The sequence below is a fragment of the Symphodus melops genome (genome assembly GCF_947650265.1).
Source record: "Symphodus melops genome assembly, chromosome: 2".
In the NCBI taxonomy this organism is placed as follows: domain Eukaryota; kingdom Metazoa; phylum Chordata; class Actinopteri; order Labriformes; family Labridae; genus Symphodus; species Symphodus melops.
Window position 1 is genome coordinate 25,548,827 of NC_136692.1, and position 142,579 is coordinate 25,691,405.

At 42.2% G+C, this 142,579-nt stretch overlaps 9 protein-coding genes and 2 long non-coding RNA genes across 13 annotated transcripts in view; 4 read left to right on the top strand and 7 right to left on the bottom strand.

Moving 5' to 3' along the window:
• Positions 1-4,644: 4,644 nt before the first annotated feature.
• Positions 4,645-7,956, top strand: LOC306820685 (keratin, type I cytoskeletal 50 kDa-like). The gene is made up of 8 exons (XM_079338608.1): positions 4,645-5,112; positions 5,740-5,822; positions 5,962-6,118; positions 6,726-6,887; positions 7,017-7,142; positions 7,359-7,579; positions 7,683-7,693; positions 7,808-7,956. Exons 1-8 carry the CDS (start codon positions 4,780-4,782, stop codon positions 7,906-7,908), a joined length of 1,194 nt encoding a protein of 397 aa, XP_079194734.1. The 5' UTR covers positions 4,645-4,779; the 3' UTR covers positions 7,909-7,956.
• A 1,480-nt stretch (positions 7,957-9,436) lies between these two features.
• On the bottom strand, positions 9,437-48,484 carry LOC306820687. The gene is made up of 3 exons (XR_013778692.1): positions 48,380-48,484; positions 48,167-48,284; positions 9,437-9,494 (listed from the first exon to the last, which is right to left on the bottom strand). It is a non-coding gene; the product is annotated as an uncharacterized lncRNA (long non-coding RNA).
• Positions 28,235-30,518, bottom strand: LOC306820683 (keratin, type I cytoskeletal 50 kDa-like). The gene is made up of 8 exons (XM_079338606.1): positions 30,335-30,518; positions 29,913-30,256; positions 29,675-29,757; positions 29,403-29,559; positions 29,154-29,315; positions 28,924-29,049; positions 28,539-28,756; positions 28,235-28,420 (listed from the first exon to the last, which is right to left on the bottom strand). The coding sequence occupies exons 1-8, from the start codon at positions 30,471-30,473 to the stop codon at positions 28,309-28,311; spliced, it is 1,341 nt and encodes a 446-aa protein (XP_079194732.1). The 5' UTR covers positions 30,474-30,518; the 3' UTR covers positions 28,235-28,308.
• LOC306819950 (keratin, type I cytoskeletal 13-like) lies at positions 33,239-46,511 on the top strand (the record flags this gene model as incomplete). The annotated part of the gene is made up of 9 exons (XM_079337576.1): positions 33,239-33,250; positions 33,644-33,805; positions 35,591-35,673; positions 43,370-43,526; positions 45,329-45,508; positions 45,638-45,745; positions 45,962-46,182; positions 46,286-46,296; positions 46,411-46,511. 9 exons carry the CDS (start codon positions 33,239-33,241, stop codon positions 46,509-46,511), a joined length of 1,035 nt encoding a protein of 344 aa, XP_079193702.1.
• Positions 48,485-64,201: 15,717 nt separating the features above from the next.
• LOC306820681 (keratin, type I cytoskeletal 13-like) lies at positions 64,202-66,475 on the bottom strand. The gene is made up of 7 exons (XM_079338604.1): positions 65,888-66,475; positions 65,652-65,734; positions 65,380-65,536; positions 65,131-65,292; positions 64,901-65,026; positions 64,516-64,733; positions 64,202-64,398 (listed from the first exon to the last, which is right to left on the bottom strand). The coding sequence occupies exons 1-7, from the start codon at positions 66,404-66,406 to the stop codon at positions 64,287-64,289; spliced, it is 1,377 nt and encodes a 458-aa protein (XP_079194730.1). The 5' UTR covers positions 66,407-66,475; the 3' UTR covers positions 64,202-64,286.
• A 2,777-nt stretch (positions 66,476-69,252) lies between these two features.
• Positions 69,253-74,022, top strand: LOC306820339 (keratin, type I cytoskeletal 17-like; the record flags this gene model as incomplete). The annotated part of the gene is given in 9 exon segments (XM_079338158.1): positions 69,253-69,264; positions 71,477-71,638; positions 72,395-72,477; positions 72,833-72,836; positions 72,839-72,994; positions 73,124-73,249; positions 73,552-73,703; positions 73,797-73,807; positions 73,922-74,022. Coding segments are annotated over 9 exon segments (807 nt in total).
• A 1,264-nt stretch (positions 74,023-75,286) lies between these two features.
• On the bottom strand, positions 75,287-77,547 carry LOC306820682 (keratin, type I cytoskeletal 13-like). Its single transcript, XM_079338605.1, has 7 exons — positions 76,988-77,547; positions 76,748-76,830; positions 76,476-76,632; positions 76,227-76,388; positions 75,997-76,122; positions 75,612-75,829; positions 75,287-75,494 (listed from the first exon to the last, which is right to left on the bottom strand). Exons 1-7 carry the CDS (start codon positions 77,477-77,479, stop codon positions 75,386-75,388), a joined length of 1,347 nt encoding a protein of 448 aa, XP_079194731.1. The 5' UTR covers positions 77,480-77,547; the 3' UTR covers positions 75,287-75,385.
• A 7,036-nt stretch (positions 77,548-84,583) lies between these two features.
• LOC306820684 (keratin, type I cytoskeletal 19-like) lies at positions 84,584-89,567 on the bottom strand. Its single transcript, XM_079338607.1, has 9 exons — positions 88,920-89,567; positions 88,353-88,481; positions 87,929-88,011; positions 87,270-87,426; positions 86,935-87,096; positions 86,705-86,830; positions 85,788-86,017; positions 85,658-85,695; positions 84,584-85,255 (listed from the first exon to the last, which is right to left on the bottom strand). Exons 1-9 carry the CDS (start codon positions 89,217-89,219, stop codon positions 85,149-85,151), a joined length of 1,332 nt encoding a protein of 443 aa, XP_079194733.1. The 5' UTR covers positions 89,220-89,567; the 3' UTR covers positions 84,584-85,148.
• Positions 89,568-93,828: 4,261 nt separating this feature from the next.
• On the bottom strand, positions 93,829-107,624 carry hap1 (huntingtin associated protein 1). Of its 3 annotated transcripts, none has more exons than XM_079337379.1 (14): positions 107,169-107,622; positions 102,244-102,320; positions 101,857-101,973; positions 101,636-101,730; positions 100,557-100,665; positions 100,322-100,400; positions 100,104-100,234; positions 99,502-99,576; positions 98,876-99,087; positions 97,678-97,896; positions 97,201-97,538; positions 96,556-96,744; positions 96,288-96,390; positions 93,829-95,492 (listed from the first exon to the last, which is right to left on the bottom strand). In XM_079337379.1, exons 1-14 carry the CDS (start codon positions 107,329-107,331, stop codon positions 95,090-95,092), a joined length of 2,310 nt encoding a protein of 769 aa, XP_079193505.1. In that variant the 5' UTR covers positions 107,332-107,622; the 3' UTR covers positions 93,829-95,089. The 3 variants fall into 3 exon arrangements, with proteins under 3 accessions (XP_079193505.1, XP_079193506.1, XP_079193507.1); XM_079337380.1 differs by lacking the exon at positions 96,288-96,390 and adding an exon at positions 95,938-95,996 and having other exon boundaries at positions 95,307-95,492; positions 107,169-107,624; XM_079337381.1 differs by lacking the exon at positions 96,288-96,390 and having other exon boundaries at positions 95,307-95,492; positions 107,169-107,623.
• A 6,831-nt stretch (positions 107,625-114,455) lies between these two features.
• On the bottom strand, positions 114,456-125,772 carry LOC306819813. Its single transcript, XR_013778612.1, has 3 exons — positions 125,668-125,772; positions 123,432-123,566; positions 114,456-114,595 (listed from the first exon to the last, which is right to left on the bottom strand). It is a non-coding gene; the product is annotated as an uncharacterized lncRNA (long non-coding RNA).
• Positions 125,773-129,934: 4,162 nt separating this feature from the next.
• Positions 129,935-142,579, top strand: part of LOC306819624 (junction plakoglobin-like) — a 22,073-nt gene continuing 9,428 nt past the window's right edge. The window contains exons 1-5 of the mRNA XM_079337029.1: positions 129,935-130,140; positions 140,662-140,708; positions 141,483-141,644; positions 141,800-142,050; positions 142,194-142,432. Of these exons, the coding sequence (XP_079193155.1) occupies positions 140,699-140,708; positions 141,483-141,644; positions 141,800-142,050; positions 142,194-142,432 (662 nt within the window). The 5' untranslated portion in view covers positions 129,935-130,140; positions 140,662-140,698. The remainder of the gene's footprint in view (positions 130,141-140,661; positions 140,709-141,482; positions 141,645-141,799; positions 142,051-142,193; positions 142,433-142,579) is intronic.

Below are 142,579 nucleotides of genomic sequence, written 5' to 3' on the forward strand. Positions count from 1 at the left end.
TTTACTTTTAGGTGTGCAGAAGACATTTGTGTGTTGTGGTTTTGGTGTATGGTTCTGCAATCTTTTTTAGTGTACTGTCCTTGCCACTTGCGTTAAATTATGATCAGACAAACCAGTGATCAAGTTGTAGCTTTTTGTGATTGTGGTTGGGCCTTCCATCAGCTGTAAAAGATGGTATTTTATAGTTTTGAAGTTTCTCCTCTTTGACTGATCTACCCACTTAAGATTGAAATCCCCCATGAGCATAATTTCTTTGTTTCAGTACATTCTTTCAGGATATCAATAAATTGTTTATAAAATGTGTCATTGGCAGTCTGGGGTCTGTGAACTCTTTTCATCACTCAACCTGCACCAAACAGAAACACAGTACTGAGTGCTAAGTTCAAAACAAGTCTCTGGTTGGTAAAGAACATGTTATATCAAAGACCAAACTTTTATTACTTTGGATCTTGACTGAACAATCAGTCAACTAATTGAAGTGTTCCTCTGCCCCGGGGGAAAACGGCACGAACCGAGTTTCATGAAGTGTGCCATGAAAGGCTCCCTGCCAATTTTTCTCACTGGCAAACTCTCAACTTCTAAATATAGTTTCTAGGAATTGAGGTAGACATGTTTTACACACATCATATGCCCCCTAGTGGCTAAACTGTTTTAATTCAACTTTATCTGACCTGTTCCAGCATGTATTCAGTAGACATGAAGTGCTTGAAGTATAAGCTTGACCTGTTGTCCATCCAGTGAAACCCCAGAGAAAAATTAATTTTCATGTTTAAAGTGCTATTGGAACATTGTTAGTGTAGCTGCTAGCTGTAAAACAAAACCTATATATACTCTTGAGTGTTCAGTGCTGACTCATTATCTCACCTTCAGAGGTAGTGAGAGGTTCTCCCTGTCGAAGGTGCAATATGGGAAAAATATTAAATCACAATTTTTTTCATCGTGATCTTAAAGAAATGTTTTGCAAGTTACTGACCTGGGGCCGGTCCTACGAAGCAGGATTTGAGATTAGCGAGGTAACTTCCTGGTTAACTCTGGGTTTTCAGTCCTACATGGCTCGTTCACTTCTTACCTTTGTATATCGCCACGGCAACTTGCTGCACACCTAACCTGCTCCAGAGCAGGTTATGTTGAAGATAAGACATCAACCTTTAAAAATTTCTGCCCAGTGAACAATCAGATCTTTTGATCGTGGAGCTCCTGGAGCTGATGTGTACTTAAGCTAACTGATTGTTTCAAACAACCAAGTACTCATTATCATCACAACCACTGCCCGGCTCATTGTTCAGAGGCTACCTGAGACACAGAAATACACCCCCCAAACTTTGTTGTGCTGTTTTTGCCAGTTTTCAGAACTAGAACTGGTCTTGGCTGTAATTGAAGCCCACAATGTTCAAACATCCTTTAACTCAACAGCCATGACTGCTGCTGTAGCGAGATATACATTGTTCAAATTTCGGTGGCAAACATAGCTGTGCAGTTAGCCTTCAGTAATCAACAAAAACAAACTGACCGGCGAGCTGAATGAGAAAACAAGAGTCGAGTTTCATTCACTTAATGTGTCCTGCATGATTTTACATTATAGTCTGTTTAGTTCGTGATTGTTTTTTACCAATATCCTTCAACAGCAACTGAAAAGGCGCCAGAGCAATTACTTGCATATTTCGGATTTACAATTACGAATAGCTTCTCTTGGCTTTGAATTATATTTTAACATTAATGTGTAGTGTCTCCATGCTGCTCTGTTTGTGATGGTCAGAGCTGCAGCTGAAATAGATTTTCTCAAACTGTTCTACTCGCCACATGAAAGAGTCAGAGCAACACATTCAGTTCAGAGAAGAAACAGCAAAACCTCAAAAGCATAGTCTCCCTTGGTCTTCAGTCAGGTTTGCAGGACTACCAGTAATCCCTGATCAGAAGACCTAAGAGAGATCGGCTGGGAGTGTCAGGCCCAAAAAGTTCAGTTATGTACAGGTGCCTGTCCATGCAGGGCTTTAAAAGTAAGAACACAAATCTTCAATGTAATTCTAAAATTCATGGGAAGCCAGTGTAAAGAAGACAGAATTGGTGTGATATGTGAACTTTTGGAGGACCTGGTTAATAGTCTGGCTGGTAAAAAGGGAGTTACAGAAATCTAGTTGTTAAGAAATAAAAGCATCATCTCCAGCTGAACAGTGGCAAGAATGGACTTAAGTTTAGCAAAAATTCTATACTAGTTAAAACAAGAGCGAACAAGACAATTAATATTCTGGTCAAGGCACAGTGACTGGCCAAAAGAAATGCCTAGATTTCGCAGAACAGGTTCAACAAACATAGCTAGTGAACCAAGTTTTTCCGTAATGCTGCGGGAACAATGGCTACAGCAGCGCATAGAAGGACTTCTGTTTGATCAGAGTATAGCTGTTGTCTGCCATCTGTTGTCTGCCATCTAACCTGAATTTCCCTCGGGATCAATAAAGTATCTATCTATCTATCTATCTATCTATCTATCTATCTATCTATCTATCTATCTATCTATCTATCTATCTATCTATCTATCTATCTATCTATCTATCTATCTATCTATCTATCTATCTATCTATCTATCTATCTATCTATCTATCTATCTAATCTTTTCTGCACAAGGGTGGTATGAAATCTATTTAAAGCTGTTAATTTGAGACCAAGTGGAAAGAATTGGGCCTAGGACAGAACCTTGGGGAACTTCACTAGTCATGGATGAATTTGAGAAAGTGTTTTTGTTAACTGTAACAGAGAAAATCCTGTAAAGGAGGAGAAGCAGTCTAGAGCTGAGCCAGAAATAGTCACCACTGCCTGAGCCTTTCAACCAATATACTGTGGACCACAGTATCGGAAAAACTGCGCTGAGATCTAGATAAACCAATACTGAAGATTTTCCAGCATCATACTGCATTTAAAGCTCATAAACAACTCTTAGAAGAGCTGTTTCTGTAGAATGTGACCAACAAAAATCAGACTGAAACTTATCAAGGACATTGTGTGAATCTAAGGCCGCCTTTTGGCAACCTCTGTTTCTAAAATGTCGGCAATGAAGGTTAACTTGGAAACAGGCCTGTAGTTATGGGGCAGGGACGGGTCAAGATTAGTTTTTTTGAGAGGTAGTTTAATAGCTGCATGTTTGAAATAAGATGGGACATGACCAGATGGTAACGGGTTATTGATTATGGACTGAATACATGGCCCGAAGGAATAAATAATATGCTAACCAGATGTGTGAGTTCTTGTATGGAGATCAAAGAAAACCTTTCCAGAATTGTTGGCTGGTTTGGGCAGGGTGCAAGGGAAGAAAAAGGATGGAGTCATTTTTGCTCGAATATGGTTAACTTTGTTAACAAAGAAGGAAAGAAACGCTTCAACAGAAGAAATTGTGACAGCAGGTGACACAGTGAAATGCGTATAGAGGCTTAGAGGCCTCTCTCACAAGAGAGAGCAGAGAACACCGACAGCAACATTTGACTGTCACTGACTGTCTGGCTTGTTTAAAGTTTGTTGTGTCGCTACCTGAAGTAGGCTACAAACCAGCAATTTGCAATCTGTTTCTTGTCCCTTTTCGGTTTGGAAATATCTCTAACCATTGTAGCCTATATAACCAAGATGCAGTTGTTTTTATGGACTAACTCTTCAGTTTCTTTTATTCAGCAGCGATCCATCTCCGCTTCAGATGTTTTTTTTCGAAGACTTCCTTACTTGTTCGTCCATATCAGTTTCCTTACTCAAGTCTCTGTGTTTTCTTTCTCGTCCTGCCCTCAGAGGAAACACATTTCTTCCTCCTTTAACTTGGCTGTAGAACTTTAATTGTCATATCCAGGCATCAGTATTTGATGGGCACTTTAAAGTTAAACTACTGTTATTAAGCACATTTACCATCTGGAACATTAAAATATAATAAATATCAGGTCTGATGAAAGTTATTAGTCTCTGAGGACAAAGAGCTGATCCACATAATGTTGAGAAATAAATATTAAGCTGTTCCTTCAGACACTAATCCCTTTATACGTGGCTGTCTGTGAAATGTAATTCTTTATCTGATATTTCTGATTCAAATTAGACACTGAACCATGTGCTCTGCTGACCTTTTTTTTTACTTGCATCTCTTTGACAGTCACTAATTACAAGTCTGTGTATAGACTGAATACAAACACCTGACCTTGATGCAATTGTTCTTTATACATTTTAATTAACACAATATTAAAGATGTTGCCTAAAACCCTGTGTAACAGAAATAACCTAAGCTATTTGAGAAATGCTTTGTGTTACACCTTTGAGCCAAAGTTTCACTGAGGTGAAATTGTCACTGGTATGTGCCATTTCTGTCACCGCTGTGAGTGAACATTTTACTAGATAAGTGCACACAAAACTTCCTTCTACATGAATGCAATATTTGAAGCTATACATTTCTTCTTGTCTTTACAGCTGCTTTCTGGCAATCAGATTAGAAAAGCTACAGATTTAGACTGCTTAAAGTTAAATGCTCTTGAGAAATGGAACTGAAAACTATTCAATAAATGTGGAATCACAAGTTCTACCTGAAAAGGTGGGTGAACCCCTATCCCCTCCCTTCACCACACCCGTGCTGATTGAGAGATTGTATGGAGGAGTAGGGGGGAAACCTGCTGGCCGCATTCTTTTCTTTCAACTGCTCCTCCTGGCCCGTCCCACTCTGCTGCGTGTGGTGGCTATATAACCATGGAGGCCAAAGCAACAACTCCAACTGCAGATCAGCTCCAGTGATCCTACCTGGTCAACCTCCAAACCTCCAGCATGTCTTTCAGATCCTACGGTCAGAAGACCACCAGTGTCTACGGTGGAGCAGGCGGCCATGGCACCCGCATCTCCTCCTCCCAGATGAACTTTGCACCCTCCGCAAGAGGCTTCAACCTGTCTGATGGCCTGGACCTCCACGTTGGGGCCAACGAGAAGGCCACCATGCAGAACCTGAACGACCGTCTTAGCTCCTACCTGGAGAAGGTGCGCACGCTGGAGAAGGAGAATGACCGGCTGGACAAGCAGATCAGAGACTGGTACCAGTCCAGAACTGTCATCTGCCACGACTACAGCCGCTACTTTGTCATCATCGAAGACCTGAAGGACAAGGTAAGAGAAAACAGACACATAGCTTGATTTCTCAGTAAAATCATGCACATTGATGTTTTTTCACATTGTTTGTATCAAACTTGGAGCTTTGACAGTTAAACTATTAGCTAGAGAGCCAGGACATCAGTGACATGTGACGCCACCTTATCAGGAAGCTCATAACACAAAAACAAAGCTGAACATGCTGATTGTCATAGCTGTCATCCATTCCTGTGCATCACAACCTGCTCTCAGTGTTCAGTGATGTAGAGATAATTAGACATAGAAACAACGTTGGTCTCCAATAAATCAAAAACAGTGTAATCAACTGAAGTAAAACATTTTCAGAGTAGTTCATCTTTTCTACTAAAAAAGTTTGTTGGATGCCAAATAAAATCATGTTAGTTTGAAATAATTATTTTGTAATCAAGCACAATTACTTACATGAGATTGTTTGAGTGGTGTATTTATGTTTAATTTAAAATGAAAGTCAGAATATGACATTTGTATATCACTAATCTAAATCCCTGTCTGCTTTTTTAAAATGTGTCACATCTAAGATGTTGCTTTTGTGATTAAACTGTTTAAAAACAGGCAGACCTTTTTTTCTAACTTGTATCTTTATGTCTGTGTTTTTGTCCTCATCAGATCCGGATTGCCTCCAGACTCAACGCCAAGACAATCCTGGACATTGACAACGCAAAACTGGCTGCTGATGACTTCAAAATGAAGTAAGTGTATTCTCATGTGTCCTCATGCTTTGGCCCTTATTTGCTCTGAAACATTAGCAACATCTCATGTTGTTCTGATCACTTCTATTCCTTCTACACACTAATCAAAAACACTCTGACCTGTGTGCCCTGTCTTCAGGTATGAGAACGAGCTGGCCATGAGGATGGCTGTGGAAGCGGACATTGCTGGACTGAAGAGGGTGCTGGATGAGCTGACCATGGCCAGGATGGACCTGGAGAGTCAGTATGAGGCCCTGAAGGAAGAGCTCATCATGCTGAAGAGGAACCATGAAGAGGTGAGGAGTGTAGAAAACAGGCAGGAGAGCTGCACTAATTTAACCAACACAAGGTTTGTTGATGGGAGTTTGAGCGGAGTCAAGCCTCAGACTTATCATCTGTCAACGCCCCTGAAACAGATCCTACACTCGGGCCAACACCCACTTTGTGTATATACTTAACCTGAAAGTATGGTAATACGCCAGTGATTAATCAAACTCATCGTCTTTCATCTTTTCAGCAGCACTCACCTAAACACAGCAGCTATTCACTGTGAGACAGACTTGTCACCATCCATTACAGCCATCTATTGTGGCCTAACCTGGTTATTATTTGCTCACAAAAATGCCCTCTGCCTTTTCCCAGACCTGGCCCTCTCCACTCTGCACACTTCCTTCAATTCTCCTTTTTCCATTCTTCCTCCATTAGCTCATTGCTTCTGTTTGTCTGACACAGGCACACTCACACTGACACCACACACAAACACACAAAGAACGATTACAAAACCCAAAACTGTTCATGCAACACACTAAAACAGAGAAGCCATTGAAAAGTAATAAATAATGACAAGATCATTTTAAGTTAATGCACTTACTGACTGAATGGATTGTTGTTTATCACCTGCAGGAGATGGTTCTGCTGAGGAGTCAGATGGGAGGACAGGTCAATGTGTCCGTGGATGCCTCTCCCTCTGTAGACCTGAACAAGACCATGTCAGAGATCAGGGATCACTATGAGGCTGTCATCGGCAAGAACCGCAAGGAACTCGAGTCATGGTACCAGACCAAGGTGAGATTATATGACTGTGTAGAATACTGGCTACTTTTGAAGAGTATTGATCTACTTTATTTATGGTGAGATGTCAGTACATGTAACTGTTGGGTAACCCATGACATGCTATTTCTCTGCTCTGCCCAGGTTGCTGGTATTGAACAGGAAGTAAAGACACACACAGAGACCCTGACAACATCCCGCACAGAGATTAAGGACCTGAAGAGTACCCTCCAGAGGCTTCAGATTGAACTGCAATCCCATCTGAGCATGGTATGTCAAAATAGAATTTATTATAAAATACTTAAATTGATGATCCAGATTGCAGGAGTCTAAAAGTAACCCAGAGAATGCAACACCACATGCTAGCTTCATGCTCACGTCAACATGTTTTCCAACAGATTTGACTTGGACAAGCCGATTACAAGCGTCAAGTAACATCTTTTGATTTCTATTCATCCTAACAACCTTATCCTCCAACCACAATAGAAAGCGTCGCTGGAGGGCACCCTTGCAGAGACTCAGGCCCGCTACGCTGCACAGCTCGGAAGTCTTCAGAACATGGTCACAAACCTGGAGGCTCAGCTATCCCAGCTTCACGCCAACATCACCAGTAACAAGCAGGAGTACGACATGCTGCTGGACCTCAAGACCCGTCTGGAGATGGAGATCGCAGAGTACAGGAGGTTGCTGGATGGGGAGGATGAGAGGTGAGACCTGTCGGCATCACACTGAGGACACTAAATGAAACATGTAAAAATGCCTGAGACTAACGTGTTCCCTTTTCTTATTTTTCTTTTTTGTTTTAATCAGCACAAAGCAAGGTAAGACATTTCTCTCAAACATGCTTTGATCATTAAAATTGAAACCTAAGTTTTGAAGTGCTTTATGAAACATGATGAAATTTGCTGATCACTGTTGTTTCTTTCATTTTTCAGTGGTCACAAAAGTCATCACAGTGGTGGAGACAGTTGTGGATGGAAAGGTGGTCACCAGCAGCAAGACCGTTGATGTGGACGTTGATGAGATTGAGGGATAAACTTCAAGTACCAGCAAAAATCAATAAAGACCATGCAGTTGAACTAAACTTTCCTGTCTTGTACTTTTCCATTTGTGTGTTTTTTAATCAACATGACTTGAGTTTTAACAGTTTAAAGATACTGTGAGACAATTATCAGAAAATTCTATATAGAGTGCTCTTCATGTTTCCCCTTTTAGTGGCTAGTTTTTGCATAATAGCTTCAATACTTCATTGTCCTGTCTTACAACTTATTTCTAAGAATCCAAAAAAACAAATGAATTCTTTTCACCACTAAACCATCACCATACAACAATAATACATTTCATTTCACAGCGCCTTTCCAGGCACTCAAGGACGCTTTACATTCGATTAAAAACACAATACCAATAAATACAAATAATAAAAACAACAGACAGAAACACAGTACTGAGTGCTAAGTTTAAAACAAGCCTCTGGTTGGTAAAGAACATGTTATATCTAGAGACAAAATTATTAAGAACTTGTATTACTGTCGTTCTTTTTCTAACTTCGTTAGGTGATTCACTTTGGGGAGTCGCCTTGGCGTGACCAATCTGGAAGCTCCAATGACACAACGTCTGTCAGAGACAGACAGGTCGAACGGTATTCGGGGCACGCCCCCCTCATATACACAGTCGACCCACCCACCTCAAATCATTCTCGCTTTCTTCCCGTGAAGAATTTACAGGAGCTTCCTCAGCTTAACTAAACAAAGCTAGTCAGGCACTGCTAAAATGTTCACGGACGTCCCGTTCAGGTCTACGTCGCCGAACGCGGTTCCCGGCTTCAGCTCGGATTTGCTGAGTAAGTCTGTTATAGACGTTTTAGGACCTTGCTTGCTCGGAACAGTCTCCGCGTCAAGGCGAGCTGTTCTTAGTGTGGCAAGGCGAGCATAGGATAAAGTGTATAAGAACCAAAACCAAGTTTAATTGGGCTGACAATGCCACCTGGGGAGTTTTACCTCAGGAAATATAAGGACACTGCAACTTAAATAACTGCAGCACAGGTTCCACAACCGGAATAAGACAGAGACATGGTTCAAAAGAAAATGAAAATGTATTGAAAACTTAGACTGATATCGGCGAGGAGAGGGATTGAGATTATTGAGTTAGTGACGAAAATGAATCAAGTTAGGAACATGTATAAGGGTTTCATTACAATTAAATGTATTCTTTATTCTAAAAACATGTTCAAAAAAATGTAATTAAACATAGCAAAGAAAAAGGTGAGTGGTGCTAGCAGAGGGGAGGCAGCCTAATATCTGAGGATGTGTTTCCCAGGAGTGCACTTTAACCACCACTCGTGAACTCACGGCAAACAACAACCACAGCAAACGGATGCAAACTACTGTGTCCCAGTGTGCGTACCACTACAAACAGTGAAGGGAACCACCTCGAGTGCCTAGCCTCCACCAGCAGCCGACAACCACTTCACTAATGGGGAAAAACAACAAAAGAATAAACACCAGTTGGTTCGCTCTGAAAGTACATGACAATCAAACACAGCCACACTAGGCCAATTGATAAAAAGGCACATTGATAAGGAGGCAAATTGATAAGGAGGCAAAACAGCAGCCGATAAAAGGCCTGCAATACAAAAGAAATGTGTAACATTTAATAACTATTACATAGTCATAAATATGTAAAAAACATTTGGTAAGATGTGCCTAACCCGACTTGTAATTCAGTTCCCCCTTTCTGGTCACTATGTCCGCGACTCCAGTCCCCACCAAAGGGTCGGAACCGAACTCCAAGGAGGTTGCATCCCGCCTGTGCCCTGCATTGTGCGGGGCATCTGTCTCAGGCAGGGACCCTCACCCGATGTGCATAGCCTGCATGGGCACTAAACATGCCCAAGCATCCCTGGCTGACTCCCAGTCATGCCCCCACTGCACATCGATGCCAGAAAAGATCTTGGAACGAAGACTGAGAGTGGCAGTGGGCAACAGTCATGACCCATGCCTGACAACAGCCATGCCACTACTAGCACCCATTAGCCGCGAGCTGTACCTTTTCATATGCATATTCTACTTATGCTCATTTTCAAGACCTTTACCGTAAGGAATGTTTGATAGCATTGTAAAGGTTAGTTCCATAGCTTTAATTCAAACCCAGTTTTGAAACTTCCTAATATAGAAAGGTTACAGGAACTGCTCAAACTGCCAACAATTATTTTTCCACTATTTCCGCCTAAACTGTAGTCTTTATTTGAGCATTGTGGTGTATAGAAGCAACAATGACACTAATAACAAATACAGAAATACTCACAGGACCATGACAATTCAGGAAATGTATACTGTTCCTATATTATTCCACTATTATGGGTGATTGTGGGGCCCAAAGTAGAACATGGGCCAAGGCGAGAATTGTCACTTTGCTATCACCCAATTTGACAAATTCTTGTTTGACATTTTTGAAAGCCTTTATTTTTCAGATACTTCAACTTGATCACCCTTCCCAAGTGTTATTGTAGTACAAGCTTACTTTCTAAAACTTTGATATGGTTTAAAATTTGTCTTTATCAATATTTAAACCTCTAATAATCATCATCATCGTCATCCATGGTCACAACAACTTCTATGTCCTTCTCCTCTTCCCACTGATTGCTGCAGGTTTGTAGTTTGCACATTTCTGTGCACTTCAGGTTGTTGGCAAGGCAGGAGCAGGCTGGTAGTTTACAGGTCCGTGCACACTTGCAGGCCATAAGTTAGAGGACAGCCATCGGTGTTGGAGGTGAGGAGAGAAGTGCGTGCGAGCCAGTAGGTGGAGCTCTAGCGCAACTTGTGGAGTGAAAACTCTGTATAATGTGTTGGCCTGTTGCTGTCTGTGTTAAAATAAAGACGGGGCGAACGCACTGTTTTCTACCGTCATGTTAAATAATACACCCTCGTAGGGACTCGTTCTTCCCGTCTGGAGTGGTTGATTTTATTAACATGTAGAGAAAATTCAACTGATTCTTCAAGGAATATTTAGCCACTACATTAAGTAGAAAACAGTTCGCCGAGGGCGAGAGAAGAGCTTCGGGAGCCGATTGTGATGCATTCAAGGAAGCTAGTGAGCTGAAGAAATATAATCGAATGCTGTGCGCCCCACCGGATTTCCAGAAGACTTCTATGATGACGGATGAGTACACAAAAAATAACATTGAATGAATGAACGAAAATAATAACGGAATCTCATCATTGTATTGAACATAACCCGCAAGCTAGACGCTATCAAGTGTTGCTAGGATACCACTCAGTAGCCATACAGGACATTTTCAGGCAGCTGTCGTTTCACAGTCATAACAACACAGAAGACGCTCGAGTTTGACTCTCAAAATAAAAAATAGCCCTACAGTCTTGTTTGGAAGCATTCACATGTTTAAGACCCTAACCCTTAAATTGGAGGACTGTTTATTTGGATTTCAGAAGTTTGCAAAAAGCTATTCTATTTAAGAAGACTAAATTAACATCAGTAGCCAATCAAAATTTCAGAAAAAGAAACCGAGATGGATGGCAATGTCGAGCTAAGCACTAAAAGACAGATCAAGTTGACTGCAAAGGCTCTACAAGACAAACTTGAAAAACAAATCAATCTCAGAAAACGTGTATTAGCCCATCTTGTCTCCAAAGCACAGCAAATACAAAACTTAATGTTAAATGATTCCAATGCACTTCTAGTCAAAAGGGATCACCTCAGTGATTATTCAAAATTCCTGAACGAGTTTATTGAGACAAATAATGCAGTTAGTGAACTGTTATCAGATGACGAAAGGCAAGCTGATCAGCAGGATCCATTTGGAGTGAGCCAAACCTCATAAAGTATGAGGACCTTTTGGCCAGAACGGAGCAGTGGATAATTGAAGCAAGATGGCACAACGAGGCTGCTGACAATCAGGCTGCTACTGAACAGGCTGCTCCTGGGGAAGCTGCTCCTGAACCTGTGACTCTTTGGGATGACACAACAACCCAGCACGGTAAACCTGCTGTTGAAGATATAAATCCAGATGACAGTGCATCTAATATACCTGAAAGACATGTCCCAACTCAAAGTGTTTACAGCAGACATTCAAGGTCATCTCATGCTTCATCTATGCGTAGAGCAGAGGAAGCAAACCGTGCAGCCCTACTCGCACGTGCAGCCACACTCAAGAAAAAGCAGGCTCTACAAATGGAAGAAGTTCAAACGGAAGCACAGCTAAAGGCGAAGCGGATTCAGTTGAAGGCTCAAATGGATGAGCTAGATGTTGAAACAGCCATAGCAGAGGCCACAGCAAAAATCCATGTGCTGGAAGAATGTGATGGCACCGAGAACATAGGCGATGATGGTATGAATTCATACCTCAAAATGAACATGCAACCCAGTACAGCAGCAACAACCGAACGCCAGGCTCAAGATGCCAGGCCAAAATTGACCAGCTGTCTTTGAGTTGCCCAAGACAACAGTGCTGCTTACAGCACAACTAGATCCATGCTTCATGTGCAAATAAAGAATGAAGCCAATGACACAAATACAAGTCCCAATGGAAGGCAAATTGAACTTGGCAATCTGATATTGAAACGAAAGGACATTACAGAGATGTTAGTCACCCAACAGAGACTATCCAATCTACCTCAACGAAAGGTCCCTGGATTCAGCGGTGATCCTTTGGAGTTCTTGCCATTTATGAGGGCCTTTGAACACATCATTCACAGTCGCACAGACAACGATGAAGATAGATTGTATTATTTAGTTCAATTCACCAGTGGTGAACCAAGAGAACTAGTTAGGAGCTGCCAACACATGAGCGCACAAATGGGCTACAAAGAAGCAAGAAGGCTCTTGACTTATCACTATGGCAATGAGTGAGCTTATAGCTTTCGACATTCAAGAAAAGTTAGGAAGAAGAGCAAAGTTCTCAGATCTCGTGACGTACGTCAACCGACAAGCTAAGATTGCGTCAGACCCACTGTTCGGAGATGTCAAAGAGTCCTCTGAAGTGAAAGAGAGAAGTAAGTCCATTAATAGGTCTACAACAGGAAGTGGACTGAAAAGAACTACTGGCTTTGCTACAAGTGTTAAGCCAGAGGAGGATGCTTCAGAAGCAAGAAAGAACAAGCAGACAAGTAACGTGTTTCAAGAACCTTGCCTGTATTGCAACGAAGGACACACCCTGAGTATGTGTAACCAAGTAAGAAGTCTCCCAAATAAAGAGCGAATTGAATTCCTTAAAGGAAAAGGACTATGTTTCGGGTGTCTGACTCAAGGCCACATGGGAAAAGACTGCAAAAAAAGAGCCACATGTGAAATTTGCAGCAAGACACATCCAAGTGTGCTTCACAGCAAATGGTATGAGACTGCTGATCAAGCCAAGCCTGAGAAAATTGGACAGTCAACTCCACAGGAAGATGTCCCAGCCAAGAGTAAAGGCACAGCTGTTACTGGGGCCAGAGGCAACGACTGTATCCTTTCTATTGTGCCTGTGCGCATCAAATCTAAGAGAAGCAACACGGCAATAGGGACGTATGCATTCCTGGACTCAGGTAGTTCAGCTACGTTTTGATGAGATGGCTTATGATAGAATAATAGGCCTCTTTCTGCTTATATTCAATGTGTTCACTGCAATAAAGTGTTGCTGAATAAATCTAATAAGGTTTCATCACCCGGTCCAAAGGAATGGCTTGATATCCACAGTATGAATGATTTTTGCTTACATTTACATCATACCAGTTATTTTATCATGTTTTATTCTAGGTTTGTGTGTGTTAATAAAATTGTCTGACTTTTCAGCATATAAAGGTGTTTTGTGTGAAGAGGGCTTGCAAGAGTGAGTACACATTCCAGCATGTGTTTGGTGTGGCCTTTCATAATGAATCACTCACCAACTCAAACATAGGTTTAGTTTAAAACCCTGAAGAGTTAATCACTTTTGTAATTCAGTTCCCCCTTTCTGGTCACTATGTCCGCGACTCCAGTCCCCACCAAAGGGTCGGAACCGAACTCCAAGGAGGTTGCATCCCGCCTGTGCCCTGCATTGTGCGGGGCATCTGTCTCAGGCAGGGACCCTCACCCGATGTGCATAGCCTGCATGGGCACTAAACATGCCCAAGCATCCCTGGCTGACTCCCAGTCATGCCCCCACTGCACATCGATGCCAGAAAAGATCTTGGAACGAAGACTGAGAGTGGCAGTGGGCAACAGTCATGACCCATGCCTGACAACAGCCATGCCACTACTAGCACCCATTAGCCGCGAGCTGTACCTTTTCATATGCATATTCTACTTATGCTCATTTTCAAGACCTTTACCGTAAGGAATGTTTGATAGCATTGTAAAGGTTAGTTCCATAGCTTTAATTCAAACCCAGTTTTGAAACTTCCTAATATAGAAAGGTTACAGGAACTGCTCAAACTGCCAACAATTATTTTTCCACTATTTCCGCCTAAACTGTAGTCTTTATTTGAGCATTGTGGTGTATAGAAGCAACAATGACACTAATAACAAATACAGAAATACTCACAGGACCATGACAATTCAGGAAATGTATACTGTTCCTATATTATTCCACTATTATGGGTGATTGTGGGGCCCAAAGTAGAACATGGGCCAAGGCGAGAATTGTCACTTTGCTATCACCCAATTTGACAAATTCTTGTTTGACATTTTTGAAAGCCTTTATTTTTCAGATACTTCAACTTGATCACCCTTCCCAAGTGTTATTGTAGTACAAGCTTACTTTCTAAAACTTTGATATGGTTTAAAATTTGTCTTTATCAATATTTAAACCTCTAATAATCATCATCATCGTCATCCATGGTCACAACAACTTCTATGTCCTTCTCCTCTTCCCACTGATTGCTGCAGGTTTGTAGTTTGCACATTTCTGTGCACTTCAGGTTGTTGGCAAGGCAGGAGCAGGCTGGTAGTTTACAGGTCCGTGCACACTTGCAGGCCATAAGTTAGAGGACAGCCATCGGTGTTGGAGGTGAGGAGAGAAGTGCGTGCGAGCCAGTAGGTGGAGCTCTAGCGCAACTTGTGGAGTGAAAACTCTGTATAATGTGTTGGCCTGTTGCTGTCTGTGTTAAAATAAAGACGGGGCGAACGCACTGTTTTCTACCGTCATGTTAAATAATACACCCTCGTAGGGACTCGTTCTTCCCGTCTGGAGTGGTTGATTTTATTAACATGTAGAGAAAATTCAACTGATTCTTCAAGGAATATTTAGCCACTACATTAAGTAGAAAACAGTTCGCCGAGGGCGAGAGAAGAGCTTCGGGAGCCGATTGTGATGCATTCAAGGAAGCTAGTGAGCTGAAGAAATATAATCGAATGCTGTGCGCCCCACCGGATTTCCAGAAGACTTCTATGATGACGGATGAGTACACAAAAAATAACATTGAATGAATGAACGAAAATAATAACGGAATCTCATCATTGTATTGAACATAACCCGCAAGCTAGACGCTATCAAGTGTTGCTAGGATACCACTCAGTAGCCATACAGGACATTTTCAGGCAGCTGTCGTTTCACAGTCATAACAACACAGAAGACGCTCGAGTTTGACTCTCAAAATAAAAAATAGCCCTACAGTCTTGTTTGGAAGCATTCACATGTTTAAGACCCTAACCCTTAAATTGGAGGACTGTTTATTTGGATTTCAGAAGTTTGCAAAAAGCTATTCTATTTAAGAAGACTAAATTAACATCAGTAGCCAATCAAAATTTCAGAAAAAGAAACCGAGATGGATGGCAATGTCGAGCTAAGCACTAAAAGACAGATCAAGTTGACTGCAAAGGCTCTACAAGACAAACTTGAAAAACAAATCAATCTCAGAAAACGTGTATTAGCCCATCTTGTCTCCAAAGCACAGCAAATACAAAACTTAATGTTAAATGATTCCAATGCACTTCTAGTCAAAAGGGATCACCTCAGTGATTATTCAAAATTCCTGAACGAGTTTATTGAGACAAATAATGCAGTTAGTGAACTGTTATCAGATGACGAAAGGCAAGCTGATCAGCAGGATCCATTTGGAGTGAGCCAAACCTCATAAAGTATGAGGACCTTTTGGCCAGAACGGAGCAGTGGATAATTGAAGCAAGATGGCACAACGAGGCTGCTGACAATCAGGCTGCTACTGAACAGGCTGCTCCTGGGGAAGCTGCTCCTGAACCTGTGACTCTTTGGGATGACACAACAACCCAGCACGGTAAACCTGCTGTTGAAGATATAAATCCAGATGACAGTGCATCTAATATACCTGAAAGACATGTCCCAACTCAAAGTGTTTACAGCAGACATTCAAGGTCATCTCATGCTTCATCTATGCGTAGAGCAGAGGAAGCAAACCGTGCAGCCCTACTCGCACGTGCAGCCACACTCAAGAAAAAGCAGGCTCTACAAATGGAAGAAGTTCAAACGGAAGCACAGCTAAAGGCGAAGCGGATTCAGTTGAAGGCTCAAATGGATGAGCTAGATGTTGAAACAGCCATAGCAGAGGCCACAGCAAAAATCCATGTGCTGGAAGAATGTGATGGCACCGAGAACATAGGCGATGATGGTATGAATTCATACCTCAAAATGAACATGCAACCCAGTACAGCAGCAACAACCGAACGCCAGGCTCAAGATGCCAGGCCAAAATTGACCAGCTGTCTTTGAGTTGCCCAAGACAACAGTGCTGCTTACAGCACAACTAGATCCATGCTTCATGTGCAAATAAAGAATGAAGCCAATGACACAAATACAAGTCCCAATGGAAGGCAAATTGAACTTGGCAATCTGATATTGAAACGAAAGGACATTACAGAGATGTTAGTCACCCAACAGAGACTATCCAATCTACCTCAACGAAAGGTCCCTGGATTCAGCGGTGATCCTTTGGAGTTCTTGCCATTTATGAGGGCCTTTGAACACATCATTCACAGTCGCACAGACAACGATGAAGATAGATTGTATTATTTAGTTCAATTCACCAGTGGTGAACCAAGAGAACTAGTTAGGAGCTGCCAACACATGAGCGCACAAATGGGCTACAAAGAAGCAAGAAGGCTCTTGACTTATCACTATGGCAATGAGTGAGCTTATAGCTTTCGACATTCAAGAAAAGTTAGGAAGAAGAGCAAAGTTCTCAGATCTCGTGACGTACGTCAACCGACAAGCTAAGATTGCGTCAGACCCACTGTTCGGAGATGTCAAAGAGTCCTCTGAAGTGAAAGAGAGAAGTAAGTCCATTAATAGGTCTACAACAGGAAGTGGACTGAAAAGAACTACTGGCTTTGCTACAAGTGTTAAGCCAGAGGAGGATGCTTCAGAAGCAAGAAAGAACAAGCAGACAAGTAACGTGTTTCAAGAACCTTGCCTGTATTGCAACGAAGGACACACCCTGAGTATGTGTAACCAAGTAAGAAGTCTCCCAAATAAAGAGCGAATTGAATTCCTTAAAGGAAAAGGACTATGTTTCGGGTGTCTGACTCAAGGCCACATGGGAAAAGACTGCAAAAAAAGAGCCACATGTGAAATTTGCAGCAAGACACATCCAAGTGTGCTTCACAGCAAATGGTATGAGACTGCTGATCAAGCCAAGCCTGAGAAAATTGGACAGTCAACTCCACAGGAAGATGTCCCAGCCAAGAGTAAAGGCACAGCTGTTACTGGGGCCAGAGGCAACGACTGTATCCTTTCTATTGTGCCTGTGCGCATCAAATCTAAGAGAAGCAACACGGCAATAGGGACGTATGCATTCCTGGACTCAGGTAGTTCAGCTACGTTTTGATGAGATGGCTTATGATAGAATAATAGGCCTCTTTCTGCTTATATTCAATGTGTTCACTGCAATAAAGTGTTGCTGAATAAATCTAATAAGGTTTCATCACCCGGTCCAAAGGAATGGCTTGATATCCACAGTATGAATGATTTTTGCTTACATTTACATCATACCAGTTATTTTATCATGTTTTATTCTAGGTTTGTGTGTGTTAATAAAATTGTCTGACTTTTCAGCATATAAAGGTGTTTTGTGTGAAGAGGGCTTGCAAGAGTGAGTACACATTCCAGCATGTGTTTGGTGTGGCCTTTCATAATGAATCACTCACCAACTCAAACATAGGTTTAGTTTAAAACCCTGAAGAGTTAATCACTTACCCACTTTTATATTGGTGGAGTGAGCCTTGAATCTTAATCACCAAAATCATCACAATTGTCTTCTCCTTAAAAATAATTGGTTACTAGACTAGATGTCAGGTAGTGATAAGAAACAGGCCAGGTAGGAAGTGTCTTCCCCTACAGATTGGACAAAGGATTCGGGAGTATGATGCACCAATGAGAGAACCACACATCAAGAGACGCATTTGGAAAGATGTCCCAATTGGAGGAAGGAAACCGCACATTCTCGAATGCATTATTTGGTTAGATATTCTCTGTCTAGTGTATAAAAGGGTTCAGGGAAAGATAGTTGGGGCTCAGACTTCGCAAACTGACCAGGTATTTGTCTGTCATCAGGGACACATAGTGTTGAACCCAGAGACTCTGTAACTTGTATTCTTGATTCATTGGGTTAATAAACTCTGTTAACCTGAAAGAGACGTCTTCAGTCATTCCTCTCATCCCATCAAAAGAATGCGCAGAGAGATTTGAGGTAATTATTTAGGGGAGTCAGATTTCTATTAACAACATTTAGGAAAAGGATTAAATAGCAACTTTTATCCTTCACTAGGCGTTCATGGCAAGAAGGCTCAAGTGATGCTTCGTACTATGGGCCAGGAGAAGCCTGTGTCCTGCTTTGTGCTCTCTGATTTGGAAATTTGCGGTTTCACAGAGAACAAGTATGTAAGCCTGCCAGACGTCTACACCCACACAGACATGCCTGTGACGAAGGACAATGTTCCTGCTGAAAAAGACCTGGAAAGATGGCCTTATCTGCGGAAGGAAGTACGGCTACCACAGATTGACGCAGATGTTGAGGTTCTTATTGGAATGATCGCTCACTCGGCGATGGAGCCGTAGAAGATAATCCACAGCCAAGGTGACGAGCCTTACGCAGAAAAGACAACCCTTGGTTGGGTAGTCAATGGCCCTCTAAAGAAAGGTGAAGATTACCATGAGTCAAGGCCAGCTAAGTCACGTGAAGTATGTGAAAGGTCGAGGGTCAACAGAATCTCTGTCCGCGGCATAGACACCATGCTGTTGCAGCAGTACAATCATGACTTCCCGGAGCAAGCCTGCGAAGAGAAGTCAGAAATGTCGTGCGAAGATGTTCAGTTCATGAAGTCTGAGACTGAGACAATCAAGAAGGTTGACGGTCATTCCCCATCATGGCGTGACCCATCCACAGAATAAAAAACTGCGGGTTGTCTTTGATTGTGCCGCTTCGTTTCAAGGGAAGTCACTGAATGAGGAACTGTTACAGGGGCCGGAACTCACAGTCTGGTTGGAGTTCTGACAAGATTTCGCCATGAGTACATCACAAAATTTCTGACATAGAGGCGATGTATCATCAGGGAAGAGTCCCTGACAAGGACTCTGACCTTATAAGATTCCTCTGATGGCCACATGGAGATCTGAGCCAGTCTCTGCATGAGTACAAGATGGTAGTTCACTTGTTCGGGGCCAAGTCAAGTCCGAGCTGTGCTAACTATGCTTTAAGACGGACTGCAGAGGATGGGAAAGACTGGGCGTCTCCTGAAGCAGTGACTACAGTACTAGGGCACTTTTATGTAGATGACTGCCTGGTCTCCACGTCCGACGAGAAGATGGCTACCACCTTGACCACAGACCTCGTAGTCCTCTGTGGGAGTGGAGGATTCCACCTGACCAAGTGGTCAAGCAACGGTCGTGAAGTGCTGTCATCACTTCCCGAACAAGAAAGAGCGAAGGACATCAAGAATCTAGATCTAGACAGAGATGCACTACCTATGGAAAGGGCCCTTGGAGTGGACTGGTGCATAGAAATCAGATTCCTTCAAGTTCAGGATCCAAGTAAAGAGCAAGCCCATCATCAGGCGAGGTATACTCTCAGTCGTGAGCTCGATACGACCCCCTTGGATTCCTGTCACCGTTCATTCTTCTTGCAAAGACCATCGTCCAGAATCTCTGTCGAATGAGACTTACCTGGGATGAGAAGATTCCAGAAGATGTGGCAAACAGGTGGTTCGCCTGGCTGTTTGACCTGAGCCTGTTCGTCAGCTTTTCCGTGAGGAGGTGCATAAAGCCTGAGGGATTTGGTCCAGTGATGTCAGCACAACTGCACCATTTCTCAGATGCTAGTTAGAAGGGCTATGGCGTCGCCACTTACCTCCGCATTGAGAACAGCCACGGCCAAGTTCATTGCTCACTACTTCTTGGGAAGTCCAGAGTGACGCCGCTCAAACCAGTCACTGTCCCACGTCTTGAGCTCACCGCAGCTGCCGTTGCGGTGAAAATGGACAAGTTCATGAAGCGTGAGCTTCAAATGGATCTGAAAGAGTCCATCCTGTGGACCAATAGCACCACTGTCCTCCGATACATCGACAACGACAGCGCTCACTTCAAAACATTTGTCGCTAACAGAGTGTCGATGATCAGTGTTGGGTCAAGCCAGGATGACAAAGTTCAGGCTGTGTACGTTTGGAGAACCAGGACAAAAGACTCTTTATCCCAGCATGCCTTGCAGGTACTCCCAGAATGCTTTGCCACACCTAACACATAGGTGTGAAGTATGGGAGGGATAAAACCGATTGCCCCCATTGTCTCTTTCAAACGTCGTCTGGCGACGTCCGAGGATACAACTCTGCTTCCTGTTTCACAACTCGCTTCTCTTTGTTCAAAAGTTTTGGCGCGCAGCTAATCCAAGGCCTTGAAGCATACCGACATCCTGAATTCCAAGCTTAGATCATCCATTTGAACGCATCTCTAAGAAGAGCGTTTTATTTCTCCTGTATTAAAACGGTATTGAGAGAGATCGTAAGGATTACGTCTCGTTCCGTCCTGTAAAGACAGGACATCCACGGAGATCACATCACTCGACGGAGGACACTACGGCCCCTGCTCAACCCCTTGGACGCGCCGCCATCACCATACAACTGCAGGGAGACGGCGAAAGACCGTTCCAGGACCCCTTTTCTTCCTTCATCAACCGCGGGCAAACGGATACAAGTGAGGCTTTGCTAAGTCTGGGCAGTTAGATATAGAGAGTGTGTCTAATAACTGAGTTATTATTGTGAAACTGTGATCATATTTGCTTGCTGTTTGACCACTGCGTTTTAGTTTTTATGAGAGTAAAACCTCTTTTGTTTTCTTTATTTGGGCCGCTGTGTCCCATGTGTTTCTCTGTGAACTCTCGCGTCATAACCGGGTAATAGACTCATTATCAGAAAGACTAGTGTGAACGCCGTCTGATACAAATCCGGCCACTGGCTTCTGGTAGGGAAGTTAACTATGCTCTGAGTTGTGCATGACTTCCAGGCTGAGATTGAGCTTTCGAGGTGCGCTCGTTTCTCTCTCGCTCTCTCCCTTTACGCACACCTTTCAGCAGACGCACACACATAGAGATCTGTGGCTTTCCAGACGCTGCAGAAACATAGATCAGGTAGAGGTTTGACTCCGTCTCTAGACAATAGACCAGGTTAGGAGACCTGTGTTCTGTGTCCGCCATCACGTGACCACGCGTTGTCGCCCTGCCATTTTGATCGATCGATCTCTCTCTCTCTCTCTCTCTCTCTCTCTCTCTCTCTCTCTCTCTTTCACTCACTCACTCTCACAGAAACATGCACACACACACACAAATGTGCCACGCTCGTTTGTTTATGTTTTTTACCTGTAGTTTGGTTTATAATAGTTGTTTGTTTGATTGAGTTTCATTGATTAACTTGATGTTGCTTTGTTAAATAAATTCTGTTATAATTTTAGGAGCAGTTGTTTGTAATTACTGCGTATTTGCATTGTGACTTAGGCTGGGTGAAAGGGCTTTGTGTTCGGATTTCACACCTTCAATTAAATACAGATTATTAATTATTAATGATATTGGTATTTAATTAAGTAATTTGAGACTGATCTTTGTAATATTTTGGTTGTTCCCTGTTTACAGGGTGGTGCCCCAAGGTTTATTAAACTCAGTTTAATAATAATTATTGATTTATATTAACAATTAAGTAAACTTAATTATTAAATTTAATTCGACAACTAAATTTTACATCATAAACCCCAACATAATGTTGCCGCCGTGGGAGGTCCCTACATCAGAGAGAACACAAGACCAGCCCAGTGGAGATACGTCAACACGGCCTACAACCCAGCTGATCACGCCTCAAGGGGACTGAAGGCAGAACAGTTCATGAAGTGCCAGAGCTGGATTGAGGGTCCTGACTTCCTAGCCAAGAATGAGTCTCACTGGCCAGTCCTCTCAGAATTCTCAAGAGAGATAAGTGAAGACGATGCTGAGGTGAAGCGTACGATCACCATGAATGTAATCAAGACTGATGACTCAAGTACAGACCCTCTCTTCAAGCTGATTCATCACTACTCCTACTGGCACAACCTGAAGAAGGCTGTCGCCTGGATGTTGAGGCTGAAGGAGCTGCTTAGAAGTCTGTCTACGGCAAGGAAGAAATTCATGTCTCAAGTCCAGTCTTCAGAAAGTCTAAGTATGAGATGTAAGACAGTCAAAAACCACGTGAAAATGGAGATCCACTGTCAAAGGGAACCATTTGACTGTCAAAGACATCAGCCAAGCAGTAGCGTTGATCATCCAGTTCAGTCAAAGTCAAGCCTTCCATGAGGAGCTTTGTGCACTGCAGAAGGGTGAAAGGATCAAGAGAAGCAGTTCTCTCATAAAGCTAGATCCCTTTCTTCAAGATGGGGTTCTCCGTGTTGGAGATTCCTGGCTGCACCAGCCAGCCTTGCCAGAAGACACGAAGCATCCAGCTATGCTGGCAAAAGACCACAATATCACCACCCTGATAATCCGGAGTGCACATGAGGAAACAGGACATGGAGGGAGAAACCATACACTTGCTCGGCTGAGACAAAGGGTCTGGCTATGCAAAGGAAATGCGGCAGTTAGGAAGATGCTTTCAAGGTGTGTGAAGTGCTGCTGTGAGTGAACAGAAGATGGCGAATCTACCATCTGATCGTCTACTGCCTGACCATCCACCGTTCACTAACATAGGCGTTGACTACTTCGGTCCCTTTGAAGCAAAGCGTGGACGCGCACTAGTCAAGCGTTATGTAGTCTTGTTTACGTGTCTCACGGTCAGAGCAGTCCATATCGAGATCGCACACTCACTTGACACCGACTCATGGATAAATGCAGTGGGACGGTTTATAGCCAGGAGAGGACAAGTGGAAGTCATGAGATCTGATAACAGAACAAACCTGGTTGCTGCAGAGCACGAGATTCACCAAGCGATGAAAGACAGTCTCAGATATCTGAGGCTCTACTGCAAAGAGGCGTTACTTGGATCTTCAACCCGCCGGCCGGTTCGCACCACGGTGGGATCTGGGAGTGCCAGATAAGAATGGTGCGAAAGATACTTACCAACCTTCTGAAGCTCCAGTCACTCGACGACGAATGTCTGCATACTGTGATGTGTGAGGTAGAAGCTGTAGTCAACAGCAGACCGCTCACCAAGTCGCCCGACAATGTGGATGACCTGGAACCATTGACGACAAACCATCTTCTCCTCAAGGGGAAGCCAGCGCTACCTCCAGGCATCTTTCAGAAGGAGGATCTGTACGCCAAACGAAGATGGAGGTAAGAGCAGTACATTTCTGACATCTTCTGGAAGCGCTGTTCCAGGGAATACTTCCCCCTCCTACAGGAAAGGCAGAAGTGGTCGGAGAAGAAGAGAAATGTGGAGGAAGGTGATGTTGTGCTCATTGTGGATGAGAGGGCTCCAAGAGGATCCTGGTTGATGGGAAGAGTGGAGAAGACCATTCCTGATGCCCAGGGGTTCGTCCGTCGAGTCCGGGTCAAAACTAAGACCAACACTCTGGAGCGACCCATAGACAAGCTGGGTCTTCTACTAGAGATGGAAGAACCTCATGGACAATGAAGGACATTATTAGTTAGACTATCACTTAGCATAGGTTAATTTAGGCTGTTTATGTTATGTATACGATTATGATATAGAAAATGACTCTTGTTTATTTAGTTATGTAATTGTCATCCCCATGATGAGCAAATAGGGGCCGGAAATGTTAGTGCTATTTTCAATTTTTTGCTAGTTAAATTGAGATTTAGATTATTATTGTTTTAATTTACATTTAGTGATGTGTCTGGGAGAGGAGTGTGTGCGAGCCAGTAGGTGGAGCTCTAGCGCAACTTGTGGAGTGAAAACTCTGTATAATGTGTTGGCCTGTTGCTGTCTGTGTTAAAATAAAGACGGGGCGAACGCACTGTTTTCTACCATCATGTTAAATAATACACATGCGTAGGGACTCGTTCTTCCCGTCTGGAGTGGTTGATTGTATTAACATGTAAAGAAGATTCGACTGATTCTTCAAGGAATATTTAGCCACTACACATTGGCTCTTAATTCTGTACATTTTGTCAGGCTTTTAGTTCTTTGACTTTTGAAATATTTTCTGACTTCGTCACAAAATATACATTTTGCTTCATACACCCTTGATGTTTGTGGTTCTTGTCTGGTAGATATTCTTAATTCTTCAGTGAGAGTACTTTCTGTAGAGCTTTCTTTTGCAACAACGCAGTCAAGGTCTTTCTTCATAGTAAAGATGATGCGACATTTCCGGCCTTGTATTTTAGGTGCTCTCAGTAATGTGTTCCAAGACTCTATATTTTTATATCATCTCAGTCGGTCATGGGACACTTTCGCCGCGTGTCACTTGTACTTTGTTCTGCTATACATTTCTATTGTGTGATATAGATATAGTTGCTTCTTTACACCACAATGCTCAAATAAAGGCTAGTGCCAGTTCAGGCGGAAATAGTGGAAAAAATAATTGTTGTTGGCAGTTTGAGGAGTTCCTGTAACCTCTCTCTATATTAGAAAGTCAAAACTGGGTTTGAATTAAAGCTATGGAACTAACCTTTACAATGCTATCAAACATTCCTTGCTTAAGGATGAGTAAAGGTCTGGAAAATGAGCATAAGTAGAATATGCACCAGCACCAAAAATCCAATTTCTTGTACGGGGGTGATTAACTTCATGTGCTGACAACTGTGACAAAGCTACCACTTCGGACGGGCTATCATACCAAAAAATCCTCTATGGACATGTACCTTTTCAAAAATAGTCACTAGATTTGGCCACCTTGAGTGGTACCGAAATCTGGTCTGGCCCATGGACTAATAAACTGGGCGAAGAGCCAAGTGGAACCCATGCAATGTACAGAATATCTGGGTCTCAACCTGAATTCCCTCTCCTATCGTGTCACTCTGTCGGAGGGGAGGCTAACGTCTCTCACACTGTGCCTCTCCCTTTTCCAGCTGGGGAAAATGGTGACGTTCAGACTCTGCCTGCGTCTGCTCGGTATAATGGCCTCTATGATCAAGGTTCAAGGTTCTTTATTTGTCAAATATGCTCCATGTTAAACATACAGCACAGATGAAATTGCAATCCCCCCCAACCCCCAGTGCAAACCTGCAGTGCATAAAAAGAGCACTAAGAAAACTAGCAATACTATAAAACAAATAACTTAACTAAAGACATTTGGACAACAAATAACGAACGACAGCCAATCAACAGACAAGGGCACTTGAAAGTATTTCACCATGAGGTAGTATGTGGATAAAGTCTTAACAATATAAACAGAGTGCAGATTAAGTTAAAAAAGTGAGGTAGTGCGTTGTAAAGTAGCAAATAGTGCAAATAGCATAAACAATAAACGGCTGTGCAGAGTTTTTAGAGTGCGTGAATTAGTGGAGCACGCGGGGGGTGGAGGTGGAGGGGGGTGATGCCAGATCCTGTAGGGGCAGACTGTGGCAGGATGCACAGGGGGGAAGGAGGGCAGAGGGGGGAAGGAGGCGGAGGGGGGAAGGAGGCAGAGGGGGGAAAGGGGACAAGTGGACCAGTGAGGAGGAGAGCAGGGAGGGAGTTGAGTCTCCTGACTGCCTGGTGGAATAAATTGTTCTTGAGCCTGCTCGTTCGAGCACGGAAACTCTGCAGTCTCCTCCCAGATGGCAGGTGGGTGGGGTCACCTGCAATCCTGGTGGCTTTGCGGGTGAGACGTGTGTTGTAGATGTCCAGAAGGGGGGGAAGAGAGACACCGACGATCTTCTCAGCTGCTCTCACGATACGCTGCAGAGACTTCCGGCAGGACACGGTGCAGGCGCCGTACCACACGGTGATGCAGCTGGACAGGATGGTCTCAATGGTGCCTCTGTGGAACGTGTGCATGATGCATGACTGTGCTTAAGCCACTTCGTTAAGAGGCAGACTATGCTGAGGAAGGTGAGGGGGTGCTACCACATACTCACCGTTGTGCAGCACAGCAAACCTCACAACAAACCAAAAACGTCAGTGCCTTGTAATAGTGACCCAGTGCTCTTAACTCTCATGCGAAGTGGAGGAACCTCACCCTGGGTGACTAGCCTCTAAACATAGTGGCTCAGTGGCTGAAAGAAAAGCAGAACAAATCAAACCAAACAGAGTAGGAAAAGAAAAACTTCAGGTGGTGGCAAAACTAAAGCAAACTAATAACAAAACTGAGGCAAAATTAGGCAAAACAACAGCAGTTAAAGCACCTAAAAAAAAAGAAGAAACCATTAAAAAAAACACTGGTAAAGTGTAAAGTAAAACCAAGCCACCCTACTCACCAGGAACCCTTCCAAACAAATGCCAGGCCATCTCAGGCACTCAGGTGCATTAAATATGCTGACCTGATAAATGAGCAAAGGGGGGAGGGGCGGGTGAGAGGCTGCGTTTCAGAGCAGCATGGTTGGACTCTACGACAATCGCATCACTGCATCTGTGCTCACAAGGTCACCTCAATTGCAGAGAGGAGGTATCGCCGGCATGTATTGCGGCTCTCCGCCACTGGAGGGAAAGAGCGACTATTACGGCAGGTGTTCCGCTTGGGGCGGTGTCATCCAGGGTTACCATGACGACGGATGCGTCTTTGACAGGTTGGGGAGCAACCTTAATGGGCAGAGCCGTAAACGGCGTTTGGAGCCTGGATTTAGCCCAGGCTCATAGACACGTTTTGGAGCTTTGGGTTGTGTTTATAACACTAAAACATTTTCTGATGTTTCTTCAGGGACAACATGTCTGTCTTCATTAAAACAACACCACGGTGGTGGCTTACATCAACCGGTAGGGTCAACACTCTCGCTCACTTCAGCTGCACAAATTGGCTCGGGAGATAATTATGTGGAGCAGCACCAGGCTCTTGTCTCTCTGAACGACACATGTGCCAGTCATTTTGAACAGGGGTGCAGACCTTCTGTCAAGGGGGAACCCTCTTTACCTTTCACCTTCACATCACTCCTTCCATAGGCACAGTAAGAAACCTGTCGTAAATGATTTGAAGTAGGTGGGTCGACTGTGTATATGAGGGGGGCGTGCCCCGAATAAAGTTCAACCTGTTGTGTCATTGGAGCTTCCAGGTTGGTCACGCTAAGGCGATTCCCCATAGTGAAACACCTCACTCTGTAATCAAAGAACCGAGGTTACATTAAGTAACCCAAAGATTTGGTTCCAACAGAAATTCACCGTGTTGCTGTATCTGCTAGCTGCACAATTGTTGGATGACATGTCTGCAAAAAGACAGCTCTAACAGAGTTTCATGAGGTGCACCATGAAAGGCTCCCTGCCAATTTTTCTCACTGGCAAACTCTCAACTTCTAAACATTGTTTCTGTACAGAAAAGGAAATCAGGTAGAAATGTCTGACACACATCATATGCTCCCGAGTGGCTAAACTGTGTTTTATTCACCTTTATGAGACCTGTTCCAGCATGTATTCAGTTGAAGTAAGGCGCTTAAAGTAAGCTTGACCTGTTGCCAATCCAGTGAAATGCCCAGAGTAAAATTCATGCTCATGTTAAAAAGTGCTATTGGTACTGTAAATTGTTAGTGTAGCTACGAGTAATACTCCAGAATATTTTTTTCTGAATGGCACCCTCACTCTATTTATTGGGGATAAATTCTGCGACGGAAAAGAAGCTTGTAAAACAGAATAATATCTGAAGCTTACTGATGTCTCAGAGGAAACTGATGAGAGGAGAGTGTGTTTTTAAACCTGGATTTTCCCCCCTTGTATCTAAAATATTTTTGAAATTTGATATCAACACTCTTGTTAGTCACAGATATATTATTTCTCAGACCTGCCAGATACATAAAGGGTAACTTTCTTGAGATGATAATACATTATTACCTTTCATAAATGAACAGGACAAAACAAATTATAAGGGAGCAAACTTTCATGTTTTTATTGTGTTCACATACATGATGGAAACTTTGTTTCAGTTGTTGGTGCTCCATGTTTTCCTGTGTGAGGAAAATTAAGTGCGTCTGGTAATGGAGGAGGAGGACACCACCCTGCCATTCCTCGTCTCCTCTGTAATCACTACCACGTTTCCGGTGGAGCCGGATGAACCGCCGCCAGCAGCCATACTGCAGAAGAAGAGAATTACAGAATATTGCATTCAAATCAGTATAGTGCTTCAGTTAAAAGAGCTAGTGATAGGTTTAGGATGATAGAGTTGAAAGTTGTTCCTTTAAGGTAGATTACCTGCCCTCTCCGTCCAAAAGCCTCCTGTACTCTGCGATTTCCATCTCCAACCGAGTCTTGATGTCGAGCAGCATTTTGTATTCTTGGCTCTGGGTTTCGATGTCACAACGAAGCTGTTGCAGCTGTGCTTCCAGGTTGGTCACCTGCATCTGGAGGCCTTGGAGCTGCATGGAGTATCGTCCCTCTGTGTCAGCCAATGTGCATTCCAGAGACGCTTTCTGGAATGAGCAGGGCAAAAAGAAGAGCGGAGGAGAGAAGAAAAAGAAAGAATCAACTTAACAAATCTGTGCATGGGCATTGAGAGTGCACCCTCAAAATATGTTTTGCTGAGGATGTAACAGGTCGTGCAAGTAAAGGTGAAGAACAAGAAGAAGAATTAAGCTACCATGCTTAGTTGTGATTGTAGCTCGATCTCCAGGCCCTGCAGTGTACGACGGAGGTCAGTGATTTCCGTCTTAGATGTATTGAGAACTTCTGTGCTGGATACCACCTCCTTATTAAGCTCCTCTGTCTGCAGGGGACCAAAGATATAAACAGTGTCAAATGAAACTATTATTTTACAGACACAGTCAGGGTAGGCTATGTGAAGTGACCAGTGTGTTGGTGTTCTCTTACCTTTGTTTTGAACCAGGCTTCTAGTTCTTTCTGGCTCTTGAGAGCTGCGTTCTCGTACTGCTCACGGATCTCAGCCATAACAGCGGACAGGTCTTGCTGTGGAGTTGAATCCACCTCAACGTTGATCTGTCCACTCATCTGGTTCCTCATGGCGGCCAGTTCCTGTGAAATCATTATAGTTTATTTTCGGGGTAGATGTTTGAGGATTTCTTTTTTGCAAATCCATTCATATCACTGTTTGCTCCCTACCTCCTCGTGGTTCTTTCTGAGGAAGATCAGCTCCTCCTTCAGGCCCTCAATCTGCATCTCCAGGTCTGATCTGGCGAGTGTTAGCTCATCCAACAGTCTCTTGAGACCGGCGATGTCTGCTTCCACTGACTGGCGCATGGCAAGCTCGTTCTCGTACCTTTAAGGAAGAAGGGAGCAGATATTGTGATTTTAACATTAATGTTTTGCCTCAGAAGGATTTCACGGTTTACATTCTTTTATTTCAGACTTTTATGTCCCATGTTGACACTCACTTGGTTCGGAAGTCGTCTGCTGCCAGTTTTGCGTTGTCAATTGACAGATAGATGCCAGCATTGACTCTGGTGGCATCCTGGATCTGTGTGATGAAAAAAGGTTTAAACAACAAATTTTAAAAAAGGGATACATGCAGAACAATACAATTACAGTTTCTATGCATCATTTTGGGGATATTTGAAATCACTTTGATAAATTTTGTTTTCTCATTCGAGTATCATAGCTCATGTTAAATACCTTTCCCTGCAGGTCTGCAATGGTGGCCTCATAAGCAGAGTAGTCACGGGCAACAGGGGAGGTCTTGCTCTCCAAGAACTGGCGGATCCTGAGCTCCAGCTCTGCATTGGCCTTCTCAAGGCTGCGCACCTTATCCAGGTACGATCCCAGGCGGTCGTTGAGGTTCTGCATGGTGGCCTTCTCATTGGCCGAGATATCCATGCTGTCACCACCTCCGCCACCTCCTCCAAAAGAGAAGTTGTAACTGCCGCCGCCTGCACCTCCACCTCCACCTCCACCTCCACCTCCACATCCAAATCCACCTCCAAATCCGCCAAAACCACTAGACGACTGGGAGATTCTTACTCCACCACCACCTCCACATCCATATCCACCTCCATATCCGCCAAAACCACTAGACGACTGGGAGATTCTTACTGAACCACCACCACCCGCACCACCAAAGACACTATTGGCATATGCCTTCCGCACCATGCCTCCACTGGGAATGCATCCACCTGCGACCAGGCCTCCACTAGATCGAATGCTCGAAGAGCGGACGGAATAAGCAGATGATGTCATTCTGGATATCGTGAAGATTGCTCAGGACGTCCGCCTGCCTTGGAGAGAACGAGATGAACTGAGATGCAGAGCTCTACCTCTTTCCCCTTTTTATGCTGCTCAAGGCTACAGCTGCTGTGACTGCTGTGGGAGGTGGCATCTAGGGCTGGAGGGAGGAGCATTACCTAAATGATTGATCTACCCCACCCATCGCACACACAAACACATAAGGTACACTTTATAACAGTGTGAGGAATAAACAGGGCTAAACTCAAAACTTTTCTCTAAAGCGATTTAAGTCATTCATTCCAGCCTCACAGCTACCTGCAGACCTCAGAGAAAACATGCTGTTATTATTCTATTCATCCTTCTTATTCTATTGCTCTATAATAAGATCCCTGATGACAGGGCATACACTTGAAGTCTTATCTTTTGTTACAGTAAACTATACTGGAAAATGCAAAAAGCAGCACCCATTACTGTAAGCCTTATAGGTTAGTTATTCTGTCAAATCTGGTATCTCCAAGTGTTCTGACATGTGATGTGTTTTTATTGAAATTGTGCCATTAATCTTGTGCAATAACTGCCAAGCTGTGCTGGCCAAACGTGTTACATCCCCATGGCAACAAGCATTGTAAACACTGTAAATACTATCCCCTATTTTCACTTGACTCTCAGCCAGCACATCTCTAATCCCATACCTCTTTTAGGTAATTTTCAAATTTTAACTTCAGATTCGATTCATTCGTTTCCACCTTGCTCCACAATGCACTGCAGATGTGCCAGTAAGAACCAATTTTAGTGGACTTTGGTGGAGTCAGTAGATACTTGGCCTCATTCAATAGTGGGCACAGCTCTGCTGGTATGCTCACCTCAGATGTAGCTGCATGCTCTTTATTTTTCTTGGCAGTGTGATTTGGCGTGTGCATCATGCCCAAACAAGAACAAGCTCCTGCTTGTTTGCTTCTTTGTATTTCACCACAGTATTTGATTCAAGTCTTCATGATATAACATGTATTTTTTAAATGTCTAACATGAAGTGTGAAAAAAGGTTTTATTGAATTTAAACAAAAAGAAAGGCATTCATACTTTTCTTTGCATATTTGGTTTTATTTTCAGAATCTGAAAAGTAATGAAAGTATTTTTCTTAACAGTTTATTTGTGTTTAAGCCAAACAAAGAAATACTTTACCGTTACAATCAAAAGCACAGCACAGAAACATGCATGTGAAGCCTGAAGTAAAACAAACCAGATGTTTTTTTTAGCTGCTGTTTTTCATTTTGAGGTCGCACACTCATCTCATGTATGTGCTAATCGGCTATAAATTATTGTCAAGTTGCTAAATAGTCTGAAACTGCAGTAAGCCATACGGGTGAAGGTATTTTTGTCACACTGGAGAAAGCATTGTAGCGCCAATACACTAACTTCTTGTACGTCACAGTTATGTACAGCTATATATGGTTTAGGTTTGACGTAATAATAGCTTTTAATACTCCATACCAAAATGCTAGTGTGTGTCCTCAGTCAGACTGGTAGCATTGTAAAGCAATACGAGGTTGCAAAAAAAAAGAAACACATTAACCCAATAATAATTTTTTCCAACTGTGTGATATCTGTAGAAATACAAAGGCGTGATACACATTGTATTTTCAAAACCTGCAGAAAAAAGTGATGCTGTAAATGTGAAAAAGGAGAGTTTGCACTTTCTGTAAGGGTGTGGCCCTTGTGTGGAGACTTTCAACAGATCACATATTTAAAAATATTGGAGGTGTTGGTCTGTGTACAGTTCAATGTAGGGTCAAATTTAAAGAACATTTTTATAGACCGGCCATGTCCGAAAGATTTTAAACGGTACAGTAAAAAAAAAAGTTTCACAGAGCTAATGAGCACGAGGCTCAATACAGCTCATCTGTATTTTTAAGGCTGACAAGAGTGCCAATTGTGAACTTTTGTGAAATATAGTGCAAATTACCAATAACTGCATATGTTTTATAATAACAAAATGAAAGCTAACCACATATTTAAAAAGACAAATTAATTGGCAGTTTTTAAAAATGATGGAAAGGCTGACTGAGGCATTTTTCCTGAGGCAGTGATCAAGAATCACACAATCAAACTTCTCCAAGAACAAGCAGCAGGGGAGTGTCACCTCAGGTCAAGATAAGGTTAGAATATGTTTTCCAAAAATCTCAAACACTTGTTTTAATAGATCATAGATGTGGATATTTAATGCTTTGGACTGAAACCTTTTTCCTTGAAACATATGCTTGGCAATTTGTCATAATAGGTCCTGAAATACAGAAATGTTGACACTCTTGAGGGGACATGTTATGAAAACTAAACTCTTACAGTTTTGTTCAACATATATTTGGGTAACCTGAGTGAACCCACACATTTTAAAATGAACCCAAATCCAGTATGTGCTCTGAGAAAACAGAGAAAATTGCTTTGTTTCAAACGTTCTCAACTTGTGACGTTACAAGTTTGATCCTGGTTAATTCTCCATCCACCGACTCCACCCCAGCCAAGAGCATTTTTATTGTTGCTGCAGAGGAGTGTCTCAGGGGTGCTCATTACATTGAAAGAGACACACACAAAAATGCAGCGTTCTGAGAGAGCTGATTCATACGTGGTCACAGATGAATCATTTAAACCACAGGGTTTGAAAAGGTGGAAAAGGGCGATAATATGTCCTCTTTAAAACAAAAATGCAACGGTTGAAAATATGGACTGCTCTAGCATGTACTGTATGTTCATATGTTAATCATGTATACTAACTGATCTAAATGGCCAACATGGTACACCGTTCACAGTCTGAACATGTTTGCAGGTGTGCACGGTTGCAAGGAACATACCACAAAAAAAAATCTAAACTCTGTGGCACAATGAAAACAATTTTGCTATATTTGATTGTAAGCGAACTACACATTTTGCCTGCAGCTTCTTCAGGTTCCTCATCTCCTTCAGACCCATGTTATTTTCAAAAAACCATAAGTCTGCTGCTACCCTCCAATCCATTTGCATTAAAAGTGTGAAGCCTAAACGTAGAGGGGGCAATTTCATAAACCAACTTTTAAGAAGGGAGGCATTTTGGATTTATGAACTCAACCCAATTGACGAAGCACAGGATTTGAGCTGCTTTTTGTGTGACTAAATATTATATCTTGTTTCTTTCTACGGGTGATGTGCAGAACCTGAACGACCGTCTTAGCTCCTACCTGGAGAAGGTGCGCACACTGGAGAAGGAGAACGACCGGCTGGACAAGCAGATCAGAGACTGGTACCAGTCCAGAACTTTCATCTGCCACGACTACAGCCGCTACTTTGTCATAATCGAAGACCTGAAGGACAAGGTAAGAGAAAACAGACACATAGCTTGATTTCTGAGTTAAATCATGCACATTGATGTTTTCACATGTTTATATCAAACTTGGAGCTTTGACAGTTAAACTATTAGCTAGAGAGCCAGGACATCAGTGACATGTGACGCCACCACCTGCGTGAAGTTGGCCCCCCACCCCACGCAAAACTTCGGGATCATAGTCGCATTTGTTTGTGCTTCGTTTGTGCTGGTTTGTGCTGTAAAAAGTTTCGTTTGTGCTGTTTCTGTTTTTGAGTTATTAACGATTATTATATAGGTCATCCTGAGGTCACCTAGCCCCCCATCTTCTCCAAATTGACCCGGAATTGTCGCGTTTGTTTGTGCTTCGTTTGTGCTGGTTTGTGCTGTAAAAAGTTTCGTTTGTGCTATTATGAATTTATAGAAATAGCGCATTTTAATTTCACGCGATGACGTCACTCAGCCCCCCCATCTGCTCCGAATCGACCCAGAATGGTCGCGTTTGTTTGTGCTTCGTTTGTGCTGGATTGTGCTGTAAATATTTTCCTTTGTGCTGTTTTGGTTTTATAGATATTTGAAGTCTTATTGTCGGGCGATGACGTCACCCCTCCCTCCGGGGATTCCCCGGAAATGGTCCCGTATATTTTCAATTGGTTTAAGTGCCGTAAACATATTCGTTCAAAAGTGCTTTTATTGATATTCAGAGTTTTATTATCAAGCGACGCTGGTAACTCACTGTCATGCTTCATTTTTGTTTTCTTTTTTGAATCCATTCAGGACTGGATCGTACATTGTTTTTTTACTACATTAATCGAATCGCTTTACTAATATACGGGACCATTTCCGGGGAATCCCCGGAGGGAGGGGTGACGTCATCGCCCGACAATAAGACTTCAAATATCTATAAAACCAAAACAGCACAAACGAAACTTTTTACAGCACAAACCAGCACAGACGAAGCACAAACAAACGCGACAATTCCGGGTCAATTTGGAGAAGATGGGGGGCTAGGTGACCTCAGGATGACCTATATAATAATCGTTAATAACTCAAAAACAGAAACAGCACAAACGAAACTTTTTACAGCACAAACCAGCACAAACGAAGCACAAACAAATGCGACTATGATCCCGAAGTTTTGCGTGGGGTGGGGGGCCAACTTCACGCAGGTGACGCCACCTTATCAGGAAGCACATAACACAAAAACAAAGCTGAACATGTTGATTGTCATAGCTGTCATCCATTCCTGTGCATCACAACCTGCTCTCAGTGTTCAGTGATGTAGAGATAATTAGACATAGAAACAACGTTGGTCTCCAATAAATCAAAAACTGTGTAAACAACTGAAGTAAAACATTTTCACAGTAGTTCATCTTTTCTACTAAAAAAGTTTGTTGGATGCCAAATAAAATCATGTTTGTTTGAAATAATTATTTTGTAATCAAGCACAATTACTTACATGAGATTGTTTGAGTGGTGTATTTATGTTTAATTTAAAATGAAAGTATTATTCATAGTGTTTTTTGTCACTTTCGGAACTTAATTATCTGACTGATAAACATTCTCCCTGAGTTAATTTTTTTAAACAAATTAAAAACCTAAACTCCAAGAAATCACAACAGGTCAAACACTGTGAAAGTCAGAATATGACATTTGTATATCACAAATCTAAATCCCTGTCTGCTTTTTTAAAATGTGTCACATCTAAGATGTTGCTTTGGTAATTAAATTGTTTAAAAACAGGCAGACCTTTTTTTTCTAACTTGTATCTTTATGTCTGTGTTTTTGTCCTCGTCAGATCCGTATTGCCTCCAGACTCAACGCCAAGACAATCCTGGACATTGACAACGCAAAACTGGCTGCTGATGACTTCAAAATGAAGTAATTGTATTCTCTGTGTCGTATAGTTCTACCTCTACTGCATGACATTACTGTGGAAGTGATGTATCCTATCAGAGCGCTGGCTAGTTTTACAGCTACTAGCTGAGCTCATGTTGCATGAGTGTAAAAACAGCGTCATCTGCGTATAGTTCTACCTCTACTGCATGACATTACTGTGGAAGGTCATTGATGTAGAGTTTAAAAAGTAGTGGGCCTCACACAGATCCTTGTGGTACACCCATTATGGTTTTTACACACTACATTCTATTGGATAAGTATGATGGTATCCTTGCAAGTGTATTATACAAAAAGTTGACGGTGGAGAGTTTAGACATGGGAACATATTGAAAGAACTGTATCAAAGGCTTTCCGCAAGCTTAAGAAAACAGCTCCGACAACTCCACCTTTGTCAAGACCTGATCTAATTTGCTCTGTCAGGTGTAAGACGGCTGTTTCTGTAGAGTAATTCTGTCTAAAGCCAAACTGGACAGGATTCAGACCTGGGTTGCAGCTGTTAATGTGGTCTGTTATTTGTTTTATGACTACTGAACCGTACTGGCGCCTGTGACTGGCAGTGCCACGGCTCGCTCTCTATTTTATTGATTATTGATGATTATTGTTTCACTATATGTGATCTTAGCAGCCCAGATGACAAATGGAAGTGTCCTGGCTTTACTAACCTATGATCGGGACTCTTTATTTCGTATCAAAGTGTCATTGGAGGACATGTTTCATACCTGGGACCGTTACAAACAGGCATTTCCGCCTCCGTTTGAAATCCATCCAGACTCACAGGACTACTTGATGCTGTATCGGGTGCCGGGAAAGACCCGCAGGAGATCCAGAAAAAGAGGCTCTCGGTCCGGTATCCAAGTAAAGCGAAGACGTGCTGCGGCGCACGGGGGCTCCGTCGTCTTCGGCTGCCGGGACCACGCTCGGTTCCTGCGCCAGATCCCTCTCCTCGATGTGTGCGTCAGCGTGTCCTCGCTGCCGCCTGCCCGCACTTCAACAACTGTCCTGGACCCTTCGCAGTGCTGGAGCCATGGTCAGGGGTTTTCATCGCCATCGCCTACTTCCGTGTTTATGCCGGCTTTTCCAGCATGGACCGGCTGGAGCTCACGTGACCGCTGGATGTGCCTTCGTCCAATCCCGCTCCTCAACACGGACACTACCTCCGAGACGTCAATCCATGTCGGCCTATTGAATGCTCGTTCAATTGCGAACAAGTCTCATTCACTAAACGATTTTTTTACAAGAGAAAACCTGGATATTATGTGTCTTTCAGAGACATGGCAGAGAGATGAAGAGTTCATTCATTTAAATGATCTCTGTCCACCTGGCTGCTCTGCTGTCGGGAAGCCCCGCCCCTGTCGCCGTGGTGGTGGCCTGGCCATTGTTCACAGGGAGGTCCAAAAATGCAAACTGATCCAGTCCCAAGATTTCTCTTCGTTTGAATCACAGATGGTTAAGATGGGTTCCTCATCCCCTTTTTACTGTGTGTTGATCTACCGTCCTCCTGGCCCTGCCGCTGTCTTCTTAAAGGATTTTAGTGACTTCTTGTCCTCTATTATAAAGCTGGACTCTGTTTTAATCCTTGGGGATTTTAACCTTCATGTTGATGACAGCTCATCTTCCCCTGCAATGGAACTTCTAACATTGACTGAAACTTTTAATTTTGAGCAGCATGTTTCTGAGCCCACTCACCAAAAAGGCCATATTTTAGACTTAGTTTTTACGCTTGGCCTAGACATTTTAAACCTGTCTGTAAATGATGTTCATTTGAGTGATCATAGTCTTGTTCTGTTTGATCTGCACTTTTGTCCTGAGCCCAAGCCTTCAGCAGTCAGGTCTCAGAGGCGTGTTATCACTGCTAATACTGCAGATAGTTTCTCTCATTTATTTGATCCTGTCTTGGTCATGAACTGTCTCGATGTGGATGATCTCACTCACTGTTTTAACAATCACTGTGTAGAAATTCTGAACCAGGTGGCTCCTGTTAAAACAAACTCCTCTACCAGGGAAAAAGCTCGCCCGTGGACTAATGAAGACATCCTAAATCTAAAGAGACTATGTCGAAAGACTGAACGCCTGTGGAAATCCACTAACCTTGAGGTGCACAGGCTCTACCTCAAGGACCTTGTGTCTTCATACAATGTGATGGTCGAAAATGCCAGATCCGAGTATATCCACCAACTGGTAGCACTAAATAAGAAAAACCCCAAAGTGTTATTTGAAACGATAAACTCACTTGTATGTCCTGCTGCCCCAGTTACCCCCGTGTTTTGTGAAGCTGACAGCAATGCCTTTTTGAGATTCTTCACAAACAAGATAAAGATAATCAAGGACAACATCCCGCCCCCTCTTCGTGTTACCCCTGCTGTTTCTGAGCCTGTCTCCAGCTTGTGGTCCTTGTTTAGGACTGTGACGGTTGCTGATATTTCAGCAGTGGTGTCTAAGATGAAGCCCTCCTCTTGCTCATCTGACGTCCTTCCCTGTAGGCTTTTTAAAAAAGTGTTTGGGGAAATCGGCCCGTGTGTGACCAAAATGGTTAACCTGTCTTTGTCCACTGGTGTGTTTCCTACTGCATTCAAACATGCCATAGTGGAGCCATTACTAAAAAAAGCAGGCCTAGACCAAACAGATCTTAATAGCTTTAGGCCTATTTCTAAGCTCCCTTTCATGTCAAAGATCCTTGAGAAGGTGGTCTGTAATCAGTTGACCCTTTTCCTGGATCAAAGCAGCATCCATGAACCGCTTCAGTCCGGTTTCCGTAAGCAACACTCCACGGAAACGGCCTTACTGAAAGTGTCCAGCGACATTATGATGGCTGCTGACTCTGGAAAGTTCACGGTCCTGGTTCTCTTGGACCTGTCCGCAGCTTTCGACACTGTAGACCATCAGATTCTGCTGAGAAGACTGAGGGATCAAGTTGGACTGTCGGGTTCAGTTCTAAAATGGTTCTCTTCTTATCTAACTGGACGAAGCTTCAATGTAACAGCCAACCAAATAAGGTCGGAGTCTGCGGACCTGCTGTGTGGAGTGCCTCAAGGTTCCGTCTTGGGTCCTGTCTTGTTTTTGCTGTATTTGATCCCTCTAGGAGAGATCATACGAAGGTTCGATGATGTTTCTTTCCACCTATTTGCTGACGATATCCAGCTGTACTGCTCTTTTAAGCCGTCCGAGATCCAGAAGCTGAGCTCCCTACGTCTTTGTCTGATGGAAATCAAACAATGGCTCAGCGAAAATTCTCTGCAGCTCAATGCTGAGAAAACAGAAACATTGATTCTCGCCCCTGATGACTCAATTCCAGGGATTAAGCAGTTCTTGGGGGACCTAGGCCAGTCCGTGAAGCCTAGTCTTAGAAACCTGGGAGTTATTTTCGACAAAGACATGTCTTTAGTCCAGCACTGTAAACAGCTATCAAGGAACTGCTTCTTTCAACTGAGGAAGATCTCCAAACTTAGAAACATGGTTTCGCAGAATGATTTGGAGCTCATTATCCATGCCTTTGTGTCTTCACGTTTAGACTATTGCAATAGTTTGTTTTCTTGTCTTAACAAGAAAGAGCTCTCTAGACTGCAATTAATTCAAAATTCTGCAGCAAGAATTCTGACCCGCACAAATAGGAGGTCCCACATATCCCCTGTTCTGAAAGACCTTCACTGGTTGCCAATGTCTTTTAGGTTCAGGTTTAAAATCCTGGTTCTGGCCTTCAGAGCCCTACATGGTCAGGCTCCCTCTTACCTTAGTGAGCTGATCCAGCTTTACGCTCCTGTGCGAGCGCTGAGGTCTATGGATCAGAACCTGATGAAGGTCCCTCGAGCTCATTATCACACTAGAGGTGACCGGTCTTTCCAGGTCGTTGCTCCGAGCCTCTGGAATGAACTTCCATCATCCTTGCGCTCAAATGATTCAGTTGTCACTTTCAAGAGTCAACTGAAAACGTTTTTATTTGTCCAGGCTTTTAATTAGTCTCTTTTAGGGCTGCTATGATTTTTGTACTGTCTGTGTATTGCTTGTGATGTTTTTCAACCCTGTTTGTGAAGCACTTTGTGGCCCCTGCCTGCGAAAAGTGCTATATAAATAAATTTTACTTTACTTACTTACTTTACTTTCGCTGCAACCTTAGAGATAACTGGCAGTATTATGGGTCAATAATTACTGACTTCATGGTGGTCTCCAGATTTAAAGACCAGAGTCACAATTGCCTGTTTCCAATCGTTAGGAAAGAGGCCATGTCCAACAGAAAGATTTACTAAATGAGCAATAGTGGGAGTCAGTGTAGCCATGACGGGAAGCATCTTGGTTTTCTTAGGGAGCAAATTACTTCCCTAACTTCTTCTTCTGTGACTTTGAAACCCTGTTCCACAGCATACAACTTGCTACTTTGATCCGTAGATTTGAAATTGGTTCCTTGCTCCTCAAATAGATTCAATAAATAAAAGAATTAAGAGTAGTGGCCATCATAGCACGATCATCTATTGTCTATTCCTGAATTGTGAGCTGAATACCCACTGAGTGGTGTTAAGCTAGTATGTTGATACTTTTCCAAATTGTCTTTGCTATTGCCTTTGGTCTCATTCATAAATCGATGACCAAACGTGATTTAGCAAATCTCAGTTCCTTAATCACTTGTTCCTTTAGCCTTTGTAAGCAAAGACATCTGTGTCTCCTTTGGTCTTAATAGCCCATTTTAAAGCAGCATCTCCAAGTTTTTATCAGTTGCAGTTTAGTATTTCACTAAACCAAGGCAGGCAAACTTTATTTCTATTTTTTATCTGGATTTTCACCGTTTTATCTCTGACAGCATTGATCATTGAAGTGAATAACTGACAATTATGGTCCAGATTTCAGAGGATAGTATTTCGCCCCAGTCCACATTATTTACTTCATAGTCAAATATGTCTTGTTTACTTTTAGGTGTGCAGAAGACATTTGTGTGTTGTGGTTTTGGTGTATGGTTCTGCAATCTTTTTTAGTGTACTGTCCTTGCCACTTGCGTTAAATTATGATCAGACAAACCAGTGATCAAGTTGTAGCTTTTTGTGATTGTGGTTGGGCCTTCCATCAGCTGTAAAAGATGGTATTTAATAGTTTTGAAGTTTCTCCTCTTTGACTGATCTACCCACTTAAGATTGAAATCCCCCATGAGAAAATTTTCTTTGTTTCAGTACATTCTTTCAGGATATCAATAAATTGTTAATAAAATGTGTCATTGGCAGTCTGGACCAAACTTTTATTACTTTGGATCTTGACTGAACAATCAGTCAACTAATTGAAGCGTTCCTGGGGAAAACAGCACGAACAGAGTTTCATGAAGTGCGCCATGAAAGGCTCCCTGCCAATTTTTCTCACTGGCAAACTCTCAACTTCTAAATATAGTTTCTAGGAATTGAGGTAGACATGTTTTACACACATCATATGCCCCCTAGTGGCTAAACTGTATTTGATTCAACTTTATGAGACCTGTTCCAGCATGTATTCAGTAGACGTGAAGTGCTTGAAGTATAAGTTTGACCTGTTGTCCATCCAGTGAAACCCCAGAGAAAAATTCATGCTCATGTTTAAAGTGCTATTGGAACATTGTTAGTGTAGCTGCTAGCTGTAAAACAGAACCTATATATACTCTTGAGTGTTCAGTGCTGACTCATTATCTCACCTTCAGAGGTAGTGAGAGGTTCTCCCTGTCGAAGGTGCAATATGGAAAAAATATTAAATCACAATTTTTTTCATCGTGATCTTAAAGAAATGTTTTGCAAGTTACTGACCTGGGGACTGTCCTACGAAGCAGGATTTGAGATTAGCGAGGTAACTTCAGGGTTAACTCTGGGTTTTCAGTCCTACAAGGCTCGTTCACTTCTTACCTTTGTATATCGCCACGGTAACTTGCTGCACACCCAACCTGCTCCAGAGCAGGTTATGTTGAAGACAAGAGATCAACTTTTAAAAATTTCTGTCCAGTGAACAATCAGATCTTTTGATCGTGGAGCTCCTAGAGCTGATGTGTACTTAAGCTAACTGATTGTTTCAAACAACCGAGTACTCATTATCATCACAACCACTGCCCGGCTCATTGTCTCAGGTAGGCTCATTGTTCAGAGCCTACCTGAGACACAGAAATGCGCCCCCCAAACTTTGTTGTGCTGTTTTTGCCAGTTTTCAGAACTAGAACTGGTCTTGGCTGGAATTGAAGCCCACAATGTTCAAACATCCTTTAACTCAGCAGCCATGACTGCTGCTGTAGCGAGATATACAGTACATCGTTCAAATTTCGGTGGCAAACATAGCTGTGCAGTTAGCCTTCACTAATCAACAAAAACAAACTGACCGGCGAGCTGAATGAGAAAACAAGAGTCGAGTTTCATTCACTTAATGTGTCCTGCATGATTTTACATTATAGTCTGTTTAGTTCGTGATTATTTTTTACCAATATCCTTCAACAGCAACTGAAAAGGCGTCAGAGTGTTTTAGTTGCGTATTTCGGATTTACAATTACGAATAGCTTCTCATGGCTTTGAATTATATTTTAACATTAATGTGTAGTGTCTCCATGCTGCTCTGTTTGTGATGGTCAGAGCTGCAGCTGAAATAGATCTTCTCAAACTGTTCTACTCGCCACATGAAAGAGTCAGAGCAACACATTCAGTTCAGAGAAGAAACAGCAAAACCTCAAAAGCATAGTCTCCCTTGGTCTTCAGTCAGGTTTGCAGGACTACCAGTAATCCCCGATCAGACGACCTAAGAGAGATCTGCAGGGAGTGTCAGGCCCAAAGAGTTCAGTTATGTACAGGTGCCTGTCCATGCAGGGCTTTAAAAGTAAGAACACAAATCTTCAATGTAATTCTAAAATTCATGGGAAGCCAGTGTAAAGAAGACAGAATTGGTGTGATATGTGAACTTTTGGAGGACCTGGTTAATAGTCTGGCTGGTAAAAAGGGAGTTACAGAAATCTAATTGTGAAGAAATCAAAGCATAATCTCCAGCTGAGCAGTGGGAAGAATGGACTTAAGTTTAGCAAAAATTCTATACTAGTGAAAACAAGAGCGAACAAGACAATTAATATTCTGGTCAAGGCACAGTGACTGACCAAAAGAAACGCCTAGATTTTGCAGAACAGGTTCAACAAACATAGCTAGTGAACCAAGTTTTTCCGTAATGCTGCGGGAACAATGGCTACAGCAGCGCATAGAAGGACTTCTGTTTTATCAGAGTATAGCTGTTGTCTGCCATCTAATCCTTAATGGCACTGATAGAGTTGAGCAATATCTTGAGGAGAAAATGAAATATGAAATGTTATGTTTTCTGCATAAGGGTGGTATGAAATCTATTTAAAGCTGTTAATTTGAGACCAAGTGGAAAGAATTGGGCCTAGGACAGAACCTTGGGGAACTTCACTAGTCATGGATGAATTTGATTAAGTGTTTTTGTTAACTGTAACAGAGAAAATCCTGTAAAGGAAGAGAAGCAGTCTAGAGCTGAGCCAGAAATAGTCACCACTGCCTGAGCATTTCAACCAATATACTGTGGACCACAGTATCGAAAAACTGCGCTGAGATCCAGAAAAACCAATGCTGAATACTCAAGCTTTGGCCCTTATTTGCTCTGAAACATTAGCACCATCTCATGTTGTTCTGATCACTTCTATTCCTTCCACACACTAATCAAAAACACTCTGACCTGTGTGCCCTGTCTTCAGGTATGAGAACGAGCTGGCCATGAGGATGGCTGTGGAGGCGGACATTGCTGGACTGAAGAGGGTGCTGGATGAGCTGAACATGGCCAGGATGGACCTGGAGAGTCAGTATGAGGCCCTGAAGGAAGAGCTCATCATGCTGAAGAGGAACCATGAAGAGGTGTGGAGTGTAGAAAACAGGCAGGAGAGCTGCACTAATTTAACCAACACAAGGTTTGTTGATGGGAGTTTGAGCGGAGTCAAGCCTCAGACTTATCATCTGTCAACGCCCCTGAAACAGATCCTACACTGGGGCCAACACCCACTTTGTGTATATACTTAACCTGAACTACTCCAGTGATTAATCAAACTCATCGTCTTTCATCTTTTCAGCAGCACTCACCTAAACACAGCAGCTATTCACTGTGAGACAGACATGTCACCATCCATTACAGCTATCTATTGTGGCCTAACCTGGTTATTATTTGCTCACAAAAATGCCCTCTGCCTTTTCCCAGACCTGGCCCTCTCCACTCTGCACACTTCCTTTAATTCTCCTTTTTCCATTCTTCCTCCAATAGCTCATTGCTTCTGTTTGTCTGACACAGGCACACTCACACTGACACCACACACAAACACACAAAGAACGATTACAAAACCCAAAACTGTTCATGCAACACACTAAAACAGAGAAGCCATTGAAAAGTTGGGATGCTCGATATTGGCTTTTCTACCGATATCCGATATTCCGATATTGTCCAACTCTTAATTTCCGATACCGATATCACCGATACCGATATCACCGATACCGATATATGCAGGCTTTTTACATCAAAACTGTTAGGTAACAACAACATAAAATATCTCCTGTGGAATTAACACATAATGCCTAATTTTATTGTGATGCCCCACTGGATGCATATGTGAATGAAACATGGCTTTCCAAATGTACACACTGAGAAAAATAAGAGAACAACTTAAATTACGGAAAAATGTGCCATATTTATTTAGTGTTAGAGAGAAACCTCAACAACAAACAGCCTCAAACAACACCACAGACAATATAAAAAAAAAGGAAGAGGCATATCTTCAGTCCATTAGTTGTAAACAAACATAGTCAATGAATGACTGGCCATAACTTGTCAAATAATATACTCAAACTGGGCTCAATCTCTTTTGAGAGTAACAAAATCCTCTCTCCTGATGCCTCCAGTACTTCAAAGGGCATCCTTTCGAGGGGATGGCTTCTCCTAGGTATGCATGCACCTAAAGAAAGAATAAAAAAGACAGGGAATAAATGTATAATAGAATTCCTCCATTTCTTTAATAGAATTTCTATTATTTATTTTTCTTTGAAGCACTGATTGCCAAATGGTTGTTATATTCATTGCATGTAATGTATATTTTTAATGTGACGCACTCAGCACAGCAGATTATATTTAGTTTGATGATTAGAGTTAATCAATTACTCACCTGCGCTGTCTCGCTTGTAGGTGCTTGAGCTGCAACTTCATTCTCTGCAAGGATTTCTTGGTACAAGGATTTCAGTTGACTCTTTAAGCGACAACTGTGTGGTTTTCTTCGGTTTCAGCGGTTGCTTGTTTTCATCACTTTGCTGCGAAAATGTAGCAACTCCGCGTGATTCTTCTTGACATGGGTTATTAAAATTGATGTATTAAAGGAAGACACCTTGTTTCCTCCTCGCATAACCGACGCTGTTGTATTTGTTGTTGTTTAACGTCATCAAGCGCGCGCCCATAAACGTCTCGTGCTGCGCTCATGCAGACTCGGAAATTCCAATATCGGTTCCAATATCGGTTGTAAAAATCCGATACCGATATTTCCAAATATTACATTTTTAAGTCAATATCGGCCCTCCGATATTATCGGACATCCCTATTGAAAAGTAATAAATAATGACAAGATCATTTTAAGTTAATGCACTTGCTGACTGAATGGATTGTTGTTGTTTATCACCTGCAGGAGATGGTTCTGCTGAGGAGTCAGATGGGAGGACAGGTCAATGTGTCCGTGGATGCCTCTCCCTCTGTAGACCTAAACAAGACCATGTCAGAGATCAGGGATCACTATGAGGCTGTCATCGGCAAGAACCGCAAGGAACTCGAGTCATGGTACCAGACCAAGGTGAGATTATATGACTGTGTAGAATACTGGCTACTTTTGAAGAGTATTGATCTACTTTATTTATGGTGAGATGTCAGTACATGTAACTGTTGGGTAACCCATGACAGGCTATTTCTCTGCTCTGCCCAGGTTGCTGGTATTGAATAGGAAGTAAAGACACACACAGAGACCCTGACAACATCCCGCACAGAGATTAAGGACCTGAAGAGTACCCTCCAGAGGCTTCAGATTGAACTGCAATCCCATCTGAGCATGGTATGTCAAAATAGAATTTATTATAAAATACTTAAATTGATGATCCAGATTGCAAGAGTCTAAAAGTAACCCAGAGAATGCAGCACCACATGCTAGCTTCATGCTCACGTCAACATGTTTTGCAGCAGATTTGACTTGGACAAGCCGATTACAAGCATCAAGTAACATCTTTTGATTTCTATTCATCCTAACAACCTTATCCTCCAACCACAATAGAAAGCGTCGCTGGAGGGCACCCTTGCAGAGACTCAGGCCCGCTACGCTGCACAGCTCGGAAATCTCCAGAACATGGTCACAAACCTGGAGGCTCAGCTATCCCAGCTTCACGCCAACATCGCCAGTAACAAGCAGGAGTACGACATGCTGCTGGACCTCAAGACCCGTCTGGAGATGGAGATCGCAGAGTACAGGAGGTTGCTGGATGGGGAGGATGAGAGGTGAGACCTGTCAGCATCACACTGAGGACACTAAATGAAAAATGTAAAAATGCCTGAGACTAACGTGTTCCCTTTTCTTATTTTTCTTTTTTGTTTTAATCAGCACAAAGCAAGGTAAGACATTTCTCTCAAACATGCTTTGATCATTAAAATTGAAACCTAAGTTTTGAAGTGCTTTAAGAAACATGATGAAATTTGCTGATCACTGTTGTTTCTTTCATTTTTCAGTGGTCACAAAAGTCATCACAGTGGTGGAGACAGTTGTGGATGGAAAGGTGGTCACCAGCAGCAAGACCGTTGATGTGGACGTTGATGAGATTGAGGGATAAACTTCAAGTACCAGCAAAAATCAATAAAGACCATGCAGTTGAACTAAACTTTCCTGTCTTGTACTTTTCCATTTGTGTGTTTTTTTAATCAACATGACTTGAGTTTTAACAGTTTAAAGATACTGTGAGACAATTATCAGAAAATTCTATATAAAGTGCTCTTCATGTTTCCCCCTTTAGTGGCTAGTTTTTGCATAATAGCTTCAATACTTCATTGTCCTGTCTTACAACTTATTTGTAAGAATCCAAAAAAACAAATGAAATCTTTTCACCACTTAACCATCACCACACAATAATAATTAATAATACATTTTATTTCACAGCGCCTTTCCAAGCACTCAAGGACGCTTTACATTGGATTAAAAACACAATACAAATAAACACGAATAATAAAAACAACAGACAGAAACACAGTACTGAGTGCTAAGTTTAAAACAAGCCTCTGGTTGGTAAAGAACATGTTATATCTAAAGACAAAATTATTAAGAACTTGTATTACTGTGGTTCTTTTTCTAACTTTGTTAGGTGTTTCACTATGGGGAGTCGCCTTGGCGTGACCAATCTGGAAGCTGTCAGAGACAGACATGTCGAACGGTATTCGGGGCACGCCCCCCTCATATACACAGTCGACCCACCAACCTCAAATCATTCTCGCTTTCTTCCCGTGAAGAATTTACAGGAGCTCCCTCAGCTTATCTAAGCTAAGCTAGTCAGGCACTGCTAAACCGTTCACGGACGTCCCGTTAAGGTCTACGTCGCCGAACGCGGTTCCCGGCTTCAGCTCGGATTTGCTGAGTAAGTCTGTTATAGACGTTTTAGGACCTTGCTTACTCAGAACAGTCTCCGCGTCAAGGCGAGCTGTTCTTAGTGTGGCAAGGCGAGCATAGGATAAAGTGTATAAGAACCAAAAACAAGTTTAATTGGGCTGAGTTTCACCCCAGGAAATATAAGGACACTGCAATTTAAATAACTGCAGCACAGGTTCCGCAACCGGAATAAGACAGAGACATGGTTCAAAAGAAAATGAAAATTTATTGAAAACTTGACGTCTGATATCGGCGAGGAGAGGGGTTGAGATTATTGAGTTAGTGAAGAAAATGAATCAAGTTAGGAACATGTATAAGGGTTTCATTACAACCAAATTTATTCTTTATTCTAAAAACATGTTCACAAAACTGTAATTAAACATAGCAAAGAAAAGGGGTCAGGGTGAGTGGTGCCAGCAGAGGGGAGGCAACCTAATATCTGAGGATGTGTTTCCCAGGAGTGCACTTTAACCACCACTCGTGAACTCATGGCAAACAACAACCACAGCAAACGGATGCAAACTACTGTGTCCCAGTGTGCGTACCACTACAAACAGTGAAGGGAACCATCTCGAGTGCCTAGCCTCCACCAGCAGCCGGCAACCACTTCACTAATGGGGAAAAACAACAAAAGAATAAACACCAGTTGGTTCGCTCTAAAAGTACATGACAATCAAACACAGCCACACTAGGCCAATTGATAAAAAGGCACATTGATAAGGAGGCAAATTGATAAGGAGGCAAAACAGCAGCCGATAAAAGTCCTGCAATACAAAAGAAATGTGTTACATTTAATAACTATTACATAGTCATAAGTATGTAATAAACATTTGGTATGAACCCACTTACCACCCAACCGGCTTCACTACAATGTATACAAAGAGTAGCAGCTACCAGGCAGTCACAAAAGAGGGACCAGACCCCGTCAGCCAATCAGCCACCAGCACCCACAAGGCGGACATGCAGGCTGCCCAAAACACATCAAACTTAACACTTGAAGCATATGAACGAATTACTCCAGGGAATACTTAAACCAAAAAAATTAACCAACACCTGAACTACCTCAGAGAGAGGAACATGTGGCACAACCAGGCAGACAGACAAAAGGACAGCCATGTTGCCACAGGTGTCCTATATATGGCTCAGCTAATTGAGGGGGAAGGACTAAGGGAGGAGTTGACCCACATTCTGGAGGGTGCATTCAAGGCCAACTATGAAAAACAGACAAGACACTGCTCCTACCACAATCGGCTACATAGTATTCGTTTACTGTGCAGTTTAACAAGCTTGAGGCTAATGTGTCACAGCGAGCCTACACCTAGCCTAGCCTCGGGTTGTTTGGCTAACTGGGGTTCCGAGTCTGCTAACGTGTTACGACGAGCATACTCCCCCCCACTTCTCGTCTGGCTCGGGCTAAACTCCAGTCGCTAGCATTACTAGCCGGTAGGCTAACACATTACGGTGCGCCTAACCCGACTTGTTATTCAGTTCCCCCTTTCTGGTCACTATGTCCGCGACTCCAGCCCCCGCCAAAGGGCCGGAACCGAACTCCAAGGAGGTTGCATCCAGCCTGTGCCCTGCATCGTGCGGGGCATCTATCTCAGGCAGGGACCCTCACCCGATGTGCATAGGCTGCATGGGCACTAAACATGCCCAAGCATCCCTGGCTGACTCCCAGTCATGCCCCCACTGCACATCGATGAGCTACGTTTTGCTCTGAAAGGTTGATGAGACGGCTAGTGATAGAATAATAGGCCTCTTTCTGCTTATATTCAATGTGTTCACTGCAATAAAGTGTTGCTGAATAAATCTGATAAGGTTTCATCACCCGGTCCAAAGGAATGCCTTGATATCCACAGTATGAATCATTTTTGCTTACATTTACATCATACCAGTTATTTTATCATGTTTTATTCTAGGTTTGTGTGTGTTAATAAAATTGTCTGACTTTTCAGCATATAAAGGTGTTTTGTGTGAAGAGGGCTTGCAAGAGTGAGTACACATTCCAGCATGTGTTTGGTGTGGCCTTTCAAAATGAATCACTCACCAACTCAAACATAGGTTTAGTTTAAAGCCCTGAAGAGTTAATCACTTACCCACTTTTATATTGGTGGAGTGAGCCTTGAATCTTAATCACCAAAATCATCACAATTGTCTTCTCCTTAAAAATAATTGGTTACTAGACTAGATGTCAGGTAGTGATAAGAAACAGGCCAGGTAGGAAGTGTCTTCCCCTACAGATTGGACAAAGGATTCGGGAGTATGATGCACCAATGAGAGAACCACACATCAAGAGACGCATTTGGAAAGATGTCCCAATTGGAGGAAGGAAACCGCACATTCTCGAATGCATTATTTGGTTAGATATTCTCTGTCTAGTGTATAAAAGGGTTCAGGGAAAGATAGTTGGGGCTCAGACTTCGCAAACTGACCAGGTATTTGTCTGTCATCAGGGACACATAGTGTTGAACCCAGAGACTCTGTAACTTGTATTCTTGATTCATTGGGTTAATAAACTCTGTTAACCTGAAAGAGACGTCTTCAGTCATTCCTCTCATCCCATCAAAAGAATGCGCAGAGAGATTTGAGGTAATTATTTAGGGGAGTCAGATTTCTATTAACAACATTTAGGAAAAGGATTAAATAGCAACTTTTATCCTTCACTAGGCGTTCATGGCAAGAAGGCTCAAGTGATGCTTCGTACTATGGGCCAGGAGAAGCCTGTGTCCTGCTTTGTGCTCTCTGATTTGGAAGTTTGCGGTCTCACAGAGAACAAGTATGTAAGCCTGCCAGACGTCTACACCCACACAGACATGCCTGTGACGAAGGACAATGTTCCTGCTGAAAAAGACCTGGAAAGATGGCCTTATCTGCGGAAGGAAGTATGGCTACCACAGATTGACGCAGATGTTGAGGTTCTTATTGGAACGATCGCTCACTCTGCGATGGAGCCGTAGAAGATAATCCACAGCCAAGGTGACGGGCCTTACGCGGTAAAGACAACCCTTGGTTGGGTAGTCAATGACCCTCTAAAGAAAGGTGAAGATTACCATGAGTCAAGGCCAGCTAAGTCACACGAAGGCTGTGAAAGGGCTTCGGTCAACAGAATCTCTGTCCGCGGCATAGACACCATGCTGTTGCAGCAGTACAATCATGACTTCCCGGAGCAAGCCTGCAAAGAGAAGTCAGAAATGTTGTGCAAAGATGTTCAGTTCATGAAGTCTGAGACTGAGACAATCAAGAAGGTTGACGGTCACTACAGCATCGAAACGAGAACGTGGTGATGCCAAACAACAAATGTGTTGCAGAACAATGGGCACTAGGTTTAAAAAGGAAACTGACAAAGAACACCAGCTTTTATGATGACTACAAAGCCTTTGTCAGACTTGCTGAACAAAGGCTACGCAGTGAAAGTTCCCGAAGACGAGCTCAAGCGCAATGACGGCCGAGTATGGTACATTCCCCATCATGGCGTGACCCATCCACAGAAGAAAAAATTGCAGGTTGTCTTTGATTGTGCTGCTTCGTTTCAAGGGAAGTCACTGAATGAGGAACAGTTACAGTGGCCGGACCTCACAGTCTGGTTGGAGTTCTGACAAGATTTCGCCATGAGCACATCGCACTCATTTCTGACATAGAGGCGATGTATCATCAGGTAAGAGTCCCTGACAAGGACTCTAACCTTCTAAGATTCCTCTGGTGGCCACATGGAGATCTGAGCCAGTCTCTGCATGAGTACAAGATGGTAGTTCACTTGTTCGGGGCCAAGTCAAGTCCGAGCTGTGCTAACTATGCTTTAAGACGGACTGCAGAGGATGGGAAAGACTGGGCGTCTCCTGAAGCAGTGACTACAGTAATAGGGCACTTTCATGTAGATGACTGCCTGGTCTCAACGTCCGACAAGAAGATGGCTACCACCTTGACCAAAGACCTCGTAGTCCTCTGTGGGAGTGGAGGATTCCACCTGACCAAGTGGTCAAGCAACGGTCGTGAAGTGCTGTCATCACTTCCCGAACAAGAAAGAGCGAAGGACATCAAGAATCTAGATCTAGACAGAGATGCACTACCTATGGAAAGGGCCCTTGGAGTGGACTGGTGCATAGAAATCAGATTCCTTCAAGTTCAGGATCCAAGTAAAGAGCAAGCCCATCATCAGGCGAGGTATACTCTCAGTCGTGAGCTCGATATACGACCCCCTTGGATTCCTGTCGCCGTTCATTCTTCTTGCAAAGACCATCGTCCAGAATCTCTGTCGAATGAGACTTACCCGGGATGAGAAGATTCCAGAAGATGTGGCAAACAGGTGGTTCGCCTGGCTGTTTGACCTGAGCCTGTTCGCCAGCTTTTCTGTGAGGAGGTGCATAAAGCCTGAGGGATTTGGTCCAGTGATGTCAGCACAACTGCACCATTTCTCAGATGCTAGTGAGAAGGGCTATGGCGTCGCCACTTACCTCCGCATTGAGAACAGCCACGGCCAAGTTCATTGCTCACTACTTCTTGGAAAGTCCAGAGTGACGCCGCTCAAACCAGTCACTGTCCCACGTCTTGAGCTCACCGCAGCTGCCGTTGCGGTGAAAATGGACAAGCTCATGAAGCGTGAGCTTCAAATGGATCTGAAAGAGTCCATCCTGTGGACCGATAGCACCACTGTCCTCCGATACATCGACAGCGACAGCGCTCGCTTCAAAACATTTGTCGCTAACAGAGTGTCGATGATCAGTGTTGGGTCCAGCCAGGATGACAAAGTTCAGGCTGTGTATGTTTGGAGAACCAGGACAAAAGAGTCTTTATCCCAGCATGCCTTGCAGGTACTCCCAGAATGCTTTGCCACACCTAACACATAGGTGTGAAGTATGGGAGGGATAAAACCGATTGCCCCCATTGTTCCGTCTCTTTCAAACGTCGTCTGGCGACATCCGAGGATACAACTCTGCTTCCTGTTTCACAACTCGCTTCTCTTTGTTCAAAAGTTTTGGCGCGCAGCTAATCCAAGGCCTTGAAGCATACCGACATCCTGAATTCCGAGCTTAGATCATCCATCCATTTGAATGCATCTCTAAGAAGAGCGTTTTATTTCTCTTGTATTAAAACGGTATTGAGAGAGATCGTAAGGATTACGTCTCGTTCCGTCCTGTAAAGACAGGACATCCATGGAGATCACATCACTCGACGGAGGACACTACGGCCCCTGCTCAACCCCTTGGACGCGCCGCCATCACCATACAACTGCAGGGAGACGGCGAAAGACCGTTCCAGGACCCCTTTTCTTCCTTCATCAACCTCGGACAAACGGTTACAAGTGAGGTTAGCTAAGTCTGGGCAGTTAGATATAGAGAGTGTGTTTAATGAGATGAGATGAGATTCAACTTTATTGTCATTACACATATACAAGTATAGTGCAACGAAATGAGGTTTGGCATCTCACCAGAAGTGCAAATAAGCAGAAAGTGCAAGAGTTCGTGCTAAATATGTACAGTGATTATAACATTTACAGATGTGGTTAAAGAAAGTGAATTATTAGGTATATATGGCTGGATGGATTATTGGGATGCTATAAATATAAATAAATGCTATAAATATAAGTGTATACAGAGGATTAAATATACAGATTAAGGTGCAGAGAAAATGAATATACTAATGTACAGATAATATACAGAATATGTACATATTATACAGATCAATAACTTACAGTGGTGATATGGACATACTATAATACAATAATGTGTGTGTGACCAGGAGGAGTGGTGGGGGATGATGGATGTGAGGTGATATGCAGGGGAGGGGGAGGGGGGGGGTCAGGAGGGGGCAGAGTTCGAGAGAGGGGCGGAGTTTGAGAGAGAGACAGAGTTCAGAGTTCGGGGGGTAGAGTTCAGTAGGGAGACAGCTCTGGGGAAAAAGCTGTTCCTCAGTCTGCTGGTTCTGGTCCGGAGGCTTCTGAAGCGCCTACCGGAGGGCAGGAGGGTAAACAGTCTGTGGGCAGGGTGGGAGGAGTCTTTAAGGATGCCGTGAGCTCGCCGCAGACAGCATTTCCTCTGGACATCCTCAATGGCAGGAAGTGGACACCTTGTGATGCGCTGGGCTGTTTTAACCACCCGCTGTAGCGCCTTACGGTCCGTGACAGAGCAGTTTCCGTACCAGAGCAGTTTCCGTACCAGACTGTGACACTGCTGGTTAGGATGCTCTCAATCACACAGCGGTAGAAGTTCCTCAGTACAGCTGAAGACAGGTGGTGTCTCTTCAGTGTCCTCAGGAAAAAGAGGCGTTGATGAGCCTTCTTCACCAGACTGGAGGTGTTAGTGGACCAGGATAGGTCCTCTGTGATGTGGGTCCCCAGGAACTTGAAGCTGGAGACATGTTCAACTGCCATCCCGTTGATGTGAATGGGGTTGTGCGTGCTTCCCTTTTCTCTCCTGAAGTCCACGATGAGCTCCTTCGTCTTGCTGGTGTTGAGAAGCAGGTTGTTGTCAGCGCACCAGGTGGCCAGATGCTGTACCTCCTCCCTGTAGGCTGTGTCATCGTTGTTGCTGATGAGGCCAATCACCGCTGTATCGTCCGCAAACTTGATGATGGTGTTGGATCCATGTACAGGTCTGCAGTCGTGGGTGAAGAGGGAGTAGAGGAATGGGCTCAGCACACAGCCCTGTGGTACGCCTGTGTTGAGTGTGATGGTGGAGGAGCAGGTGTGTCCTGACCTAACATACTGGGGTCTGTTGGTCAGAAAGTCCATTATCCAGTGACGGAGGGAGGTGTTGAAGCCCAGGTCTCCAAGTTTAGTGTTCAACTTGGAGGGGATGACAGTGTTGAATGCTGAGCTGAAATCAACAAACAGCATTCGTGCGTATGTGTCGTTATTGTCCAGATGTGTGAGCACAGAGTGCAGCGCAGTGGAGACTGCATCCTCTGTACTCCTATTGCTGCGGTAGGCAAACTGGTATGGGTCCAGTGTGGGTGGGAGGCAGATTTTAAGGTGTGCTAGGACCAGTCGCTCAAAGCACTTCATAATGATGGGTGTGAATGCTACAGGGCGGTAGTCATTCAGGCCTGTCGGGCTGGAGTGTTTCGGCACAGGGACAATGGAGGTGGCTTTGAAGCATGCTGGCACAGCTGCTTGGGCGAGGGACAGGTTGAAGATGTCCGTAAAAACCCCAGTGAGCTGCTCCGCACATGCTCTAAGCACGCGCCCAGGGGTGCCGTCTGGACCAGCAGCCTTTCGGACGTTGATCCGGCTCAGTGCAGCATGGACGTCTGTGGTGGTGAATGAGAGGGGCTGATTGTCTGCAGGAGGTCTGGTCGTGGTCTGCGTCTCCTTGTTGTCTCTATCGAAACGAGCATAAAAGTGATTTAGCTCGTTCAGGAAGGAGACATCTGTGGTCATCGGGGTGGAGTTGCTGGGTTTATAGGCACTGATGGCCTGGATGCCCTGCCACATGCGTCTGGGGTCGGAGTTGGAGAAGTGTTCCTCTACCTTCAGCTTGTAGCAGTGCTTGGCCTTGATGATGCCCCTCCTCAGGTTTGCCCTGGACACGCTGTAGGCCATTGCATCACCTGATCTAAAGGCGGTGTTGCGGGCCTTCAGCAGGAGACGCACCTCCTTGTTCATCCAAGGCTTCTGGTTTGGGTACGTGGTGATCTGCTTCCATGTTGTCACACTGTCGATGGTGGTGTTGATATAATCCAGCACAGAAGAAGTGTAGGTGTCAATGTCTGTGTGAGAGCCCAAGGTAGCCTGAGAGGCAAACATACTCCAGTCTGTGTGATGGAACTTGTCCTGAAGTATAGAGTCTGTCCCCGCTGGCCACACTTTAATCGTTGTCACTGATGGCTTCACACGTTGGATGAGTGGGGAGTACTTGGGGATGAGGAACAAAGAAAGGTGGTCTGACTGTCCCAGGTGGGGGAGGGGGGTCGTGGTGTAGGCTCCTGCAATGTTAGTGCAAACATGGTCCAGAGTTTTGTTTCCTCTTGTATTGCAGGAAACATGCTGGTGAAATTTAGGGAGCACTGTCTTTAAGTTTGAGTGATTAAAATCACCAGCAACTATAAATGCAGCCTCCGGGTGAGCAGTCTGTTGTATACTAATGGCTGTGCAAAGTTCCTTCATAGCAGCTTTTGCATCTGCATCGGGGGGGATGTAAGCTGCAGTTACAATAGTGGAGCTGAGCTCCCTTGGCTGATAGAAGGGTCTACATTTAATCATGAGAAACTCAATGTTAACTGAGCAGTGTCTCCCAATAATGACAGAGTCTGTACACCAAGTTTTGTTGATATAAATGCACAGTCCTCCTCCTCTGGTCTTACCGGAGTCCTCTGCTGTTCTGTCTGCCCGGAGTGTGTGGCGACCGGCTAGCTTGATAGCATCGTCCGGTACTCCATTGTTTAGCCATGTTTCTGTGAAGATCATGACATTACAGTCCATAAGTCTCTTGCTGTGCATGATGCGAAGTCGTAACTCGTCCATCTTGTTCATCAAAGACCGCACATTAGCGAGGAAAATGCTGGGTAACGGGAGACGGTGCGGTGTTAGCTATAGCTTAGCCCTTATACATCCGCGCTTCCCCCGCCTTTGTTTACGGTCTCGACGCCGCCTGCGAGCACTTCCGCCCGGCCGGGTGGAGTGCGTAGCCTCGGGTGTTTTGGCGATCTCGGGGATGAGTCGAAGATTGTTGATTGGATCGTCAGGGAGATGTATTCCAATATCCAAAAGTTCCTGTCTGGTGTAGAATGTTAAGGCGAGGCTGTTCCGTACGAACAAGCCCGAAATTAACAGGATAATTACTGCAAAATTGCAAATCTGAGAGAGACGCTGGGCCTCGCGATGCGCTCACGCCGCCATCATAACTGAGTTATTATTGTGAAACTGTGATAATATTTGCTTGGTGTTTGACCACTGTGTTTTAGGTTTTATGAGAGTAAAACCTCTTTTGTTTTCTTTATTTGGGCCGCTGCGTCCCGTGTGTTTCTCTGTGAACTCTCGCGTCATAACTGGGTAATAGACTCATTATCAGAAAGACTAGTGTGAACGCCGTCTGATACAAATCCGGCCACTGGCTTCTGGTAGGGAAGTTAACTATGCTCTGAGTTGTTCATGAGTTCCAGGCTGAGATTGAGCTTTTGAGGTGCGCTCTTTTCTCTCTCGCTCTCTCCCTTTACGCACACCTTTCGGCAGACGCACACACATAGAGATCTGTGGCTTTCCAGACGCTGCAGAAACGTAGATCAGGTAGAGGTTTGACTCCGTCTCTAGACAATAGACCAGGTTAGGAGACCTGTGTTCTGTGTCCGCCATCACGTGACCACGCGTTGTCGCCCTGCCATTTTGATCGATCGATCTCTCTCTCTCTCTCACAGAAACATGCACACACACACACACGTGCCACGCTTGTTTGTTTATGTTTTTTACCTGTAGTTTGGTTTATAATAGTTGTTTGTTTGATTGAGTTTCATTGATTAACTTGATGTTGCTTTGTTAAATAAATTCTGTTATAATTTAAGGAGCAGTTGTTTGTAATTACTGCGTATTTGCATTGTGACTTAGGCTGGGTGAAAGGGCTTTGTGTTCGGATTTCACACCTTCAATTAAATACAGATTATTAATTATTAATGATATTGGTATTTAATTAAGTAATTTGAGACTGATCTTTGTAATATTTTGGTTGTTCCCTGTTTACAGGGTGGTGCCCCTGTAAACAGGGATAATAATTATAATATAATTATTGATTTATATTAATCATTAAGTAAACTTAATTTAATTCGACAACTAAATTTTACATCATAAAACGCAACATAATGTTGCCGCCGTGGGAGGTCCCTACATCAGAGAGAACACAAGACCAGCCCAGTGGAGATACGTCAACACGGCCTACAACCCAGCTGATCACGCCTCAAGGGGACTGAAGGCAGAACAGTTCATAAAGTGCCAGAGCTGGATTGAGGGTCCTGACTTCCTAGCCAAGAATGAGTCTCACTGGCCAGTCCTCTCAGAATTCTCAAGAGAGATAAGTGAAGACGATGCTGAGGTGAAGCGTACGATCACCATGAATGTAATCAAGACTGATGACTCAAGTACAGACCCTCTCTTCAAGCTGATTCATCACTACTCCTACTGGCACAACCTGAAGAAGGCTGTCGCCTGGATGTTGAGGCTGAAGGAGCTGCTTAGAAGTCTGTCTACGGCAAGGAAGAAATTCATGTCTCAAGTCCAGTCTTCAGAAAGTCTAAGTATGAGATGTAAGACAGTCAAGAACCACATGCGAAAATGGAGATCCACTGTCAAAGGGAACCATTTGACTGTCAAAGACATCAGCCAAGCAGTAGCGTTGATCATCCAGTTCAGTCAAAGTCAAGCCTTCCATGAGGAGCTTTGTGCACTGCAGAAGGGTGAAAGGATCAAGAGAAGCAGTTCTCTCATAAAGCTAGATCCCTTTCTTCAAGATGGGGTTCTCCGTGTTGGTGGAAGATTGCACCAGCCAGCCTTGCCAGAAGACACGAAGCATTCAGCTATACTGGCAAAAGACCACCATATCACCACCCTGATAATCCGGAGTGCACATGAGGAAACAGGACATGGAGGGAGAAACCATACACTTGCTCGGCTGAGACAAAGGGTCTGGCTATGCAAAGGAAATGCGGCAGTTAGGAAGATGCTTTCAAGGTTTGTGAAGTGCTGCTGTGAGTGAACAGAAGATGGCGAATCTACCATCTGATCGTCTACTGCCTGACCATCCACCGTTCACTAACATAGGCGTTGACTACTTCGGTCCCTTTGAAGCAAGGCGTGGACGCGCACTAGTCAAGCATTATGGAGTCTTGTTTACGTGTCTCACGGTCAGAGCAGTCCATATCGAGATCGCACACTCACTTGACACCGACTCATGCATAAATGCAGTGGGACGGTTTATAGCCAGGAGAGGACAAGTGGAAGTCGTGAGATCTGATAACAGAACAAACCTGGTTGCTGCAGAGCACGAGATTCGCCAAGCGATGAAAGACAGTCTCAGATATCTGAGGCTCTACTGCAAAGAGGCGTTACTTGGATCTTCAACCCGCCGGCCGGTTCGCACCACGGTGGGATCTGGGAGTGCCAGATAAGAATGGTGCGAAAGATACTTACCAACCTTCTGAAGCTCCAGTCACTCGACAACGAATGTCTGCATACTGTGATGTGTGAGGTAGAAGCTGTAGTCAACAGCAGACCGCTCACCAAGTCGCCCGACGATGTGGATGACCTGGAACCATTGACGACAAACCATCTTCTCCTCAAGGGGAAGCCAGCGCTACCTCCAGGCATCTTTCAGAAGGAGGATCTGTACGCCAAACGAAGATGGAGGTAAGTGCAGTACATTTCTGACATCTTCTGGAAGTGCTGGTCCAGGGAATACTTCCCCCTCCTACAGGAAAGGCAGAAGTGGTTGGAGAAGAAGAGAAATGTGGAGGAAGGTGACGTTGTGCTCATTGTGGATGAGAGGGCTCCAAGAGGATCCTGGTTGATGGGAAGAGTGGAGAAGACCATTCCTGACGCCCAGGGGTTCGTCCGTCGAGTCCGGGTCAAAACTAAGACCAACACTCTGGAGCGACCCATAGACAAGCTGGGTCTTCTACTAGAGATGGAAGAACCTCATGGACAATGAAGGACATTATTAGTTAGACTATCACTTAGCCTAGGTTAATTTAGGCTGTTTATGTTATGTATACGATTATGGTATAGAAAATGACTCTTGTTTATTTAGTTATGTTATTGTCATCCCCATGATGAGCAAATAGGGGCCGGAAATGTTAGTGCCATTTTCTATTTTTTGCTAGTTAAACTGAGATTTAGATTATTATTGTTTTAATTTACATTTAGTGATGTGTCTGGGAGAGGAGTGCGTGCGAGCCAGTAGGTGGAGCTCTAGCGCAACTTGTGGAGTGAAAACTCTGTATAATGTGTTGGCCTGTTGCTGTCTGTGTTAAAATAAAGACGGGGCGAACGCACTGTTTTCTACCATCATGTTAAATAATACACATGCGTAGGGACTCGTTCTTCCCGTCTGGAGTGGTTGATTGTATTAACATGTAAAGAAAATTCGACTGATTCTTCAAGGAATATTTAGCCACTACACATTGGCTCTTAATTCTGTACATTTTGTCAGGCTTTTAGTTCTTTGACTTTTGAAATATTTTCTGACTTCGTCACAAAATATACATTTTGCTTCATACACCCTTGATGTTTGTGGTTCTTGTCTGGTAGATATTCTTAATTCTTCAGTGAGAGTACTTTCTGTAGAGCTTTCTTTTGCAACAACGCGGTCAAGATCTTTCTTCATAGTAAAGATGATGCGACATTTCCGGCCTTGTATTTTAGGTGCTCTCAGTAATGTGTTCCAAGACTCTATATTTTTATATCATCTCAGTCGGTCATGGGACACTTTTGCCACGTGTCACTTGTACTTTGTTCTGCCATACTTTTCTATTGTGTGATATAGATATAGTTGCTTCTTTACACCACAATGCTCAAATAAAGGCTAGTGCCAGTTCAGGCGGAAATAGTGGAAAAATAATTGTTGTTGGCAGTTTGAGGAGTTCCTGTAACCTCTCTCTATATTAGAAAGTTTCAAAACTGGGTTTGAATTAAAGCTATGGAACTAACCTTTACAATGCTATCAAACATTCCTTACTTAAGGATGAGTAAAGGTCTGGAAAATGAGCATAAGTAGAATATGCACCAGCACCAAAAATCCAATTTCTTGTACGGGGGTGATTAACTTCATGTGCTGACAACTGTGACAAAGCTACCACTTCGGACGGGCTATCATACCAAAAAATCCTCTATGGACATGTACCTTTTCAAAAATAGTCACTAGATTTGGCCACCTTGAGTGGTACCGAAATCTGGTCTGGCCCATGGACTAATAAACTGGGCGAAGAGCCAAGTGGAACCCATGCAATGTACAGAATATCTGGGTCTCAACCTGAATTCCCTCTCCTACCGTGTCACTCTGTCGGAGGGGAGGCTAACGTCTCTCACACTGTGCCTCTCCCTTTTCCGGCTGGGGAAAATGGTGACGTTCAGACTCTGCCTGCGTCTGCTCGGTATAATGGCCTCTATGATCAAGGTTCAAGGTTCTTTATTTGTCAAATATGCTCCATGTTAAACATACAGCACAGATGAAATTGCAATCCCCCCCAACCCCCAGTGCAAACCTGCAGTGCATAAAAAGAGCACTAAGAAAACTAGCAATACTATAAAACAAATAACTTAACTAAAGACATTTGGACAACAAATAACAAACGACAGACAATAAACAGACAAGGGCATTTGTGAGTATTTCACCATGAGGTAGTATGTGGATAAATTGAAGTCTTAACAATATAAACAGAGTGCAGATTAAGTTAAAAAGTGAGGTAGTGCGTTGTAAAGTAGCAAATAGTGCAAATAGCATAAACAATAAACGGCTGTGCAGAGTTTTTTCGAGTGCGTGAATTAGTGGAGCACGCGGGGGGTGGAGGTGGAGGGGGGTGATGCCAGATCCTGTAGGGGCAGACTGTGGCAGGATGCAGAGGGGGGAAGGAGGGCAGAGGGGGGAAGGAGGGCAGAGGGGGGAAGGAGGCAGAGGGGGGAAAGGGGACGCGTGGGGAGGAGAGCAGGGAGGGAGTTGAGTCTCCTGACTGCCTTGTGGAATAAATTGTTCTTGAGCCTGCTCGTTCGAGCACGGAGACTCTGCAGTCTCCTCCCAGATGGCAGCAGGCTGAAGAGACTGTAAGACGGGTGTGTGGGGTCACCTGCAATCCTGGTGGCTTTGCGGGTGAGACGTGTGTTGTAGATGTCCAGAAGGGGGGGAAGAGAGACACCGACGATCTTCTCAGCTGCTCTCACGATACGCTGCAGAGACTTCCGGCAGGACACGGTGCAGGCGCCGTACCACACGGTGATGCAGCTGGACAGGATGCTCTCAATGGTGCCCCTGTAGAACGTGTGCATGATGGAGGATGGGGCTCTTGCTCTCCTCAGTTTGTGGAGGAAGTAAAGGCGCTGGTGAGCTTTTTTGGCCAGTGAAGCCACAGGTCTTCAGAGATGTGCACACCCAGGAACTTGGTGCTGCTCACCCTCTCCACTGCAGCACTGTCGATGGTCAGAGGAGCATGCTGGGTGTGCGTTCTCCTGAAGTCCACAACAATCTCCTTCGTCTTCTCCACGTTCAGATGGAGATTATTGTCCTTGAACCACAAGGCCAGCCTGCTCACCTCACTCCTGTAGATTGACTCATCGTTGTTGTTGATGAGACCCACCACAGTCGTGTCGTCTGCAAACTTAACGAAGAGGTTGGAGCTGGAAGATGGGGCGCAGTCATGGGTCAGCAGAGTGAAGAGGAGGGGGCTCAGCACACATCCTTGGGGGGCCCCCATGTTCATCATGATGGTGCTGGAGGTGTTGCTGCCGACCCAAACTGCCTGTGGTCTCCCTGTCAGGAAGTCCAGCAGCCAGTTGCACATGGAGGTGCTTAGGCCCAGGTTGTCCAGTTTGTGGATGATCTGTGGTTCACTTGGGTCTTTTAATGATGAGGGATTTTCAACACTGGGTAGTGTGGCAGGGCGGGCGGGGGATTTTTGGATTTTCTGAAAAAAAAAAATAAGCTACCGACAACGCCACCTGGGGACTTGCACCCCAGGAGATACACAAATATTGGAACCAAAACAAGAAAATTAAAGACACATAAGTTTGAAAAAACTGAAGAGGCAGAGTCGTTTTACCAAAATACAAAAAAGGTATTTATTATAGTAAATCAAAAGGAAACAAAATGTAATGTAGGTTGAACCGAAGCTGGAGGGAGGGAAAACTAAACAAGGACCAAATACTAAGTGAATTAAAATTGTTTATTTTAATACAAACTAAAATAGTCCAAATCAAATTTACTAGATATATTAAAACACTAATCAAAAAAAAGGAATAAACCAAAACTGAGCTTAAGCCACTTCGTTAAGAGGCAGACTATGCTGAGGAAGGTGAGGGGGTGCTACCACATACTCACCGTTGTGCAGCACAGCAAACCTCACAACAAACCAAAACGTCAGTGCCTTGTAATAGTGACCCAGTGCTCTTAACTCTCATGCGAAGTGGAGGAACCTCACCCTGGGTGACTAGCCTCTAAACATAGTGGCTCAGTGGCTGAAAGAAAAGCACAACAAATTAAACCAAACAGAGTAGGAAAAGAACAACTTCAGGTGGTGGCAAAACTAAAGCAAACTAATAACAAAACTGAGGCAAAATTAGGCAAAACAACAGCAGTTAAAGCACCTAAAAAAAAAGAAGAAACCATTAAAAAAAACACTGGTAAAGTGTAAAGTAAAACCAAGCCACCCTACTCACCAGGAACCCTTCCAAACAAATGCCAGGCCATCTCAGGCACTCAGGTGCATTAAATATGCTGACCTGATTAATGAGCAAAGGGGGGAGGGGCGGGTGAGAGGCTGCGTTTCAGAGCAGCATGGTTGGACTCTACCACAATCGCATCACTGCATCTGTGCTCACGAAGTCACCTCAATTGCAGAGAGGAGGTATCGCCGGCATGTATCGCGGCTGTGTCATCCAGGGTTACCATGACGACGGATGCGTCTTTGACAGGTTGGGGAGCAACCTTAATGGGCAGAGCCGTGAACGGTGTTTCGGATTTAGCCCAGGCTCATAGACACGTTTTGGAGCTTTGGGTTGTGTTTATAACACTAAAACATTTTCTGATGTTTCTTCAGGGACAACATGTCTGTCTTCATTAAAACAACACCACGGTGGTGGCTTACATCAACCGGTAGGGTCAACACTCTCGCTCACTTCAGCTGCACAAATTGGCTCGGGAGATAATTGTGTGGAGCAGCACCAGGCTCTTGTCTCTCCGAGCGACACATGTGCCAGTCATTTTGAACAGGGGTGCAGACCTTCTGTCAAGGGGGAACCCTCTTTACCTTTCACCTTCACATCACTCCTTCCATAGGCACGGTAAGAAACCTGTCGTAAATGATTTGAAGTGGGTGGGTCGACTGTGTATATGAGGGGGGCGTGCCCCGAATAAAGTTCAACCTGTTGTGTCATTGGAGCTTCCAGATTGGTCACGCTAAGGCGATTCCCCATAGTGAAACACCTCACTCTGTATTCAAAGAACCGAGGTTACATTAAGTAACCCAAAGATTTGGTTCCAACAGAAATTCACCGTGTTGCTGTATCTGCTAGCTGCACAATTGTTGGCTGACATGTCTGCAAAAAAAACAGCTCTAACAGAGTTTCATGAGGTGCGCCATGAAAGGCTCCCTGCCAATTTTTCTCACTGGCAAACTCTCAACTTCTAAACATTGTTTCTGTACAGAAAAGGAAATCAGGTAGAAATGTCTGACACACATCATATGCTCCCGAGTGGCTAAACTGTGTTTTATTCACCTTTATGAGACCTGTTCCAGCATGTATTCAGTAGAAGTAAGGCGCTTAAAGTAAGCTTGACCTGTTGCCAATCCAGTGAAATGCCCAGAGTAAAATTCATGCTCATGTTAAAAAGTGCTATTGGTACTGTAAATTGTTAGTGTAGCTACGAGTAATACTCCAGAATATTTTTTTCTGAATGGCACCCTCACTCTATTTATTGGGGATAAATTCTGCGACGGAAAAGAAGCTTGTAAAACAGAATAATATCTGAAGCTTACTGATGTCTCAGAGGAAACTGATGAGAGGAGAGTGTGTTTTTAAACCTGGATTTTCCCCCCTTGTATCTAAAATATTTCAGAAATTTGATATCAACACTCTTGTTAGTCACAGATATATTATTTCTCAGACCTGCCAGATACATAAAGGGTAACTTTCTTGAGATGATAATACATTATTACCTTTCATAAATGAACAGGACAAAACAAATTATAAGGGAGCAAACTTTGATCTTTTTATTGTGTTCACATACATGATGGAAAGTTTGTTTCAGTTGTTGGTGCTCCATGTTTTCCTGTGTGAGGAAAATTAAGTGCGTCTGGTCATGGTGGAGGAGGACACCACCCTGCCATTCTTCATCTCCTCTGTAATCACTACCACGTTTCCGGTGGAGCCGGATGAACCGCCGCCAGCAGCCATACTGCAGAAGAAGAGAATTACAGTGTTTGCATTCAAATCAGTATAGTGCTTCAGTTAAAAGAGCTAGTGATAGGTTTAGGATGATAGAGTTGAAAGTTGTTCCTTTAAGGTAGATTACCTGCCCTCTCCGTCCAAAAGCCTCCTGTACTCTGCGATTTCCATCTCCAACCGAGTCTTGATGTCGAGCAGCATTTTGTATTCTTGGCTCTGGGTTTCAATGTCACAACGAAGCTGTTGCAGCTGTGCTTCCAGGTTGGTCACCTGCATCTGGAGGCCTTGGAGTTGCATGGAGTATCGTCCCTCTGTGTCAGCCAATGTGCATTCCAGAGACGCTTTCTGGAATGAGCAGGGCAAAAAGAAGAGCGGAGGAGAGAAGAAAAAGAAAGAATCAACTTAACAAATCTATGCATGGGCATTGAGCGTGCACCCTCAAAATGTATTTTGCTGAGGATGTAATAGGTCGTGCAAGTAAAGGTGAAGAACAAGAAGAAGAATTAAGCTACCATGCTTAGTTGTGATTGTAGCTCGATCTCCAGGCCCTGCAGTGTACGACGGAGGTCAGTGATTTCCGTCTTAGATGTATTGAGAACTTCTGTGCTGGATGCCACCTCCTTATTCAGCTCCTCTGTCTGCAGGGGACCAAAGATATAAACAGTGTCAAATGAAACTATTATTTTACAGACACAGTCAGGGTAGGCTATGTGAAGTGACCAGTGTGTTGGTGTTCTCTTACCTTTGTTTTGAACCAGACTTCTAGTTCTCTCTGGCTCTTGAGAGCTGCGTTCTCGTACTGCTCACGGATCTCAGCCATAACAGCGGACAGGTCTTCCTGTGGAGTTGAATCCACTTCAACGTTGATCTGTCCACTCATCTGGTTCCTCATGGCGGCCAGTTCCTGTGAAATCATTATAGTTTATTTTCAGGTATGATGTTTGAGGATTTCTTTTTTGCAAATCCATTCACATCACTGTTTGCTCCCTACCTCCTCATGGTTCTTTCTGAGGAAGATCAGCTCCTCCTTCAGGCCCTCAATCTGCATCTCCAGGTCTGATCTGGCGAGTGTTAGCTCATCCAACAGTCTCTTGAGACCGGCGATGTCTGCTTCCACTGACTGGCGCATGGCAAGCTCGTTCTCGTATCTTTAAGGAAGAAGGGAGCAGATGTTGTCATTTTAACATTAATGTTTTGCCTCAGAAGGATTTCACAGTTTACATTCTTCTATTTCAGACTTTTATGTCCCATGTTGACACTCACTTGGTTCGGAAGTCGTCTGCTGCCAGTTTTGCGTTGTCAATTGACAGATAGATGCCTGCATTGACTCTGGTGGCATCCTGGATCTGTGTGATGAAAAAAGGTGCAGAACAATACAATTACAGTTTCTATCATCATTTTGGTGATATTTGAAATCACCAAAATATCTTTGGTGATTTCAAATATCTTTGCGATATATTTTGTTTTGTCATTCGAGTATCAAAGCTCATGTTAAATACCTTTCCCTGCAGGTCTGCGATGGTGGCCTCATAAGCAGAGTAGTCACGGGCAACAGGGGAGGTCTTGCTCTCCAAGAACTGGCGGATCTTGAGCTCCAGCTCTGCATTGGCCTTCTCAAGGCTGCGCACCTTATCCAGGTACGAGGCCAGGCGGTCGTTGAGGTTCTGCATGGTGGCCTTCTCATTGGCCGAGATATCCATGCTGTCACCACCTCCGCCACCGCCACCTCCTCCAAAAGAGAAGTTGTAACTGCCGCCGCCTGCACCTCCACCTCCACCTCCACCTCCACCTCCACATCCAAATCCACCTCCAAATCCGCCTCCACCTCCATATCCGCCATAACCAATAGACGACTGGGAGATTCTTACTCCACCACCTGCACCACCTGCACCACCAAAGACACTATTGGCGTATGCTCTCTGCACCATGCCTCCACCTCTGGGAATGCATCCACCTCCGGCCAGGCCTCCACTAGATCGAATGCTCGAAGTGCGGACGGAATAACCAGATGATGTCATTCTGGATATCGTGAAGATTGCTCAGGAGGTTCGCCTGCCTTGGAGAGAACGAGATGAACTGAGATGCAGAACTCTACCGCTTTCCCCTTTTTATACTGCTCAAGGCTACAGCTGCTGTGACTGCTGTGGGAGGTGGCATCTAGGGCTGGAGGGAGGAGCATTACCTAAATGGTTGATCTACCCCACCCATCGCACACACAAACGCATAAGGTACACTTTATAACAGTGTGAGGAATAAACAGGGCTAAACTCAAAACTTTTCTCTAAAGCGATTTAAGTCATTCATTCCAGCCTCACAGCTACCTGCAGACCTCAGAGAAAACATGCTGTTATTATTCTATTCATCCTTCTTATTCTATTGCTCTATAATAAGATCCCTGATGACAGGGCATACACTTGAAGTCTTATCTTTTGTTACTGTAAACTATACTGGAAAATGCAAAAAAGCCGCACCCATTACTGTAAGCCTTATAGGTTAGTTATTCTGTCAAATCTGGTATTTACAACTCCAAGTGTTCTGACATGTGATGTGTTTTTATTGAAATTGTGCCATAAATCTTGTGCAATAACTGCCAAGCTGTGCTGGCCAAACCTGTTACATCCCCATGGCAACAAGCATTGTAAACACTGTAAATACTATCCGCTATTTTCACTTGACTCTCAGCCAGCACATCTCTAATCCCATACCTCTTTGACTTTTCTCTTCTGTTGTCTTGCATGAACAAAACATCAATTTTAAAGAGCCGAATCTTTTGCTTTTTTTTGCTGCAGTTACTTTTTAAATTTTAAATTCAGATTCGATTCATTCGTTTCTACCTTGCTCCACAATGCACTGCAGATGTGCCAGAAAGAACCAATTTTAATGGACTTTCGTGGAGTCAGTAGATACTTGGCCTCATTCAATAGTGGGCACAGCTCTGCTGGTATGCTCACCTCAGATGTAGCTGCATGCTCTTTATTTTTCTTGGCAGTGTGATTTGGCGTGTGCATCATGCTCAAACAAGAACAAGCTCCTGCTTGTTTGCTTCTTTGTATTTCACCACAGTATTTGATTCAAGTCTTCATGATGTCACATGTATTTTTTAAATGTCTAACATGAAGTGTGAAAAAAGCTTTTATTGAATTTAAACAAAAAGGAAGGCATTCATACTTTTCCTTGCATATTTGGTTTTATTTTCAGAATCTGAAAAGTAATGAAAGTATTTTTCTTAACAGTTTGTCTGTGCTTAAGCCAAACAAAGAAATACTTTACCGTTACAATCAAAAGCACAGCACAGAAACATGCATGTGAAGCCTGAAGTAAAACAAACCAGATGCTTTTTTTAGCTGCTGTTTTTCATTTTGAGGTCGCACACTCATCTCATGTATGTGCTAAACGGCTATAAATTATTGTCAAGTTTCTGATTAGTCTGAAAGTGCAGTAGGACATACGGGTGAAGGTATTTTTGTCACACTGGAGAAAGCATTGTAGCGCCAATACACTAACTTCTTGTACGTCACAGTTATGTACAGCTATATATGGTGTATGTTTGTATGTTTAATACTCCCTACCAAAATGCTAGTGTGTCCTCAGTCAGACTGGTAGCATTGTAAAGCAATACGAGGTTGCAACAAAAAAGAAACACATTAACCCAATCATAATTTTTTCCAACTATGTGATATCTGTAGAAATACAAAGGCGTGATACACATTGTCTTTTCAAAACAAAAAAAGTGATGCTGTAAATGTGAAAAAGGAGAGTTTGCACTTTCTGTAAGGGTGTGGCCCTTGTGTGGAGACTTGCAACAGATCACATAATTAAAAACATTGGAAGTGTTGGTCTGTGTACAGTTCAATGTAGTGTCAAATTTAAAGAACATTTTTATAGGCCATGTCTGAAAGATTTTAAATGATACAGTAAAAAAAAGGTTTCACAGAGCTAATGAGCACGAGGCTCAATACATCTCATCTGTATTTTGAAGGCTGACAAAAGTGCCAATTGTGAACTTTTGTGAAAGATAGTGCAGATTACCAATAACTGGATATGTTTTATAATAACAAAATGAAAGCTAACCACATATTTAAAAAGACAAATTAATTGGCAGTTTTTAAAAATGATGGAAAGGCTGACTGAGGCATTTTTCCTGAGGTAGTGATGGCATCATCTCAAGAATCACACAATCAAACCTCTCCAAGAACAAGCAGCAGGGGAGTGTCACCTCAGGTCAAAATAAGGTTAGAATATGTTTTCCAAAAATCTCAAACACTTGTTTTAATAGATCATAGATGGGGATATTTAATGCTTTGGACTGAAACCTTTTTCCTAGAAACATATGCTTGGCAATTTGTCATAATAGGTCCTGAAATACACAAATGTTGACCCTCTTGAGGGGACATGTTATGAAAACTCAACTCTTACAGTTTTGTTCAACATATATTTGGGTAACCTGAGTGTATATGAACCCACACATTTTAAAATGAACCCAAATCCAGTATGTGCTCTGAGAAAATTGCTTTGTTTCAAACGTTCTCACCTTGTGACAAGTTTGATCCTGGTTAATTCTCTATCCACCGACTCCACCCCAGCCAAGAGCATTTTTATTGTTGCTGCAGAGGAGTGACTCAGGGGTGCTCATTACATTTAAAGAGACACACACAAAAATGCAGCGTTCTGAGAGAATAGAGCTGATATAAAAGAGCTTATTCATACGTGGTCACAGATTAATCATTTAAACCACAGGGTTTGAAAAGGTGGAAAAGGGCGATAATATGTCATCTTTAAAACAAAAATGCAACGGTTGGAAATATGGACTGCTCAAACATGTACTGTATGTTCATATGTTAATCATGTAAACTAACTGATCTAAATGGCCAACATGGTACACAGTTTACAGTCTAAACATGTTTGCAGGTGAGCACGGTTGCAAGGAACATACCACAAAAAAAATCTAAACTCTGTGGCACAATGAAAACAATTTTGCTATATTTTCTACACAGGGCTTACTCTCATCTGGACAAAGGGAGCAGCGTGATGAGAATCATGTTCTTTGATTTCTCAAGCGCTTTCGACACCATCCATCCCCTCCTACTGAGAGACAAGCTGACTGAGATGAGGGTGGATTCACACCTGGTGAGGTGGATCACGGACTACCTCACAGAGAGACCACAGTACGTCAGACTGAAGGACTGCACATCTGACACTGTGGTCAGCAGCACCGGAGCACCACAGGGGACTGTGCTCTCCCCTGTCCTGTTCACCCTGTACACCTCTGACTTCCAGTATAACTCTGAGCTCTGCCACATGCAGAAATACTCGGACAACACTGCGATAATTGCTTGTGTCAGGGATGGACAGGAGGAGGAGTACAGGAGCCTGATCGAGGACTTTGTGACGTGGTGCAGTGACAACCATCTGCAGCTAAACACCTCCAAGACCAAGGAGATGGTGGTGGACTTCCGAAGGAACAAACCACATCTAGAACCTGTTTCCATCGGGGGGGTCGACGTGGAGGTGGTCAGGACCTACGGGTACCTGGGGCTGCAGCTGGATGACAAGCTGGACTGGTCGCCTAACATGGACACTACTTGCAGGAAGGGACAGAGTCGTCTGTACTTCCTGAGAAGGCTGGGGTCCTTCAACATCTGCAAAAAGCTGCTGCAGATGTTCTACCAGTCTGTGGTGTCCAGCGTCCTCTTCTACGCTGTGGTGTGCTGGGGAGGAAGCTGCAAGAAGAGGGACGTAGCACGCACCACCCTCTGCACAGCACCTTCACCGGGCAGAGGAGCATGTTCAGTGACAGACTGCAGTCACAGTCGTGCTCCACGGACAGACTCAAGAACTCTTTTGTCCCCCTGGCCATAAGACTGTACAACACTTCACTGTCACGGCAGGGAAGAAGCACACGGTGAACCCTGGACTCATTTTTCACTTTTTTTTCTCACTCCTCATCTGCACTGCTGACCTCAGAGTCAGCCCCCAGTTGGACACTTTAATGCATATTGATAGTCACCTTACTGAGCACAGGTCACTTAATGATAATCACCCTAATCATGTCTGGTTTCATCCTACTGTTGTGTTATGCTACATCTGTAATGGTTGACATGATCACCCTAACTCGGTCAAGTTTCACCCTATTGTCTTCAACACTTAATGCTAATCTGCTCCTCAATAGTTTGGTACTTTAATGGCAATCACCCTAATCACTCCTGGTTTCACCTTATTGTTATGGACACTTAATGCTAATCACTGCTCCTTTATGTTGCTGAGCCCAATTTGCATTCCTGCATTGACTATTTAACGACTGTACTCACACCTCTGGCACTACCTCAAAGACCTCTGTACATGCACATGTAACTAGTTTCTAGAAGGTCAGCACTTTGTTTCTAAGGCTCTTTAACTGTTTACAGGTCTCTTTTAATCAGCACATGTTTTTCTCTCCTCACAGGTTATGTACATACTATATAAGTTTTAAGTCTAATGCTAATGCTAACTGCACAGGTTTAACCTTTACTCTTAGTCACATAGGGGCTGCTAAATCTTGTTTGGGGGATTATTGTATTGTATACAGAGGGGAGGGGGGACAGCGGGTGTGTATTGTAGCCAATGTCTTGTGTCCTGCCTGTCTGTATACTGCTACTGGATGCCTTGAATTTCCCTCAGGATCAATAAAGTATCTATCTATCTATCTATCTATCTATCTATCTATCTATCTATCTATCTATCTATCTATCTATCTATCTATCTATCTATCTATCTATCTATCTATCTATCTATCTATCTATCTATCTATCTATCTATCTATCATATTTTATTGTAAGCGAACTACCCATTTCGCCTGCAGCTTCTTCAGGTTCCTCATCTCCTTCAGACCCATGTTATTTTCAAAAAAACATAAGTCTGCTGCTACCCTCCAATTCATTTGCATTAAAAGTGTGAAGCCTAAACCAAGAGGGGGCAATTTCATAAACCAACTTTTAAGAAGGGAGGCATTTTGGATTTATGAACTCAACCCAATTGACAAAGCACAGGATTTGAGCTGCTTTTGTGTGACTAAATATTATATCTTGTTTCTTTCTACGGGTGATGTGCAGAACCTGAACGACCGTCTTAGCTCCTACCTGGAGAAGGTGCGTACGCTGGAGAAGGAGAACGACCGGCTGGACAAGCAGATCAGAGACTGGTACCAGTCCAGAACTGTCATCTGCCACGACTACAGCCGCTACTTTGTCATCATCGAAGACCTGAAGGACAAGGTAAGAGAGAACAGACACATAGCTTGATTTCTCAGTTAAATCATGCACATTGATGTTTTCACATGTTTATTTCAAACTTGGAGCTTTGACAGTTAAACTATTAGCTAGAGAGCCAGGACGTCAGTGACATGTGACGCCACCTTATCAGGAAGCACATAACACAAAAACAAAGCTGAACATGTTGATTGTCATAGCTGTCATCCATTCCTGTGCATCACAACCTGCTCTCAGTGTTCAGTGATGTAGAGATAATTAGACAGAAACAACGTTGGTCTCCAATAAATCAAAAACTGTGTAAACAACTGAAGTAAAACATTTTCACAGTAGTTCATCTTTTCTACTAAAAAAGTTTGTTGGATGCCAATTAAAATCATGTTTGTTTGAAATAATTATTTTGTAATCAAGCACAATTACTTACATGAGATTGTTTGAGTGGTGTATTTATGTTTAATTTAAAATGAAAGTATTATTCATAGTGTTTTTTGTCACTTTAGGAACTTAATTATCTGACTGATAAACATTCTCCGTGAGTTAATTTTTTTAAACAAATTAAAAACCTAAACTCCAAGAAATCACAACAGGTCAAACACTGTGAAAGTCAGAATATGACATTTGTATATCACAAATCTAAATCCCTGTCTGCTTTTTAAAAATGTGTTACATCTAAGATGTTGCTTTGGTAATTAAACTGTTTAAAAACAGGCAGACCTTTTTTTCTAACTTGTATCTTTATGTCTGTGTTTTTGTCCTCATCAGATCCGTATTGCCTCCAGACTCAACGCCAAGACAATCCTGGACATTGACAACGCAAAACTGGCTGCTGATGACTTCAAAATGAAGTAAGTGTATTCTCTGTGTCCATTACAGCCATCTATTGTGGCCTAACCTGGTTATTATTTGCTCACAAAAATGCCCTCTGCCTTTTCCCAGACCTGGCCCTCTCCCCTCTGCACACTTCCTTTAATTCTCCTTTTTCCATTCTTCCTCCAATAGCTCATTGCTTCTGTTTGTCTGACACAGGCACACTCACACTGACACCACACACAAACACACAAAGAACGATTACAAAACCCAAAACTGTTCATGCAACACACTAAAACAGAGAAGCCATTGAAAAGTAATAAATAATGACAAGATCCTTTTAAGTTAATGCACTTGCTGACTGAATGGATTGTTGTTGTTTATCACCTGCAGGAGATGGTTCTGCTGAGGAGTCAGATGGGAGGACAGGTCAATGTGTCCGTGGATGCCTCTCCCTCTGTAGACCTGAACAAGACCATGTCAGAGATCAGGGATCACTATGAGGCTGTCATCGGCAAGAACCGCAAGGAACTCGAGTCATGGTACCAGACCAAGGTGAGATTATATGACTGTGTAGAATACTGGCTACTTTTAAAGAGTATTGATCTACTTTATTTATGGTGAGATGTCAGTACATGTAACTGTTAGGTAACCCATGACAGGCTACTTCTCTGCTCTGCCCAGGTTGCTGGTATTGAAAAGGAATTAAAGACACACACAGAGACCCTGACAACATCCTGCTCAGAGATTAAGGACCTGAAGAGTACCCTCCAGAGGCTTCAGATTGAACTGCAATCCCATCTGAGCATGGTATGTCAAAATAACATGTATTTATTTATCACAATAAACAATTAGTATCCATTTATTTTAAACAGGCTGGAGCCTACAAAACATGGACATGGTGTTAGTGACAAGTAACTTTTTGCTAGTTTAGAAAATCAAAAATAGGTGGAGCTGAATTAACCTTGTTAGTTGCACCAACTGTCAGCCACACCCCTAATTCAGCATAAATATGCATTACTCCAAGCCTTGTTTTTTTTGCTGTAAAAATTGGCTTGTGGGCATAGACAGTATAAAGCATCTAAATAAAAAAATAAAGCATCATTCTCCAGAACATGGTCACAAATCTGGAGGCTCAGCTGTCCCAGCTTCACGCCAACATCACCAGCAACAAGCAGGAGTACGACATGCTGCTAGACCTCAAGACCCGTCTGGAGATGGAGATCGCAGAGTACAGGAGGTTGCTGGATGGGGAGGATGAGAGGTGAGACCTGTCAGCATCACACTGAGGACACTAAATGAAATGCCTGAGACTAATGTGTTCCCTTTTCTTATTTTTCTTTTTTGTTTTAATCAGCACAAAGCAAGGTAAGACATTTCTCTCAAACATGCTTTGATCATTAAAATTGAAACCTAAGTTTTGAAGTGCTTTAAGAAACATGATGAAATTTGCTGATCACTGTTGTTTCTTTCATTTTTCAGTGGTCACAAAAGTCATCACAGTGGTGGAGACAGTTGTGGATGGAAAGGTGGTCACCAGCAGCAAGACCGTTGATGTGGACGTTGATGAGATTGAGGGATAAACTTCAAGTAACAGCAAAAATCAATAAAGACCATGCAGTTGAACTAAACTTTCCTGTCTTGTACTTTTCCATTTGTGTGTTTTTTAATCAACATGACTTGAGTTTTAACAGTTTAAAGATACTGTGAGACAATTATCAGAAAATTCTATATAAAGTGCTCTTCATGTTTCCCCTTTTAGTGGCTAGTTTTTGCATAATAGTTTCAATACTTTATTGTCCTGTCTTACAACTTATTTGTAAGAATCCAAAAAAACTTTTCACCACTCAACCATCACCACACAATAATAATAATAATAATAATAATAATACATTTTATTTCACAGCACCTTTCCAAGCACTCAAGGACGCTTTACAAATAAATAAAACACAATACAAATAAATACAAATAATAAAAACAACAGACAGAAACACAGTACTGAGTGCTAAGTTTAAAACAAGCCTCTGGTTGGTAAAGAACATGTTATATCTAAAGACAAAATTATAAAGAACTTGTTTTACTGTGGATTTGGTTCCAATAGAAATGCACTGTGTTGCTGTATCTGCTAGACGAAAAAGGGTTGGCTGACATGTCTGCAATAAAAGCGACTGAACAATCAGTCAACTAATTGAAGTGTTCCTCTGCCCCGGGGGACAACAGCACAGTTTCATGAAGTGCGCCATGAAAGGCTCCCTGCCAAGTTTTCTCACTGGCAAACTCTCAACTTCTAAATATAGTTTCTGTACAGAAAAGGAAATCAGGTAGAAATGTCTTACACACATCATATGCCCCCTAGTGGTTAAACTGTGTTTTATTCAGTTTAATGAGACCTGTTCCAGCATGTATTCAGTAGAAGTAAGGTGCTTAAAGTAAGCTTGACCTGTTGCCAATCCAGTGAAATGCCCAGAGTAAAATTCATGCTCATGTTAAAAAGTGCTATTGGTACTGTAAATTGTTAGTGTAGCTACGAGTAATACTCCAGAATATTTTTTTCTGAATGGCACCCTCACTCTATTTATTGGGGATAAATTCTGCGACGGAAAAGAAGCTTGTAAAACAGAATAATATCTGAAGCTTACTGATGTCTCAGAGGAAACTGATGAGAGGAGAGTGTGTTTTTAAACCTGGATTTTCCCCCCTTGTATCTAAAATATTTCTGATATTTGAAATCAACACTCTTGTTAGTCACAGATATATTATTTCTCAGACCTGCCAGATACATAAAGGGTAACTTTCTTGAGATGATAATAAATTATTACCTTTCATAAATGAACAGGACAAAACAAATTATAAGGGAGCAAACTTTGATCTTTTTATTGTGTTCACATACATGATGGAAAGTTTGTTTCAGTTGTTGGTGCTCCATGTTTTCCTGTGTGAGGAAAATTAACTGCGTCTTTCGGTGGAGGAGGAAATCACCCTGCCATCCTTTATCTCCTCTGTGATCACTACCATGTTTCTGGTGGTGGTGGATGAACTGCCGCCAGCAGCCATACTGCAGAAGAAGAGAATTACAGTGTTTGCATTAAAATCAGTATAGTGCTTCAGTTAAAAGAGCTAGTAATAGGTTTAGGATGATAGAGTTAAAAGTTGTTCCTTTAAGGTAGATTACCTGCCCTCTCCGTCCAAAAGCCTCCTGTACTCTGCGATTTCCATCTCCAACCGAGTCTTGATGTCGAGCAGCATGTTGTATTCTTGGCTCTGGGTTTCAATGTCACAACGAAGCTGTTGCAGCTGTGCTTCCAGGTTGGTCACCTGCATCTGGAGGCCTTGGAGCTGCATGGAGTATCGTCCCTCTGTGTCAGCCAATGTGCCTTCCAGAGACGCTTTCTGGAATGAGCAGGGCAAAAAGAAGAGCGGAGGAGAGAAGAAAAAGAAAGAATCAACTTAACAAATCTGTGCATGGGCATTGAGAGTGCACCCTCAAAATATATTTTGCTGAGGATGTAACAGGTCGTGCAAGTAAAGGTGAAGAACAAGAAGAAGAATTAAGCTACCATGCTTAGTTGTGATTGTAGCTCGATCTCCAGGCCCTGCAGTGTACGACGGAGGTCAGTGATTTCCGTCTTAGATGTATTGAGAACTTCTGTGCTGGATGCCACCTCCTTATTCAGCTCCTCTGTCTGCAGGGGACCAAAGATATAAACAGTGTCAAATGAAACTATTATTTTACAGACACAGTCAGGGTAGGCTATGTGAAGTGACCAGTGTGTTGGTGTTCTCTTACCTTTGTTTTGAACCAGGCTTCTAGTTCTTTCTGGTTCTTGAGAGCTGCGTTCTCGTACTGCTCACGGATCTCAGCCATAACAGCGGACAGGTCTGCCTGTGGAGTTGAATCCACCTCAACGTTGATCTGTCCACTCATCTGGTTCCTCATGGCGGCCAGTTCCTGTGAAATTATTATAGTTTATTTTCGGGGTAGATGTTTGAGGATTTCTTTTTTGCAAATCCATTCACATCACTGTTTGCTCCCTACCTCCTCGTGGTTCTTTCTGAGGAAGATCAGCTCCTCCTTCAGGCCCTCAATCTGCATCTCCAGGTCTGATCTGGCGAGTGTTAGCTCATCCAACAGTCTCTTGAGACCGGCGATGTCTGCTTCCACTGACTGGCGCATGGCAAGCTCGTTCTCGTACCTTTAAGGAAGAAGGGAGCAGATATTGTGATTTTAACATTAATGTTTTGCCTCAGAAGGATTTCACAGTTTACATTCTTCTATTTCAGACTTTTATGTCTCATGTTGACACTCACTTGAGTCGGAAGTCGTCTGCTGCCAGTTTTGCATTGTCAATTGACAGATAGATGCCTGCATTGACTCTGGTGGCATCCTGGATCTGTGTGATGAAAAAAGGTTTAAACAACAAATTTTAAAAAAGGGTTGCATGCAGAACAATACAATTCCAGTTTCTATGCATCATTTTGGTGATATTTGAAATCACTTTGCGATAAAATTTGTTTTCTCATTCGAGTATCATAGCTCATTTTAAATACCTTTCCCTGCAGGTCTGCGATGGTGGCCTCATAAGCAGAGTAGTCACGGGTAACAGGGGAGGTTTTGCTCTCCAAGAACTGGCGGATCTTGAGCTCCAGCTCTGCATTGGCCTTCTCAAGGCTGCGCACCTTATCCAGGTACGAGGCCAGGCGGTCGTTGAGGTTCTGCATGGTGGCCTTCTCATTGGCCGAGATATCTATGCTGTCACCACCTCCGCCACCTCCTCCAAAAGAGGAGAAGCTGTAACTGCCGCTGCCGCCGCCTCCACCTCCACCTCCACCTCCACCTCCACATCCATATCCACCTCCATATCCGCCAAAACCACTAGACGACTGGGAGATTCTTACTGAACCACCACCACCTGAACCAGCATAGACACTATTGGCGTATGATCTCTGCATGCCTCCACCTCCGGCAATGCGTCCACCTCCGGCCAGGCCTCCACTAGATCGAATGCTCGAAGAGCGGACGGAATAAGCAGATGATGTCATTCTGGATATCGTGAAGATTGCTCAGGACGTCCGCCTGCCTTGGAGAGAACGAGATGAACTGAGATGCAGAGCTCTACCTCTTTCCCCTTTTTATGCTGCTCAAGGCTACAGCTGCTGTGACTGCTGTGGGAGGTGGCATCTAGGGCTGGAGGGAGGAGCATTACCTAAATGGTTGATCTACCCCACCCATCGCACACACAAACGCATAAGGTACACTTTATAACAGTGTGAGGAATAAACAGGGCTAAACTCAAAACTTTTCTCTAAAGCGATTTAAGTCATTCATTCCAGCCTCACAGCTACCTGCAGACCTCAGAGAAAACATGCTGTTATTATTCTATTCATCCTTCTTATTCTATTGCTCTATAATAAGATCCCTGATGACAGGGCATACACTTGAAGTCTTATCTTTTGTTACTGTAAACTATACTGGAAAATGCAAAAAAGCCGCACCCATTACTGTAAGCCTTATAGGTTAGTTATTCTGTCAAATCTGGTATCTCCAAGTGTTCTGACATGTGATGTGTTTTTATTGAAATTGTGCCATTAATCTTGTGCAATACCTGCCAAGCTGTGCTGGCCAAACCTGTTACATCCCCATGGCAACAAGCATTGTAAACACTGTAAACACTATCCCCTATTTTCACTTGACTCTCAGCCAGCACATCTCTAATCCCATACCTCTTTGACTTTTCTCTTCTGTTGTCTTGCATGAACAAAACATCAATTTTAAAGAGCCGAATCTTTTGCTTTTTTTTTGCTGCAGTTACTTTTTAAATTTTAAATTCAGATTTGATTCATTCGTTTCCACCTTGCTCCACAATGCACTGCAGATGTGACAGTAAGAACCAATTTTAATGGACTTTCGTGGAGTCAGTAGATACTTGGCCTCATTCAATAGTGGGCACAGCTCTGCTGGTATGCTCACCTCAGATGTAGCTGCATGTTCTGTATTTTTCTTGGCAGTGTGATTTGGCGTGTGCATCATGCCCAAACAAGAACAAGCTCCTGCTTGTTTGCTTCTTTGTATTTCACCACAGTATTTGATTCAAGTCTTCATGATATCACATGTATTTTTTAAATGTCTAACATGAAGTGTGAAAAAAGCTTTTATTGAATTTAAACAAAAAGAAAGGCATTCATACTTTTCTTTGCATATTTGGTTTTATTTTCAGAATCTGAAAAGTAATGAAAGTATTTTTCTTAACAGTTTGTCTGTGCTTAAGCCAAACAAAGAAATACTTTACCGTTACAATCAAAAGCACAGCACAGAAACATGCATGTGAAGCCTGAAGTAAAACAAACCAGATGCTTTTTTTAGCTGCTGTTTTTCATTTTGAGGTCGCACACTCATCTCATGTATGTGCTAAACGGCTATAAATTATTGTCAAGTTGCTGAATAGTCTGAAACTGCAGTAGGCCATACGGGTGAAGGTATTTTTGTCACACTGGAGAAAGCATTGTAGCGCCAATACACTAACTTCTTGTACGTCACAGTTATGTACAGCTATGTATGGTTTAGGTTTGACGTAATAATAGCTTTTAATACTCCAAACCAAAATGCTAGTGTGTGTCATAAGTTTGACTGGTAGCATTGTAAAGCAATACGAGGTTGCAACAAAAAAAAAACAACATTAACCCAATAATAATTTTTTCCAACTAGACTTAGACTGAACTTTATTGATCCTTATGGGATGACTCCCTCAGGGAAATTCAAGTTCCAGCAGCATACACAATAAAATGTCGCAGGTAACAAAAAAAAACTACGTGATATCTGTAGAAATACAAAGGCGTGATACACATTGGGCCTGATTTACTAAGATCTCAATGAAAGAGTACTAACTTGCGTGTTCATTGCAAAAGTTTGCATGTTTGGCTTGTGGGCATTTTGCGGGTGATTTACTAAGAACATTTGCGTGAATGACGTCAGGTGCAAACCTTGTGGAGGCGGTAGTATTTTTGTGTTCTACTGGTTTACGTCACAGAGAGTTTGAACGGAAAGCTGGACGACTGCAAGCGCAAAATAGGTATTAGTGAGAGGCAAATGAACATCAAGTATTTTCAAGTAATAGCAGATAAATATAAATATAACAATAGGAAAGAGTGGCTCATATGAAAACCTCGGTATTAAACACGGCCTCTGTTTTCTTCCCTCCCTCTTTTAAATGAATTGTAATACATTGCGCAGAAGGTATGAGTCCTCTGTGGCAATGGTGCTCAGTGTGTGTGCCACTCGTGCCATTGTTGCGCACCAGAAGCTGGTCAGCGCTGTGTCTGTCTGATCGGCCATAAATGCCATGGCAACAGATACTGAAGTTGGGGGTACAAGCATGGTGAACATGGTTAAACATGTTAACACGTTGTTTATTGTGCATATGTCTCCTCCTTACTGCAGCCTGCAGTGCGTCACACTGTTACTCTTGGATTAGCACGTTCTTTTCAAAGGTGTTAAATTCAGACACTGCCACAATGACCGCAATTTTAGCCTGGCTTGGTAAATCACATTGCGTGTACTAACTTAACTTCTTTGCATTTTCTCCTCCCAGTATTTTGCACGCTGATGCAGAAACGCCTCGTTTTTCATATTCATTAAGGCAAACTACTACTACTATTTGGACAATACGTGTCATCTTGCTCACATGAAAGACGCAATCCTCACTGCACGCTGTTAGTAAATCAGATAGCAATTTTTTTTGCTGGTGGTATCAAGTTTGCACACGTTTTAATACACGCAAACCTTTAGTAAATCAGGCCCATTGTCTTTTCAAAACCCGCAGGAAAAAAGTGATGCTGTAAATGTGAGTTTACATGAAATAAAAAAGGAGAGTTTGCACTTTCTGTAAGGGTGTGGCCCTTGTGTGGAGACTTGCAACAGATCACATAATTAAAAACATTGGAGGTGTTGGTCTGTGTACAGTTCAATGTAGGGTCAAATTTAAAGAACATTTTTATAGACCGGCCATGTCTGAAAGATTTTAAACGGTACAGTAAAAAAAAAAGTTTCATAGAGCTAATGAGCACGAGGCTCAATACATCTCATCTGTATTTTGAAGGCTGACAAAAGTGCCAATTGTGAACTTTTGTGAAATATAGTGCAGATTACCAATAACTGGATATGTTTTATAATAACAAAATGAAAGCTAACCACATATTTAAAAAGACAAATTAATTGGCAGTTTTTAAAAATGATGGAAAGGCTGACTGAGGCATTTTTCCTGAGGCAGTGATGGCATCATCTCAAGAATCACACAATCAAACCTCTCCAAGAACAAGCAGCAGGGGAGTGTCACCTCAGGTCAAAATAAGGTTAGAATATGTTTTCCAAAAATCTCAAACACTTGTTTTAATAGATCATAGATGTGGATATTTAATGCTTTGGACTGCAACCTTTTTCCTAGAAACATATGCTTGGCAATTTGTCATAATAGGTCCTGAAATACAGAAATGTTGACACTCTTGAGGGGACATGTTATGAAAACTCAACTTTTACAGTTTTGTTCAACATATATTTGGGTAACCTGAGTGAACCCACACATTTTAAAATGAACCCAAATCCAGTATGTGCTCTGAGAAAACAGAGAAAATTGCTTTGTTTCAAATGTTCTCAACTTGTGACATTACAAGTTTGAAATTCTCCATCCACCGACTCCACCCCAGTCAAGAGCATTTTTATTGTTGCTGCAGAGGAGTGACTCAGGGGTGCTCATTACATTTAAAGAGACACACACAAAAATGCAGCGTTCTGAGAGAATAGAGCTGATATAAAAGAGCTTATTCATACGTGGTCACAGATGAATCATTTAAACAACAGGGTTTGAAAAGGTGGAAAAGGGCGATAATATGTCATCTTTAAAACAAAAATGCAACGGTTGAAAATATGGATTGCTCAAACATGTACTGTATGTTCATATGTTAATCATGTAAACTAACTGATCTAAATGGCCAACATGGTACACCGTTCACAGTCTGAACATTTTTGCAGGTGTTTTGTAGACAACCTCAATTGGACAGCTAAAAAACTGCAGTTCCTTTCTACATTGGCTACATTTCTCTGCACCAGAGTTGCTGCTTGATCAGTGAGTGTCTTCTATCAACATATTAGTATTTTTATTCTTAACTTATATAAGTCGCATTCTAATGTAAGAATTTAGCTAAAAATGCTGCTGCAAAAGTATACTAGGGACTCACAAACTTATAGCCTGTCTTTATGTTACTTAATGGAACAGTAACATACTTTAGCTTTAGTTGCATGCTATCATGAGACTGTCACAGTCGAACATGTTAAAAGTGCCAGCATGTGGAAAAAATGCACCTCTTCTAACATCTAAACAAATGTTAATGCTTATAAAAGTAAAACGTGTTTTAAAGTGTGTTAAATCTGTGATTAGACGTGTTCAATGTGCTGCAAGATAATGTAGTGCAAGATAACACTTTCAGCACATTGTTAATGTAAAATTATTGATACAATCTGATATGTGATAGAATTGGCTTTAGACTAACAGCAGGATGACCCAATTCCAAAAATAAAATAAAAATGGTTTTAAGGGAATATGATTTTAGATCTGGATTTTCTACTCTTTCTGTACTTCAAGGTAAAGCATGTTAATTATACCCGACCTACATAGTGTCTATCAGTATTGTTCTACATTCTTATTCAGATTGATCTTGCCTAAATTGGATATTTTTTAACAGAAGTTTAAGAGACCAAACATAGAGCTTCAGCACCTTGTCCCACATTCCTACACGTCCCATCTCCATGTCATTGCACTTCCTTGATGTTAGCAATTTACACAATTAAATGTAATTAGTTTTAAAGCCAAATTAGTAGCTTATTGTTCATAAAATGTTCTGCAATATGCACACCCTTCCGCACTAAAAAGGATATCTGTGGTTTATGTGAACTGAATGATTCATGGTGATGGTATGTGTGGATCTGTGGCAAGGTGTGTCTGTGGTTTCATGTGTTAAGAAAAAATGCATCCGTTTAATTGAGATACATTTGTGAATTTGTGTACTTGCCAATAGCTGAAGGGAATTGCAGCTTTTGATTAAAAAAATAAGTAACAAATAAACTTAAAGTAGACTCACTGAGTCATCCCTGCAGGCTATCTAATAGATGACAGTCTGCTTTGCAGTGTACGCTTCATGTGTGGGATTGAAACTTGCAGTTGAACTTGCAGGACCTTTGCCAAAATCCATGTTAATAACTCTTTTTACTGTGTCACGTACCCCATCCACTTTTCATGGTAATGGGAAAGATTCCTCAGAATGCAATAGAAGCAATTCAAGTGTGAGTATGAAATGACACACATGACCCCAGCTTGTGATAAAAGCCAGAACAGCACAGTATGTACAAAATGTGCTGTGGCACGAAGAATAGCCTCAAGGGTTTTTACCTGGGTGTGTAACTCTCAAGTATGAGCCAACTTTAAACAATATCTCTCTTTCTATCTAATGTAGGGAGGGAGGGAGGGCATGACTCACTGCTTCCTCAGGTGTTTTTACAATGCTCCTCTGCTTTTGTGTTCCTCTCTTACACCATTTCACGCCTAGACTGGTTTCTGTTGCATCTTGCTGTGTAGGTATGCCCTGCAGGTTTGGGCCACACCCTTTACAGCGAGAGCACTGTAAGAGCAGGACCTTTGGAGCTGAGAATACTGAACTCAGATCTGAGAACAATTTGCTTTTTATTAACCAGATGTAAACTAGATTAAATCGACAGCTGCATTGTCTCTCCAAGAAGAACCCATGAGCACAGAAACACAAGCACTCACATTCTTGTGTTTTGATGATAACAGAGATAATTGTGGTCAGCTTGGTGGAAGCATTTCATCATATTAATTTTACGATGAATTATTTCGGAGCTCCTGTTTTCTATTGACACAAGTGTTTACCTTATCGTCAGTGAGAAGATGATTGTAACGTTAGGATTTTAGCTTAAAACTATCTCTTGCCTTTGCTAGCTGCACGTTGAAAAGGTGCATAAAAAGGCTTTTTTATTGTTTTGTCTTGTTGAGGCAAGAAGAGTCGTTTTTTGTAAGGACGAGACAGTAATGCAAAATGAGTAATATCCTCTTTGCCTAAACTTGATAGTTAGTCTTCAGCAGAAAGTTTTTGTGTTATTGGGTTATTCATTTAATTGCACTTAATACCACAGCTGGTGATTACTAACTTGTCAATACAATGCAGCACTAAAGCAGTGAAAGGAAAAGAGTCATTGAGGCTCTCACATTAATTAATGCGGCAGGTGAATCACTGATGTTAGGAGAATTCTAGAGTTCAAGTCTGCTCTTGATACAGCTCCACCTTCATGAATAAGCCGTGGATTCAGGGGTGACATCATCAAATAAAGTCTCTACCTAAGGGTGCGGTCACACTGGCAGTCTGTACCATGCCCAAGCACGCTTCAACCCTAAAGTCCACTTTGTGAATGGTTTGGCCAGTGTGAACGCTCTTTGACTGCCCACTTCAGTGGTACACTTTGAGCACAAGCACAAGCACAAGCACGCTGGTACACAACGGTGCCAGCCTTCAATATGGAGAAATCCAGTTTTATGGCTGTATCTGACTAAAATTACTAAAAATAGTTCTCAAAGTAGCTATCATGTTCTCTGTATTGTTCTCTGATGTGCGTCCTTTTTTCTTTTTCCAAGTCCATCTGTTTGTAAACTGAGCATGTTTCATAATAACTTAAAGATATGGATGTGCTGTAATTTACATTATGTCCAAGAGGTAATCGTAATCGTGCTCAGGCACCGTTTGTCCTGATGCAGACAAGCGTGCTTGAGTACGGCACGGATGGCCAGTGTGGCCGCTTCTGCGAATATGTATGGACCTCCAATCCTGCATGATACGTTTTTGATAAAATGTTTACATTATATATGGGACCTTGATTTTGTGCCATTTGCAAAACATTATTTTTGCTGTTTTTTCCAGCTCTGCTTCCAATTTTGTCTTCCAAAAATGTCACAAACGCCAATGCACAAACGTCTTGCCAGGATTTCACTTTTAGAGATTGGACAACACTGACACCTGGTGGTCATTTGGGACATAACATTTTAAATATTACAAAGCATTTACTGACAGCACATTTCAGATGTGTCTTTATTTTAGAGTATATTTTCATTTTAACAGGAGACACAAGCCTTCAGGTTATAGGAAAAAAAAATTCTTGAGACTTCTTTTAAAGAATTAAAATTGAACCGAAACTTTGCCATTTTTAACCCCCTGTGTAAGTCATTTCAATAAAAACATTCATTTTGGGGGGGGGGAATGATGTCAAATCTATGTTGCCAATGAATTATTAACTTTAAACTAATCACCTTTTTCATTAGTATAAAATGTGTTTTGAAAAATCAGGCATCTCATTTTTGCTTTTTGGTTTTTAATGAAATTTTGGACTCTTGATAAACAGAGTAAGAATCCTTTAAACAAATGTATCACCTTCATGAACTATATCTATATCTATGTCTGATATGAATGGAAGTTGAAGAAAAGAACAAGAAAAAACCCTGAGGAAACTGGAAATATTCTGATTTTGCAGCCAACTCGAAAGAATAAGTAAATAGCTTGCTCAAGAAAAGGAATCATTTGGCAGGATTAAAAGAGTTGTGTGAGAAAATTTAAGGCCCAATTAACATTGAATGTAAATGAAGTAGCAGCAGTGGTGTTACTGAATGTCCTCTACTTGGGTGTCAACACTGGAGGACACCACCTTTCCATCAATTATCTCCTCCACGATGGTCTTCACCCTTCTCTCGATGTGGGGTTTGTGCTCTGCAGAGATGGAGAACAAACATAACGAAAGATGTCAAAACGGTAGAACGGAGCTCTACCCGGAATCAAAGAAAGGGGTGCATGTTTGAGGTTTGAATAGGGATTCAAGCAGTCATGTATGTTTTTAGGTGTACACATCCTCTTCAGACCAAACCTCTAGCTCCAGGTGGAAAATTCCTACTGTTTGTATACAACAAAAAGGCTTAGTGTTCTTTTTCATTTGTTTGACTCTCTGATGAATGCTTGATGCAGAACATCAAGAATTGTTTGGTTTCAGCGGGAAAATAAAGGTTTTAATTGATTTTTTTTTTTTAACAATATAAGATGTTACTGAAGTGGAAGGATTATCCATCTTTTTTGTCACAGTATCAGAAAGCTGACTGTCTAAAAGTAGATTCTTACCTTCCACTTTTTCCACAACTTTGCTGATGATCACCACCCTATGGAGAGGGAACAAAATTGTTAAGTCATATTTTATTACTGTTTTTGTTGAGATCCACTAAAAAGGATTAAGATGTTCTTTTCTTCATACTGCTTCTTCTCGTGCAGCTCTCCCTCCAGCAGCCTCCTGTACTCAGCGATCTCGATCTCCAGCCTCATCTTGATGTCCAGCAGCATGTTGTACTCGGCTCGTTGTTCCTCCAGAGAGATTCTGAGTTGCTGCAGCTCCGTCTCCAACATGTTGATGCTCATCTGCAGCTGGCTGAGCTGGACGCTGTATCGACTTTGAGCTTCTTGCAGGTTCTGTTGCAGGCATTGAATCTGCAGCACATGAGAGAGACGTAAGGAAAGCTGTGAGTTTGATCACACAACACTACCTCTCCTTATGCCCGATGGAAAATTATGGAATTTATAAACATATTTCAAAACAACCTTTAGTTAATAAGTATTTTTTTCAATTCTGCTGTAAAAGATCATTGTGTAGCTCTGACATCTAGTGTTTAAAATGGGTACTGTAGTCCATATTCAAAACATTGACCAGAGAAGGTTGGCAGTTTTAACTTCCCCCCACATGGCCTTTTTGGTCACCAGGCAAACGGCAAACCAGCAGGTGTTGCAGCAATGGAAGCGGGCAAGCGAACTGTATCAGTGTACTTCTAAAGGAAACAATCCTCCTTGTTGTATTTTCACAATAAAATGTGTAACTCATTGTAAACATATATTGGTGTGAGAAAAAAAAACAGAAATGTTGGTTGGGTGCTGTAAATGGTTTTGATTGCTGCAAGACAATATTAAATATTCTGATGTTCTCCATTTCTTTTTCTGGTTATATAGAGGCATATGTATGTATTCGGTCTGTTTCATAGCCCCTCAAAAATTCTCACAGGAGTATTAAAGTTTAAGTGTAAATGCACAGCTGAACAGAACAGACTGTTTAAATGTGCACATGAGCAGGGAGTGATATTGTTTTTGTTTTTTTTGCAGGATGTCACTTGGTCCATGTCCTACCTCTTTGTAGGCACTCTGACAACTGATCTCCAAACTCTGGTAGGTTTTCTTCAGATCTGACAGCTCAGAGCTATGCGTCTGCACCTCACTTGTACTTGTAAGGATTTCCTTCTGGAGACTTTCCATCTTTGTTCACATGTGAAAAAAACATGATATTTGACATCAGTAAAACTTTCATACTTTTTACTTCTTGTTTTTAAACCTTTGGGCACGTTGTTTTCCTCTCTCACCTTCACTTGGAACCATTTCTCGAGCTCCAGATTGTTCTTCAGCGTGAGAGCTTCATACTGCTCCCTTACCTCCTCCAGGACCTCCGTCAGATCAACAGAGACTGCACTGTCCACCTCTACGTTCACTGCACCAGTCTGCTGGATCCTCTGCTGATTCATCTCCTGCAACACGGTAAAGGGAAATATTTCAATTATGCTATTCAGCAAGTGAACGTCATACCTGCCATCACCAGCAGATGGCGCCATAGTATCTATAAACAGATAAGAATGTTTCTTCTCTGCATCCTCAAGACAATCCTTTTTTCTAGTTTCTACTGGATCTTCATGGTTCTTACCTCCTTGTGGTTACTCCTAATGAAAACCAGCTCCTCTTTGAGACCTTCAACATGCAGCTCCAGGTCACTAATGGACAGAGTCAAGCTGTCCCGGACACCTCGGAGACGGGCAACATCTGCCTCCAAAAGGTTGCGCATATTCACCTCTGTTTCATACCTACAGAAGAAAATAAGGTGTTTATGGAAAAATTTTAAAAGGGAACAAACTAATAAGCCTTTTTCTTTCCACTTAAAGCTGCTTTAATGGCTGGGAATGTTTCTTAAGTCAAATAAAATGAACCAAAATCTGTTGTTTTCTTTTAAAAGATTGTGTGCACTTCTTTAGGAAATTATTGGAGGTTTTTTTTTTTATATATATATATACTTTATTAATCCCACGAGGGGAAATTCAGTTTTCACTCTGCATTAACGGAGAGGTCTCAGAGTGAGGTTGCTGCCCACAGCGGGCGCTCCAGAGCAGTTTTTGGGGTTTGGTGCCTTGCTCAGGGGCACCTCGGCAGTGCTCAGGAAATGGACTAGCACCTCTCCAGCTACCAGATCAATTTCCGGACTTAGTCCGTGCCGGGACTTGAACCGGCAACCCTCCGGTTCCTAACCCAAGTCCCTACAGACTGAGCTACTGAGGGTTCATGTCAAGCATCAGAGGAATGTACACCTACTTTATTTTAAAGTCATCTGTTGCCAGTCTAGCATTATCAATCTGCAGGACGACACTCTGATTCTCTGAAAGTCTCCTCAGGATCTAAACCACATGCAGCGACAGAAAGACAGAAAAAACGTTGTTTATTCATATACATTGGCTTTGCTTTATAATAAGGCGGAGCCATCAGTTAATTTGTGACATTTTTGATGACAGCAGACAACAAAACATGACAGGTTTGCTAACAAGTAATCATACCTCTACGAGAGTCAGCATGTCACATTTAATGTGGGTGAAACACTAAAACATGTATTTTAAGTGTGGGTGCACAATCCAGTTGGGTATTGGTAATCAGTCTTTGGTTGCACACTATAGAAATGCTGATCCTTTACTGTGATATAGAGACTTTTTATGTCCAGTGTTGAGTGAAATGTAAGCAGTACCTGAGCCCGGAGATCACTGATGGTGGCGAAGAAGACGGTGAAGTCTTTGGAAACTGAAGGAGCTTTCTTCTCATAGTACTCTCTGATCTGCAGCTCCAGCTTCCTGTTAGCTGCCTCAAGAGAGCGCACCTGAGCAATGACAGGAGACCAATAATGTGCATGTGCAATGAATGTGTTGGAACTAGTTACATCTAATGCCCTTACTACATATCAACCTCTGCCATCAGTGTGTGAATGAGTATGAATGTGTAGATGCAGTGTAAAAGCACTTTGAGCGGTCAAAGTGCTTTTCTGTACACGCTCAAGTCCATAAATCTCAAATGTCCAGGTTCCGTGAAAAAAGTGCAATTAAAGTTTTGATTGAAGGAATGAAATCATAATTCGGTTAACTCTGATTAATTTTTTTTCGTATGAGCTTAATATGAACATTTGAATTAATACATTTCACTGAATGAGATCAGTTACAACATTTTTTTAAATTATTATAATTTAATGCATTCTGTTTGTGACAGAATAGTCTGCAGTGTCAGTATAGCCAAGAACTATCATCATCTGCTCGTGGCTTACCTTCTCTAGGTAGGAGGCCAGGCGGTCGTTGAGGTTCTGCATGGTATGCTTTTCGTTGCTGATCACCGAGGTCTCTCCAAACGAGTCCATGGACCCGGAGGAGAAGACTGACTGGGAGATGCGCGTCCCGAAGCCCCCCGCGCCCCCGTACACACTGGGCGCGCGGTTCTGAAAGAGACCGGATGAGATGCGGGCCTGTCCGGCTCCCACCAGCACCATCCCTCCGCTCCGGCTGGTTGCGCTGGTGCTGGAGATGCTGCGGGCGCTGTAGCTGCTCTGGCGGCTAATAGAGACAGACATGGTGAGAGTTGGAGGTGAACCTATGGTGATGAGGAGAGCTGGAGAGTGGATGATGGTGTCTGCAGGAGGAAAGTGAGCATTTTATAGCAGTCTGCAACAGGAGAGTGTCTGCCCTGTGCCACAACAATGTGTGGTATGCAGATAATGGTTTTTTGTTGTTTTTTCAACTGCGGTTAACAGGTGTGTACAGACGCATTAGTGACACCATCATAATAACTGGTTGAATGTTGAATATCTAGTTTGGAAGCTTACTGATAGACTAAGCTCATTTCTGTTTGTCATGTAAGTCTTTAAGCATTTACATGCCCTACATTTGTCTGGTTAAAGATCACCTCCAGTATTTACAAATAGGACTCATTATTATATTATATTATATGTTCTAAAGATTTCCTTTAGAACATCTAAAGATTTCCTTTAGAACATCCTTTTAGAGTTTAAACAAGAACAACAAAAAGTCTATGTTATTCACTCTTTTTGGTATGACCACTTTTAGCTAATGTGAGCAAAAATTATGACTACTGTTGTAATTATTGTAAAATGTCTAAATGTGAATTTAAGAGCTGCTTAATTCCAGCAGCTATAAACAACATTATAGTTCTCCATATTTTTTACACATTTCTAATAGACAATAAGTCTATTATCATACCAGGCATATTGTTACATACTGTTACCATCATTACAGACATTGTAGCTCTACATTTCTCATTCATTTGTGTCTCTGTCCTCCTCTTTCTGCATCTCCCTCTATCACCTCACAAGCCCAGCACACTTTCAGCAGATGGCTGTTCAACTTCAGACTGGTCTGGCTCGAAGTTTCTGGCTCTTAAAGGCAGTTCTTCCATACCACTGTAACTTTGCTGAATGTTGCTTAGTTCTGTGCTCATAATGGATTAAAGCAGAGTCTTTGTAAACAGGGGCGTGTGCAGACTATTTTGGGGTGGCATGCAGTTTGTGGGCCCACGCATGCAAATTCATTTCTTTTCTTTTCTCCCCCCACTAATGATACGTATAGGGAGAGCGGGGTTATTTGTGCCTAGGGGCAATTAGTTCCACCCCTGTTATCTAGAAAACTATAAAAGAAATTGGTCATGTGACTGCCTATTTTTGAAGAGGCATCCATTTCACTGTCCCTGCAAAGAAGGGAGCCACATGGTTTGAGAGATAAGCACATTTAAGCTCTCCAAAGTAACATTTCTACTATCAAGGATTTTTGATTGTTATGTTTTAACAATTATAAAAAATGTTGAAAACAGTTGTTTTAAACAGGTTTAGTGTTTTAGTAAGCTACACACTTGAGTCTATAGAGTTAGCATAATGCCAGGTCATGATAGGGGATTTATTTTTCTAAAATGGTGAGGTTGGGGTAATTTGTGCCAAAGGGCTGAGGTTGTGCGAGTGGCTCACAGAGAAAAAAAAGATACAAAAAAAAGGCTGAACAGGAAAATAAAAAGAATGAAAGAGAGAAAAAAGGGCTCTGAAACTTATTATTGAAAAGGGTGGATCTCCTGTACAAGTCCGTTGGGCTTCGTTCCCTCCTTGCACCAGTTTGATTTTTTTTTTGTTGGAATGTGTGCTAAACAAATAAACTAAATTTAAGTTGCATACATGACTGTAATCCCCTTGCTTGAAAGGCACTTAAAGTAAAAATTGACACGAATTACCCCGCTCTCCCCTACCTGTAAGTAACACCATTTGGCAACATGTAAATCTTCTCAGCCTGATCTGTAGGGCTTCAAAACTCAGAGGAAGCAAATTTGTATGTAATTAGAAAATTGCATGCAAACTCTTGCACGCTGTCTAATTAGCCAAAATAATATTTTTGGAAGTATGTCCATTGCAAGTCAACAGTGTGGAGTAGTACTGACTTTGCTTTAGAGTTTTTATGGGAGGAGCAAAATATTTAAGTAACATTATTGTTTTTATGATGACTATAAACACATTACAATGAAGGAAAAACAGAGTCCATGAGTACCATTGAATAGACCTTCTCTTTCTTTAAAAAAACATTTGCTTTGAATTGGTATTAAACAATTAATTCCTGAGAAGCAGAGAGTGGAAACAATTACAGTCACACCTTTCTTTTTAAAGCTTAACCTCCAGTCAAATTAAATCTACAGTGATTGACACTAGAATCTAAAAACCCTCTAAATATTTCATGGACCACACCTATTGGGGAAAGAGATAACACTTTGCATGCCAGTTTCTGTTTTAAGAGGAACATTTTTTTCATACCATAGTTAGAAGTTGTATCAAGCAAGTCAGGTTAATAACATATGATGTATTCCCTTTTTTAAGATGTTTTTTTGACCCTCATTAGGACAGCTTAAGACAGACATGAAACACCATGAGGAGAGAGTGCAGAAAAAAGCCAGGGTCAGACCTGAACCTACAGATGCTGTGACAAGGACTACAGTTTCTGTACACAGGGAGTGCAAAAACTCCTCCATCTCCCCTATTTATTTATTTTTTTACAGAAATGTTTCTGCTATTTGCGTGTACAGAACTCAAAACCGATGCCAGTTAAGAGATCAGCAGTGAGATAAGCAGCTGAAAAAGGCTGTTGTACTGACACTATAAAATACAAAAACAGTACGCTTGTCTGTAAATCTTCACCAGTTTTACAGGTCCTCCAGCTTCAAAACAGACACAGCTGAGAGGAGACAAGTGAACGTCTATGAAAATAAATTAAAAAGCAGCTGCAGTACGGTACACGCTTCGGTGGAGACAAAGTGGAATGTATCCTGGGCAACAGGTCAAAAAGAAACATGCCACCTGAAGTCTGTGGTATCTGAAATGTTTATCAGATTTCCCTCATGGGTGTGTGTGTGTGTGTGTGTGTGTGTGTGTGTGTGTGTGTGTGTGTGTGTGTGTGTGTGGCACCAGTCCATGGAAAGCTTTCTATCTCAGGTTAATAAAACATGATGACTGAGGTCTTACAGGTTTTATCATTGGATTAAGTTTGTACTGTGGGATTTGTTTTGTTGTAATTTTGCAGTCGGGTATTTGCATAATGCATTCTCTATTCCGTTTTTGTGTTGCTGTCACTTCTGCTGAATAATTGAAATGAAATTGAAGCACATAATCCCTCAGTCATCGAGAGTAAATCCAGTTGACAGATGATGCTTTCAATGCCTGCTAAAAAAATATATTGTCAGCATGCTTTCGTGTTTTCTTTGTTTAGACTCGATGCATGTTGTCAGTGGAAACAAGAAACACAATAGTTAAGTAGTCCAAAAATCTTTACTGTGAGTAAACAGCACTTGTGTCAACGACTCGCTGTATTGTTTTTACTAAAAGGTTAGAGTGAACGTCACCTGTAAAGTCCGGACCACAACATGGTGATAATCACCTCTTATCAGTCATCGGTGTATACATTCTCAACTCGCTCTACACAGTGTAAATGAAGGTAAAAGTCAGAAGTGCGGCAAATAAGCGTAATGACATTATTCAAGAAAAGAGAACTACGATTTTGCCGCCAACATTTAGTATGTGATTATATTTCGTGATGAGATCCGATTAAAAGAAGCCAGTTAATGTCTTCAAAGCAGTGGCACAGTCACTTACATCAGAGCCGGTAAAGATCTATTGGATTTCTTATGTAAACACACTGACTTTTTTATTGTTATTGCTGTGCAAAATTCACCTTTCCAGGTAAGAGAAAATCAGTGTTAATGGGTTGGTGGACGTAGAGGTGGGTTGTTTCCTACGACGCACATCCTCCACATGCATCCGACCACCAATCAATGAGTGAACACAGTTATCAGTGTTTGATTTTTTTTTCTAGCCTACACTGGTCTTTTGGTATAAAAGAGGCGATGTGTGCACAATCTGCAACACAGCAGCAGAAGCAGACCTGGTCTTTCATCTCATTGTGCAGGCATCTCATCATTAAAGGTACAGTAAGTGGAGCCTTTTTACTTGCTTTTGTCAGTTTCAGTGAATGTAAGTCTGATTTTGTTCTTCTTGTACACAGACATGTCAAGGAAAGTTATCTTGGCGCTTGCATTGTTGGTTGCACTTGTATCTAGTGCAGCCTCCTCACCTGGATATGCAAAAGACACTGATGCACTCCAGCAGCTTCTCGCCAAGAGGGGGAAAGTGAGAGATCTGGCTGAAAGACAGCAGCCGCCGCCCGACTCTCACTCTGCACGGACAAAGAGACGGGTACACCTGTCTGAGGATGAACGCGAGATTATGACCAAACAAGTTATGCAAGCTATCTCAGGTATGTCGTGGGTTGGGGCGTCATGGCTTTAGTTCCGCTCGAGTTCGTGAGAAGATAGATGGCAGAGATACAGAGAGATGCTCAGAGTTTGTTACTGAACGCTGTGTGTGGTTCATGTAGGAATGGTTTGTTCACAGAGATGATGAACTCTGACTGCATGTTGGATCGGGACTACCAGGGCTGGGTCGACTTCGGACGCCGGGACGCAGAATGAGACACAGCGGCCACCTGAGAGCTCGGACTTCATGCTTCCACCCCCACATTTTACATGAAGTCAATGTTTATTTTCCCTGCAACTTTTTAAATAAACCATTTTATGCAGACTTATCACAAGTGTTATCTTAATAAAGTCATGAGGGGGGGAAAAAAGGAGGTGAAACAGAATTCGATGAAAATGCAAAGTTTATCCACAGGTGGTAAAAATTGTACACACACATATGTACAGCTTTGATGCAAACAGAAGAAACAGCAGTGCAGAGTGGTTTGGTTGATTAAAGTCACAACACAGACTATTAAAACCTGTGTTCATGGTTTCTTCCCTTTTTAATCTACAGTATCCTATGCCTTTTTGCTACAGAGAATTGTTTGACAGTGATTTAGAAGAATAATGCTGCTTATATAAAATGAACACTTTTCTACTCGTCATTTCAATATTGTCATGGAGAATTCACGAAGTTCATTCATAGCCCAGTGATTTCAAAATCCCTGATATTGAATACAGCATAAGCACGATTTTCAGCAGAACAGTTCACAAACATGTCGCTTGAAAAACAAAAAAATGAACATCGACAGTCTTTGATGCGGTGTGGCAGACCTGATTATTTAAGGTGAGTTCTGGCTCAGGATGAAGTCCACTATAGGTTCAGAGACTCAATCAGCTTCCAAGTGAAAATGAGCTGAAGAAGCCAAGACAGCATGTGCCAGATGAAAGCAGCTGTTTCAACTGCAGAGCAAACAGTGACAAGATATCAACATGTTTCCGTGAGTCAGTGTCTTTGCATTGCTTTTTATCAACTTCTCAAGTGTTTAGCTTTACAGTTTGTTTTTTTACAACATGCCTTTCTAGGTGAAGCAGCTTATAAATTATAAGCAGGAAGACAGGTGTGTACTTGAGTGCATTTTAAGTTCTTCAGTGTGAGAGCATTGGTTTCATTCGCGGTTTCAAATAACAATAACTTACTGCATTAAGTCTTTCTTTTTCTAAGTGACTGCTTTGTTGTATACACACATAACTAATGTTCCTCTTTGGAAACTGAAAAACAAAACAAAAACAGGTCGTAAGGGTTTTTTAAGGGAAAGTGTGTAAAAGGAAAATCACCAAACAAAGTATAAAAATATGATTTTCTTCATGATGGTTTTTTTGTGTGTAAAAAGCAGGTAGATATCATATAAAGGTCAAATAAACAGTTGATCAGGTGATCAGGAGATGTCCTGAGATGAAGATGCACACATAACTGTACACACACACATATATACAAAATAACATTACTGTACACTACAAACAACCTTAGTGATGGCTCTAGGACTTCATGTGGCTTTTGTTGCACTCAGCAGAGCTGTGAGCTCCCTGACTGCTCCGTCTAAATCATGATTCAAAGTCACTGAATGAGAGAGAGTTCACCTGTGAACTGCCTTCATCAAACCTTCAGACGTCTGTCTTTCTCTGTGCTTCTTGAAGTCCTTTCATCCCCAAAGCTGCCACTCTGTGCAACCCAAGACTCTGAAGCTTCGCCACCAAGTTCCAACTGAAGGTGTTTCTTCTTCCCTCTCCGTCCGATGAGCGTGAGCCTCCAACTTTGTCTGTTAGCGGTGAGCCTGAAGGTTTAGTGCTGTGGCTGTGGTGCAGGTTGTGATGGACTTGAGGAGAAGCTGTGATGCCGTGCTCTCGCAGCAGCTGCACAAGTCCAAGTGGTGATGGGGTGCCGTTTGTGGTGGTGCTCATGGTTGTTGTGGTGGTCTGGCTTCCTGGGACGAAGTGCGGGTAAGATGGCGATGAAGTGCTCACGAGCTCACAGTTCCGACAAGGTGGCATGCTGAAAGAGCGAAGGCTGCAAACAGAAAACAAAACAAGAATCAAAAACGGAAATCACACACAGCAAATGAGCAAACTATGTTTGTCCTGTTGCACACCATGCAAGGTTATAACACAAATAAAAAAACAAACAAACGATAAAGGCCGTTCCAGTCAGTTCATTCATTTGCCTTTGTAAGATGGTGCTAAAAAGAAGGTAAAAAAAAAGCTTCATGTGATGTGAAAACCTAGAAAAACAGAAAGGTTGTGACAGCACCGCAGCATAGCGTAACGTGTTAGTCACAAGCAAATGGTTTTACATTTCAGTTCACTACAAACGTTAAACATCCCAGTCTCTGACCTGAAACTAAGACTGCAGTTTAAGCAGAATAGGTTCAGGTTTGGAATTATGATGTTAGTTAAACAAATCTGAAGCCGTGCTCCGCTCTTCCTGAGACCATGCTTTCATGATAAGGCCTTACTTTGCCCCTAAGGCTCCTTTTAAAGTTGGAGAAAAAGCCTGGACAGGCGTTTTCTGTCACTGTGAAGGTAAAACGCAGATGTTGAGAGAAAACGAGAGGATTGAAGAAATCTGGAATATCCAACAGTTTGTAGGTTATTGAACTCAGAATACTTTTTTTCATGCGTTTCTTGCTCAGAGGTTTTATAGTCATTTTTGTCTGTTGTGAGAAAAAAAAAGCAGTTCTAGATGAAAATTATTTTTTTCTTAGAAGAAAATAAACTTCATCAAGGAAGTAAAAAAACAAAACTCAACCACAGGAAGCTCAATCAAAAGAACCACAAAGAGAGAAGTTAGTGTGTATAATCTTACCTAGTGGAGAATGAGGGGATGAGGATGGAGGGTTGGAGGACTTGGCAGGTGGTAATGGTATGTGTGGGAGAGGTCTGAGGGAGGTTTGGACCGGATGGAGAGACTGCGAGGTCATGGAGGGAGAGAAGGCTCAATAAACTACAGATGAAGAAACTTACAGCGAATGAGAAACTACAAAAACTAGGAAGGAGATGAAGCAGGAAACACGGACTACAGAGCAGGAGTCATAAAAGCTGCTGTTGCTGTGTATTATAAACATGTGTCGTACCCATGCCGTGAGCTCCAGACACCTGCGACAGGTCAGGCTCGTCCTCCTCCAGGTCGTTCAGACTGTAGATGTGCTGCAGGTCCACCTCCAGCTCCCTGAAGTCTTTAGTCAGGACGCCGGGGCGAGGATGCAGGATGCCTCCAAGGTTCGGTTTGGCCAGCTGCTGCCAATGATGCAGAGTCACCGAGCCTGACCACGAGAAAGACAGAGCCAGTTTCAGTTTGAGACGTCAGAGCCAGTTGACATTATATAAATAGATATTTTTACATGGAAATTCCTTCCGGTTTGTTAGGTTTTGATTTGGCACTGACTTAAGACAGAGATAGAGACAGAGAAAGAGAGAGAGAGAAAGAGAGAGAGAGAGAGAGAGAGAGAGAGAGAGAGAGAGAGAGAGAGAGAGAGAGAGAGAGAGAGACATTTTCAGTTTGAGACGTCAGAGCCAGTTGACATTATATAAGTAGATATTTTTACATGGAAATTCCTTCCTGTTTGTTAGGTTTTGATTTGGCACTGACTTAAGACAGAGACAGAGACAGAGACAGAGACAGAGAGAGAGAGAGAGAGAGAGAGAGAGAGAGAGAGAGAGAGAGAGAGAGAGAGAGAGAGAGAGAGAGAGGAAACACAGAATCAAGCTGAAGCTTTTACCTTCCAGAGGTTTGACGATCTGCAGGCGATCAGGCAGGTAGGACCTGGATCCTCCTGAGGAGCCGCAGGAGTGCCGTGAGCTTCCGTTGGAGTAGTTGGTGCCCGTTGATGCTGCTGGGCTGGAGACCAGGCTGTCGTTTGGGGTCAGGAAGCCGCTGGAGCATTCGCCCTCCTCGCAGTTTGACACCAAGGCATGAAGTTTACGCTCCCGCTCCACGTCAAAGAAAGGCCGCTCTGAGGAGTGGTTCTGCTGGCGAGCTGACAGGTTTTGCAAGGCCGCCTCCAGGTCGTGGCCTCCAGGTGTACCTGGCTGGCCCAGACGCTTTGGCCCACTAACACTGGGGTGAAGAGAGGCAACAGGTTTTTTAATGCTTCAAACTTGAAGAGGTTAATCATCTCTACCTCGTGTAAAAACATGATAGCCATATTTGTTTCTTTAAATAAATGACTGAACGACCCAAACACACTGAAACTCACCTGTTGTCTTCTTTCTGAGTACTGTTGGAGCTGGGCTTGTCCTCCAGAGTTATGCTGATATTATCTGAACCGTAGTAGCTGGTTCGAGGGGTGCTGGCACAACTGGAGCGGGTGGATAAAGGGCTGGAGCCTGGCAGACCGGGGGAGGGGCACTGAGACCGCAACCTCACGGCCTTGTTCACTACCTTTACGGTTTCAAACACGCGCCACGGATGGTTCCTGCAGGGAGACACATGGCTTGAGTCATCTAACCGAAGCATCTAACCTGCAGAGCTGCTAGTTCATCTGACCATACTTGAATTTTTGAAAACAGGCGTGATTTTGAAAGTAGCATCCTTTCCATTCTCTGTTTTCACTCACCCCCTCCTCTCTGTGCTCCCTCAAAAGCCACGCCCCTCACTTACATGCACTAACGCCACTGGTCCAGATGTGGACCTCAGTTCATGCTTTGAGTGTGGACTCGTGCATGCATGGGGTAGACGACGGGCAGGGAGACAGGGAGGCCTGATTGCTTCATAAAACTTGAACCAAAGTTTTTAAGAGTTTACAACTTCTACAGATGACAGATTGTTTTCTGTTTCTTTTTTTTTGTTATTCATTATTTATATTCTTTTCTGTCAGGACCCAAAGACAATTTTAAACCAAAATCTTAAAAAGTGTATCTGGAGAAAATTACCAACCCTGCCTTTAATGCAATGTATGAGCACTTTTATTTTCTGCCTTTAATCCATTAAAATGAAAAAATGTTTGCTTTCAACTAAACTTCCTTTTTTTTGATCAACCTTAATCCCAAGAACAATAATCGTAACAAATTGTGGAACAGTGACAGTGAAGATCTGCTGTTTATATTTAACCATCTCTTGGTTTAAATGAACCAAAGCCAAGTTAGGCGTCCTTTCACCACTTACAGGGAATAGCAGCTGTATTGAGCTTGGATTAATGCCATCAAAAACAGGTTAAGTTTTTGATGGCAGCTCTCTCTCTCTCTCTCTCTCTCTCGCTCTCTCTCTCTCTCTCTCAGTATAAAATTATTTTACATCTTTGGATTAATGACACCCTGGAGGATTAAAAAAATCCTGGATGGCTCACACAAAGTACTTCTCCTAATCAAATTCAAATTCAATTAAAAATAGAATGATAAAAGATTATGTGTAAATCCTTGCTCATATTAGAACAAACAAATAAAACAGAGACTCACTTGTACTCGGAGGGAGCTGGGTTGTCCAGGCCTTTACGGAAGGTGCCCTCTATCTCTGCAGCCAGCGAGTCCATTGGGAGGACGGAGGCCAGCGCAGTGTACCGCTGCACCGTGCTGTTGGGCAGGCTTTTATTCCTCAAGTTTTTAATGTCCTCTCGGGCCTCACGCAGCATGTCCTCACACTCGGAGTACTTGTCCTGCAGGTCCTTGAGCTGCAGAAAGGGGGAGACATTTCCGTCGAACAGTTTGAATGTGGAACTAAAAAAAAAGCACAAAGTGAATTCTGCTGAAGAGATTGTAGGGAAATAAGGTATAGAGACGAGGGAAGGTTATGTTGATGGTTAACTGTTAAAAGGTGGGTCAGGAACACTGGTAGAGAAGAAGACGTGAGGAAGAAATAAATAAGTGGATACGAATGTGTAACTGATGTTGAAAATACAAATATGTCGGTTATTATAAAAAGGTAAGGCCTTCTTCTGCAGAGATAAACACAAACATGTCTGTGGGGTTAGGGTAACCATGTCACAAATGATTTAAAGTTTGAACACTGTATAAATGTTTTAGGTAAACAAACACGAGAGAATCTCTTTTTAACTCTGAGTTTAAAGTCGTTTTAAGCGTCTCACCTCTGATTTCAGTTTTTGTTGACTTTCACGGGAGGCACTCAGGTTCTGGTTGAGCTCTTCGTTCTCGTTTGTGAGCTGGAGGGAGAGAGAGAGAGAGAGAGAGAGAGAATAGACGTTCACTTGTAGAGATCCTGAGTAGTGTTGGGGGAATCAAAGGCATTTTTACTCTCGGACTGGGCGGACTCTGGGTTTAACATCCGGTCAAGACCACCACTCAAAGGTTAAGTCATCACTGTGATCAGAAGGAACGAGTCCATTTCTGAAAGAACAAATAACTTGAATTCACTTGTAGTGTGAGTTGAATCCCCTGGTTACGGCTGCAACCTTCCCTTCCCGGTCTAAGTGAGTGACACGCCCCCTGTACACAACATGATGGTTTTTCATTTATATTTATAGAGTTGGTCTTGCCTCAGTCTCGCCCTGCCTTGGTTTTAGTCTTGACTTGATCTCGATCCCTCAATGTCGCGGTCTTGTCTGTCTTACAGCACTCATGATTCTTCACTACATCACTAACTTTACATGCTCTTAACTCATCACTAACTTTTTTTATTTGAGCTCCTCTTTAAAAAGAAACAGACGGTGTGTCAGTGTTGGTCTCTCACCCCTTTGCATCGAGCCTGCAGGTCAACAATCTGAGCCAGCAGTGAGCTGATCTCTTCCTGTTGTCGGAGAGAGTCCTCTACTTTCCGTGCCAGCTCGTCAGACAGGTCGACCACCTGCTTATTGACAGACGCTGAAACACACAAGACCCATAAATACACCATCCACTGACCCACAGAGGATTCTGTTGATACGTCAGAAACAAGAGTGTGGCACTTACTGAGCTCATCCACACACACCATCATCAGCTCCTGCTCTTGCTCCTCGTAGTTTGTCGTTTCTGTCGTGAGCTCGTTGGCCTGCACAGAAAATGTCAGCAGCTCAGTCATAGCTGGGATAAACACCCAGTGGTAGTCATGCGACCCTTCTCTGCATCACATGAAGTGCTACGTTCATCAAGAAATGTTGCATCCTGATGTTTTGATTATAGTCAGTGAGTTTCCTCTCTCTCTTACCTCTACTCGCAGTTTGCGGTTTTCATCCTCTAAATCCTTCAGTTTCTGCTGAAGGAAGTCGTAGTGGACGAAGTTGCTGAGAGAAGAGCAGGAACTATTCCTTCTCATCCTAGACAAAAAGGAAAAAAGAATGTCTGCATGAGACACTTTTTCACATTTAGACAAAAAAAAACGGAGGGAGTAATTCACTAAAAATGGATGTGCTCATAGCTGCACATCAAGTGTGAGCACTATCTACTCCGTCTCAAGGTCAAGTTTACAAAGCTCATTATTACGATTTCAAGCACAAGCAGGCCCGTTGTTCTGCTCTGTGCAGTTTGCCCTTGTTTTGCATCAGACTGTAGATTTGAGCTGCACCCTGGCAGGGTTCACTTCTCTCCACATGTATGTGCTCAAGGGCAGCTTGGCAGTGCTCAGGCAGTGATCTGGCACTGCTCCAGCTACTACACCAGTTCCCAGACGTGCTCCACACGGGGATTTAAACCGTCGACCCTCCAGTTCCCAACACAAGTCCTTACAGACTGAGCCACTGGATATGGACGCCGGGTAAGTAAGTGATGTATCAGATGTTAAACTGAGAAGAACAGATACTAGAGTTCATCTAACAGTGAAGAGAGAGTAAGAATATAGTACTATGATGAAAGAGCTTAGTGCACGATCAGTGAAGATATCCTGACATATGTTTACACTCTGAATCACTGTGATGAAGAAGATATTAGGACATTCTTTCATTTGTATCTCTGTAACATTGACAAGATTTTTTTAACATTTCTAGTTTTAATTCCAGAGGTAGGGTCTCTTTTTTGAGACACAATCTGCTTACACACATGAGTGTGAAATACACAAACAGGACCTGTGGACATGCATTAATGCAGAGACGACAGAGTAGGGAACTGCTCAACAGGGGGCGCTGCTGAGCTGGTGGGAGTTCGGTGACTTGCTCTGGTTGCTCTATATCTTTGAAAACGTGTGTGTGTGTGTGTGTGTGTGTGTGTGTGTGTGTGTGTGTGTGTGTGTGTGTGTGTGTGTGTGTGTGTGTGTGTGTGTGTGTGTGTGTGTGTGTGTGTGTGTGAACTCACAGTGAGTGTGCTTCGGCATTCTCCATCTCCTCGGTGCTGGCGTAGAACTGAAGAAGGTCGTCTCTCATCGTGAGTTCATGACGAAGTTGAGCAATCTAGAAAACACAGAAATCTAAGATCAGTGCAGCCTGTAAGAGCAGCCACCATGAGACCATGGTCACAACGATAACATTCATTGTTTATTTAATTACACAAGTGTGGGTCAACATATTCGCTCATACCTCTTCTTTTGTAATTTCAAGCTGCTCGTCCAGCATTTCGTTACGTGAGGTCAGTTCTTGGTTCTGTTTCAGGAGGGACTGGCCGATCCGCGCTGCTAACTCCAGATCACGCTCTTTCTGCAGAGTGATACACAAGTGAGTCATTTATTTGACTCAACAAGGCAGAATATTTATGCATATATGCCCACATCACTGATTTTATGAACAATGACTGCCCATGTGAAAATACATAGAGTTGTAGTTTAGTTTTAACCACATCGAATTAGCTTTCATGTGACGGCACAGACAGAAACAAAAGTGCAGAAAAGGTCAACAAACATGGTGGTCAGTGAGGCAGATGACTATAATCTTCTATAATCCCACTGATCTGCTTTGTCTCCCTCTTACCTCCTCCAGTAGGTGGGTGACTGCCTTGATGTCATGATACGTCTTGGTGACCTGGCCCACCCTGTCTGAGCACAGCACTGAGGGAGGAGAGAGAGAGGGATTCAATGAATGGAGCAGGAAACACACGAGGACACTGACACGATGCAGCTCTGCTGAGAGTTTTAATAATGAAAAATAGTTAATAGAGACGACCCAATGGGTACACTTGTTTGATTTTGACTGAACTCCCCTATTTTGATTTTTTAATTAGCTGCGGAACGAAGCCCATTATTTTCTCACGAAGTATTTCAAAATAAATACTAATTATTCATAGTGTACTGAATCATGTACGTCCTTGGTTCCCAACATGGGGTTTGAACTCCAGCTGTGGGGGAGCAAAAAGAGCTCATGGGAGCTACAGGCTTTGTCTGCTCTAAGTCCAGTCGTTTCAAGCCAAAATAGGGGTCAACATTGAACAAAGTGCAACAGAAGCAAACTCAACTGATTTTGTATCTTCAATATGTCCTAAGTATGGGAAAAGAATCTCAATAGGGGAAAGTTAGAAGAAAAAAAAAGACCCAAATAGACCCTGTTCATCCACCTGTTTATTCATTTTCTCCATCAGTAGGGACAAAAATAAATGGCATAAATACCACAACAGATCTAAACATTGGGTTTCGCCAGGTTAAAATGTCTTGTTGACATAAAATGAGATGTTAACTCTGATCATGATAACACACTTACACTATCGCAATGTCAATGTGAGAATGTGAGAAACGTAGGGGGAAGTGATTTGCCCAGACACATGAAACTGCAGGAGCTGGAGATCAAACCTCAGTCCAGAGACTCTACCAACTCAGCCATAGCCGTCCATTGCATCAAAGAAAACTATTAAACTATTTATTGATTATTATTTTTATTTTTTTTTCTGGGGCGGGGGCTTATTGATGTAAACAATAAAAGAAAAATCACACAATTATTAAACACTTGAAACAAAAAGAATCAGAGCTGTCTGTATGAATGAATGAATGCCTCGAGTATGTTTTGTTTCTTTTTAAACACTCCGATGATGCAGACCACAACATCTCCATGTGCTCACTGCCCCACACTGATCCTCTTAGCCTGATCCTTTCTAGCCCCGATAAGACGCCAATAAAGACCTGGTTACCAATATAGCTCAACCTGTGACACAGCCAGGGCTTATCTGTTCATGTCCATACAGGCAGAACATGGACAACATGGACGGGAACACACTGACTGACTATTGACCTGCAACTTGGTCCAAATCCGTTTGTTTGCGTCCACTTCAAACACATGGAAGTGGAAGTTGTCATTGTTCAGTTGAGAGGGGGTCGAGGAAACTTTAAAAATGCATGTTTTCCAAAAAGCAACACAATATATAATCGCTGCATAATAGTTTTAGCGGTTGTCACCATCTAGCAGAGAGGGCAGGTTTAAGGAATCTGAAGCAGAGTAGAAATAATTCTACAGCTAGTTTGTCTCTGTTTGCTGATGAACTAAAATGATCATGAATTAGCAACCAGTCAATCTTAATGACACTACAAACAATGATTCATGTCGTCTTAGGCAGAAAGCTGTACTGGCCTAAAGAGATGGGAGGTTGCCATACAGCAAAGTAATCAGATCAGGTTCCTTGAATTTGGCCTGCAAACAGTGAGGTTGGATAGATGTCTCAGTGTTTAATCAATCTAATGGAAACAATCTCACCTTGGTCTGTTGCCCGGCTCTATTGCAGATAAAGTGTGCAGCCGCCGACTATGAAAATACACGACGTAAATCTTGTTGAAAGCCACGTGATGTGAAACTTTAAAGTTTAGGTTTCTAATCAATTTAGCTGATAAGGATGAAGAGGAATGATAGTGAAAGCGTTACAATCCCTTTAACAAAACCCCACAAGGTTAAAACCTTACAAGAACGTGTCCGAGTGAGTCAAAGACAAACGTCTGCTGACAGGATCTTCTGTTTCTCTCAAACATGGCAGCAAGAAAAACAAACTATTCCAGAGAATCCCAAAACACAGGATGATATTTCACCAGTGGCTAAAAATCTTCCTGACTGAGAGTCATGAATGCAATATTTTAATAACTGTTGATTGTGGCACCGTCTCGCTTTCTTTGCATAGAATAAATATCTGTTTAACAACTCCGATTCCACAAACGCCATGTGCTGACAAATATCTGTAATGTGTTAAAGAAGCTACCAAACAAGCTTTCATGACAAATTATTTTAGTATTTCAGGACCAAGATTGAACTTTGAAGCTTGGCTAAACATTTTTTTATTTTAATTACACTATTACTATTATTATTATTATTAAACAGTGTCTTGAGGAAAATTAGATATTCTGATCCAAAACAGGGTCACAATGTCTGATCCTGATAACAGATCCTCTTTCACTCTGGATGTTAACACTGACTTCATGAGCACCAAACAATCCCCTTAATAATAATGATTATAACGATGTGTGTGGAATTCTTCTTCTTGAGCAGTGAATGGTTAATGGTTTAAGGAAATAAAGGTCTAGTGATAAATTAACAAAGGTTAATGAGATAGTAGTTCATCGTCCTTAAAGCCTGTAAGTGGATTGTGGATCTCTATTAAAACAAAGTGAGCCGCAGGACCACACACACACACACACACACACACACACACACACACACACACACACACACACACACACACACACACACACACACACACACACACACACACACACACACACACACACACACACACACACACACACACACACACACACACACACACACACACACACACACACACACACACACACACACACACACACACACACACAGTTATCTTTCATGAAGCGTCAGATGTGTTTGGTGTCAATTCGATATTATGATGGCTGCGTCATCCATCTTGATTGTCATCAATCATGACAACCATCAGTCAGATAAATATGATCTTCCTTTTTATTATTTAGTGCTTTGGAATTCAACGTTAACATAAATGTCTTTATTGTAAAATAATTGTAAAAATGTGCAAAAGTCAAAATAATTGATTATGTTCCGTCACTGCAGCGATCCAAAATCGTCCATGTTCGCATCGCAGAGACGATTAATTGTGCATCGATACAGTGTCCCCCTGACGAAGTACTCTGATCCATTTCCTCCTGACCTGCCAGCCGCGACGTACAACAGATCAGAGGAGGAGACGCTGTGCTGCCAGCTCCAGGTTTTAGGGTTTTTTGCTGAGCTTAATCCCACCGGTTACACTCAACTGCTAGCCTAATGCTGCACCTATGACCTTGCTGACGTAGGTCCACCTTTATGTTTGATGTACGTTATGTCATATTAGCAATAAAGATGTCCGTGCAATACAAGCATGACAATTTGACAAGAAAATCGGCTAAATATCGACATGAGCACAAAAAAACGGAGGATTCATTTAACTGATTGCAGAGAGGCTCGAGTGTCCAGAGTGTTCTGGGTTTTTTTTGGAGAGGTGCCCGTGTCGCAGTATTCGTGCAGTTCCCTGCCACGTCTGTGCAGACAAAGAACGCTCCTCACAGAGGAGGCAGTGGGGAGAATCCCTGCCCACATTAACAGCTCTGTTAACGGAGATCAGGTTGATCATGATGTCAAACATGTCACACATCAACTTTAAAAACTGTGACAAATAACATTTTTACAACACAAAATCTGGATCACTACACGCCAGCTCGACCCTCCTCAAATGGTCATTTATAAGTGATGTACCTTTTAACGTAGAAGTGCATCTAAGTATGATAATGTCATACGGGCTGAGCAAGAACAGCAGACAACAGTGGACTGAAAGTAGGGCAGCAGCACAGTCACTGCACCTGCAGACGTTGTCCTCCTGAACCTCGGACCATATTGTTGAAGGTTTGAGAAGACTTAACAGCAATCAATTGTTAGGAGGTCATTGTTCCAATCTCATTGGACTAATTCGATTCTCTCCAATTACAAAAGCTCTATTCTTCTATGAAAGTCAAATCCTTTTCAGGGTGGAAGACAGTCAAGACTCTTCACGGGGAAGCTACAACATTCAGTTTCTTCAACATCTAACCTCACCTGCGTCTAATAACAGTTTATGAGATATTTCCCAAAACCGCCTTCGACAACTGCTTACATGTACACAAAGCTTCAATATGCTGGTGCAGCACACACACACACACACACACACACACACACACACACACACACACACACACACACACACACACACACACACACACACACACACACACACACACACACACACACACACACACACACACACACACACACACACACACACACACACACACACACACACACACACACACACACACACACACACACACACACACACACTTATAGTGCGTTTGTGACCTTCACCAGACTAAGAGGAAACATTCAGGCTGAACATATTCGTGAATCTGTACAAATCTCAGAGCACATTTATCTTTAACTTAAGATGTCTCATGTCTATTGTATTTTTTTTAAACTCTTTTATTTAATTAATGTAAACTTGCTCATAGCTGTTCTTGTTTTCTTTTTGCTATTGATGCTGTTTATATTCCCTGTTTTGCGCCCAATTTTCCCCCATTGGGGGATCAAAAAAGGTTATCCTTATCCTTATCCTGACGAAAGCTGCGAAGACGTTCAATTTGATGAATGGTTTCATCGTTTGCGTGATGCACCTTCAGTGAGATCACTGCAGCCTGCAGTACACACTGTACACCATAAAGTATTTAAACACTTAGATAACAGAAACCACGACACTGACAAAAACAACCAAATGGTAATCTTTGCCATGCAGTGAAAGGTAATCACAAGATGACACCGTCGGATTCATGCATTTTCTCCGGTTCTTTCGTCACTCTTTCTGCAAAACGTCCGCTCTGCAGATCACTGATCAGACCCTTGCACCCTTGTCATCATGCTCTTTCTTATCTCACCTTGCGTCACCTCGTGGCAAAGGTTGCCTTTGTTGTTGTTATTATTGTTATTGTTATTGCTGTTTTGGCACTTCTCTTCTCCCTCCACGACTTCTTCCACAAGACTCGGAGTGGTCTTCTCTTCCTCTTCCTCCTCGGAGGCAGAGGAGCTCCACACCTCCATGGTGGCCGAAGAAAAATGCCCTGTCTCTCCGTTCAGTCTGTTAAATCCCTCGTTCTTCTGACTCTACTGAGTCTCTTTAGCGCTGAGGCACACCCGTTGTGTCTTCAGCATCATTCTGCTGGGGGGGAGTGATGGGAGAAACCGTATCCACCAGCCTCACTGAGTGTGTGTATACACCTGTGTTTGTGTGTGCAAGACAGTCTGAGCTCCTCAGTGTTAATGTATAATCCCTCAGACTGTACGGGCCATCTGTCGTCATGCCTGCCTCCGTGCACCTGGCCACGTTGGACTACCGGGTAAGGAAAGAGGGGAGGAAGAGGAGGAGGGGTGAGGAGGAAGAAAAATCTAAACCAAAAGCCACAAGAGCTAATAATGATCACCCTGACCTTGTCCAAGCACAATAGAGTGAAGCTTCATAGGGCTCAAATTGATTCAATTATTCAGAATGAGAAAGCTGAGGCTGTGTTAAAGGATGCTGCATTAAGACCACCCACCCCTGTGGGTGTGAGGGAGATGGTAGGGTCCGCCCATGCACATGGCTTATTCAGTGCACATACGTAACAGCAGACGTAGAGAGGGCTCTGCGTAACACTGCTGCAGGCACAGCCACACCCACTCGACAGGGTCTGAGAGAGGCTGTGAAAAAAGAAAACGTTTAATGACTTCATGTGTCTTCACTGAGATTATAAACGGGGAACACAGAAAACGTTTGTGTTTTTTTTCCTTGTTTACATCTTTTTTGCATTTTCTTCCCTTTTTTCCCCGTTTATTTAGGAATAGAAGATGATTAAAATAAAACTATTGGTTATTAATTATTTTCTAAAATAAATGGTGTTCATTTTAGGATATCAAGTAAATATTCTGTTTTACAAGATGAGCAGAGACACTCGTCTCATTTTACTCCGATCAAAACAAAGGAATGTACACTGTTGTCATGTCAACGCCACAGTGCTGTGACGCTTCAGGGTCAATTTACACTCGGTCAACATGTTCACTGTGTCTCTGTCCGTCTCTCGTCCTCCCAGTCGTTACCTTAGACACAGCAGTTTTCTTACAATCAAATATTCACCTCCTCATTCATTTTTCACGCACAGACTCTTTCCAGGTCAAATGATGCACGCAAGAGACAACAGAGACGAAGCTTAAACCAACATTATATCACATTTATTGCCATGAAACGTCTCTGTGAGCATTTGCAAGTCTCTGCAGGATCAGAGTTATTATTTGCTTTTGTGCTGGTAGGAAGTATTGTGACAACATAATGTCATGTTTGAAAGGAACAGTGGTAATAAAGAAGTCTTCTTCAGAGTACTTTTTCATGTTCTGTGTTTGAGTTATACTCCAGTGGTTGCTTTTGATTTAACCTTCTCAGCACATCACCTGGATGATCTAAATGTAGTCACTAAAATACAAAACCACACTTGAGAGGGACATTTACTAACAAAAGGAAAGTAAAGTAAAAAAGTTCAGCTTGAATCAAGTCTCAACAAGAGGCACCACATGAGCAGCACAAGTGTCAGCAAACAGAGATCTGATCATTGTTATTGATTCAAGAAGAAAACACGCTCGACCTGCAGTCTGACAATCCCCCACTACAGGGCGGTGCTGCAGACAAGTGAGCCTTACGCTATACAAAAGCACACAACAACTAAAGCTGACCAAAGAGCTGTACGAGCACACGTAAAAACAACACAATAAAAACACCGAATAATTACAGACAACGAGACCTCAGATACCATAAACCGTAAAGGCCAAAGGGAAAAAAAGACAACTCTTACGCCGAGCCAAAAGTCAATTAAAAATGTGCTTCAAAGTTTGACGCAGTGAAGAACAGCCGAACATGTGCCAGGCAGAGCGGTCCAAAGCTTTAGAGCTGTGAGTGACAAGGCTCTGTCACCCCTGAGCTTCAACCCCAACCTTAAGAATCAGAATCTGTTTTATTGGCCAGGTATGTTTAACACGCAAGGAATTTAACTGTGGTAGACCTTGCTTTCTTTGCAACAATGTAAACATTAAATATTAAATTAGATTAGATAATAAGGGCGGCTGTGGATCAGTGGTACAGTCAGTCATCTCTCAACCGGAGGGTCGGGGGTTCGATCCCCAGCACCTGCAGCCCCATGTCTGATGTTTCTCTGGGCAAGACACTCAACCCCAGGAGTGAATGAATGTGTCTGCATGAGATGACTTCTTAACTGATGGTCACTTTATACAGCAGCCTCTGCCATCAGTGTGACCGGCAGTGTCAGACGACTAGAAGAGATCTATACAAGCTCAGGTCCGTTCACTGTTTTACATTTAGACAGAGTGCACATCTGAGGGGATTTGGGGGAATTTCCGATTAAGCCTTTATATGAATTATTATTATTTTCATACGTTTCCTTGTTCTGCAGGAAGTTCCATGAAATATAAATTAAGTTTTATTCATTGAATTAATTATGATCTAAAATTATTTCACTGTAATTTATAAAACACCTCCTGCCTTTAACTTGTTATTTACAGAACATGCAGATTTCACAAAGAAATCTGCATGTTAGCTACCATAGAAACAGTAATAAGATTTATAAAATCAAATAGTTGCAGTCAAATATTTAAAAACATTCTGCCTAATTTAAATGTCCCATGAAGATGGGAAGTGTCACTTTAATCGGCCTCAGTATAACGTGTGGCCGTTTGAGGACACGGCGAGAAGCTGTAAACACAACGAGACAAAACACAAACAGATGGAGCAGAAAAACAAGCAGTGAACAAGAGTTAAGAACACTAAAAACAAACGGCACCATATGCCACCTGCCACACAGGCAGACACTTAAGTCTGGTACAGCCTGGCACAGTCTGACCCGGTCAGACTGACCTGGTTCTGAAAGGAACGTGTGTGAGACGTTTGATTGAATAAAGTTTAAATCAACAGATCTTCCCTAAGAGAGACTCTTTACAAACACTGTTTCCAAAAAGAAGTTAGAATGTGAATAAAAACAGCATGAGATGATTTAAAGCCAACACATGGTTGGAAATAACACAAAGACAACATGTTCATGTTGTTTTTGGAAAGTTAGATGCCCGATTGCAGTTAGATGCCAATAACAACATGTTTGCAAAACACTGAAAAAGTTGTAAAATGCTGAAGGAAATTATTTTGTGGAACATCTCACTCATGAAAGTGTATCTGTAAACAGGTGAGTAACCGCATTGGTTATGAAAGGAGTCTCTCTGAAGATGGGGAGAATTCATGTTCACCGCCACATTTATAAAAAAAAAAAGAAACGCTCCAATGAGCTCACGTCTGTGCGGGGCTGATTTTTATTAAAACTCATCCGTTCTGATTTGATGAAGGATAAGAGACATTTATAATAATGAATGACAGGAAGGCGAGCTACAGCTGATGTCCATGTTTTATTTACGGTCTATGATAAACTGGATTTTGTTCAGTCCCAACTTGTCCCCCATTGAAAAAAAAGGTTTGGTTCATTATTTCAAGATTAAAACTCAACAAACGAGATCCTGAAGTGTTGAGCAGCTGAAATCCTACATGAAGAAAGACACTTAAATATTCCACTTTTTCAAAATGACTGAAAATACTCTCCTCAGTTCACACAATGCTTCGAGTGTTGTTACTTTTTGAAACGTGTTGCTGGCATGAAATTCAAAATGAGCGCATTAGTTTAAAAAAAACAAAAAAAATGTTCTAACTTTAAACCTTAAATCTGTTCAATCAAATATGAGTTTTGAATGTTGTGTAGATCTTCATATTATGTTTTTATTTACATTTTACAACATCACAGAGGTGGGGTCTAAAAATGATGATACTCTGTATTATTTGATTCTCCTGCATAGAGGTCTTTATTATTGTGTTCTGGTTCAGAGTTTCAACACGTGGTACTCACAAAGAGTGTAGATGTGCTGCTGGTTGCCTAGCAGCAAAGTCACACCCTGTATACCAAGGCTTCAAGTCCAACCTGCGGCTTGTTTCCTTCTCTATCCACTGTCTTCTCAAATAAAAGGCATAAAAGCACCAAAATAAATCCTTAAAAAAAGAGAAGTGTAGCTGACCATGTGAGGGTGAATTAAGTAAACTGCTCATAGTGAGGGAGATGAAAATGTGGATTTCGCCGCTGTGAGCCAAAGTTTCATGAAGCACTGAAGGGTGAAGTGTCTTTAAAAAAGTAACATGTTGTATTTCTAAGAGGCACTCATCACCTCTTCAGATCAAACTGTTCTCAGTTTCAATAACCACGCTGAAAGAAATATCACTCATGCATGCACACAACAACAACAGAACCGAAGTCTTTGAGTAGTTGACAACCTATCAACCTACATGTCTAGTCAAGCTGTGTGACTAATAATACACCGCTTCTGGGTTACTCCTTGTTATGTCAGAGTGGTCAGTGAGGTACTTCCTCTGCAGCGGAAACAGTTTATGACGCCAAGTGACAGCAGGTTAATCGGCTTGGTGACATTTGACATCTGTGCCTAAAATGTAGCCAAGGGTTTAGGAGACGGGGCAGGAGATTAGTGTCAAAATAAACACCGACCTGCTGTCATTTCAATTTCATTTCAATGAGTATAAATGAAAGTCTGAAGTCCATATTTATGAATTAACTTCAAACGTTTAGACACACAGACACACTGTCTGGCTAATTGTCTAGCTGCACTGGATCTTTTTCCATTCTGTTCAGTTGTGTGTGGTCCTCTTTATGTCCAGTCCAGCTGAATATGAGAATAGTTTCACTCATTTGTCTTTTTAAATGTCTTCAAGCATTTGTCAAAAACAAAGCCGCTGTAATTAAGTTCTCAGTGAACTGAAAAACTCATTGCATCCACTATGTTAGAAAACACTGTCTGTAAATATTTCCTCTCTATGATAAGTAACATGAACTCCAATCCAATAAAAAACCACTAACACCATCACTGTATAATAATGTTACATATGGGCTTAACAAGCACTGACATCTGCTCAGACTTTACTTTCATTCAACCTGTCCGTGTCTTTCAGGCATTTAAGGCTGCAGGATCCCTCGACCCCTTGGTATCATTGGTATCATCATCATCGTTCAATACCCAACAAAAACTACACCGCACAAATACCCGAGATCCTTTTGCCCCACCGTACGCTCCGAAAGGCCAAACACAGGGCAGATTCAAGGCAGAATTTGACCCAAAAGCAGCTCAAATACCAAAAAGATTTTTTGGTACCAAGCAAAAGAGGATCAAAAAACTGGTGTGATGGTGAAATAGATTAATAATAAACATCGGGCATTTTTTTAGATTTTTCAGTCTGAGGCCAACTTTGATGGACTCTAATGAAGAGACAATTTGACAGAACAACTTCTAATTTAACCCAGCTAATCTAATGTTATATGCCATTCCAGGGAAAACTAGCTGATACAACCTCCATGTTAGGAAATGAAGGCTTAAGACTGTGACATGAGTGGAATTTGTTTCTGTTTTAAATCTCAGTTTGTCCAAAAACTAAACCACCTAGGCCAATTTCATTTTTGAAATCCTTTTCAGAACTAAAGCACATAGCCACTGAGTAAAGGCCTCCTAAAAACGCCTTCCTGTTAGGCAGTCCATCGTTTGGGGGGAAAAATGGTAGTACTATATCTCAGGAACTACACCACCTACAGAACTAAAATGTTGCACACGTTCATTTCAGCCAAGTACCAACTTGTATACCGAATTTCATCAAGACATCAAGAGATGGTCAGGTGGGGAGCAATGGACCAATTGGCATGGAATAACTCAATGATTCATTTTTATTTCGCACATACAAACAAAAACACACACACACACACACACACACACACACACACACACACACACACACACACACACACACACACACACACACACACACACACACACACACACACACACACACACACACACACACACACACACACACACACACACACACACACACACACACACACACACACACACACACACACACACACACACACACACACACACACACACACACACACACACACACACACACACACACACACACACACACACACACACACACACACACACACACACTTTTGTATGAAATGTTATCTTTGCTGAATGCTAACGATTGTTGTTTATATTTTTATTGCCTGTGTTTGACTTATTCTTCTTTTCTTTTGTCTTGCAAGAAAAAAAAAGAAAATTGAAACAACTCTGCATTGTTAAATATTCTTCATAAAATGTTGTTCTTCCTCTCGGGCGTACAGTGTACATCACTTTGGACAAACGTGTCTGCTGAATGAAATCGTACCTTCTTTACCTCATTGGATTTTTGATCACGTAAATTAAAACAATCTAACATATAATATACACATACAAAGTCTGAATTAAGGGTTAAAGGTCATTTGTGGGCTTAAATTAAATGATGCCTCCTAATCCCTTTACTGTGTAAAAAAGAAGTGCACTCACAGAAGTACTTGAGCGTCTCCTCAATCTGCTCGTGTGTGAGTCCCAGAACGACCTCTGGTCCCAGCACAGGAGTGTGCAGCCAGTCATCACTGTCGTATCCAAACACACTGTCTGCTCGCAGCGTGTAGCTGGGCTGACCCTCTGACAGGAGGCTCACTATCTCCAGCTCCGGCAGGTCTGAGCAAAGGTCTGAGTGTGCAAAACAGTTGTAGTTATTAATGAGTGTAGGGGTTTATGTATGTAGAGAAGCAGCACTGTAACAAACGTATGGAAACAGACATGTCAGCTGCAATGACACACTGCCCTCTAGTGGCAAATCTGTGAACCTACATCATTCTTTTACTGCTAAAACACTGGTGAAACACATGGGAATTGTTATGGTTGATTTATTTAATAGATTATCATTTAATCTTTTGTTTGTTGTTGTAGTTTCATTGTCCAATAACTCTTTATTAATAAATGATTAAACGCCCTATTCAAGACTTACCTGTTAAAGTTGATGCATCGTGGTAGTGTTGTTGTCTCAGGTCCCTGAGGTTCCCAGGTGAAGCCAAATTAAGAGGCTGCGGGGCCACATCCAGGGCCCCCGACACCTCCCCCTGCCCCTCATGGAGGGAGAAGGCTGACTGGGAGTCCAGGTGTGTCTGTGGGGGCCAGGAGGGAGGAGAATGGGGAGGAAACCCAAAAGTGGAGGAGGGAGAGGAGGCAGGGTGGGACAGCTTGACTGGAGCTGGAGGGTTCAGGGTGAAGTCAGACTCAGAGCTGAGAGGGACTGAGGCCCCAGCGGCTCAGGAAGACAACACAGACGTCGAGGACATCAGGCTCTGAAGGGGCCGGGTGGCTGAAGAGTAGAGAAAGGAAAACACAAAAATAAGAGAGGGAAGAAAAGAGGAAAGAAGCATTAGTATATCAAAGGGGCTTTGTACAGTGTTTTTGACACATGACAGATGATCCTGATTTATTTAGCTGAATATTGCAAATTCAAAAATACATTAAACCCATAAATGATTTGAAAACAAAGGGGGGGAAACAATTCATAGAAACTGAGGCTTAATTTCATTTGTAAAGCAGGACAGTCTTTCATCTGTGCGATCACATCAGGTACGTTATAGAATATCAAAGAAAGTGTCATGTGTTTTCAAAAGGGTTTCTCACTACTTACCATTCTCACTTTTTACACATTACATATATCAATTTTGATCTCCTTATTTGATAATTCATTTTTCCATAAAATAAATTCACATCTCTCAAAACAAAGCTACAGTTTCTAATAGTAACTGAGATTGTTTATATTTTACAAAATATCTGAACTGTTTCAGGGTGAAACCTTCTGTTTGGTCAAACTACACAGGAAGCATGGCTGTGCCTCCAGCAGCCCATCCTTCAGGGTCACAAAGATCCAGTTTCCACAGCCAGAAGCTACACACAGATCAGGTTGCTCAGCATAGTTTCAACACGCCTATAAACACACACTGCATGAGGCAGCACACGTTTTAATAATTACACACAGGCCAGTAGCTAGAGTAGGGAGAGTGTTTCAAAATATCCATCAAGTTTTATTTATCTGTATTATAGTTTTCTTACATGATGTATCCAACAGGAAATAACATTTAGAGTATGCAACCCACTGTTCAGGCTGCATGTGATCTGTGGATCGATGGAAAATTATCACCAAAGTGTCAAATAAACCACTTTGCAGTCTCGGTGAAAAGTCACGGATGCAGGCCCCATGGAGATCTGCTCTAGAAAGACAGAAGTATTCTTTTTTTAAATATATTTCTGACTAAAGCTTGTCGCAGATTTGAACACAGTCTATGACGTTCACACAGAAATGTGAATTTGCACTTTTCTGTGCGTTTGAAACTGCGTATATTTTTCTCCGTTTCATCTCAACGTAAGAACAGCGTCTGTAGATGAGTGCAGTGACGTCTGTACATTGATGTTTAGGAAACATTCTGGTCATTTAGCCTTTAGTTTATAGTATAATCATTTTTAGTTTTAGCCTTTACTTTATTTGACAGAAATCCAACTTAGTTTTAAGTCAAAGGTAATCAAATGGACGCTGATGCACGCTGGTGTACGCGGGTAAAAGAAGTCGATTGTAAAGGCTAAAGGTCTGACTGACAAAAAGCAAGTATCCAATTAATTAGAGAAACACACAATCAAGGATCTAATCTAAGTAAAGAAACACATCTGAAATAATCCAACATACTATTTAATTATATCATTTATACTAAATACACAACAAAGAGCTCCTACAGTGAATAGCCTATGAGTCAATGTGTTAATCATGACACAGGATCCATGCTTTATTCAGGCCGGTAACAAAAGGACACTTGAAACCTCGACCCAGTTATTACAGTCAATAAAAGCTGCTGGCTGAAGGGCAAAGGGTTAGGCCCGATTAAAGCAACAGCTGCTCATCTATCATAGGAACAGGACTTCCACGTGTACCATAGTGTACACATCATAATAACACACCAACCTGATTTAACCAAAGCACCAGTATCACTGGTCATCACCAACACGAGCACACAGTTAGCCTCTGTACCTCCCTGTTGGTCTGTTCCTCTGCACTCCATCCAATCAGCTGAGTGTTTTGGGTCACAGCCACCACTTTCCCATCAATCCTCTCTCTCTCTCTCTCTCTCTCTCTCTCTCTCTCTCTCTCTTAAAGACCCACCAGCTGCACACACTTCAACACTCACCTCCCATCAGAGCAACCAATTCTGACACTGACATGCATGTGTGTAATCAAGAGAGTAATGCTGTCACGTACCATACGTCAACAAAACATTCACTTAAAGATTCATTTTGAGGTATCATCATAACATGTATCCACCTTACGCTGTGCTGTGTTCTTTATTTATACCAAAAATCGACAAAATCTGAGTTAAAAAAAAAGGATAATTATAATTTCACTTTCTTGTGAAAAAAAGCCAGTTATGCATTCACAAGGAGAAAAAAAGACATGACCAGGCTTTTCACATTAGCACTGTGTCACTTCTAATTTAGCAGTGAGTGAAACACAGTGCTGGTTTGTTAAGCATCCAGCCAAGCGAGAACCTGTCAGCCACTTAGGGGTGACACTGAGGGACACGGTTATTAGCCCTCTCTCCCTCCTTTCTGTTCTCATCTTTTTACTGCGTCAGGCAGGACGCCAGAGGGTGTGTGTGTGTGTGTGTGTGTGTGTGTGTGTGTAAGGGGGAGGGGGGGGGACTGTCAGCTGAGAACTCAGCAAGAGCATCATTTATACAGTGCATAATGGAGCTGCACAGATTAGCCTTCAGAAGCAGCAACAGAGTAGCAGCCCAAAAATTGCTTCATATGTCGACACAGGGTTGTTGAAAGTGTACAGTTACCACAATCTGTGACACTTTAGTCGAATACAAAAATAACAAAAACTAGTCACATGAACTGCAGTAGAAGAGGCGGCTGAGCCGTGATAATTGCTTCAAGTCACGTCTGAAATGACAGCCTGACTTTGACCCTGGAGTCCGGACTGGACCTGAGCTCAGCAGAGTGGAGGTACAGTAAAGGCTGTTTGAAAAGCTCTACGTTGGTACTCTGAGCAAACAATGCTCTTTCAGGAGGGTGTGTACGTGAGCGGAGGCACACAGGAGGGAAAGGACACACAGGGAGGAGGGGGGAGGGAGGAGAGCAGTGAGTACAATTCTGCAAGCAGCCCAAAGGAAACTTTGCTTTTCACTTCTTCTGTGACTTTAAGTGAAGAGGCGACAGCTCAGAGGTAATCGCTGCTCAGATAACTAGAAACAGCTAGAAGTTCATTAATGCAAATAAACCCACATTAACAACTGAGATTGAAACCTTACAGCAGCATTGGGCTCCTTATACACGCTGTATACTCCAAAGTTCATTCAATTATAAACTTGTAAGACAAGAAGATGGGGGTTTTTTTCCCCCCAGTATACTTAAAGAAGCTTTAAAAGCTGAAACCAATTTGCAGAAATGGCCAATTTTAAAGTTGACTGTGCGACTTTTTGATGCAGTGAATATTGCTCCAGCTTTAAACCAAAACAAACTGCTGTTTGGCGACACCGCGGAGCCTCCACTCTCCTCCAGCAGCACACCTCCAAGCCCCCCTCCACGAAGCAATTTCATGTAAATTCATAATGTTTAAAAGTGTTTTAAAAGCATAATTTAGTCATTTATGAATGATGGACAGGGTTTTTTTATGTTTCTGTTAAGACATCACAGTGTAGTTAGTTTTGACAGATGTAATGTAAGCAGTTTGGATGATTGATGATTGATTGATGTATGACCGTGCGATCGTGTTAGATCTGTATTTCACTTTCAAGTTTTTTCAGTAAACATTTTAAAAGCGAAGGAAAGTTGTCCCGTCTTTTTGCTCTTGTGTAAACATTGAGAGTTGACTTCAAACAAGTGATACAGAGGACGAAGAAAGAGACAGAGTGCCACTCATGACTCAGAGAGACATTCACATGCAGGATATACTTGATGTTGTATGAATGTGTGAAATGTCACACATTCTTAATATCCATGAAAAAAAAACTTCTCACATGTTCTTTTTCTGTCTACATTTGAGGGTCTAAAATGAATAAGAAGGAAGAATTAACATGTTTTATGTTTTCTCCATCTTAACATCAAAGAGCAGCCAAGAAACAGTGTTTTCTTAATCAGCAGATTACATCTATTCCCAAAGAGAATTATTCTAACTGAGCATTAAAAGTCCCATTTTACACCCTTTTTGTGGTGTTTAAATGCTTATGTGGCAAGAGAATTTTAAAGGCGGGGGGTTAAGAGGCTCTGCATTACAGACATGTTTTGAAATATTCAGCTGTAAAGGATAAACTACTACTGAAATATAGAGTAAACTTACTGGACTAATGTCACAAAGGTTTTAGTTTCAGGGTCGATGCACACATTCATAACATTTCTGTAATGTGACGTGTTAACCATCACAGCTAATTTTGAACTGCAGTCCCTGGGCAGGTAAGTGACAGAACAATAGACACAAGGTGCTTTACAACACAGCCGCAACACTGCACACTTAGCAGAGTGACACATACTGTAGGACGCTTAGAAGCAAGGACAGCAATTTAAATTTAGAAAAAAAGAGACTAAAACAGAACAAAACTTAAGTGAGTCATTTTCTTGAAAAGGACATTCAAACCCTTAACAATAAATGAACCAGGTAACAGCAGATTTGATCAGCCATCAGTGTGTCCACACTCTGCTCTCTCATAATCCAGAGAGAAGCGGACGTGCATCAGGTCACATCATGAAATCACCAAACACATTACCTGCAGTCTGCCAACACAAACTCTCTGCATCACAAGACATTTATTGACCAATCAAACTCCAATGATGATGACATGAATGTCCTCTATCTGTGGGGGCAACGACTGCACTCTTCACTGCTTAGGTCACGATATCTGTGACATCAGCAAGAATAGTTCAGGACTTTCAATCAATCACATTCATCTTCTTTTTTTTCTTCTAAACAAAGAAATGTGAGGAAAGATTTTGGTTGAAAAAAAAAAAGTAACTGAATTTATTCGTCTATTTCACCACGTTTTCTGCAAACTTTGAATTTACTCAGTATATATTAAGTTGTAAAACTGATTATTACTCATGCAGACGTTACACAGCCGATTACTTTTAACCCTAGCTTTGTCGTTACATTATCACTCAAAATACATTTTAAACCTTGAGCAGATTAAGCTACTTTTTATTCAGCACGTTATTTCAACACTAACCAGCTGTGCAAAACTAAAACTGCAATGAAACCCTCACGTTCTAATCCAGTAAATTACATTAATGTATTTGTTAAGCAGCAGACTCTTCGTAGGTGTTTAATGAGGACAGATGTTTGGTCAACCATTTATTCAACATGTGTCGTCTTTGCCAAGTTTCCATAAAAGGACAAGTTTATTAGTCATTACTGTGTTAACAGTCATAACGGACGGGTTTTAGATTTAAGATGAGGTGATTAAATATGCAGGTTTATTAAATCCGCGGATCACTTTGTAAACAGCACGATGCAAACATGATGACGTATATCTGATACTGAACAAATATTGACACTGAAAGCACATTTTTGCAGCACAGACAAAGACGTGATGGTTGGATTCAATCCTGCTTTTTTAAAATGTATTTGAGCATAGATTATCATTATCACCGGGGGCGACAGTAGCTCAGTCCACAGGGACTTGAATTGAGAACCGACGGTGACCGGTTTAAGTCCCGATGCAGCCCATAATATGGAAGTAGGTCTGTTAGCTGGAGAGGTGTCAGGGCCCTTAGGCAAGGCATCAGACCCCAAACTGCTCTAGTAGGTGGCAGCCCCACTCTGACATCTCTCTACTAAATGCATGTCCACACGTCCTGTTTGTGAATGTGTGTTATTCAGGCCGGTGTGTGTGAGAAGCATGTCTCTAAATAACAGTGTAAACCTCAGGCATTAATGAAGTCCATCAAATAAAACGATAAATAAAAGCTAAACATTCAGGGACTTAAGGTTGTTGAACTTTTGGATATTTAAAGTTTATTAAAAACAATACTATTTTCATTATTTTATCATTCAATAGAAACAATAAGAATCCAAGTGTTTGGGTGCTTCTAGCCTAGTGGTTAGTGTGCGCAGGCTCAAGTCCACCGAGCGGGCTGCCGGGGTTCAAATCTGACCTGTGGCTCATTTACTGCAAGTCACTGATAGTCTCTCCTTGATTTCTGACCTCATCCACTGTCCTATATCTAAAATATAAAAGGCATGAATAGACAAAAAATAAAACTTAAAACAAGTATGCACATTTTGAAAACCTACAGGTCGGGTCAGCACTCAAAATGTGAACCCGAAGCTGCAGAGAGAGAAACAGTGAGATCAGCAGTGGTCCTTTCAAAATGACAGGTCAGCAAAAACGGACATTCCTCAGGTCCTTTTGCCGTCTCATTAAGATGCAGAAGTTAAAAATGATATCTCCGGAAAACAGACAGGGAGCAGAGAGCGGGACAGCAGAGAAACTGTTTAAATTGCACAAATAAATTGGCAACCTTTCTGTAGCACACGCTGCCAATTTATATCTGCTGTTACACAGTGTTCAGGAGTTTGCTTACAACTAGCTCTTACTGCTTACTGAATATCAGGTGCCTACTGCCTCAGACTTCTAATTCTGTTGTCTTGGTAACAATAGAGGTGTCTATTAATTATTGATTTATCTAGTATCATATCAAAGTGTAATCCTGGTGTACTGACAGACTCAGAACAAGTGAACGTTTGTGTCAAAACTTGATGAATCATGGGTGTACATTATCATTTGACTGATTACAGTACTGGCCAAGAGAATGACGTTCAGAAGAGCGTTCTGAGAACAAATAAAAACAACAGTGTATCACAACACAACATAGAGAGAAAATAGAAACAGTAGGGGAAAAAGAGCATGGGAACCAAACAACAGGTCGATCCAGAGGACCTTAAAGTGAGCAAGAATGTCACCCTGACAACTGGGAGAGCTAAATCTGGACAGCAGCAAACTGTGACAGAAAGTGGGCACAAAAATCTAACTGCAAGTTAGTCACTCTCTAAATGGCAACCTCTGCAACTTTCACCCAGCATGCATTACTTCAAATCTGCTCCAGGAGCTGTAAGAGATCATCAGAGCTGCATTACAACTAAAACATCGTCTGGAGCTCTTTGAGATCCTAGCAGGAAAAAAACTAAAGATAAGAGCACACCTCATGTTAAAGGGATACGACACCCACTTACATGAAGCTGTGTATCATTAGAAACATGGTAGTAGTGCTGAATGGTCGTGAATCCAGCCCATGCAATATGACGCTTTTTGCATCACAAGAAGAAAACTTTCAAGCAAAGGAAAACACATTTTTCTCGTCTCAGGGCAAAATGAGGGTTGGATTCACGACCATTCAACACTACTACCATGTTTCTAATGATACAAAGCTTCATGCAAATGGCTGAAGTATCCCTTTAACATGTTTTTCTCCTCTACTATTTTATTTACAGTAAAACTTGTTTTCGTGGCGCACTGAGTGTGTGAGCGCTTGTGTGACAGACCATGTGTTTCCACCTCCACCTGATCTTAGTTAACACCTAAGATCCCTGACTTTTAAAGGAGAAACTGACAGATCCAGACGAGACAAGGTTATAATCATCGAAAATGTTATTTTCCATCAGTATTGGAATGGATGCGTCCCTTAGCCACAAACACAGCTATTGTGTTGCTCGAACTGTAGATTGTTTCAAACAGGAGAAGTAGGCTGAAGGCAATGTGGATCTCTTTTTGAATACAGTCCAATACATTTTAATACATTCAAAATATAGGTTTCTGAGTGAACACTGAACACTTTATGTTCGTGTTTAAGAACCTTGAGTTTGATCTGTTCAAACTAAAACCAAGTGTTGAATCTAAAGTCACCAAAGCACAGCTGTGACTGCAGCCATTGACCTCCAGCTTAGAGGATTTGAGACACTCTGAAACACAGGCACACTTCACAGTGTTGGATCATTTACTCTTCTATACTACAGATCAACCTGAACAGATAGCACAGCACATCTGTTTCCCTATCTACATCTCGGTTCTTAACCTCTTCGTGTGACAAATCAAATTCAACAAGGTGAAAAAAAGTTTCACATGTAGAAACAATAAAACATTTGTAATGAAGCCGGAGTGAGCATGAGGTCATGGTGTCCAACCGTGAGAGTCTCCTGTTAATGAACACCTTCATCATAAACACGTGCTGTGATCAGAAACCAAAAAGAGACGTATCATAAAAAGGTGTGTCTGCCTTACTTTGACGTATGCAACACATATAAGACAACTGACACACTTATTCAGAACAGGAAATCAGAAAAAGCCTCAGGACCGATAATTAACAGGATTGGTTCAAAGATACTAAAAGGCAAGCATGAAGCAAATGTCATCCCTCATCATTTTTCATAAGGTGTTGGATGGCTGTCCATCTTGTCTTTGTCTATTGTGTCTTGTGCAAAACTTCCTTAACTAGCATCGTTAGCTAATCATCCTGTCGATGGTGCTACAGCAGCTGTGTGAAGTGAAAAATGTGTTGGTTCGCAACGAAATCAGTCGAACATGCTACAATGTCGCAGCTAAGAATACGACCGAGGATTTAAGATGACAAGAATTGTCGACGCCGTCACATTGTTTTTACTTCACTGTTGACGAATAAAACCTTTTTTTCTTTGGAAATGTTTAGCTAAACTGCCAAACATCAGATTTGTTTAACTTTAAAACAGATTGTTTTTCCACAAACCATCCTGACATAGACGATACAAGAGTAAAAGTACCATTTACAGCTACAGAGATATCTGACAACTTCCATGAATTACAGACAACCGTATGGTGTGTGTGTGTGTGTGTGTGTGTGTGTGTGTGTGTGTGTGTGTGTGTGTGTGTGTGTGTGTGTGTGTGTGTGTGTGTGTGTGTGTGTGTGTAGGTCATAGAATAAAAGAAAACACAGATGTTTTTCTAAGGTTCAGTCATGTTGATGTGAGAAGTGTAGAGAGCGAAACAAGCAGAAAGTAGTCTGTGCTGGATCAATGCTCATCAACAGACTGAATGCAGCTAGAGACACAGGGACCACATGCTACATGCTAATAACAATGAAGAAAGCCATGAGGTTTAGAAGTCATTTAAAAACTACAAACAAAGACTTACTGTGCTGCTGCAGTTATCTCAGCAGGTGATGCTCTGTGGTCGTAGGTTTGTGTTTCCTTTAGTTTCATCAAATGAAATCTTCTCTGCTGCTAGTGCTGCTGTGCCAACCGGCTTCTGTCCTGTCCCAAGAGTGTCCTGTCAGAGAGAGAGAGAGAGAGAGAGAGGGAGAGAGAGAGAGAGCAACAGTGAGGCGGGGCTGTGGGAAGAATGAAAGAGGAGGAGGAAGTGGGACGTACACGAAAAGGCGTGCTGGTTTATTATGAGACACAACAGACGGACAGAAGTTAAAAAAAGGAGCAGGAGAGAGGTCTGTGAGGCAGCGCTTCTTCTGCAGCTGCAGGTCAGGATTGACCTCTTCCTCATGGACTCATTTGCATCACAGCTCTAGTTTCTGCTGTTTTATCCAAATGAGATTTGAGCCTATGGTTCAGTCTTTATCACCCAGTCTGTTTCCCAGCACTGCTGGTTACTGATTTACAGCCAGTGACTAATTAGCTGCAATCTGAAAGTGCACCAACCTGTACTTTTTTCTTACAAAGACATGCGTTAAATGAATCTGAAACTAGTTAAACGTATCCGTGCATTTACTCATATTACTTTTTAAATATTGGGAACAAAGATAATCGACTTTGATTGGATGTGGACAATGTTCATTTCTTGCATGTTTGCACCCGAATTGATTTATAGTTTGCTGATGGCACATCAGTGATTAGTCATAATGTAACACAACAATAAAGCATACAGAGCAGAACAATAAGTCCAATTCTATTAATGCTAGTTTTGATAATTCTTCCAATTTCCAGATAAGATAACAGCAACATGTAAAGAGAAGTGATTGATGTGATAAATGGTTGGTAATGTTGTGTTTGTGGTTAATTCCAGATGGCATGGTTTTATTGCACACAGTCTTATCTAAGGCCCGCATGTTTACCAAAAAAGGGCCTTGTAGTTTCTCGTGGATAATTCATGTTCTTAAATAGAAGCAAGAACGCCACCTCCTCTGTTATTCAACATGTAACCCAATACAGTCATGATATCACGGGAAGTGGCTGAAATATTCAATTACATCACACCACAAGTTGTGTCCAGAAAGTAAAGGAGCTTTAATTACTCAACCAGGCTGAACTCTTCGAGCTAAATCTGGAAGTACCTTTAGAGCCCACAAACTCGCCTTTGTTCAAGTATCTTTTACTCTTAGAAATGTACACGCATCAATCAGATAGATTCCCTATGTGAAACACACAGATAATGAAAAACTGTGGAACGAAAAAACGTTCCCATTAAAAAATTAAACAACAGCACAAATGCAATAGATTTATGAGGTTAAACATACAAAAACAAAAAGAAAAGGCAGAGAGGAGAGAAAAGCTGATCATGTATTTTTGACTGTGATAGGCCTACTTGAAATGTCATTGTGTGCTGCTTCATACTTGACAAGCAGAATATACTAGGTGGATCTCATTTTAGTTTGCACAAGGGTTAGCAGTGTTTTTCACTCTGGCTGTGTGATCACTCACAATCTCCACCGACAGAGTTGAATGAATGCAAAGTGAAAAATGTGATTTGCGCACAAAGTTGCCATTCATCTCCAACCAGTTTATATTTGTACAGAGGGTGCACCTTGTGTGAGACTTAACTGTACTCTTACACTGCACATAAGCTTAAAGACTAAAACTATAGTGTCATTCAGCTGCAAGATCAACATGGAGAAGATGACTTATTTTTTCCTTAAGTTACCTATAGAAGGTTTTTTTTTAACTTTTAATGAGTAAGCTTTTCGATTTTTTCAATCAAATTATAATAAAACTACAATTAAAAACGTGCATGAGTATTGTTTGATGAGGGCTGCCTCTGAGGGCCGCCTTTGTGTATGACGAATAAGATAATAAGCAGAGAGAGAGATACAGAAGAGGATGTAAGTTAACTTGGCAACAAATAAAACGTTCACAGGACAAATATCATCACTCGAAACTGTTTCAGACCACCTTCGACAAAAAGTTACAACACTCGTAATTAAATATTCATCATTCGAGAGTGTAGATGTTTATTAACAGTTCTCAAATCGTGACATCAACTCTTGCACCGAGGAGGAATTCCACACCCTGCAGCGCTGTGGAAATTTCCCCTGACCAAGTTTGGACAGTTTAAGATACTAAAACCCAAGCGACAGGTGAAAATCAAAACTGCAAAAGAAATGACACGATCAAGTAAAGTAAAAGGAAATGAAATAACCTACATATCTGCTTCATCCGTGTCTGCTGAAGGTCGTAGTCGATGCTGAAGTTTCCCTCAGAAAACTTCGTGCTCAGCTGTCACAGCGGCTGGTCGGCTCCGTGTTCCATTTGGTCATCTTGGGAGCGAGGCATCATGGGAAATGTAGTCCTTCAATGAAATTATTATTTCAATCACGATACAGTAGCGCTTCAAAAGAGAAATAGATACAAACAAATAATTATGCTCAACCTGAAAATGATATGACCTCAGCATCACTCAGAAGTATGAAATATAACGTTACAATTATTGCTTTAACAGACACTGTAACACACCTATATGCATACAGGCCTACAGTGTGTAATATATATGAGTGGTGGCTGTCTTTCTCATATTAAGCCAGGTCCTATAGTAGCAGCTGGTCACATGTAAAGTATTTTAAGACGGAGAAATCACATCATGCCTCGGTGATATTTTTGGTTGTTCTATCAGACTGCACAGACAGCGTATGGCCAACAGGTGACACACTTTCAGCAGTAATTGCTGGATGACTAAAACTGAAATAACAGACTACCTTAAGTCGAAGTTCACAAGAAGGGTTGCACTATGACATCTAGCTCTGTGTTGTGTGTTATTAAAGGAATACCCAAAGTTATTTCAACCTGCCTCTCTTTATCTGAATCTTTCGGACTAAAAAGGAAACTCTCATGTGACTGAACCAAAAGCTTCAACCCCGAGGGCCATCATCAAAGCTGGTGTGAGAATGTGCAAAGATAAAACACTCACACTTTCACCCACAGACTCCCACACAGATCGGATATGATCTGAACAAACAGCAATGAGTGTTAACTGAACGTGTGAGCTCCTGTCGACCTCTAGTGGATCGATGGTTTATTCATTTAAACGTGTTCAGTTTTTAATCACTTCTATGTTGCTACATTTTGTATAACATTTCACACAATACATACCTATTATAATGATAACAATAACATATAACAATAATAATCATAAAAACTATACACTGATATTGTATCCATACATGGATGAATTCAAAACTGAAAAATCAACAATATGTGATGATAAAGAAACGTTAGAGGATCAAATGTCTTGTGCTTAAAAGCAAGCCCATATGCTGCATATCGGTCAGGTTATTTTTTGTCACATGTACTGTACCTCTTATTTTTAAATAATTTCTGTCACGTTTACTGTTAGCCTATTTTCATTATCTCAGCAACCACTGTATAAGGACATGATATTTTATTTCTCATTAAAATAAGGTTTGACTCAAATGCCAAAAAACTTTGCAACTTTTTTGAATGTTAATTTGCATAATAGAAAATATATAAAAGTATTTGTTTGGGTCAAAGCTCAAGAATAAGTATGGAGACTTTTTTTTAAAGGTGGAGGTCAATGTGTTTGATGTTTCCAAGCTCAACTTGAATGCCTCTATCATGACCAAAGAGGCGACTCTATTCAGAAGAAATCCCAAAAGTGGTGAATATGTAAACCTTTAAAGCATTTGGCAAAACTTGTCAAGCTCATCTTCATCCTGTAGGAAATTTGGTAAAAGTAAGAACAAGTTGTGTTCCTGATGTTTTGTGTATGACCTCAATTATAGACCTATTTTACCTGGATAACACAAATCTCCAACCTCCAGAAAATGCTGAGGTGACTAAAACAGGTTTGTGCCTCTCTCTTTGTACAGGTGGTCAGCTGCAGCTCCACTGTCCATTGTTCAAAAACATTCCTCTCTGGACACTGTACAGGCTGCATGTCTTCCATTTGTAGGTGATGATTAATAATTTACCCCAGTCTCAATCAGTCCAGTGAGCCACTGCTCTGCTGCAGGCCACTTCCTCTCCCAAGGACAATGGGGCCATTTCCTGTGGGGAAGGAGACAGAGGACCAGCGAGAGCCAAACAGGCCAGCTTTGTGAAGCAGGGACATCATATCAGTGTATCCAGACAGAATTGAGTTTACAAAGATTAATGTTGTGTTTACTGGTGAGTAACAAGACAACAAAGTAATGATACACACTAGTGCAGACGTCTTACTGACCCCTGCTTTAATGTTTACCAGGAAACATGTTCAGAGTGTATCAGGCTGTGAAGTATTGACGTCCGATACAGAGGAATAGAATAATGCAGCCATCTGAATTTTGTCTTTGTAAGAGAGACTTGCTCCTACATGAAAAGGACAGTTCCAAAAGCTAAATATTGAATCAGGGTTGCAGGTGTTTTTGACGAGGTCAGAATGATCTGAAACCCACATGAATCCCACTCTATTTATCCCTGGCTGATTTTCAAGATAAAGAGGCTGCTGTGCTCAGAACAATGACCCCATTCATGTCACTGCTGCCCCAGTGTCCACTGTCAAAAGCCAAAATAAAACAAGACAAGACATGCAGGGAAAAGTAAGAGTATGAAGTTTAAAAGGCAGCTTTTCATTTGGTGAATGGTCTCATAAAGGTTCTTAACACATGAAAAGCCAAGACTGTCAATTGGAACTGAAGCTGTTTTCAAAGAGGGGGCTGTCAGTCAACACATTCACTCTGACAAGTATAATGGCCTATAAAGCCATCAGTGGCCTTGTCCCCCTCGGACCCCGTCTCTTTCACTCAAGGAGACACAGATGATGCCTGTCACAATGGCCACATAGGAAGAGCCGTGACATTTTGCCTGAGGCAGGACATATAATATATCCCCTGACCTCTCTGAGACTGCAATCAGGGATAAGTGTGTTTCATACTGAAGGCACACATATATTAAATGCTAACCTCAGTTAACCACCCCATCTGTGTCTCGAGAAATAAGTTAATTCTTTTCTGTCTGCCTTTATTCTCTGAAAAAAGAGAGAGGATTGAGAGTCTGTCAGGCACTTTCTTAATTAGCCCTTTATGACTAAGGAAGCTTAATGTCAGATTCAATTGAGCTTAAAATATGAGACGCCCAAAAACCTCCCAAACATCCCCTCATCTAAAACGTACTTTCTGTGTTTTGTCTGTTCTTGTTTGCTTTGTGGGTTGTGTTCTGTCCATGTATGTAATATATACAGACTGCAGACTATGGTTGTGTCCAATAAATGCTGATAAACTCTTAACAGAACAGTCAGTTGTTAGAAGACAGTTTTGGTGTCCTATTTTTTTTTTTTAAAGGTGAATTGTTGTTGCAACAATTACATGTTTAAATATTACTTTACACCCCAAAAAACAACAACTCATAAAAAATAGCTTTGCTCCGGATATGTTGGGAGTTGGATTGCTGTGTGTACAAAAACTACCTTTGAATAATTAAATTTGCAATAGTTTCCCAATTAATACAGAGAGCAAACGACAGCGTTAGTTTCAGCCCCGCCCACTTTTTTAAACCTTTTTTTTTGTTAAAAAAAATCTCATATCATTGGGAAAAAAAGGCTAGAGAAAGCAGAGGGTTTTTTTAAACAAAAAAAAAATGAAAATGACAAGGTATGGTCTCCATGAGCTCTCGTCCTCTCTGTCTGCACCTTTTCTCACCCCACATCGACAGAAAGCCTACAAACAAATCCCAGAAAAGGATTAAAAAATTAGACTGAGTCAACTAAAATACAAAGACATGCGACATCGAGATTATCTGTTTTTCTGAGTAAATTGCGTGAGTAGTCGCTCTGACAGAGTATCATTTCCCGGTTATATGTGAGTGACTCATGTCGTCTAGTTTCGCGTTGTGATCAAGGTGTGGTCGGTAGTCATACAGGTGCACCTATTGGTTGTCAGCCCACAGCGTCGTTGTAGTCACTTTCACCTTCAAAACTTGAAATGATTGTGCTTTGTGTCGCAGATCTTTTTTCCCACTGTATTGCTTCTACTGGTAAAAAATTTCTTTACCACATTGATCCATTTGAAAATCATTTGTATGAAGGGCTGCTGTGAGTTGTTATCTGGCATATCTGGCCTATTAGTGCATAATAGTAGTCTATTTGTATTTCAGCAGAACTATTAAAACAGCATGACAAAAAGTTATAACCTACATTTTAGAGATGGCTTATATAGTGGATTTATAGCCTATACTGTATGTGCTCATGGTTCCTTTAACGTTATTTCATGGTTGGCTTTGCAAAATATATCATAACAATACACGAGGCTATAAAAGGCTTTGTTGCTTCAGGCAGTCTTTAAGAATAAACATCTTCTTGATGTTTTCTAATTGACTAAAGTTAATGACATTCAGAGTCTCAAAAGAAAGCTACATTGCCTCTCCCTATGTGGAGCAATAGACTGTGGAGCTGTGGCAGGGTGGGGTCGGGATGTGGTGGGCGGAGTCTATTCAGAGGTGACGCTTTACTCATTTTTGTTCAGAGGACCGTCGGCCAGCAGCAGCTTTCCAGCAGCAGCAGCAGCAGCAGCAGCAGCGGCAGCCGAGAGTGAAGAGAAGTGGGGAGAAATACAGAAGTGTCCCAAACCGCAGAAAACAACGCTTTGTCTATCTGGAATTAACTTAAACGCCTCCGTGTGTTCTGTCAGGTAAGATTCACTGAACCTTTGCTTATTTTGTACGAGTTTTTTTGTAACTGGTTGGAGCGTCTTTGTCATCGACGGTGTTTTTTTTGGTGTGTGTTTTTTATAAACTTCTTCTTGTCTAGGCTATTCTAGTTTTAAAACACTTTCTGTAGCATATGTTTTCTGTGTGTGAATGAGGTAATGTGTTTTTTGTAACACTTTATTTGTTTTTTCCCCACAAAGTTGCAAATCCCTACTGATATTTAGAATTCATTTCCGCATGCCTTTAACTGACCGCTGCTGCCTGCTGTTTCGGTGTACTTTCACGTAACATGCGCGAGCTCTCCTGACGGAGAAAGTTTGATTTCTGGCTTTAAACTTTTCGTTTTTATTGTTCAAAGTGACAATGACGCCCCCAGTGATACCGTTCATACGACTTGTATGGCCCAAGTATCGATCTTTCAACTTGACGTCACTTGTCAATAGAATCCCTTAGTGTCCCGGTGTGTGCGCGCGTGCGTGTTTCCGCGTGAGAGAGGCAGGTGAAGAGGAAAGTTATTCAGCGAGCGTAGACTTTTCTAAAACCACACTGACTTATTTTTTTATATCTATAGACCCAGACAAAAAGTAAAAGGTTTTAGGCTATAATCTGCATATAATTTACAATATGTCAAAAATATTTTTTACCAATTCAAAACTTAACATTTATGGTTCCAGCTAACTCGCAGATAAAACCTAAAATAACTGACTTGATCAAATGCTATGCCAATTCATAGGCTATATTTATGTGCATTTTTTTCAAAATCCCATTTAGCAATTTATGTAGTGTCAAATATGCACAGACCTATGTTCTTAACTCTGCTCTGTGTTATACGGTTTCTGGTTTTTATATTAATTGAATTGTCTTTTCATCATATTCTTTTTTCTTTTCATTGGAAATAATAGGTAATTTGAAGATACAAATTTAACTGTTTTATAAGATTATGGACCATTGATTAACCTTGAACTTGATAAGCAAATGAAATTAGAAATGAAATATTCTGTAATTCATCAGCTGAAGTCCTAATCTATTAGTTATCTAAGTTTTTTTTTTTAAACAACAGTGAATCGCACAATGAGCTCATTTTGCAGGGGGAGTTAGCCGAATTCACACCCATGTGTAATGTATGACACTGAATTATTAATCACATCCCTAAAGTAAGTGTAACTGCTCCTATGACTCCAACACAGCTGTTCATGCCAGCAGTGATATCTCCAGGTGTTGCCAAATCTTCCATGATGTCATTCTTCAGTTTGCAGAAGCACCAGACTTGACAGGGCAGAAGTTTTTGAACCATGCCTAATGACATGAGGAGAACAAATTTCATTGGAAAGTCGTTACTGACATCATCATCCTCTTGAATTACTTTTACTTAACTGATTAGCTTATTTGCAGGGTCTGTCACTTTAACGTCTGTTAAAATGACATTTCACATGAATGACATTTTAATTCGTAGTTAAATAGCTTTTTTGTTACAACAGAGCAATCCATCATTGGATTACTGAACACTAAATTACGTAGTCTTTTGTTCTTTTGTTGAGTTTATCAGTAAGTAAAAACAAAGCACCAAGACCAGTGCTTAACAAGTTTGTGGAGTTCATCTTGTTTCTAGTCCAATGCGTCCAGCTGAGGCTGCTGAATGTGTGCCATGTTGAATAGGACATGGTGCCAATACTTTCTGCCAGTCAGCCCTCTGCCAAGCTGACCCTGGGTTTGTGTCATCAAGTAGTGCAGCAGCAGACAGCACCCTGGTTGGAAAGCTGTTCCTGTCTGCCCTCAGGGAAGGGGGCGGTTGGACGGTGGGCCGGCGGCGGGGGGAAGGATGGAGGACTTACTGTAGATTTCGCAGCTACAGCTGTGGTAGCACGGTGATTATCTCCCCCCTCCTGCTTAATTCCACGATACTGTCCTACATTAGCAGAGCAAGAGGCCAGGAGATCTTTCAGTTTATAAATAGGTCTACACTTTGCAAAGGGGATTACTGTATGGCATATATGCTGACCTCTTTGTTTAAGGATTTCTTTCTGTGTGGATTTGCTTTCTTACCTCGTTTTTGTCTGTGTTTATTGGTGCCTGACTAAGTAATTTCCAGGGGCTCAGTTACAGCCTCTAGGCGCACACGTCTGGTGACCTGCCCTGTGTTTGCATAACACCAGGCCTCCTCTATGTTTTACTGTTCCCATGGAGAAAAGGACGCACAGAGATAAAGTTTCCCGTCAGCCAGGATCGGGGTCTTTGTGCTTGAAGTCAAAAGCGAGTTGATGTGACGCACCAGAATCTCCACGGGGTTCTTCATCCAGAGGCTTTGGAGACAATCTTCTTCACACAATATTATCTCCACTGATACATTAAACCAGTCTCTGTAGACACACCATGCTTTCACTCACATAATTGACATGTCCAACACAAACACCATAAGTGGTTAATATACTTAAAAAGGGATAACTTTAACTGAAAAGCAGGTGCAAACAAACACTGGAAGAAGGGATTGATTCATTGAAGCAAAATAACTTTAGGTCTCCTTGTTTAGGACAAATATTTTATTTGAATAATTGGCAGAATAGTTTGAAAAAACATCTATTCACATGAATGATTCGGCTGTCACAGGCAAAAGATGAAATCAGAAGCTTCCTGCAGAGCACAGCGGTATAGTGCTGACACTGGACAGCTGAACTCTTCCCATGACAGTCACTGAGATGAATTATTTACCTCCAACAGTTCTTGTGGTTTTATCAAAGGAGGAGGACAAGAAAATGTCCCTTACTAATAACCCCACAGGCCTAATGGCCGTGTCTTCCCATCACTTCACATTCTGTGTGAATATCTGCCAGGTCCTTCACTCCATGTCAGCTCCTGTCAGAGCGCTGTACAAAACACTTGTGCACCCGTCCAACAGCATGCTGGAAATAGCTGAATCTGGCTGTTTTCTGCAGAATACATTACCAATGATAATTTCTTCATTCCTGACAGCGAACCCAAGCAGGGAGGGAGTGAACTAGATTCAAGCCCTGACTCAAAAGACAAAGTTTTCACAGTTGGATGATTTGGCTGACTTGTATTTCTCAGCATAGTGACTCTGATGAGGCCTGTGGTGTCTGTTTTACTCCTCCTCCTCCTCCTCCTCCTCCTCCACCCTCTGCCTTAATTACACTCCTATGATAGATTTAGGAGAATGAGGACAGCAAGGGTGTGGTTGAACTGGAAAGTAAATCACCAAAGAGAGTGTGAGTTTTTCAAATGTATCTAAACTACTTGATCTCACAATGAAAATGTTTTTGCATTTCCCTGCTGTTGAGGGAAACTGTCATAACTTGGCTTTTTAGGCTTTTGTATTTGGATTACAAGCTTTTGCGGGATGAGAAAGTTGTGCAACCCAGTGCTCTATCCTTAAGAAACACTGGCTAGATTGAAAAATGTGGGGGCTTTTTAGACCCTCACGGCTAAATGGGGACATTTTTGGAGTAGTTGTCCGACTCTCCCTCCCCAGGCACATTAAGATTGTAGGTTTTATGTTCAAATCTGTAATAAAGAAAGCATGAACTTGAAGCTGTTTCCAGAGGAGTGCTGTATTCTTTCGGCCCCCTTCAGACTTCTCCCCTTCTCTCTGAAGCACCCCCTCCCGCTCCCTCGTGCCTCTAATCTCCCTGAAAAATTAATCATCTGTCACATCGCCTCAGTGCTCAGGCGCACACCGATGCATAGCAGTTTAAGAAATAACTCCCCGTCAGGCCTTAAAGCGATGCTTTGGATGCAGCGCTGGTCACTAAACTTGGCTACTTAACACACAGAGCCATTTTGATGTGCTTCAGCCTTTTCGGTTCCATCCAACGGGAACACTTGAGACCCGGTTTCCTTTTCACTGTGACAGCAGTCAATGGGACAATGAAGCTTCTCTGTTCCTCTCTACCCTTTACAAAGTAACACAGAAACCTCTCTGTGCTGTATCAGAGGCTTAGTCAATCCTCCTCCTTCATCTTGTCTACCAAACAACATGGAGGGTGGACCATCCTAATAACTGTGTAGGTCCACAGACAAAACAACCTACCTGAAAGGTACAACTTAACAACAAGAAGCTGGGCTGTTAAATGTTCAATTAATGTCTTAGTGTTGCAGACAAATCTAAGCCCCCCATTGCACTCTGAGCCGTGTTAAAAACTTGTTGTGCTCAGCTCAAATGAAACTCTAGATGTAACTGATGTCTGTGGAAGAAGCATAAAGTGCATCTCATCATATGCCATAGTGCTGCATGGTATCATCATGAACCCAGCCGACTGGCGTTCATACCTGTTATGATGTATTGTTCCCCTGAATCTGTGGACAAACTTCTCCTTTTCACGTTATCTGACATGTAATTCACTATATGGAGAACTTTGTGGCTCTGCAAATGAGGGTGTATTACCACAGTAGATACACCCCTTATTTTTTTTATTTTTTTTTTTACACATTCCCTTCTTCTTTTTTATCAGCTTCATGTAATCTGATCCTGCCCTTCTCTCCAGCACCTCCTCCGAGGCAGCTCACATTTCCTTTGATTCACAGCGAGGGCCCACAGGGAGTAAACAACTGCATACCAGTTTACAGCCAACATACTGAATCCACTTGCCCAATTTAACTTAATAAAGTGGCTACAGTGAATCAACTGGCAGATCTGGGACCATGAAGCATCTTGCTCCTTACTTTAGTCACTGGTATGCTGACTGTGGTTGACTTTGTTGTTGGGAATGTTTCTAGATCAGGACAGGAAGTGGAGAGTGCTGTGATGTATCTGCCACGTCTGGACTAATTCAGTGTGTTGCTCAAGTGCACACCAGCAGTATCTCGTTGTCTGTTCTCTCTCTCTCTCTCTCTGGGCTCTTGGCATGCTGCCGTTGCTATGGTCTGGATTTTATCAACTGCCTGTAACAGTCAATTGACAAATCCTCTCTCTGAACAAGCGAGCGATGTGTCCTTTCAGAACTCATATCGTGACACGAACTACAGTAGTTTGTCATCATTTCTTATTTACAATGTGTAGAGACTGTTGTTGAAAGTCCAGCTTCTGCTAACAAACTTCCCCTCTGACTGGACAGCCTGGCGATGTTGGTGAGTCAGACAATGTTGACCACCACTTCCTGTCACCCACCACAATAAATCCATTAGTTGTGCGCCACTTCCCACCCTCCCTTATTGATTTATGACAAACAACTATCCAGTGAGCCCCTGCTGCCTCCATTACAGTGACATGACAGCCGTTGTGGGACGAGCGGAGGAGAGGGCATGTGTGGTTTGAGGATTGGGAAGGTTAGTGCTTGGTGTTAAGCTGCATCCCTTTGGGACGGCTGAACCCAGACTCTGTGGAGATGAGATGCACAGAGCTCAATGTCAACCGCAGCGCTGGAGGCTCAGCTGGCTGCACCGACCATTAGCTGTTTGAGTGCAGGCTGTTGTGTTAAAGCAATATGGATAACTGTTAAGAAGAAAAGGAGTGTGGTTGCATGTCAGGGGACACATGCGTGACAGCGTAAGTGTTGGGGGGAGAAGCCTATATGTCAAATAGTTGATCTGTGCAGATGGTGAAGGGAGCTTTTCAGATCTGTGGTAACATAATCTGCTTTATTTGCATGTCAACCTAAACATGACATCAGCAAGCTTGTTAGGAACAGATGAGGTTATATTTCCACACGTTTGGACAACAGAGCTGTGATTTAAGGATTACAAGGACAATATGCAGATCACATGTTAAGAAGATGAAATGATTGTGAAGATGAATGTGTGTGCCATAAATTTGAAACTACAGGTCGTCAAAGAGGCAGTAAGAACGTTTGCCTTGTGTTAAATGTTGTTTTATACATGTACTCAATCAGTAGTGCACTGACGTCACTTTTCCACTTGTTCCATGCAGGGCGCCATGTTGACAGACTTTTGCTCCATCAGTTGGACTGAACAGCAAAAGTCTTTCAACATGGCGTCCTGCAGTGTGAACACAATGAAACAAGTTGTAAAAGTGACTAAAATCTGATTGATTAACCAAATTGGTCCCTGGACATTGATATTTCTGCCAGATATCTGGTTTTATATTTGACATGTACGTCCCTGATTTTAAAGCCGACATAGAAGACAGACCAGTGCTTGATGGCATAAAAAAGCCTGCTTCAGTTATTAGTGGAGGGGAAATTGAAAAACTCAGCACTTCCGTCAGGCTGGAGAGGATCCGGTGGTGTCTCTGATCTGTCTGTAAAGAGAGGCTAGAGGGGTGAGCTTTTATAACAAGTGTAACATCCAGAGTGTCATTGAGTAAGCTGTTTTTTGTTCTTTAGATTTTGTCTGAATTGGTAAAATGATTAACAACATTGGTTCAGGTTTTATGTATGCTGAAAACTACCGTGAGCTTGGTGAAAGTTAGCTTATCTTAGCTGTGTGTACAAACCTCTTTTGTCATCAGAGGTATTGACTGTTTCTACTCTTAGCTGGCCGTTGGCTCCAGCGTTACATTTAACTGACAGATTGAAAAAGTATCAGTTAGTTAGTTTTTTTTCCAAACAGCCAAAATTCAAAAAGCGACTCTTAAACTGTCAAACTGCTTTTAGTCTTCTGAGCCTAATCTTCACCAGCAGTCAGAGAAGAACTGCAGGCAAAGTTCCTGTGTCTTGTTGTTTACACCCCTGCCTACCAGGAAGCCATGCTGCAAAACAACAAATCACTGCAAACTATGTGATGCATGTGAGGACACACCAAGGAATACGACCAGAGTGCGTCTCAACCCCCCCGGGGCCCCCTACCCTGACTTGATTCATTCCTGCTGTGACACAAAGAAAGGTTTAAGCCAGCAAAGTCAAAATCCTGGCAGGTGGTTTTAAAATATATTTTCTGAGTTTTGAACTGCATAACTAATAAATAATAAGGAGGATTCAGATCTACAGTTAAGCCCCTCAAGCGTTAAGGTGTAATCAGCCTCACCCAGTTAACTGGTACAGCTACACTCTCAGACACACCCTGATCACAAGCGAGTCACTGCTGGGGAGACACTCCCTGTGAAACATGCCTTTGGTTGGATGATGAGGGAACCTGTTTTCATGATTAGGTTATTCATCCCTCGTCACAGCCGGCATGTCCTCACAGTATCTGCTAGTTTCATGAGTGCGAGTCATTGAGTTATGTTTAGAAGAGTTCAGTCTGGGTAGAGCTTTAAGAGTGTGGGTTTTACAGGACAATATTTAAGTGTGCATGGGACAGATTGAATATGTATAACATCAGTGTGGAATGTCTCACTAGTGTTTCAGATGCAGAGCATGTTTTCATGCTTTTCTGTTGCAACCTCTTCACTGGCAGCCGTCAATGATATGCATTCCTGATTTTACTGTATAGGTTATTTTTTTCCAGCAGAGAAGCGACTTAAACGGGGGCTGTTCCTTTTTTCTTTTCTTTTTTTTGGTGAAGATGGTGGGAGGTGATGAGTGTCAGATTTGTGTAAAAGGTGCGGCTTCCATGTTGCTGCTGAAGGCTGTTGGTGGATAAATGGTTCGAATGGACTGTGGTGTTTTAAAAGATTACAGAGCAAGGTACAGTGAGAGTGAAAGGAGGCATCACTCATTAACTGGAAAAGTGCAAAGTCCAGTTGAAGCTGCACAATAAAGCCAACAACACTGACAAATGCCTCAGTAGCACCACTATTAAAAAGTTTCAATCATCTTTTGTTTTTGTTAAGATTCAGTTTTAGAACACTATTTTAAAACACAATTTTCTTTCAATTTTACCTTTCATGTTCTTTGGCTTAATTACAGTCCGAAGCTGCGGAAACTAAAAGAAAATTATCAGACAACCCAAGAGACAACAACTCTTATCAGCAATCAAGCAAGCATAGCTCGAGACATCAGATGAGTCAGCCGATAACACCCCCCCCACCCCGACCCACCCCCACAGGGCCGTAGCAGAGTTTCAGTTACCTAGGCGATATGCGGGGCGTATCGCAGCATTGCAACAGTTGGCTGAACTCGATGCCTCGCCCAGGAAAACAAAGACTACACAAACACGGCCCCTGATTTACTGAGAACAGGAAAGTTCTGTGTGGACGTGCTGTGCATGCTGGACTGTACCTCGAACAGTGTTCAGAGGGTTTAAAGAGCAGATCTTCAGCTGGACTGAGTCTTTCATGCGTCTGTTTATTCCAATTTATGTGTTGAATAGGGATAGCTAATAGACGTTTGCATCTTGACAGCATGCCTTCTTGCTTTCTTTTTTTTTAACACAGTAATTGTGCATGTATGAGTCAGTGTATGAGCTGTAAGGTAGCATGTAGCTACAAGCACAGACAGTCCTCCATGGCCTGGTCCTGCAGGATCTCCTGCCAGATTTACAACAGCTGAAACTCACTGAGCTACTGTGCCTTGTAAAGCAACGAATCTGGAGAAAGAAAAGATTTTGGAACTTACTAAAAACAGCAGGTCTGTATAATAAATAACACAAATAGGCCAAAAAGGTGGAAAATGTCAATTGTTTGCTGGTTTAAGTACCGCAAAGAGAAAATTCAAAACATACGTAAACATTTGAAGTGCACACATTTATCTGTTTCACACAAACATTTCTATCACTCGTACAACAGTAATAAATAACTAGGCCCCCTGCCTGCAAGAGTTACAATGAAACTCAACACAAACACCACTGTGCACGCACATTCATGCCTGGGGGAGAAAAAGTGGGCGGGGTAGGCTAAAGGACTGAAACACAACACGACACATCCTTATGCAAAGCCTGAGGGGGAGAAGATGAGGGAGTGGTGTTTTAACTAACATGAAAAGCTCTGGTGAAAAGTAGCCAGACAAAGCATTTCATCTCCGTACAAATTCTGTTCCTTCGAACCCCGAGATCAACTTTGATTACAGTACTCAACACATCGTCAAGTTGTGCCTGTATGTATGTGAGCAGAGGCAAAGGTGGCAATTTCTTGGGTTTATAGCTCAGATTGTGCCAACACAGCAGCTCGACTGTGTGGATTTTAGCCCCGACTTGTTTTATTGTCTTTGAAGATGGAAGATAACATAGTTGCTTATTGCATGGAATCGAGCCATAACCAGCTGTCATACAACAGAGTGTTAATGATGGCTACAGTCCCCCTTTATTTGCCTATGAAGGCCTTTGCTTGTTGACTTTGCCATCTCTAGAGCCCCCCGAGTACCTTCAGTGCATCTGCCGTGCCTGCATAAATTGGCCACCAAACTGTCTTACATGTAAAACCAACCAACACACACACACACACACACACACACACACACACACACACACACACACACACACACACACACACACACACACACACACACACACACACACCCCCATGCAATGTGCTCAGCATAGATTCCTGTCAGTGACTGTCAAACATCTGAAAACACTTGTAAGCAGCACAGTGAATGCATTGTACTGTTACAGCCATATGTCACACGTTATTATGGAGATGATTTCTGTGGTGGGCAACATTCATGCTGCAGAAATGTGGAGACAGAAAACAAGAGGTTATTTGGGGTTTTGTTGAGCATCATACTTAAAGAAGACTGCTGTAGAGTTTATTTGAAGCTTATAAATCAGAACATAAAATAAGGGTTTTGAGTGTCAATGTGAAAAGATTAGATTGATTTACACGAGGCAATGTCACATTAAAATTGACCCCAACATTTGAGACAATAACAGGGTGAAACTGTTTTTTCCATTTACTTAGAAATCAATATGTCTGTTCTATTTTTATACTCTTCTCTTGAAAGGTGTTTGCATTGAATCGTGTTAGAATGATTCTTTTACCTTAACATACAGCAAGGTGCATTTGTGATTATTCCAACTCAAGTGAATTTTGTAGGGAGGAGGTGAAGCTCAAACTTGCACCAACAAGTAGCGCTTCAGTTACACAATCGGAAACACTGTTCAAAGGAACTGCACAAAATCAGGAAGTCATCCAGAAACCTGTAAAGGTGCATTACCAGGTGTAACCTATGTTATTTAGTTATTATTAAACTTTGTCAAGTTGCAGGCATTTTCTTTTCACGATTGATGAGGAGTATGCTCACAGTCTAACTACACACACACACACACACACACACACACACACACATTAGTCTGTGGAGTGTAAACCTGATGAGCAGGTTTCCTGACAGCGGCAGGCAGCTCCCACGACTGAATGGGTGGAGGCCCAGGGTGGAGGGTCACTGGGCTGACTAGCATTCCTGACTTACAGCTGTCTCTTCACCCTCTCTCTCTCTCTCTCTCTCTCTCTCTCTCTCCCATGAGCCTCTGCTGCTGCTCTGTGTTGTCATTTTCAGGTCAGGGTGCATGTGACAGGGTGTGTGTGTCCGTGTGTTGGGGGTCATCTTTAAGCTGTCATGTACCAGCGTCATATAAAATCTGAATGACGGTCTTGTGTAAGAAAGCGGAGACCTCACTGGAATCTTTATTCATGAGAAAAAACAGGCATGCAGATTAGTTTTTATCATGGCGCAAACATTTTTCCACTGAATCCTAACTTTGACTCTGTTTCTTTTTAGGTTTGCTTCAGCGTTGCGTTGATAACGGGAAGCAAGGATGGCAATGAGTAAGTTGTTAATAAATCAGCTCTCGTTTTTAACACATTTTATTATATTTTAACGCTGTTTCATTTTATTTTCCATATTGACTAACACATTTACTTTATGTTGAGCTCGAGTAGGGTTGTCACAATACCAGAATATAAACGTCAACAATGCTGAGAAAGATCAAACAAAATGCTACCCGTTTCATTCATGGCTAATTTGTTGTTTTTGATAAATAACCAATAAAAGCAGTCCCACTCCGTCACACTATCCAGTGTGAGAAGTTTTATATTTGTGTTATTTAAACAGCACTCTCACTGTGGCTCACAGCTTTTGATTATGTCAGAAGATCTGATTTTTCCTCAAAGCTACTTTTCAACATTATTGATCCATAAAGTAGTGGAGATGCATGGTTTAAAAAAAAATGTCAAGGTACTAAAAATGTGGACACCCTGATTTTCTCTGCATCACATCAGTTGATGCTACTTGTTAATGAAACCATTGATTTTTTTTTTTGATTTTTTTTTAAATGACCTTTCCATCTATTGTTTTCATGTATTTATATTCACTTCACTTCCTAAATACAAACGAGCTAAAGTGACTTCTGGAAAACTGATTCTTTGTGCAGTGTAGCAGGTCACGCTCAGGGCTAAACAATTAAAAAAATATATTGTTTGTAAAAAAAAAAACTACTGAACTACACTATCAACATGTTTTAACAACTTAATATCTTGAAACAGAATTCATTAGTGACTTGGGTTTTAACATTCAACAATTTCTCTCTGCCTGTTCTGCAGTGGGTGACGCTGAAATGAAGGTGAAAGAGTGGCAGGAGACGAGGTATGCCTCTGACTCGGGTTTCAATTCTGGAGCCCCAACATTCAACAGAGACGACGACAGTGAATACACCACCTCCAAGCACTACACTATGACCACCACTGTCACAAGTGAAGCACCAGGTGAGACAACGAGAAGACCCAAACCCGCTAATGTGCTTATAAACTATAGACATTATACTGTACGACACCTTAACCTGAGCAGTAGAGCAGGCGTTGTGTTTACAGAGGCAAATTCCTCAGTACTCTGGTGATAATATAATCTCTCTCTCCAACAGACATTGAATCCATGTGTACCACCAGAGCACAGAGGGTGCGTGCAGCGATGTTCCCAGAGACGCTTGGAGAGGGCACCACAATCTTGTCAACTCAGACGGACCCGTCCCAGATGACCAACGTCCAGAAGCTTGCTGAACCCTCCCAGCAGCTCAAGGAGGCCATCGTCCATCTGATCAACTACCAGGATGATGCCGAGCTGGCCACCCGCGCCATTCCCGAGCTCACTAAACTGCTCAATGATGAAGACGCGGTAATGAACCCAGAACCACACTCTTAACACATCGTCGGAAATCAACATAGATTTATTTATCTCTCTGGATACACGAGTCACCTGGTGTAAAGGTGTTCCTAATATTTCCAACAGCAGAGATTAAGTGTTGTGTTTCTCACCAGGTGGTGGTCAGTAAGGCAGCACAGATCGTCAACCAGCTCACAAAGAAGGACGCTTCTCGGCGAGCAATGATGCAGTCCCCGCTCATGGTGTCGGCTGTTGTGCGAGCAATGCAGAACACTAGCGACATGGAGACAGCGCGGGCTACAGCCAGCATCCTCCACAACCTGTCCCACCAGAGAGAGGGCCTGCTCTCCATCTTTAAGTCTGGAGGCATCCCAGCTCTGGTCCGCATGCTCAGGTACTTCAGGATGAAGAGAGAGAATTTTCTATCTTGATCATCCTCTTTCTAATATTCTTTACAAAGATCTAACATCTTTCCACCAATATACAACAACAAAAAGTTTTGAATAAGAGCAAACTTTGAGCTGACCCAGACTCACTGGTG

What these genes read in the sequence shown, in the direction of transcription:
- LOC306820685 (XM_079338608.1), top strand. Translation starts at nt 4,780, where the DNA reads ATGTCTTTCAGATCCTACGGTCAGAAGACCACCAGTGTCTACGGTGGA. An exon ending in TGAAGAGGAACCATGAAGAG is followed by an intron (nt 6,119 to 6,725) that starts GTGAGGAGTGTA and finishes TATCACCTGCAG; the next exon opens with GAGATGGTTCTGCTGAGGAG. An exon ending in AGTCATGGTACCAGACCAAG is followed by an intron (nt 6,888 to 7,016) that starts GTGAGATTATAT and finishes TGCTCTGCCCAG; the next exon opens with GTTGCTGGTATTGAACAGGA.
- LOC306820683 (XM_079338606.1), bottom strand. Translation starts at nt 30,473, where the DNA reads ATGACATCATCTGCTTATTCCGTCCGCTCTTCGAGCATTCGATCTAGT. An exon ending in TCAGAAAGAACCACGAGGAG is followed by an intron (nt 29,316 to 29,402) that starts GTAGGGAGCAAA and finishes ATGATTTCACAG; the next exon opens with GAACTGGCCGCCATGAGGAA. An exon ending in CTTTTGGACGGAGAGGGCAG is followed by an intron (nt 28,421 to 28,538) that starts GTAATCTACCTT and finishes CTTCTTCTGCAG; the next exon opens with TATGGCTGCTGGCGGCGGTT.
- LOC306820681 (XM_079338604.1), bottom strand. Translation starts at nt 66,406, where the DNA reads ATGACATCATCTGGTTATTCCGTCCGCACTTCGAGCATTCGATCTAGT. An exon ending in TCGCAGACCTGCAGGGAAAG is followed by an intron (nt 65,735 to 65,887) that starts GTATTTAACATG and finishes TTCATCACACAG; the next exon opens with ATCCAGGATGCCACCAGAGT. An exon ending in AAGTCTGGTTCAAAACAAAG is followed by an intron (nt 65,027 to 65,130) that starts GTAAGAGAACAC and finishes GGTCCCCTGCAG; the next exon opens with ACAGAGGAGCTGAATAAGGA.
- LOC306820682 (XM_079338605.1), bottom strand. Translation starts at nt 77,479, where the DNA reads ATGACATCATCTGCTTATTCCGTCCGCTCTTCGAGCATTCGATCTAGT. An exon ending in GCAGACGACTTCCGACTCAA is followed by an intron (nt 76,633 to 76,747) that starts GTGAGTGTCAAC and finishes TCTTCCTTAAAG; the next exon opens with GTACGAGAACGAGCTTGCCA. An exon ending in AAGCCTGGTTCAAAACAAAG is followed by an intron (nt 76,123 to 76,226) that starts GTAAGAGAACAC and finishes GGTCCCCTGCAG; the next exon opens with ACAGAGGAGCTGAATAAGGA.
- LOC306820684 (XM_079338607.1), bottom strand. Translation starts at nt 89,219, where the DNA reads ATGTCTGTCTCTATTAGCCGCCAGAGCAGCTACAGCGCCCGCAGCATC. An exon ending in ACAGATGACTTTAAAATAAA is followed by an intron (nt 87,427 to 87,928) that starts GTAGGTGTACAT and finishes TTTCTTCTGTAG; the next exon opens with GTATGAAACAGAGGTGAATA. An exon ending in AGTTGTGGAAAAAGTGGAAG is followed by an intron (nt 85,256 to 85,657) that starts GTAAGAATCTAC and finishes CCATCTCTGCAG; the next exon opens with AGCACAAACCCCACATCGAG.
- hap1 (XM_079337379.1), bottom strand. Translation starts at nt 107,331, where the DNA reads ATGGAGGTGTGGAGCTCCTCTGCCTCCGAGGAGGAAGAGGAAGAGAAG. An exon ending in GGTGTGTGTGGATGAGCTCA is followed by an intron (nt 100,235 to 100,321) that starts GTAAGTGCCACA and finishes TGTGTGTTTCAG; the next exon opens with CGTCTGTCAATAAGCAGGTG. An exon ending in AACAAAAACTGAAATCAGAG is followed by an intron (nt 99,088 to 99,501) that starts GTGAGACGCTTA and finishes CCCTTTCTGCAG; the next exon opens with CTCAAGGACCTGCAGGACAA.